Raw genomic sequence first — 127,616 nt, 5'->3', positions numbered from 1 at the left:
TATACATATTATACTGCACGGTGCCATCTGTGTGCCTGTAGTATTTTATCCATACCTCTAGTGAAACTCTTATTACAGCATCAAAATGGGTGTGCCTTTGTAGTTAATGGGAGCTGCAAACTTCTGGAGAGGAAAGACCACATGGAGCTCATTTGATCTATATTTATATTTGCAGGGCTTCTCATCATAATTAGAATGTGTATGTTTATTGACTTAGATTCCTTTAAAGGACAATGAGATGGTGATCAAAGATAGTACCACTCTTTTCCTGATTAATTATCTCGACAGATTTATCAGGAACCTACTGACATGTTAGACATTGGCATGCGATGAAGAAGCAGTTATGAATAAGACACATGGAGCTTTTGTACTCTTGTAGTCTTCTCTGTTTTCATGCCTTGTTGCCCTGGTAGTGGCGAGCTCAGCCCCACTGTTCCTTCTCAGTCAACCAGGATGTGGCAAGATGCTGCTGATGCTGGTGGTAGGAGCAGCAGACAGCAGGCAGAACTGGACCCTCCCCTTCTGACTGTGTTCATGATATTTGCAGCATGTCCAACTGTCATCTGCTCTTTCTAGCTCACCATGGGAACTCTAGATGAGCTCAGTAGCAGTGGGGAATGAACAGATTGGGTCCTAGGAGCATAGGCTTGACATCCTAGAGCAAATACTCAGGATGAATGGAGCCAGAGAGTAAGGAGGGGATCAAATCCAAGAAGCCAAGTCCATTTCAAATCCAAAGGGCTAGCATGGGATAGAAAACAGGGAACAAAGTTCAAAGTTTGAAAGGGATGAAGCTGAAAGTTGAAGAAATGGAGCTGGAGGCTAAGAGTTAGGTAGTTGAAGGATCCAAGAGTTTTGTGGTAAAGAGAGCTGGGATGGCTATGGTTTTCTGGTCTTGAATTGCTCAGCTTGCTGAGATATACGGCTACTCTGTTTGGGGAGTAATGTCATCTTTATGGCTGAATAAGATCCCTCTCATTTGTGTCTCTCTCCCAACAACAATTTAGCCTCCCACCAGAGTGCCTTTGTAGGAGTTCTGGGACCCAGTACCATATGCCACAGATTCTGGGAACAGTCTTACCCATCCATGCACAGGTAATAGGCATATGGACATTTGTCCCAGCTGTGGACTTGTCAGTGGCTTGTGAACTGGCTCTAGCCCCTTTTCGCTGCAGTCCAGGAGTCCCTGAAAAACACGGTCTTTGATGATCATCCACAAACAAAAGGACCAAGTATCCAGTGGAGAAGTTCCAGCATGCCATTGAAACAAACAAAATATGAGTTTGTAAGCACTGGAAGGGGTAGGAAGAACAGTTTGACTTTACCTCTATCACCCCTACCCCAAGGTAACCCAGCTTGGGGCCAAGAGATGTTTTTGGCCTGTGATCTTTCCTCTAGAGGAGGAGAAATGTGTGAGGGAGCATCTGGTTTCCCCAGCTGTGTGGGACCCTGCCAGAGAGGCTCCTTTCTCTCTCACCCCATCCAGAGTACTAAGTCTTGAGCTCCATGACTTGGGCAGTGGGAGCAGGAAAAAGCTGGGAGAGCAGCAAATTGAACTCTTGGAGGGTGTTAAAGGAGCATGAATCCTAGTGGATCCTTTCAGTTGGCCCATAGGCACTCCTAGTGCTCTGCATGCCTCACTACCCCTCTCTGTGAGTGCATTTCTTAGCATAAACCTTACAGGCCTGGAGTGAGCAACATGATAGATTCAAAATGCTGAAAGGAGAAACCTGTCAATCAAAAATATAGTATCTGACAAAGTTATCCTTCAGCAAAGAAGAAGCGATGGAGACTTTAACAGACAAAAGCTGAAGGAGCTCATTACCACTAGACCTGCCTTATAAGAAATGCTGAAAGGAGTTCTTCCAGCTGAAGCCAAAGGATGTTAATTAGTAATATGAAAATAGACAACACAGTGGTAATCTAAGTATATAGTCAAATTCAGACTACTAATAATGTAGAATGGTGGTGTATTAACCACTTTAAGGTCCAAGGACAAGAGAACTAAAGATAACTATGGCCACTATAATTTGTTAATGAATACACAATATAGAAAGGTAAATTATAACATCAAAAACAAGAGGAAAGAGGTAAACTTTTGTATGCAATTGAAGTTGCTATCAGCTTAAAATGGACGGTTTAATTACAAGATATTTTATGTAAGCCTCATGGTAACCACAAAGCAAAAACCTGTAGTAGATTCACAAAAGATAAAGAGGGGGGAATCAGCAGAGTACCACGGAAAATCGATTCACAAAGGTAGGCAGAAATAAAGAAGAAAGGAACATCGGAACTATAAAACAGCTAGAAAGCAACAAACAAGGTGGCCCTAGTAAGTTCTTCCCTACCAATAATTACTCTAAATGTAAATAGATTGAATTCACTAATCAAAAGATAGAGAGTGGCTGAGTGGGTAAAAAGACAAGACCCAACAGTATTCTACCTACAAGAGACTCACTTCAGCTTTAAGGACGCACATGGGCTTAAAGTGAAGAGATTGAAGAAGATACTTAATGCCAGTGGAAACCAAAAGAGAATAGGAGTAGCTATACTTCTATCAGACAAATAGACTGTAGGCTGTAAATGATAACAAGAGACAAAAAAGGTCATTATGTAATTATAAAGGGGTCAGTTCATCAACATGATATTACAATTACATGAACCCTCATCATTGGAGCCCCTAAATAAATTAAGCCAATACTGCTGAAAGGAGAAATAGACAATAATACAATGATAATAGGGGACTTCCATACTGCATCTTCAACAGTGGATACAGACAGAAAATCAGTAAGGAAATTGAACTTGAACTATATAGTCTTTAGAACAGATAGACCTAACAGACATATACAGAATGTTTCACCCAACAGAAGCGCAATACACATTATTGTCAAGTGCACAGGAAACATTCTCCAGGATAGATCGTAGGAAAACTCACAAAACAAATCTTAGCAAATTTAAGAATATTGAAATCTTAGTATGTTTTCTGACCACAATGGTATGAAACTAGAAATCAGTAACAACGGGAGAAAAGATGGAAAATGAACAATATGTAGAAATTAACATGCTTGTGAATAACCAAGGGATCCAAGAAAGCGAAAGCAAAATAAAAAATCTTCAAATAAGCAAAAATGGCAACAATATACCAAACCTTTGGGATGTGGTAAAAAGCAGTTCTAAGAGGGAAGTTTATTGCAATAAGGACCTACATTAAGAAAAAGAAATATCTTTGTCTAATTTTACACCTCAAGCAACTACAAAAAGAAGAACAAACCACGCCCAAAGTTAGGAGAAGGCAGGGAATAACAACAGCGCAGAAATAAATGAAGTAGAGACAGGAAAAACAATAGAAAAAGTCAATGAAATTGAAGGGTTTTTTGAAAAGATAAAAGTGATGGAGATATTAACCAATGGTACTGTAGTATAATCATGTCACAGTACGTAAGTGTATCCAATGAATATGTTGTATACCTTAAACATGTTATATGTTATAAAACACGTGTGTTAATTCAATGGTTGAATGTTATATGTTAATGTTATTGTTATATGACATATTATGTTATATGTTAATTCACAATGTTATATGCGAATTCAATGGTGCCCAGTTTTTTGGGTGCAAGATTAGAATTGTGAAGTGTAGTTCTTGTCTCTTCAGGAAACCACACCTTAAAAAAAAAAAATGACTGGAGTAAGATGAAGTTGCATTTAAGTAAGGATCTGAAGGCTAGTGTAGAGGCCCAAGAGGAAAGAGGTTATGCCGATGTGAGCTGAGAATATGGATGGCTTCATGGGCCTTGAAGCACAGGCGCGTTCACATTCTGGCCACACAGTTCTCTCTTGTGTTGGGAAGCTCGGTGAGGTCTGTGCTCAGCCACAATTTACATGAGCAAAGAGAAGGACAACAGCAGAATGCTCCGCATACAGCCGTAGTCAATCCGACTTTCTTTTGCTGAATACCTTATAAAGAAATCTCACTGATCAGGGAAATATTCTTAGCTCTCATACTGCAGCTGTGGGAAAGCCAAAACCTCCCCAAACCTAATTGTTTGGCTAAAAAGTGGTGTACAGAAGTGGCAACTGCTTGAGTTTGGCATATCACCACAAGTGGAGGACACAGGTCAGTCGGCCTTTGGACTGGGAAGTTTCCCAGCTCCACCTGCAGCTTGACTCACCTCGTCGATCTGTTGCCTGCTGTTACTCTTTTTGTGGCACGTTTTCTGTTCTGCTAGATCGCCTTCTACTGATTGAAAAGCTGGCTGCTCACCACTGAGGCCTGTGCAGGCACGTACTCTTAGTTCTAAGCGAGAGCCCCCCACCCCCCAAGTCCTGGTGCCTGTCTCCAAGTTCTGCACATTTAACACTTGCCTTTGTGATAGGAAACATGGAATTTTGAGTTGATGCATGAAATAAAATGTTCTCATTAGTAACTGGCTTTCCTGTCCTTGCTTTGCTGTCAGGAGAGAACTGGATGATAAAACCTGTGATTTCTTTGGACTGGCTCCATTAAGAACTGACAGAGTGATGATTTGATTCCAATAATGCTTTATTCTTACTCTGCATTTTGACTATTCCATCTAGCTGTGCCCCTGCTGAAAGTGACTCAATCGCTAATTCTGAACTCACCCTAATCGCTTCTCGGCCTTTTGGCTAAGATCAAGTGAACTCACCCTAAGAGTATAAAACAGTACATGTCACCTAAAATCGGCGTGGAATTACCTTTGTTAACAAGTTTCATAAGGCTTTCAAAGTCTTTCTCAAACTATTACCAGATGATTGCAAAGTCCAAACAACGTACAGTTTCACTTTTTGACTGACTTACCCTTACAGGTGTTTCAAAGGGACCTTTGCGATCAACTGTACCGTGATAAATGTGTTCATTGATTCATTCAACACATGTTTATTGGGACTTTACATGTCATGCCCTGTTCTAGGTGTTGGGACTAGAGCAGTGAATAAAACGGAAACCTGTCTTCATTTAGTGGAGGAAAATAGACAAGAAACAAAGGAAATAATGTGACTGGTTATTTGAGCTTGAGAAATGCTCATGAAAAGGAGAAAAATGAATTGGGGCAGAAGAACTTAGGCTGCTAGTTTGCAAGCGATGAGTAGGGAAAGCAGCTCAGTTTATTTTAGTTTTTTTCCGTTTCTTTTAAATAGTGTTTGGAAACTCACTGAGAAAGTGCTGTTAAGAGCAAAGGCTTGAAGGAGGGTTAGGAGTGAGCCCCATGTATGATGGTGGGAAGAGTGTGCCGGGCAGAGGAAGCAGTGGGTACAGGGGCCCTTTGATGGGAAGTATCGGCTGTGTTTCAAACCAGGCTCATGACATTAGCACACACAGTCCCAGACACTGTTCTAAAGGTTTTGTATCTATTATCTCATTTCATCCTCCATGCTTCCCCAGTCCACATTTCCAAATGAAGAAACTGAGGCACAGACAGAAAATGTGCCCAAGATCCCCCAGCAGGAAAGTGGCGGAACCCAGGCAGTCTGCCTCTAGAGTCTGCGTGTGTAATATTTAGCCCTTTGCAGACGTGAGGGCCCTGCTCTTCACATTTGCACAGTGCCACTTTAGTGCTTTCAGGAGAAGAATATTTTCCTGATCTTAATGTTGGCATTAGTTGTGCTGGCCTTGAGCTGTGGGTCATTTTCAGTCTAATGGACATGGTGATCTGTGACAATTCCTGGTCGTGATTTTATACTGGCCATTGAATATTTAAAGGTCCACTCATTTGTCTTGCTCCATGATATATTTTGTCTATCATTATGAACTACCTTATATTCTTTCAGATATAGGGAATGGTGAATGAATAGAAATACATCTTAAAAGAAGGCTCAAGGTATTTAGCACTTTGGTACTGGGAAGCAAGCAGCCCTGGGTCTGGGAACGGTCAACTTCCAGCTGAGCCTTGCACCACCAGGGCTCCCATTTCTCTGTTCTTCCAGCCACGGCCTTTCTCCCATTGCTTATACTCAGGGTTCCCTCTGGAGGTGATGGAAAGAAAAAGAAGCAGGCTTCTCTCTGAAACCCCAGCCCTGATTAATGCTGTCCATGTGGCAGTTAGAAGCAGAGAGAGTTCATACCTTGACCACCACCTATCTGATGTCTGGGTCCTCGGCATCTTCATCTGTAAAATGAAGATCAAAATGAGAGTCGTGAGGCTGAAATAGGATAACATTCACACACAAAAGTGCATAATACAGAACCGATGCATATAAGCACTAGGGAACTCTTAAACCTGTTATCACTATTAGTCTTTCTTAAAAACAAACAAACCAAAAAACAGGCTCAGTCAGCTAAGTATCTGATTCATTTTTTTTAAAGTATTTTATTTATTTATTTGACAGACAGAGATCACTAGCAGGCAGAGAGAGAGGAGGAAGCAGGCTCCTGCTGAGCAGAGAGCCCGGTGTGGGGCCCGATCCCAGGACACTGGAATCATGACCTGAGCTGAAGGCAGAGGCTTTAGCCCACTGAGCCACCCAGATGCCCTAAGTATCTGATTCTTGATTTCAGTTCAGGTTATGATCTTAGATCAGGATCTCAGGGACACGAGATGGAGCCCCCAATTGGGCTCTGTGCTCCAGAATGGGGGTGGGGGGACCTGCCTAAGATTCCCTCTCCTTCTCCCTCGGCTTCTGCCACCCAACCCCATGCTTCCTTGTTCTTTCTCTTTAAAAAAAAGAAAGAAAGAAAGAAGAAAGAATGAAACACTGGGCTTGGTTAATACCTGTCTCTGGTTACTGATTCCTCACACCTTGGATCCCAAAATGAATATGGCCTATTGGAAACAAAATAAAACAGACATGAATAGCAAATAAAACCAACAAGCATGGCCAGGTTCCAGCTTACTGAAAGCCTCAGCCATGCTAAAGATAGGGCTCTGAAGAGCTGCCACAGGAGAAAGGAGAGAGGACAAGGAGCTGTGAGGTAATTACCTCTACTTTGTAAGCTGGCCCTCCCCCAAACCCTTCTCGATTGCTCAAGAAAAGTCTAGGTTTCTCACAAAATTGGCTTTGACTTTTTTAGGATTGCTTCAAGTTCTGCAAGAAGAAAGTAATCCCATTAAAGAGGCTTAAAAAATCCAATTAAATATTTCATTAATTGTGTTAGAATTAAAGAAAGGCTTTTTCAAATCTCTTCGCATGCTTAATTTTTTTTTTTTTTTTTTTGGTCCCATAAAATTGTTGAACCCTGACCTTTGTGGAGTGTTGTGGTGCTGTGGGAAGAACATACACACTGAGCCTGACTCTCGGCTGGGCAGTTGCAGGTTGTAAGATCTTCTGTCGAGGCCACAGGGCCCTCATCTGTAAAATGGAGACAATACTTACCACGCGAGGCTGTTGATAGGATGAAGTGGCGTGGCTGTGGGAAAGCTCCTGGCAGGACACAGATTTCCAGTGATGTTAACCTGATTTTTCTGAAGGCTTTCCTTCATTATTATACTTTCTGCCACATCATTAGGACTGCGTAATTATTCAAGATTTTTACATCTAGTTTATGGATTATCAAAGCCCTTTGTAATCGGTCTGTTTCCTGCTGACTTTTACAAAATTACAATGTAACTGTCTGTTGGCTTGTCAATGATGAGAAATAGTGGTTGATTCAACATCGATATTGCTGAATGCCTTGATAAAATGGTGATGAAAAACTGACACTGTAGTTAATGGAACTTTATTTTTTTGAAACTTATTTCATCTATGGACAGATTTTGCAAGTTGATAGTTTTCTGTTTTTAAAGTTTATTTTTTCTGATGATGCAGTTATCACAAAAATGTAAAATTAGAATAAAATTACTCATAATTCTTTTGCTCAGAAAAAAAACACCATTAACTTTTTATATGCAGAGTTCATTATATGACTCTTTCCACCTAAAAGTGTATCATAAGTACTCTCCTACATTGCTAACATTTAAATTACTTTTGTAACAGATAAACGATGATCAACATAATTATTTTCCTAGTTTAGATATTAAAGTTTTCTGAAACTACTCTGTAAGAAATGTTTTAGAATGTAAGCCTTTGTCTGCATTCCTGGGTAATGCCTGAAGATAAATTTCTAGAAGTGAAATTACTGAGTCAGTCTTAAGATATTCATTGCTATGTAACATGTTCTCAAAACTTAAAACCCAGTCACTTAAATAGTAACAGTCCTTCATTTGCATACAGTTTTGCTACTTGGGAAGAATGTGTCTCACTCCACGTGATGTTACCTGGCTGGGGAAGCTTGAGTCAGGCTGGAAGATGCAGTGCCTGGGTAACTCGCCCATGAGGGATAAGTTAGGCTGGCTGTTGCCTGGGGCCTTTGTTCTGCTCCAGGTGGGCTTCTCCACCGGATTCCTGAGGGAGGAAGTGGAAGCTGCCAGTCCATTTAAAGGCTGACCTGAAGCTGGCAGAGTCTCTTGCAGCATGCTCTCTTGGTCAGAGCAGTCACAGGCCAGTTTCCCAAGGGTGGTAAAATAGACCACATCTCTTTCTGAGGAAGTGACAAAGAATTTTTGGTCATATTTTTAATCAGTGTAAGCTTTACCTATCTAATATGTCCACAGGAACCTAGGAAATAATATGATTTATTTTGGAGGGACTAAACCAAAAAGATTTTAGATAACTTTATTACAACAGAAATGGATGAATAAAATTGTGTATTCATCCCTTAATTTTCTCATTATCTCTTAGCTATCTGGTAGGCAAGGCCCTTACCCTCTCTGAGCCTCAGTTTTCCTAACTGCAAAATGGGGATAACAGTAGCTATGCTGTGAGGCTTCAAAATGGGGGTAACAGTAGATATGTCATGAGGCTTCGAGAAGACGTTTAGGAGGGGGCTAGCACAGGCAGGGCCTGGAATGTGGTGAGCACCATCATTAACCTATGATGTTCTTCCTCATGAACCAAGAAAGACCTTACTGTCAGAATATCAGAGTCTGTCCTCTGAATGGCTTTCCAGGCCAGGGTTTGGATTGCATGAATGCTACTCCTATTCATCTCACCACAGCGGACACTCACAGTGTCCTCACGGCGACACTCCGTGACTCACAGGTAGGTGTTTCCACATTGTGTATTGCCCTGTGGTGTATATCAGGTGTCTGTTCCATATGGCACACCACTATTGTCAGGCCACAGCTGGAACAAACGTCGGCAGGATACTATGATATACTCCTATGAGAATAACCCTTTGGGAGCTTCTCAGAGCAATCTGGTGTCCACTCTTAACACTCTCAGAGTTCCATGTTTGTATTATGATGAATAATCGTTCTTACTTGTATGGCCCTTGAGAGTTTCCACAGAAATTTCATGTGTTTTTTTTCCTCACAGCTATTCATAGCTATTCTTCAAGGTCTATAGGTCAGGTCATATTATTTCCCTTTTATGCATGAAGAAGTCAGAGTTTGGAGGGGTTACAACTTGTCCAGAGTTACAGAGCTAATAAGAATCAGGCCTAGTACTGGATGGCTCTTATAGACCCCATCCAGAATTTTCCCATTGGATGGTATGCTGCCTAATTCTCCACCAAGGACCTTTCAGCAGGTGGCTCTAGGACGAGAAGTACAAAATGGATAGTTTTTCCCCTGTCTTCCATTAAATGGGCTGGAGAGTGTAATAGTCAATGTGGACTCTAGAATCATTGTGTACATTTGGATCCTGGCTCCATCTCTTGCTAGTTATGTTGTGGGAAGTTATTTAACCACTCTGTGCCTCAGTTTCTCCATAGATAAAGTGAGAATAATACTGGCACCTAACTCAAAGCTATATTCAAGATTTTTTTTTAATTTTTTTTTAAAATTTATTTATTTGTCAGAGAGAGAGGGAGAGAGAGCGAGCACAGGCAGACAGAATGGCAGGCAGAGGCAGAGGGAGAAGCAGGCTCCCTGCCAAGCAAGGAGCCTGATGTGGGACTCGATCCCAGGACACTGGGATCATGACCTGAGCCGAAGGCAGCTGCCTAACCAACTGAGCCACCCAGGCGTCCCTATTCAAGATTTTTTTTAGGAGATTTTATTTGTTTGGGAGACAGACCATGAGTTGGGTGGGGGAGGGGCTGAGAGAAACGGAGGGGCTGACTCCCCACTGAGCAGAAAACCTGATCCCAGGACCTGGAAATCATGACCTGAGCTGAAGGCAGACACTTAACTGACTGAGGCACCCAGGCACAGGCACCTCAGGAGTACTGGCGATTTAAATGAGACTGTCTATGAAAAACATTAGCTCAAAGCCTGGCACCCAAGTAAACATTAGCTAAAGTCCCTGTTCGTTCTTGGTGTGCTCAGAGAAAGTGAGAGCTTACCTTCTATCAAAATGTTTGCACTGCTGGCCTTTCACTGTGCCTTCGACTTCAGGCATTGGATTCAGGACTCTGTTGTAAAAAAAAAAAACAAAAACAAAACTGTCTCTCAGAGGCATCCACACTGCATTGCACTGAGCATCCTTGACCCCATTATCACAGTTTATCAGGCTGGTCCTGAGGGGATGGAGCACAAGACTTGTAAGTATTGGTTATTTCCAAAACAGTAAAAATAGAAGTAAAAAATCAGCCATGAGCTCCTGTTAACGTTTTGGTGTGTTCCTTGACAATCTTTTTTTTTTTTTTTCTTTTTCTAAAACTCCTTGACAATCTTGTATAATCCTTAAGAAACTGGGATTGAAGGAGAGCAGAATATGCTGCCCCCAAAATACCCCTTTGGCATATCGATTATTTTGACTTAAAGTTACTTCAAAGACAGCTGGTACTAGAAGGACGCTCAGATCCTCCTTTGTTCCCCTGAAAACAGGAAATAAATCTCCCACGTGAAAGGTGCTCTCCCTGTACCAAAAGGCTGTAGAAGTCACTCTTATCACTAAAGATAAGGAATTTAAGTCCAAGAAGACTATATCAACAAAATGTGTTATTTTTTTTTCATTAATTTAATACCCCAAGCCCAAACCCCTCACAAAGTTATATTTTCCTTGTCTAGAAGGTATAAAAGCTGCCTAAACTAAATTTGGTTTTCTCTCCTGGTTACCTGTCTTATGTCAATTTACTTATTAGGCCAGCCAAAGAACCTAGAAGGGAAGAAGGAAAAGTTCTTCAACGCTGCAGTTTTGGTGCCCAATGTGGAGCTCTCCACTGGCCACAGCACCTCAGAGATCCTGGGACCTCTGACAGGACCCCGAAGAGGTAAGAATTCCTACCATGTCTGTCTCCTCATTCTCTGCCTGCAGGGTCTGGTGGAAGCAGTGGTGAGAGTTCTTTCCTTTTTAAATTTTCTAAATTTAGATTACCAGGAGAAAATATTTGTGTGTACTAGTCCCTCAGGTAGAGCAACTCTGGTAAAGATTTGTTAGGAGCACTCTTGTTTTCTATTGATCCTTCTCCTCCCAGAGATGGTCATGGTTTTCTTTTGTCTCTGTCTTTTGTGTCATTTGTCATAACAGAGAAAACCACAGAGTGCAGCCCGGCATGGGTCCTTTGAGTCTGTTGTTTGAGCCAACCTCATAGACCAGTGAGCTCACGGTTCTCAACAGACTAGCATCTGTTTAGAGAAACTTTGCTGTGCGTCTCCTGTGTGGAAACTGGATTTGTTCAATGTCTTGAGAGCTTTGTTTTGTAACTAGCGAGAATATTCTCTTGGGCTTCTGGCAGCCAGAAGGTGTACACACAAGCTTGCATCTGGTGGCCAGTTGAAAAGATGAGGTTTCTAGGAAACGCAGTTAGGAGCAGCACTTTCTTTGTCTGTGCCAGTTCTTAGGGGAGTTTGTCGCAAGAGATTCCAGCCCATAAAGGACTTTTATTGTCTCAACCTTTATTGTCTTGTTGGTGCTGGAAAAGTCCCATTCGGGAGCACCCGCCTAGGTCTGTAGCTGGAGACATCTCGTGTTCTCATGGGAAACTGGAGACACTAATTTCATTACACCATTCTCACTGCCTGTCATCACGAGTCTTTTTGTGTAACCGGGAGGGAACTTTCTGAACTTCCTGGAGCTGTATTTTTTGTACTCTCTTTTGGAACACCTCTTACGTCTTGTGTGTCATAAAAGGGTTATTGGCTTGAGTCAGTTACTGAGATTAATATAAGATCCTACTGATCAGTGATGGGTCCTTGGAATTAAAAAAAACTTCTGTATTTGAAAAATATTTGAGAGAGCACTCATTCTGAATAGTTGTCCTTTTGGTACCTATGGAAAGATCAAATTAAAAAGAGGATGCAAAGGAATTTAATGGCTAGCCTTAGGGACTTCCTTAACAAGATGAAGGAACAGAAATTAGATTTCAAAAAAAATTAAAATCCACATTCAACATAAATTCCTCTTCTGAAAATCTAGCCCCATTTCCTTAGCAAATTCCCTTACTTCCCAAACTCTTCCTCCTTCTCCAGATAATCCCTTATACACCTAGCTGCCTGTTTTAACTTCCCTTTCCCTACAAGGTTTTCAGGCTGCACTCCAATCTCTAGGGCCAAGCTGGACAGGTTTCTCATGTAAATGCTGAAAGCCAGGAAGTCAGTTTAGCAGAAGACATGTTTCGCTGTCCCTTCAAACTGCTTCTACTTTCCAGGTCTCTATAATCAGGCTCTGCCAGTCTTAGGCCTTTCTGTGCAATATCCTTTGCAGATGTAATCCGGAACCCTCCAGCCCCACCTGAAGAATTCACGTCCTCTGGACAGCAATAGTTCTTTCAAACTATAAAGCCCTTTGACCTCCACTTTCAGAAGATACTAACAAATTTAGAGAGGAATTAGGTTAGTGGCCAGGGCACCTGGGTGGCTCAAACTCCTGGTTTTTGGTTCAGGTCATGCATGATCTCAGGCTTGTGGGATCTAGGCCCCCATCTGCTCTGGCTGAGTGGGGAGTCTGCTTTCTCTCTCCCTCTGCCCCTCCCCAACATCTCAGGCATGTGCTCACTCTCATGCTCCCTCTCTCTGATATAAATAGGTAAATGTTAAAAGAAAAACAAAAATTAGTGGCCATTTATAACCCCACTCCCAAGGACCTTGATTAGCTGCAAGGCCTTGTAGCCTACCCTTGATTCCACTGTAGTTAACAGATCAAATGGCCCCCTGGAGAACCCCCCCACCCCCAAAGAGGAAACACATGACCAGAATTTCTCTCAGGCCCTCCTACAAATGATCAGGAAATGAAAACAGCTGGAGGCTGATGTTCAGGGACTGATAGAAGCTGTTAGAGAACTTTCTCCCCACAAGGTGAACTGGTCTGTTGGAGTTGTACATTCACAAAGATGGAGAGCATCCAAAGGCCTTTGTTGAGTGTTTCATACAGATTTTTCAAAGGCATACTGTGTTGAATTCTGAAGCTCCAGAACATAGAAATCTTTTAGTTTCTGCCTTGGTAGGAACATTTCTCCCTGATATAAAAAGGCAAATTCTGAAATACTGTGACTAGGTAGGCTAGTCAATCTCTAAACATTATAATGGGAGAAGCTACCCAATTCTTTAAAGAAAGCTATCAGGAATGCAGGAGAAAATAAAGGGGTTGAAATTGACAATTCTTAATTTGCAACTTGAATCTTTAAAGAAACAAAAGCATGACTCTGAGAACAACTTCAAGTCCACTGAGAGCCTTTCCTATTTTCCTCCAGACATTTTCAAATGTTGTAAAAAATCAGGACCTTGGAAACACAATTATTCTGCACTTCAAAAAAAGAGAAAAATTTAAATAGTAATTATCTTCGACTTCAGATAATAGACAGGGATACCTTTGAAAAAAACTTGCATTCTTTCTCTGTCCCTTGAGATGTAAGTCTTACTGTGTCTTTGATATATAAACACCACAGGAGATAACTAAAATTCTGTCCACAATCATGTGAAACTGAAGGGAAAAAAAGTATATGGAGGAGGCTTTTAAAAATCCAATCTGCTATGAAATCTCTCTTGCTCAAACTCTAGTCTACAGCTTTCATAAGATTATTTGTCAAAGGCAAATACAAATCTTAAAAGTCTTCTCCACAAATAGTAAGAAATTTAGCTGTATGAGTGGGTAAACTTATTCCAACTGCCAGAAACACAATTTGGGTCCAACAGTTACTTGTAAGCCAGTGAGTTTTAGAGTATTGTACCTGATTCATGGTTAACATATTAGATGGAAAGCTCCAAGGTCTCTGTATCTACCTGTGTGTTTATCTATGTATGTTATAAATGTGTGATTTATTTTTTCTACCTCCAAATGGTATTATCAAAATTAATTTGTAGTGAAGCCTTATTTAATTGGCTTAAACAAAGATGAGCACTTACCAACTTAAGTATTTCAAAACTCTCAGAAATATAATAAAAGTTAACCCAAATGCTTTCAAATTCTTGTCATCTAGGATAACCTGTGTTAAATAAAGGCTAGTTTAAGTTTGTTGGTTTAATGGTATTTTAAAAGTTAATGACATTCTGTCTAGGTTTACTAAATGTCAAGTAAGTTCATGTTATCTCTGTTACAAAATTTCCTGTCAGCAGGAAAAATATCTTAAGATGATGGCTAGCTGCTTTACTATCTCATGAAATTTTGAGTATTCTAGTATGATTATTAAGAACAAATGAGTTAGAGGCACTTGGGTGGCTCTGTCGATTGTTGGACTCTTGATTTTAGCCCAGGTCATGATCTTTGGGTCATGAGATGAACCCCCAGGTGGGGCTTCATGCTCAGTGCAGAGTTGGCTTGGTAGTCTCTCTCTCTCTGCCCCTTTCCCTGCTCATGTGTGCTCTCTCTCAAATAAACAAATAAAATCTTTTTTAAAAAAATAGGTGAATTAAATAAATGCAAGCAAGATAAACTTTTATAATTCTTTTTTAAAAATTATTTTTATTAACATATAATATATTATTTGCCCCAGGGGTACACAGGTTTGTGAATCATCAGGCTTACACATTTCATAGCACTCACCATGGCCCATACCCTCCCCAATGTCCATAACCCAGCCACCCTATCCCTACCCCCCCACCTCCCAGAGACCCTCAGTTTGTTTTGTGACATTAAGAGTCTCTCATAGTTTGTCTCCCTCCCAATCCCATCTTGTTTCATTTTTTTCCTTCCCTACCCCCCATAACCCCCAACTCTGTCTCTCAAACTTCTCATATCAGAGAGATCATATGATAATTGTCTTTCTGTGATTGACTTATTTTGCTCAGCATAATACCCTCTAGTTCCATTCATGTTGCAAATGGCAAGATTTCATTTCTTTTGATGTCTGCATAGTATTCCATTGTATATATATATATACCGCTTCTTTTTTATCCATTCATCTCTTGATGGACATCTAGGTTCTTCCCATAGTTTGGCTATTGTGGACATTGCTGCTATAAACATTTGGGTGCACATGCCCCTCGGGATCACTACATTTGTGTCTTTAGGGTAAATACCCAGTAGTGTAATTACTGGGTTGTAGGCTAGCTCTATTTTCAACTTTTTGAGGAACCTCCATACTGTTTTCCAGAGTGGCTTTACCAGCTTGTGTTCCTACCAATAGTGTAGTAAAACATCTGTCCTTTCCAGACTTGTTAATTTCAGCCATTCTGACTGGTGTGAGGTGGTATCTCATTGTGGTTTTGATTTGTACTTCCCCGATGCCGAGTGATGTGGAGCATGTTTCATCTGTCTGTTGGCCATCTGGATGTCTTCTTTGCAGAAATGTCTGTTCATGTCCTCTGCCCATTTCTTGATTGGGTTATTTCTTCCTTGGGTATTGAGTTTGATAAGTTCTTTATAGATTTTGGATTCTAGCCCTTTATCTGATATGTCATTTGCAAATATCTTCTCCCATTCTGTCAGTTGTCTTTTGGTTTTGTTGACTGCTTCCTTTGCTGCACAAAAGTTTTTGATCTTGATGAAGTCCCAATAGTTCATTTTTGCTCTTGCTTCCCTTGCCTTTGGCAATGTTTCTAGGAAGAAGTTGCTGCGGAAGAGGTTGCTGCCTGTGTTCTCCTCAAGGATTTTGATGGGTTCCTTTCTCACACTGAGGTCTTTCATCCATTTTGAGTCTATTTTTGTGTGTGGTGTAAGGAAATGGTTCAGTTTCATTTTTCTGCATGTGGCTTTCCAATTTTTCCAACACCATTTGTTGAAGAGACTGTCTTTTTTCCACTGGACATTCTTTCCTGCTTTGTCGAAGATTAGTTGACCATAGAGTTGAGGGTCTATTTCTAGGTTCTCTATTCTGTTCCACTGATCTATGTGTCTGTTTTTGTGCTACTACCATACTGTCTTGACGATTACAGCTTTATAATGGAACTTGAAGTCTGGAATTGTGATGCCACCAGCTTTGTTTGTTTGTTTGTTTTCAATATTCCTCTGGCTATTGGGGTCTTTTCTGGTTCCATATAAATTTTAGGATTATTTCTTCCATTTCCTTGAAAAAAATTGATAGTATTTTGATAGGGATTGCATTAAATGTGTAGATTGCTTTAGGCGGCATAGACATTTTCACAATATTTGTTCTTCCAATCTGTGAGCATGGAATGTTTTTCCATTTCTTTGTGTCTTCCTCAATTTCTTTCATGAGTACTTTATAGTTTTCTGAGTATAGATTCTTTGCCTCGGTTAGGTTTATTCCTAGGTATCTTATAGTTTTGGGTGCAATTGTAAATGGGATTGACTCCTTAATTTCTCTTTCTTCTGTCTTGCTGTTGGTGTATAGAAATGCAACTGATTTCTGTGCCTTGATTTTAAATCCTGATGCTTTACTGAATTCCTGTATGAGTTCTAGCAGTTTTGGAGTGGAGTCTTTTGGGTTTTCTACATAAAGTATCATATCATCGGCAAAGAGTAGGAGTTTGACTTCTTCTTTGCTGATTTGGATGCCTTTTATTTCTTTATGTTGTCTGATTGCTGAGGCTAGGTCTTATAGTACTATATTGAATAGCAGTGGTGAGAGTGGACATCCCTTTCGTGTTCCTGACCTTAGGAGAGAAACTCTCAGTTTTTCCCTGTTGAGAATGATGCTCGCTGTGGGTTTTTCATTTTTTGATGATATTGAGGTGTGTGCCCTCTATCCCTACACTTTGAAAAGTTTTGATCAAGAAAGGATGCTGTGCTTTGTCAAATGCTTTTTCAGCATTTACTGAGAGTATCATATGGTTCTTGTTCTTTCTTTTATTAATGTTTTATATCACATTGATTGATTTGCAGATATCGAACCAAATTTGCAGCCCAGGAATAAATCCTGCTTGGTCGTGGTAAATATTCCTTTTGATATACTGTTGGATCCTATTGGCTAGTATTTTGGTGAGAATTTTCACATTTGTGTTCATCAAGGATATTGGTCTGTTATTCTCTCCTCTCTCTCTTTTTTTTTTTGTAAGATTTTTATTTATTTATTTGACAGATCACAAGTAGTCAGAGAGGCAGGCAGAGAGAGAGAGGAGGAAGCAGGCTCCCCAATGAAGCAGAGAGCCTGATGCAGGGCTCGATCCCAGGACCCTGAGACCATGACCCGAGCCAAAAGCAGAGCCTTTAACCCACTGAGCCACCGAGGCGCCCCTGTTATTCTCCTTTTTGATGGGGTCTTTGTCTGGTTTCAAGGTGATGCTGGCCTCATAAAATGAGTTTGGAAGTTTTCCTTCCATTTCTATTTTTTGAATAGTTTCAGGGGAATAGGTATTAATTCTTCTTTAAATGTTTGGTAGAATACACCCTGGGAAGCCATCTGGCCCTGGGCTCTTGTTTGTTGGGAGATTTTTGTGACTGCTTCAATCTCCTTGCTGGTTATGGGTCTGTTCAGGTTTTCTATTTCTCCCTGCTTCAGGTTTGGTAGTTTATGTGTCTCTAGAAATGCATTAATTTCTTCCAGTTTGTCAAATTTGCTGACTTATAGTTGCTCATAATATGTTCTTATATTGTTTGTATTTCTTTGGTGTTGGTTGTGATCTCTCCTCTTTCATTCATGATTTTATTAATTTGGGTCCTTTCTCTTTTCTTTTTGATAAGTCTGGCCAGGGTTTATCGATCTTATTAATTCATTCAAAAAACCAGCCCCTAGTTTCATGGATTTGTTCTACTGTTCTTTTGGTTTCTATTTCATCGATTTCTTCTCTTCTTCTGCTGGGTTTAGGCTTTCTTTGCTGTTCTTTCTTCAGCTCCTTTAGGTGTAGGGTTCGGTTGTTTACTTGAGACATTTCTTGTTTCTTGAGAAAGGCTTGTATTGCTGTATACTTTCAGGACCGCCTTTGCTCTGTTCCAAAGATTTTGAACAGTTGTGTTTTCATTTTCATTTGTTTCCATGATTTTTTTCAATTCTTCTTTAATTTCCTGGTTGACCCATTCATTCTTTAGTAGGCTGCTCTTTAGTCTCCATGTATTTGAGTTCTTTCCAACTTTCCTCTTGTGATTGAATTCTAGTTTCAAAGCATAGTGGTCTGAAAATATGCAAGGAATGATCCCAATCTTTTGGTACTGGTTGAGACCTGATTTGTGATCCAGGATGTGATCTATTCTGGAGAATGTTCCATGTGTACTAGAGAAGAATGTGTATTGTTACCTTGGGATGGAATGTTCTGAATGTATCTGTGATGTGCATCTGGTCCAGAGTGTCATTTAAAGCCTTTATTTTCTTATTGATCTTTTGCTTAGATGATCTGTCCATTTCAGTGAGGGGGTGGTTAAAGTCCCCTACTATTATTGTATTATTGTCAATGATTTGATTTTGTTGTTAATTGATTTATGTATTTGTCTGCTCCCATGAGACGGGCATAGATATTTAAAATTGTTAGATCTTGTTGGACAGCCCCTTTGAGTATGATATAGTGTCCTTCCTCATCTCTTATTATGGTCTTTGGCTTAAAATCTAATTTATTTGATGTAATAAATAGCTTTCTTTTGATGTCCATTAGCATGGTAAGTGGTTTTCTACCCCCTCAGTTTAAATCTGGAGGTATCTTTGGGTCTAAAATTAGTTTCTGGTAGACAGCATATCAATGGGTCTTTTTTTTTTTTTTTATCCATTCTGATACCCTGTATCTTTTGATTGGGGCATTTAGCCATTTACATTCAGAGTAACCATTGAAATATATGAATTTAGTGCCATTGTATTGCCTGTAAGGTGACTGCTTCTGTATATTGTCTCTGTTCTTTTCTGGTATTTTACTTTTAGGCTCTCTTCTGCTTAGAGGACCCCTTTCAATATTTCCTTAGGGCTGATTTAGTGTTTGCAAATTCTTTTATTTTTTGTTTGTTCTGGAAGATTTTTATTTCTCCTTCTATTTTCAATGACAGTCTAGCTGGATATAGTATTCTTGGCTGCATATTTTTCTTGTGTAGTGCTCTGAATATGTCATGCCAGTCCTTTCTGGCCTGCCAGATCTCTGTGGATAGGTCTGCTGCCAATCTAATATTTCTGCTGTTGTATGTTACAGACCTCTTGTCCTGAGCTGCTTTCAGGATTTTCTCTTTGTCACTAACTTGCAAGTTTTACTATTAGATGATGGAGTGTGGACCTATTTTTATTGATTTTGAAGGGTGTTCTCTGTGCCTTTTGGATTTTGATGCTTGTTCCCTTTGCTGTATTAGGGAAATTCCCTGCTCTAATTTGCTCTAATATACCTTCTGCCCCCCTCTCTCTTTCCCCTTCTTCTGGAATCCCAATTATTCTAATATTGTTTCATCTTATGGTATTACTTATCTCTTGAATTGCTGGTTCCCTCATGGTCCAGTAGTTGTTTGTCTCTCTTTTGCTCAGCTTTTTTATTCTCTGTCATTTGGTCTTCTATATCACTAGTTCTCTCTTCTGCCTCATTTATCCTAGCAGTAAGAGCCTCCATTTTTTATTGCACCTCATTAATAGCTTTTTTGATTTCAACTTGATTAGATTTATTTTATTAATTATTTAGTTTATTTAGTTTAGTTTATTTCTCCAGAAAGGGATTTTATTTGTCCAGAAAGGGATTCTCTAATATCTTCCATGCCTTCTTTGAGCCCATCTCCCAAGCACCTTGAGATTCTTCCTTCTGAACTCTAGATCTGACATATTACCAATATCCAGTATTGATTAGTCCCTAGCCTTTGGTACTGCCTTTGTTCTTTTTTTGTGGTGAGTTTTTCTGCCTTGTCATTTTATCCAGATAAGAAGAGATGAATGAGAGAATAAAATACTAAAAGGGTGGCAAAGACCCCAGATAAATATACACTAGCCAAATCAGAAGAGACATGAAACCTGGGGGAGAAGAAGAGGGAAAAGAAATTTAAAAATAGAAAATAAAAAAATATATATATTAGACTGGTGAATAGAACAGGGCCACCCACTTGATTTGGGGTGTATTCTGGTCTCTCAGAAGAAACTACCTCCCAAAATTTTAAAGAAAGAAAAATTTATATATATACAAAAAATAAGGGTAAACATGATGAAGGGAATATGACTGTAAAGATAAAAATTTAAAAATATTCTAAAAAAGGAATTTATTAGATAAGTTGGATGGAAAAAGAAAAAAGAGTTAAAAAAAAGAGGAGAGAATGTGATCTGACTGGAGACCAGAACAAAGCCATGCACTAGATTTAGGGTATATTTTGATCTATTAGAAGAAATTGTATCCCACAATTTTAAAGAAAATATCCTATATGTATACAAAAAATAAGTTTAAATACAATGAAGGGATAAAATATGACTATAACAGTGAAAATGTCAAGATTTTTTTTAAAAAGGTATTGATAAGATAAAGTAGTTAAAAAACATTAAAAGAGGAAAGAGGAAAAGTTTTAAAAAATAGAATAAGAAAAAAATAAAATTAAATAAATTTAGCTTGCAAGACTAAAGGATTATAGGGGGAAAAGCCATGAATTCTATATGTTGCTTTCCCCTATCTCTGGAGTTCCACAGTTCTTATTGATTGGTGAACTTGGTCTTGGCTGGATGTTCTTGCTGATCTTCTGGGAGAGGGGCCTGTTACAGTGATTCTCAAATGTCTTTGCCCGAGGCAGAATTGCCAGGGGCCAGGCTAAGTAATCTGTTCAGGTTTGCTCTTGGGAACTTTTGTTCCTTGAAGTCTTTCTGTAGAGCTTTGGAGGATGGGAATGAAAATGATGGCCTCTCAATCTCCAGTCCATGGGAGCTGAAAGCTTGGGGCCCCCACTTCTCAGTGCGCCCTCAGAGATAAGTAGTCAATCCCTCCTGTCTCACTGGTCTCAGGCTGCATTCTGTGCTCACCCAGCCTGGGACCGAGTGTTTCTATCTCTGGAACACAGTCCCCTTTGGAGTCTCCAAACCCAGCAGATTGCTTCCGTGCACTCCCATGCCACTCCTCCCTGAGGAGGAAGGTGAGTCTTCCTGGATCTGCTACTTGTGGGGTCCCTGCTCAAAAAGCAATGGCCTGATTGTGCCTTGGGTCACAGTTTAAGGTAACCCCAAGCTGAGGGCTCACTCCTTGCCTCCCTCTCTGGAGCTGGCTTCCCTGACTCTGATACCTGGCAGCTCTGCCACACTCAGATACCCCTGGTCTTTCTGTGACCCTGCAGGTCCTGAGACCACACTGTTCCTGTGAGGGCTCCACTGCTTAGCCTTTGGAGCAACATCCCTCAGTGGAGCTTACTTCTAAAAGTTCTGATTTTGTGCTCCATTACTCCATCACTTGCTGGGAGCTGGCCACTGCCCCCACGGTCTATCTTCCCAAAGCTTCAGATTCACTTCTCGTCACATCCTACCTTCTAGAAAACGGTTGATTTTCTGTTCCTAGAATTGCTGCTCTTCTTCTTTTCTGTCTCCTGTTGAGTTTGTAGGTGTTTGCAATTGGTTTGGTAACTATCTAGTTCATCTCCTGCAACCTGATGATATTTCAGTCTCCTACTCCTCCACCATCTTGCTTCCTCCGAGATGAACATTTTTAAGTGAATTTTTCAACAAGAATTATTTTTAATGATATGTCTACTTAAAGTTTCCCAAATCTCTGTAGTAACTTATACTCTCAGAGTTTTGTAAAGTTAAGTGACGGAAAGTCCCTGAATATCTAGGTCATTTCCAAATAAGATAAAATGCAGAAACATTAATTATTGAACATAGATTTAACAACTTTTGGCTTCTTATTGCAGAGAAACTGAACATATTTGGATCTGTCAGTAAACATGTCTCATGCCACATTAAAAAAAAAAAATTGTACTGTAAAGAAACATACATTTTCAGAGGTTCTGAAGTACATTAATGGGTTTGCCAGTCTGTGGAATACTGGTATAACAGTTGACGATTGCATACTAGAAATTATGGTTTCTACCAGCTAAAAATTCTAATTAATATATGAAATAGTAAAAGAAACAACAATATGCAAGCAAAATAAGATGTGTTTGGGCTTAGAAAAAGTATGACATATGGAGATGTATTTTTGTTAAGGGAAAAAGTAATATAATGCTGATTATTTGAGAGAGAGAGAAATAGAGAAAAGAATTTTTCTTGTGTGAGCATGCTAGCTAAAATAGAATAAATTTATTATAAAAATTTTAAATAAAATAGAATAAATTTATTTTTTAAAATAAGGTAGTTATGTAAACAAAAACTTAGTTTTCTTTCATTTGCTAAAAAAACGGTTTTCTTGGACTACTAGTCTTCTCTTGATAAGATTGTGGAAGGTTTCTAGTCCTTTGAATTGTCTTTGAGGTTTTTGTTGTCTCCCTATAAACTGGACTGGATCCTGAATATGTCTCGTTTCCTCCAATAAGTAGTTACAACTCTCCAAACTAACATTTCCAATTTTCTCCCACCCTTTTGCCTTGCCATCGTTGAGAACTAAAACTGCCCTTTTCCCAAAGCCGTGAATGCTAAAATTGGCCTACTTGATATAAACTTCAGAGAAACCCCCATAATAGCTCATGTATGGATAATCTTTATGACTCTTGCAGTGTGCTCTTCCCAAAGGATCACCAAGGATAGTCAAACTACAAACCAGGAAAATCTGTCAGAGTGCTACTTCCTGTCCTTACTCTGACCGAAGATGTTTTGAGTCTGACGTCTAAAAATCTTTTTGGCTAGCTGCCTTCAGAACTCAGAAACTGGGATTATTGTCTCCAATCATCAACCATTGTTTTTATCTTATTTCGAAAGAAATGTCTCCTCTTAAATACCTCATGCAGATACTCACACCGTATAGGCCTAACTTTGGGAGCCTACCTGCCACCCTACCTCCTGAAATGAGGTACAATTGTTTAACTGAACTGAACTGACCTATTTTCAAAGACTAAGAGACTAGTTCAGTGAGTTAATGGAACAATCTGCTGATCAGCTTCTGAATTGTGAAACTTCTTGGAAGTCTCAGAGGTGGGGCAGGAGAGCAGGAGCAGCCACCCCAAAATATGCCACTTTGGCATATTGATTATTTTGAATTAAAGTTACCTAAGAAACAGCGAGCAAAAGAAGAACACTTTGACCCTCCTCTGTCCCGCTGAAAGCAGTAAATAAATCTCCTGTGAGAAATGTTCTCTTCCTACACCAGAAGGGTAGAAGGCATCCTTATCACTGGAGGTAGGGAACTTAGGGTGAAGAAGGCTATATAAACCAAACATGTTACCTCTTCACTAATTTACTGTCCCAAGCCCAAACCCCTTTATCTTGTTGATTCTTCACAAATGTATTATCTCCTTGTCTGAAAGGTATAAAAGCTGCTTGCTTTGTTTCCTTCTTGGAATCTCATATTTGTATAGGGCTCCTGTGTGTGTGAAATTAAATTTATTTTCTCCTGTTAATCTGTCTTATGTCAATTTAATTATTAGGACAAACAGAGACTCTAGAAGGGTAAAAGGGAAAAGATTTCTACTCCTACAGATTCATATAGTATAAAGACTTTTTGTGATTTGCTTTCTTTTCTTTTTTTTAAAAGTTCATAGCAGCTTTATTTGTAAGAGCCAAAAACTAGAAAGAAACCTCGTGTTCATCAATGGTGAATGGTTAAATAAACTTGATATATTCATGCCATGGAGTACTACTTAGCCTCAAAAATGAACAAAGATATCATGTTGAGTGAAAAAACCTTATCTAAAAAGGTCACAGATCACATGGTTCTATTGAAATAACATTCTTGTGGCGATGGAACTGTTCCAAAGATATATATTACTATTATTTTTTAAGATTTTATTTATTTATTTATTTGTCAGAGAGAGAGTGAGAGAGCACAAGCAGGGGGAGTGGTAGGCAGAGGGAGAAGCAGGCTCCCCGCTGAGCAAGGATTCAATCCCAGGACGTTGGGGTCATGACCTGAGCAGAAAGTAGACACTTAACTGACTGAGACACCCAGGCATCCCAAGATAGATTTTTTTTAATTGAATTATAGTTGACACACAATATTACATCAGTTTTAGGTGTTGTGATTTGCTTTTTTCACTTCGTGTTTACATTGTCTTCTCATATCTTTAGTAATGTTGAAGAATATGCTTTCATGGTTTCATGGGATTGCATATGTGATTGCATATTATTGCATTTTTGTGATTGCATATTATTTTTTACCAGTTTAGTATATGGGACGATTAATTTTACTTTCCCATTATAAGTAGCACTAGGGTAAACATCCTTTTACACAAATTTTTGAGATCTCCTCTGATTATATCAATTAAATTCTTACATAAATAAATTACTTAAAAAAAGTTCCTAGAGGGGCACCTGGATGGCTCAGTTGTTTAGCATCTGCCTTTAGCTCAGGTCATGATCCCAATTCCTGGCTTCAAGCCCCACATTGGGCTCCCTGCTCAGCAGTGAGTCTGTTTCTCCCTCTCCCTTCACCCCTCTGCCTGCTTGTGTTCTCTCTCTCTCTCTCAAACAAACAAATAAATAAATAAGCAAATAAATAAAATCTTTTAAAAAAAAGTTTCTCAAAATGGAATAGATTTTTATTTTTATTTATTTATTAAGATTTTTGTTTATTTATTTGACAGACAGAGATCACAAATAGGCAGAGAGAGAGGAAGAAGCAGGCTCCCTGCCAAGCAAAGAGCCCGATGCGGGGCTCGATCCCAGGACCCTGAGATCATGACCCGAGCCGAAGGCAGAGGCCTTAACCCACCGAGCCACCCAACATGGATGAGACTGGAAGAGATTATGCTGAGTGAAATAAGTCAAGCAGAGAGAGTCAATTATCATATGGTTTCACTTATTTGTGGAGCATAACAAATAGCATGGAGGACATGGGGAGTTAGAGAGGAGAAGGGAGTTGGGGGAAATTGGAAGGGGAGGTGAACCATGAGAGACTATGGACTCTGAAAAACAATCTGAGGGGTTTGAAGTGGCGGGGGGGTGGGGTGGGAGGTTGTGGTACCAGGTGGTGGGTATTATAGAGGGCACGGATTGCATGGAGCACTGGGTGTGGTGAAAAAATAATGAATAATGTTATGCTGAAAATAAATAAATTAAATTAAAAAAAGTAAATTCCTAGAAGTGACATTGCTAAGTGAAAAGGAATATGCATTTTGAGAAATATTGCTGACCTGCCCCCTGGCAAGTTGTATCCATTTACTACCCCTACCAACAGTGTTTGTATCAGTGAGCAAGTCACTCAAGGCCTTCCACGTTTTCTCCTAACAGACTTACCTTTCTACCCTTTCTTCCCAGTACCTTCCTATATGAAGCGTCTACTTCAGTTCTGCCTCTATTCCAGTTACATTGTTTTGTTCAGTGTCTCTCAAACATCCCCTATGAGTTCCATCTCTGGGCCGTTGTCATACCTTTTTAAGAATGTCTTCTTCCTCTTTTGCATTTCTGAGTCGTACTTCCATAATTTAAGTCCCAACCCCTCTGCAGAGCCTTGCCTGATTGTCCAATTTAGTCAACCAACCTCCTTCCTCTGAAGTTCCTCTACCTTTATTGTCTCTGCCACTCATTTGTCACTTGTCACATATTGTGACTTGCCTTTTTATATATGTCTACATTGTTTCTTGAACAACTCAGAGTACAAAATTACACTTAAAAATTTCTTTTATTACCCATTGCCTACACAAATGTAGCTTTGTGTAACTATACTGTGTAACTAGCTTTGTGCTACTATTTTGTGTAACTATATTGTCTATACATGTAATGTATATATGTATAAGCTTTGTGTAACTATATTGTGATACATAGAATGTACATAATAACATATAGTATAAAACTTCAGTGAGGGATCATAATGAACCCTCACCCTCATTCTAGTCACCACCACCAACAAGAAAATCAGGTATCCCTGTCAGGGTTGTCACACACTCCCAAGAAGCTCAAACCTCAGCTTCCTTGAATTTTATCTTCCCTTGTTCTATGTTTATCTAAACTACCAAAAAACGATAGGGGCTCGTTTCCACATAGCACTTAAGGAATAGCTAAATTCAATTTTAAATCATAAAATTATGATAAGGATAATCTGGTCAATGTCTAGAACCAGAAATCAAAATCAATTTGACAAAGGATATATCTATCTATATCTATATATGTATATAGATATATATGTCTATATATAAAAACACTGCAACAGCAAACCTAAATATCAGTTTTTAAAAATACTTAACCTGAATGGTATAGAAAGTCTAGATACTGCTAGTGATTAAAAAATGATAACTCCTTCACGAAATATTGAGATCAAAAACATGTCAAAGTCATATTACCTAAATAATGAACTACATAGTGCAAATATAATATAAGAAGCTGAAAATTCGATCATTTTGTGTTTCATTTAGATACAACAGGTGCTGCTCCATCATAGCTAAATCATTACAGCTAGATCATCAGAGTATCTCGTTAACCTTCCTGACAATCTTAAGAAATAAAGTATACAAGAATATAGTTAAAATGGACATTTGTCATCTTTTACAGTTCATAGGGGCCATTGTCCTGCTGGAGAAGCATGAGCACACTTTCCAGTAGATATTGAGTGTACAAATGAAGACTTAGAGACCTGGGGAGTTTAAGGCTTAGTTAGAGCCACACAACCAGTAAGTAGGGTCCTTGACTCTCACACCCAGTTCTGTCTGCTTCTTGGTATAGTTCTCTCTCTCAGCTATAACTTGAATTTCTACTGCATATTAGGAGCAGGATTCAGGTTTAGAGGCCTCACCCTGGCCTCAGGATCTTTGTACTTTCCATTCTCTCTGTCTGGACTCTCACAAACACCCACTTGGCTTGTTTCCTCACCTCCTTCAGTTTTCCGCCCTGATGCCACTCTCTTTGTGAGTTCTTCCCTTGTTATTTAAAATCCCAGTTACCCTCACCCCCACACACATACCCAAGAATTTCTCTGCCTTTTTCTTGCTGTATTTTTCTCTAAACACTTACCAGCCTCTGATATGTTATATATGTAGTTGCTGACATTGCGTGTAAGCTCCATAAGAACAGGAATAAAAATTCCTCAGAAAAATTGTTCTGTTCCCTATGGTATCCTAGACCTACAGCAATGGATGGCATCTAGAGACAACAAATATTTGTAGGATGTATGCAAATTAAACATAAATCCATATAATTTCCAGTTTGAATTTATAACAGTACGGTTGGCTTCTGTGGCAGTAGTCTGAACAGCCTGATTGCTAACTCTGAGGTTTTCATTCACTCCCTCATTCACAGTTTTGTTTTTCTTCACAGAATTTATCACTGCCTGAAACTTTATTACGTATTTATCCATGTACTTATTTATTGTCTGTCTCTTTAATTTACTATAGGATAAGCTCTAAGAAGGCAAGAGCTTTGCCTGTTTATAAAGGGCTATATCCTCTCACAGAAAACAGTACCTGGCAATAATAGAAGTTCAAGATAATAGAAGTTCAAGAAATAACTCTGATAAGATAATAAACTAGTAAGTGTATTCATTTGAGAAACATTTATAGAGCACCTGGCATGACCTATCCTTAGTTTTGTAAGAGAGAAAAATAAGTCAGTAGGGAATTGCATCACTGCAATTTATTTATTGTGGAAGGGGGAAATGTGGAAACACTCCTCACCTGACTGTGAGTGGTCACAGAGAACTTGCATCTGAATTGTCCTGAACCAAGCTTGAGGGGCGACAACTATGTAAGTCAAGTAAGAACATGACAAGTTTTGGAAGTGCAAATACTTTGGTATTAGATTGGGCCTCAGGGTTGGAGGAGAAGGGGTCTGGGGAAGCTGGAGAGCCAAGGAGCTTATGGGACATGCCAGAATGCAGGACTTGATTCCGAGGTTCGTAGAAGTCTTTAAGGAGGGATTTGGCATGAGTAAATTCTCTTTATCATCTCACTGTGGCATTTGAAAGGAAGGACAAGGCAACAAAAATCTCTGCTCATACCAGGTCCGCAAAGTCAGCAAACTGTAGGCATGAGCTGGAACTGCACCACCCGATTAGCCTCCCACCCTGGCAGGTCCAGAAAGAGTCACAGGCCCAGCCTTCTGGAAGTGGGTGGGCTAGACTGTCCCATGGCTCCATGGGGACATTCAAATCCCACTACAGTGCTTGATGACAGCTAATGAGTGTCTGAAATGCCCACCAGGATCTTTCTCACTACTGTAAAACCTGGAAATAAGCAAAGCCGTAATATTCTGAATATTTTGATAAGCTAGTAATTCACATTCTGAATAACTCTAGAGAATAATAGAAAGATTAAAAACTCCTTTCCCCACTTCCATCATGCACACAATTTTAAATAATACATGCAAATATTATGTATAATACATGGAGATTTTTCTAAATAATTAGCTGGGTAGGCAGAAGAGAAAAGTGATACTATGAATCAACTTTGACCGACTCTCTAGTTTCTTGAGGCCCTATAACAATTTGTGTCCACAAACCCAAATTGCACCTGCATGTAATAGGGAAAGAAATAGTAGGGAGCCTGTAAATGTTGGGGCAGGGGGATCTGTGCCTCCGGGGAATGTCCATAATAGCCAAACTATGGAAAGAGCCCAGATGTCCATCAGCAGATGAATGGATAAAGATGTCTCACACACACACACACACACACACACACACACACACACACACTGGAATCACTCAACCATCAAAAAGAATGAAGTCTTGCCATTTACAACAATGTGGGTGGAACTAGAGGGTATTATGCTAAGTGAGAAATGGCAGTCAGAGAAAGAAAAATATCAGATGATTTAATTCATATGTGGAATTTAAGAAATTTAAAAACAGATAAACAGGGGCGCCTGGGTCGCTCAGTGGTTAAAGCCTCTGTCTTCGGCTCGGGTCATGATCCCGGGGTCCTGGGATGGAGCCTCACATTGGGCTCTCTACTCAGCAGGGAACCTGCCTCCTTCTCCTCTCTCTCTCTGCCTGCCTCTCTGCCTACTTGTGATCTGTCTGTCAAATAAATAAAAATCTTCAAAAAAAAACCAAAAAACCCAAAACAGATAAACATAGGGGAAGAGAAGGAAAAATAAAGTAAGACAAAAATAAAGTAAGACAAAGTAAGACAAAACCAGAGAGGGACAAAACCATAAGAGACTCTCAACTCTAGAAAATAAACAGAGGGTTGCCGGAGGGTAGGGGGTGGGGACGGAGAAACTGGGTGATAGACATTAAGGAGGGCACATGATGTGATGCACACTGAGTGTTATATGCAACTGATGAATCACTAAATTCTACCCCTGAAACAATAATACACTATATGTTAATTAAAATGAATTTAAATAAAATTAAAAAACAAAACAAAACAACAATCAAAAAACTTCCAAAAGAAAACGCAGGAGAATATCTTTCAGACCTAGTACTAAGTGAAGGGTACTGAGACATTATACCGAAAGTACAACCCACAAAATGGAAAGTTGATAAATTGGACTGCATCAAAATGAAAACTTTTGTGCTGCAAAAGACCTTGTTAAGGAGAGAAAAGACAAGCTACAGCTGAGAGAAAATATTTTAAACCACATATTTGACAAAGGTCATGTATCTAGAATAAACAACAACAAAATCCTCACACTGAACAGTAAAAAAACCATCCAATTTGGAAATGGTCAAAAACCTGGAAGAGATATTTCACTAAAAAGGAGATATGGATGGCGAACCAGAGCATAAAATATCACAAAATATCAGCGTCATTATCCATTAGGAAGATGCATATTATAATCACAGCAAGATATCACTACTCACTTATCAGATGAGCTAAAATAAAAAATAGTGGTCATACCAAATGCTAGAGAAAATGCAGAGGAACTGAATTTCTCATACCTGGCCAGTGGGCATGGCATAGCCACTTAGGAAAGAGTCTGGCAGTTTCTTATAAACTAAACATGCACTTACCATAATGACCTGGCAATTACACTCTTAGGTATTTACACCAGAGAAATGAAAACTCATGTTCACACAAACATCTGTAGCAGCTTTGTTTGTGAGCACTCCAAACTGAAAACAACCAAATTCTGGCATTTCATACTGTAGTATACTACTCAGCAATCAGAAGTAATAAACTATTTTTTAAATTAACATATAATGTATTATTTGTTTTAGGGATACAGGTCTATGATTCAAAAGTAATGAACTATTGATATATGCAACAACCTTGGAGTTTCTCAAGGGCATTTATGCTCAATGAAAAAAGTCAATCTCAAAAGGTTGCTACTTTATAACCTTATTTATAATAACATTATCAAAATGACAAAACCACAGGGAGGAAAAACAGCTTGCAAGTTGCAGTGGGGCAGGAGGGGGTATTAGGAGGAGATGTAAATATATATGGAATATACAAGAGGGTTCCTTTGTGTTGAAGGAAGTCCGGGGTCTGGATTGCGGTGGTGGCTACCTAAATACGTATGCTTGGGATTACGTATGCTTATATTGCATAGAAACACAAACACACACAAATGAGTGCATGTAAAAAATTGGTGAAAATGAAACACAATCTGTAGTCTAGATAACAGCACTGTACAAATGTGGATTTCCTGTTTTGATATTGCATATAAGATGTCACCATTGGGGAAAGGTAGATGAAGGGTACTACAGGTATTTCAAAATACAAAACTAAGGAGTGAGTAAAAATAGTTGTAAAAAAAACCTTAGAAATATCTGTATTTTGAAGATATAAATGGAAGTGTGATTTTCGGCCTTGCTAAATATTCCCAGAGAGTTAGAGGGAGTCGTACCATCTCAGTGCTTTGGTAGTGGGGAACATAGTTCAGGGAATGGCACCCTGTCTCCTAGGAGGCGAGCAGGTAAACAACCACTTGTCATCTCTGAATCCAAAACGTTGATTAATTCCAAGCAAAGTGTGGCAGAAATTGAGAGGAAGAAGGTTGGGGTGGTGATTTCTGATATGAAACTTGAAGGATGGGTCTAATTCTGAAGGTACAGAAGAGAGCAAGGAAGTTTTTCATGTAGATCTTAGATTTTTTTTGTTGTTGTTGTTAGTACTTTTAAAATCAACCTTATACTTTTTCTCCAAACTCATTCTTTCATGCTTTTAGCCTAGGAAGCTAGATGAGTTTATATATAGTAAAAATGCACCACAGGGACTGGCTTGAAATGTGCTTATTTTGAGGCTCACAGAGTGTTTAACGTCACTTCATAGTTCTTCAAAGAGAGGTACTTTGAGAGAGAACTTGAAGTCCTGGGTCCTGTAGCCATATGCCTAGAGGTACCAAGCTGTGGTCATGTAGCTGGGAACCTTGCCAAAGTAAAAGAGTATTTCTTCTATCCTCATGGTTTTTTTTTTTGTTTTGTTTTGTTTTGTTTTTTATCAAGAAGAACTTGAAAAATGAATCAAAATTGAAAACCCAGTGCTACTGACAATAAAGAATATTGCCCCAGTAGGGACAGAGCAAACCATTTGCAGTTAACAGAGTCTTGATTCTGTATTTTCTTGCATTTACTTAAATCTGGGCTCCAGCCCAGAGGAGCCCAATTCCAAAGGAAAGCTAAGTGCCAGATAGAAGTAGACCCAGCCAGAGCCCAGGCAATTTATTGTATCATTCGTTGTAATGAGGAACTTACATTTTACTTGGCCCTGCCTTACTTTAATGGCAAGTGTTAACTCTATTATTTACCTCATGAGGCTTTTCTCTATTTCTGCAAGCATGAATTTGTGCTTTGGAAAGAGGATTGCGAGTCCTTTCAACTCTCTGTAGAGAAAGGATGCCCTTGTAGAGCCAACCGTTAGGGTGTATGTGCAATTACAGACAGAACCTGGGTGTTGGGCAATTACAGACAGAACCTGGGGCCCCAGAGAATACCTTATGAAACAACTTCATTTTGCAGGTGAAGAAACCAAGACCAGAAGAAAATGCTCCTTTGTCGCAGAATAAGTGGCATTCAAACGGTTTGTTCGTGTGTCTGTTCCTTCAGTACATTCTGAGCACCTAGGAGCCAGATGCTGGATACTGGGGACATAGGGACCTACTCCCAGGGAGCTGACGGAGGTGCTTGTGAAGGAGGGACTAGAGAATTAAAAAGTCAACAAGTGTTCCAATTCATCACAGTGTAAAGAAAAGAAGTCCTGGGAGAGCTACTCTCTGATGGGGGCAGGAGGGGCTCAGAGAGGGCCTCTTCCAAGAGGTGACATGTAAGCCGAGGCCTGAATGATGCTAAGGAGACTTCTGTTGTGTTAAGACACTGGAGGAGATTGGTACAGGTAGAGGAAGAGCTGAAGCCCTAAGGTAGGAAGGTGCCTGGCAGTTTCAAAGAGCAGAAAATGGGTGAATTCATAAGGAGGGAGATGTGCTGGTTGGTGGCAGGCTTGAGGGTTGGGACCCTACAGGCCTTATAGGCCTAGGGGGCGTCTTGAGATGTTGCAGGTTTAAGTGAGAGAGTTCTAGATCTTGTTTACATTTTTAAAAATAGTTCATTGAGTATCATGTGGAATGAATGGTAGAGAAACCAGAGCAGAAGCAAGGGGTCTACTGCTAGAGTCAGACTAGGCGAGAAGTTTATGGCTTAGGATAGGGTGGTGGCAGGGGTGAGCAAGGGAACTGATTGTATTTAGGATCTATTTTGGAGACAGAACTGTTAGGACTATGGTTGGATTGGGTATGGGTGCGAGCCAAATGAGAGTCATCAGAAGGACTGAGGTTTTTGGCTTGAGTAATTGGGTAGAAGAACCGTTTCCTGAGATGGGGAAGCCTGGAGAGGAGCAGGTTGGGGAGAGTGTGGGTGGGGTGAGGAATCATTTATCTAAATAAATAAATAAATAGGGCATGGAGAATGGGAAAAACAAGAGTAGATCCATTTTGGAAGAACAGTAAATGAAGGCCTCACTCAGAAGTTGACATTTAAGGTCAAATCTGAAAAGCGCAAAGAGCCAGCTAGGAGAATGTTCCAGATGGAACCGCAGGTGCAAAGGTGCAAGGGAAGAAATGGCTTAGCAAGTCAGAGGTAAGTGAAAGGAGTTATTGTGACTGCAGGGCAGGGAGTGAGATAATCAAAAGAGTGGTTTCTATTTTTCGTACTGCTTGGGAACAAGTTTAACACCGTAACTTAGATGTGCAAAAAGAAATACTGCTTTTTTTCTGACCTGATTTTCCTCACAGCTGCTACCCTGAGTAGGAGTGGATACTGAAAGAAGGGACCGGAAATTTAAACCTGCCAATTTGTGGTACACTCACTGCTTTCTGATAACTCCATTGCCTTTGCAAGGTGTGTGTGTGTGTGTGTGTGTGTGTGTGTGTGTGTGTGTGTGTGTGTTGGGGGGAGACTTTGGGTCTGCACACCAGTTGTCTGCTGCCTTCTAGCTTCCCGTGCCTCCATCTTGGCTCCTGTCGTGTACTTGTCCATCCAGTCAGGTGACATGTCTTAGGAAAACTCTTTGTCTGTTCTCTGGACTCAGTAGACCTGGAGGTCTTTCCCACAGATTCACCCCTACTTCTGTTTTCTCTGATGCCATAGTTCCTTCTCCCTGAGGTTGGGGACACCTTTGACTCCCAACCTGAGGTACTTCTGAGTCACCTCATCATTGTTCTGTGGCACCTTCAGCAGCATCAGCATCATCTCACATCCTTCATAAAGCTGCCAGGAACCTCTGGGGCTCTTCTGTGCCACAGGGCAGCCAAGGAAGTCTCTGGGTAATTAAGTGTTCTCACGACCTGACTGGGCTCTGCTGCCATTTTTACCTTACTGTGGTCCTACATTGCTGCTGCTCTATGTGGTGATATCCCCTCAGAGTTGTTAATGGGCAGTGGCAGCAGCTCTTCCACTCTTGACTTTCTTCTTGACCCTTGACCTTTCTGATACCTACCCCACTGATGTTATGGTCTGGAGAGATGTGGTGGTGATCCATTACACATATGCATCTGACAATTGTCTTTCTCTACCTCTCTTTGTTTTCTAGCAAATTCTCTGACTAGAAGGAGCAGGTGTCCCTCTGCCTCCTTTGGTAGTTTTAAAACATAACTGTAAATTCTCTGGTAGAGAGAGGTAGCATTCTTTCCAACAAGAGGTAGCATCTATGTCACTTCCCTTAAAACTGGGTGGACATTTGTGTCTTCCTTGATGAAAAGAAAATGGCAGAAGTGATGCAGTGTGAAATTAGAAAAGACTGTGCTTCTTCTGCTAGATTCTGGAGACTCACTGCGGGAGCTGTGAGAAGCCCAGCTACCCGGAGGCCACCGTTTGGGGAGATTATGTGGGGAGATAAGAGAGAGGGGGAAAAGGGAGGGAGAGATCTGAGGAGCTTTAGCTGTTAGCTGTTCAAGTATGCCAGGCCAGTTGCCAACATGCTAGCTAGTTAAGAAGGTTTCAAGATGATATCAGTTTCAACCACTGTCTGATTGCAACCTCAAGGGACAATCTGAGCAGCAAGCACCTGGAAGAGCTCAATCAATGCTCAGATTTATGAGCAAAATAAATGATTACTCCTATTATTTTGGGGTGGTTTGATAATAGATGATTGGTGTACTCACTCCTCCTGGAGCTCACGTTCTTAATAGTATTTTTCTTCTACCTTAAGTAATCTGTACACTGTGGCTCATAATTAAGCCGTAGATGCAGGCCTTTAAGTAGAATGACCAATTACCCTGATTTACTGCATTTGAGTGGATTCCTAAGATGTTGGACTTTCGGTGCTAAAACCCAGAAATATCCTGGGCAAACTGAGATGAGTTGGTCACCCTATTCCAAGTTTTACTTTAAAGCTGAAGAAATTTAGAGATTTTGAGAATTATTGCTATGAATTTTAATAAGCAGCAGCGTTGGGCTTGGATGCTGACCCATTGTTCTAGAGGATATCTGTCCTCCCAAAGGGAGTCAATGAGTAGGCTAATGCAGGCAAAGATAAATATAGGATCTGAAAATATTTCAAAAATATCTCCTACAGATGGGGAAACTGGATCCAGCAAGGCCACTGACTTTTCCAAGGACAAATAGTGACAAGGCCATAATTTGGGATACAGATAGTTGGACTTCAGTCAAGGACTCTTACCTCCATATTATGTCATTTCCCAATTCTCATTGATATGTACCCTGTGAGTGTGGCTGAACCCTGGATACTATTTAGGCCAAAGGAGAGATGTCCTTGCCAATAATATAGTTCACCATCCTCAGATCTAGGCAATGCAGAGATTAGACTAATAATAGAGCCATACCTGGACAAACAAGAGAACCAGAAAATCCATCTTGCTTGAAACAAAACCCTAAACCAACGTCAGGTCTGTTCTGAAATGGAGTTTTAACAGTCACATCAGAAATGTTAGTGAGAAATGTAGGCCCTGGTACTGCTTGTCCCAGAAGAAGCCCAGTTAACTTTGGGTTCCGATTTTAGGGCTGTTCTTAAAAGTAAAGGATGGGGTAGCTCTCAGGCCGCAACAGGGCAGGTGTAACTAGATATGGGCCAATGAGTGTTTCTGGGTGTGTCTTTTGGCAATGAAACCCAGACTGCTTTAGCAAACAAATAGGAGGCTGGTAATTATCTGCTCTGCCGAGAGCTGAAGATGGACGACTAGGTGGGAGGAAGGGTGGAGAAGGAGAACATGACTTGAGGTCTGAGTTGGCAGGAAACGGCCATTATGGTACTCGCCCCACCTCTGTTTAAAAAGTGTATGTGGTATGCTCGGGTGTGAGCTGTGTGTATGTCTAACCACTAGAGCAGAGGTTTTATCAAAGAAAGCAAATTGCTCACTGATATGACTCCAATGACATGGCCACCCAAAAGCCAGCCCCATCCCGTCCAAGGGATCCAGGAGGAAGCTCTGTTTTGACCGGCAAGGCAACAAGGAGGGGAGGCTGTGAATCATACGCACTTAGATTTGGTTGGCATGTGAGCAGGCGTGAGTTACCTTTCATTCAATGATAATAAGATAAAGCCCTATAATTTTGCACAACCCTAGCACTCATTCAGTAGCAACTGAAATCAGTTTGAAAAGACAGCTAAAACCCTTGGGATGGGGTACTGTTTTGAGGTTTTTAAACCTTTGCTCCTCTTCTGTATTTCCTCTTTTTCCCTCCTTCCCTGGAAGCAGGCAGTTAAGTTTGGTCTTTGCTTCCATAGGGGGTTATGGTTGAGAGAAGAGCAAACCTCATCTGCTTATCTTCCTGGCTTTGGGAGCAGAGGTGGGGAGGGGGTGGGTCAAAACAGCACAGAAACAACATATGGGCCAGTAAACCAAAAGAAAAAAGCTTTCTCCAAGACCAGCGAGAGATTTCCCAGGACTGGAAAGAGAGAATAGGAGGGGAACAGAGAGCTCGAAAGTCCTGAGAGAAAAAAACATGCCCTGAATCTTTCAACATCCATTCACCCAATTCCTGTATACACCATGCACTGTCCTAAGAGCACTGAATAAGTACATAAAGACCCTTGTCCTTGTGGAGCTTACATTTTAGTGGCAATCAAAACATGGCATTCTGATATGCCAGATGCTATTGTAAGTGCATGGCATGTATTAACTTCTCGGGACCCGTTGAATTAGATGCTATATTCCCAGCTCACAAGTGAAGCAATTGCGACATAGAAAGGTTACATAATTTGCTGATCTCATAGCTAGTAAGTATCAGAGGCTGAATATTGAACCCAGGCAAGCTGGCTTCTTTTCTCTTAACTGCTTGCTTAATTTCTAGGCAGGGCTTTGGGAGGGTGGCAAGACACCCAGCAGTTGAGAAATCTGCTTGGAGCAATTTCACAGAGACTCCCATGCCCCAGGTAGGCTAGGGCAGCAGTGAAAAGACCCTGAAATGCTAGGGGCTGCCGCCTGTGATGATGGGTATCTCTTAGTCAGCCCTTTTGACTGTGTTCCACTGCCCCAAATTCTGTGAGGCCAGCTCAACCACAAGGGAGGAGCCCTGCTCCTCTGCTGTCTGTGCCTCCTTGTCCAGCAGGATGGAAGCCCAAAAACAGAAATGAAGCTGAGTTAAAAGAATACAAATGATAAAATAGATGACCAAAAAATTAGAAGATAAAGAGAATTAATGTTTCTGTAATCACGAGTCTGCAGGCTAAGATCCAGCTGTGTATTCTGGAAAGTGTGAAAATTAGAGAACGCTATGTGCTGCCCGTGGAGGGAGTTAAAAATCCCAATCCCTTCACTATTCCATACCCCTCCTCCGGCCGTCTGGAACTGGGGTGTTGTGCAAGGGGGACTAGGATTTCAAGATTGTTAAGATTGGAAGCCCAATCAGTGCAGAATTTTCACTAATTTATTTAAGAGAAAAGAGTTGTTCGAATTCTACATGGATGTGGTATATTCTGTGTGCCTACCCACATGCCATTAAAAAATGCACAATATGTAATATTGTACAATATTACTCTCTAATCAGTACAAATATGTCAATCAGAATATTTGGTTCTGTTGGGAAACACAAGCCGGGATCTGCGGTAGATGGAAATCCTGCAGTATGCAGTTGAGAATTGAACTGTGTGGAGCTGGACCTTGTGTCTCCCGCCTTGTCTGTTCCTAAATGAGCCTAAGGCATAAGGTAGACAGAGAGAGGACAATGATGTTTGTCTTAGTCTCCTAATTTGTAACAAATTACCTCAAACTTAGTACTTTAAAACACCACCACTTTGTCCTTTGCAGTACTGGAGGTCAGAAGTCCCAAATCCAATTCACTGGGCTAGTCAAGGTGCCAGCAGGCCGGATTCCTTCTGACAGATTTGCAGGGAGAATCCACTTATTTGCCTCTTGCAGTTTCTACAGCTGCCTGAACCCTTGGCTTATGGCCCCTTCCTTCCCTTTAAAGCTCTTCACTATCGGGGGGAGGCCTGGCTGCCTCAGTCAGGAGAACATATGACTCTTGATCTCAGGGTTGTGAGTTCAATTCCCACATTGGGTGTACAGCTTATATTTTAAAAATAAATAAATAAAATAAAGTTCATCACTCCAATCTTTGTTTCTAACATTGCATTGCCTTCTTTCTAACTCTGACTCCTGCCTCCCTCTTGTACAGACCATTTGATTCTTTCTATTGGGCTAATCTGGATAATCCAGGTTAATTGCTGAGTTTCCATGGATCAAATTTCCTCTTGGACTGATTGCTCCAAATGTCAATCAGTGATGGACAGTCTTAACATTGCAGCTGTGTGAACTGCTTTTAAAAACATGCATGGCCCCTGTTTTATATTTTACATAGCCCAGAATATGTTTTTATTTTTATGGGTAAATATCCAACCATTTTGAATTTAAAAAGATTTGAACTTGAAATACCTTCAATACAATGTCATTCATCAAAGAGGAGACAAAATTTTACACAAATTGATTGTGTTTACTTATTACGAGCTATACTGGTTTTCTCATCTGAAATCCCAAGAATTCTTTGTGTTGTGTGTGTGGTCCTCCAGCTTGGGTGTCTAGTGATGGGCACCCTGTCTGTGAGTTCAGTCCTAGATGCCGTTTCTTCAGAAGAGAGAACTACTCCTGACTCCAGCAAGTGCTCCTTTAACATCCTGCCCATATTGCAACTGCTAAACTCAAGCCATTCTTGGAACACGGGGGTGGCTCAGTTGGTTAAGTGTCTGCCTTTGGCTCTGGTCATGATCCCAGGGTCCTGAGATGGAGCTCCATACCGGGTGTTCTGCTCAGTGGGGAGCCTGCTTCTCCCTCTCTTTCTGTCTCTCACCCCAGCTTGTGTGCATGCACTCTCTCTCTCAAATAAAAAAATCTTAAAAAAAAAAAAGCAAATTCAAGTTACCTATTATCATTATGTGTCTGTCTATGCCATTGATTGCTGGACTTTTCAGATCATGTTTATATATTTTCAACCTTTGTATCCAACCCAGTGACCATGGAATCTAAGGTATTGTGAGTCCTTCACAAATATTTGTTAAATGGATTAATTTATTGAAGAAAGAATCATACTTCATTTGATTCCATGATGTGAGCTTTACATCATTTCTGGTTTTCTTTTCCCTTACAGACCAGAAAACTTCAGGCCAGATTGTTCTGTAACAGTAACTTCCTCATCCAAATTCTAAAAGATATTTTACCTCTGTTCTTATTTTTCTTTAAATTAACCTGACTACATATTTTTATTATAAGTAATGCCAAACACTTTTTAGAATTACAAAGAACATAACTTATAAATAACATGTTTGGCGAATTCAATCCATCCGGGATTTCTGTTTAAGGAAAATCAATGCCTTTCACCATAGTGAACCTAATCACTATGATGGTAACAACTGGAAAAACCAAGGAGCAATAACTATCAGATAAACAAGGGAAGGTAGTGTGCATTGTGTTTTTTAAAAGGAAAGGCAAATAACAAATAGGGATCATTCAAAGAATTGACTGCTGATGTGAAACTTCAAACAGGTGCTTTTCTGTGGAGGAGGGTGGCTGAGGTGGTCTGGTACAGATGGCTATTATGTTACTAGAAGAATTGTGTTGAAAACATTTATTTTACTTTTAGTTATTTAATAGTTTTTTTTTTTTTATATCTAGGAGAAAGAGAAAAGTACATAGAAAATCTAAAGGATTTCTCAGAGCAATACGAGTATTATAAACCTAGGGATAAAGCTGCCCAGTGGTCCAATTATGAGAAAGGCAGATGGAAGATCCAAGTACCAAGGTCAGACGGAGTCGGGAAGATGCACCTCAATCACTACGAGAGAAAAGCAGTATTTGAGATTGGGGAATGGTTGCCTTGGTTAATAACAAGCAAGAATATCGTTTTGTGAAGTGAGGAGGATATTCTCTGTCAAATTACTCTTGGTTTTGTTATAGGCTTACCAGAAGGCCTAGGGCCAGAGTGAAATGGGAAAACAGGAAAGAACAGGAGGAAAGAAAAATCAAAATGCTTGATGACAAGGCAGAGCTTTATTTATTAAAGTTTTTACTTTGGAAAATTGGAGAACGTAAAAAAGCTCAGCATCTTCTTTTGAACTGAAAATAGACCATTGATTTTACTTATAAAGGAGAGAACACTTCCTAAATGAATACTAATAAATGGAAGAATCCACAAAGAAGCAGTCATCTCATCATTATGGGAGTCACTCTGTAAGGTGACCAGAAATACGTGGCTTTGTTTTTTTAATCCTGATGAGATAAAATTTTCTAAATTTTTACTAAACGCTAAACAAAATTTTCTTAATTTTTACTAAACGTTAAACAAAGGTAGTTTAACCTTTAGTAAACAATTGGTTTTTCCAACTCAGGCCAACAGTAGACCAGATTTGCTCTTATAAATGAACTCCAGGGGCAGCGTGTGGCTCAGTCAGCTGAGTGGCAACTCTTGAGGTTTCAGCTCAGGTCATGATCTCTCTCAAATAAATACATCTTAAAAAAAAAAAATGAACACCAGTTTTAAAATGAAAAGTGTCCTCATTTAAAACGTTTTTGTTGTTCAAAGTAGGTTGGACTATCCGGTATTGCTAAGTGGGAAAGGAATGTGCCTATGGAAAGTGCAGGGATCTGTAAGTGGAAGACGAAGCTCCAAGAAGGTTGGCTGTAGGGAGAGCTTGCATCCTGGAGCTGCTCTCAGAAGGCACAAAACATTTAGCCCATCTGAAATGTCCCATCATCATAATTAGCATTTAATCATGAAATTTCACATAAAAAGCCACATTTCTGACCCGATAGTATGCCTCTGTAGCAACTGTCACTGAGTAGGACCAAAAAGCTGCTGCTCATTTGGGACAGGGCTGACTCCCTGCTGTCCGTCTCCTTTCCACCCCTATGTTTCCTTCAGACGTGGAGGTGGAGTGTCAGTTGCCATCCACCCATGAGATTGCGCAGTTGTTTGTCTTATGGTAGAAGTAGTAAGATATTAGAACTTGTCTTATAACCTTGTCTATATCAGAAGTGTGATACAGACCAAGATGCCACGTAATTTAAGAACAATGGAAGAAAGCAAACTTCCTTGTGGAAGTGACGGGTATCCTAGGGGTCATATGCATAGAAAATAAACCTGTATAGAAAACACCTGCCTATTGTACTCATTTGATCCCTTGCAGACTTTGGGTTTAAAATGCCTGGGTTAGCTTTTGTAGCTCTGGTCTCGTCTTTGGGCACAGATCACCCCTGAGGCTAAACTAATATGTTTCTTTTTCCAAGAGACAGTTCCCTTTTCTATCTTTTCACTGAAAGTCTGACTTTTTATGGCAGTTAAGTGCCCCCAGCTGGGTCTATGCCAAAGATGTTAACCACGTTTAACCCTTACCTCCCAGCTTCCCGTGTTGCTAACCGTGTAACCCAGACCTGACCAGTGAGATGTAGGCAGAACATGCTGATGAGTTGAGGAATTTATTTCCCTGTAAAGGGAGCAGGTGCCGTTGGTTGGGCTCTTTACTATTACCCCTTTCTTCCTGCTTTGAAACAGACAAGTTCTCTGGAGAGGCAAAACCCATCTTGCACCCCCAGGAAGACAGCCACGGGGGCAAAAGCCAATTTGTGAAGGATGCTGAGTAGAAATAAAGCAGGAGTCTAGACCCTTGGGTGCAGGTGAGTAGCGAAACCAATTTCCAGTAACTACCTAGGTTAGATTTTATGAGACAGACAAACACTTCATTGTTTACATCATGGTGGTTTGGCTTTTCTGTTAATGCAGACATAGGCATTCCTAATTGGTTCATTCTTCTCCCCTCCCCTCCGTTCATATAAGCACAATGCTTCTCACTCTATCTGTACCTCCCACGTCTGCCAAATTATGTCAACACCCCAATTCAGTTCCTACGGGATAATGTTTGCAATGCCTAATGCTAGCATTTGGAATGCAGGGTCCTATAAAAATGAGCAAGACAAATTCTTTGTGTTAAAGTATCTTGTTATCTAGAAGGGAGAATTAGATACATGCACACAATAATTGCAACACAAAGTAGAGCAAAGACAATGCCAGGTTGTTATGGAAAGTTCAAAGCGGGGGTGATGTAAATACCATTGCACCTGGTTCCTTGCTGGAGTTGTCAGGAGAGATTTGGAGAAGGTGGAATTTGAGATGAGTCTTGAATGTTGGAGAACTCGAATGTTTAGAACACTGCCTTCTAGAAAGAGGGACTGGTAGGAGGAAAGGCATGGAGGCAGATAATGTAGAATATGTTGGACAGTGAAGGTTGTACAGACCCTGCTCTCACATTCCAGACCCACTGGCCTCTCTAATTCTTCCAGGGAGAGAGCCAGTCCCAGCTCTGCACCCTCACATGTGCTCCTTCTACCAATGGCTCTCCTTTCTTCTCCTGTCTGCTGGCCATCTGAGACTCTTGTTTCCTTAGAGAGGACGTCCCTGGGTAGCCAAAGTCAAGCAGGTCCCACCACCTGCCATTCTTTCTCTTGTACTAGATTCTTTGTCTTTACAACATTTAGACGCTCATTTGTTTGCAGTTGTTAGTATTTATTAAAGACCTGTTGTATTCTGGGCATTGGCCTCACCTAGTAGGTATATTTTTTTTAAAGATTTTTTTTTAAAATTATTTGACAGACAGAGATCACAAGTAGGCAGAGAGGTAGGCAGAGAGAGAGAGAGGAGGAAGCAGGCTCCCTACTGAGCAGAGAGCCCAATGTGGGGCTCCATCCTAGCACCCTGGGATCATGACCTGAGCTGAAGGCAGAGGCTTGAACCCACTGAGCCACCCACGTGACCCTCACACAGTAGCTATATTAGTGAATAAAAAGTCAAGGGGTGCCTGGTGGCTCAGTTGGTTAAGCGTCCAACTCTTTTTTTTTTTTTTTTTAAAGATTTTATTTATTTATTTGACAGAGAGAAATCACAAGTAGATGGAGAGGCAGGCAGAGAGAGAGAGAGAGAGGGAAGCAGGCTCCCTGCCGAGCAGAGAGCCCGATGCGGGACTCGATCCCAGGACCCTGAGATCATGACCTGAGCCGAAGGCAGTGGCTTAACCCACTGAGCCACCCAGGCGCCCCGCGTCCAACTCTTAATCTCAACTCAGGTCTTGATCTCAGGTTTGTGAGGGGGAAAAAGAAAAAAAAAAAGTCAAGCTTCATGCCTGTACATGTGAGTAATGAGATAGAGGGGTAGCAAACGTAAAATTGTTACCTATTGTATTAAATGCTAGGAAGGAAACAAGGGTAATCTGAGAGACACCTGAGGGCTGGCAGGAGATAAATTCTGTTAATGACAGCACCTACTTCAGAGGATTTTGATGATAATAGAGATGACACGAGTGAAGAGCTAAACAGAGTGACTGCCACATAGTCCGCAATAAAATTAGTAATTATAAGTTTGTGTGAGTGAGTAAACTTTTTATTGCTACATGTACAAGAAAGCACAAATCAAAACTCTGTACCTTGGTGATTTTGTTTTTAAGATTTATTTATGTATTTATTTATTTATTTCAGCGAGACAGAAAACAAGTTGGGGGAGTGAGGATGCTTGAGCAGACTCCCTGCCACCACGGAGCCTAATGCAGGACCCCTAGATCATGACCTGAGCTGAAATTGAGAGCTTGCCCCTCAATTGACTGAGCCACCAAGGTGCATCTATAGCTTGGTGAATTTTTATAAATAAAACACACAGATGTTACCCCCCCAGGTCAAGAAACAAAATATGTCTCGAACCCTCAGAAAGCCATCATGTTTCCTTCTAATTAGTCACGCCTCAAGGGTAATTATTATGTTACCTCTAACAGTAGAGAATTATTTTGTCTGCTTTTTGAACTTTATATAAATGAAATCATAAGGTGTGTACCCTTTTGTGCTTTTTTTCCCTGAAAAATGCTGTATTTTACAGTATGGGAATTTTTTTTTAAGTGTATATTCTGTTAAAAATACTGATATGCAAAGAATTGCTTTGGGTTTATTTTTTAAATTTAGATTTGACCAATTAATTAAAATCAGAAGTGTGGATTTTATTATTATAAGAAATACAATTCTTATAAGTCTTAGATGAGACTTAATTTCTACCTATATGTTTGCTATACAATGTATCAAATATAAACAGTAGTATAGCAAGAAAATAAGGCATTATAAGTAATTACTTACACAGTAAAAGGAAAAATCAACAAGGTGAAAAGACAACCTATAGAACAGGGTAAAATATTGCAAGCCATACATCTGATAAAGGGTTCATATCCCAAATATATCAAGAACTCATACAACTCAATAGCAAAAACCCAAATAATCAAAGTAAAAAATGGGTAAAAGATCTGCATAGATATCCTACCCAAAGAAAATATAAAAATGGCCAGTAGGTATATGCAAAGATGCCCAACACCACTCATTATCGGGGAAATGTAAATCAAAACCACAGTGAGATATCACCTCATGCCTGTCATCAAAAAGACAAGAGATAGCAAATGTTGGTTAGGATGTGGAAAAAGGGGAGCCCTTATGAACTATTGGTAGGAATGCAAACTGTACAGCTACTGTGGAGAGCAGCCTGGGGTTTCCTGTAAAAAATTAAAAATAGAACTACCATATGATGCTGTAGTGTGTTGATTTTTATTGCTGTGTAGCATTCCATGGTATGACCATCCTACAATTTATTTATCCCTATCACTGTTGATGGATTTTATTTATTTACTTCACAGAGGTCACAAGTAGGCAGAGAGAGAGAGAGGAGGAAGCAGGCTCCCTGCAGAGCAGAGAGCCCGATGTGGGGCTCGATCCCAGGACCCTGGGATCATGACCTAAGCTGAAGGCAGAGACTTTAACCCACTGAGCCACCCAGGTGCCCCTGATGGATTATTTTTAAATGTTTGTCATTTCACCAGGTTCAAAAGATTTTTGTTGGATGAATGGATATTGAGTAGGTGATAAGACATAATACTGGAAAAGCTAACTAGGGCCATACTGTGGAAAAATGTAGAAGTCTGGTAAAAAGTTTGCAGTAATTTCTTAGGTGAGAAGGTTTAGGGGTAAGAGGTTAAAAGCATGAAGTATGGTGGGGGCGCCTTGCAAGGCTAAGTCGGTAAAGCATGCCACCCTTGATCTTGGGGTGGTGAGTTCAAGCCCCATATTGGGAGTGGAGTTCACTTTAAAAAAAATAAATAAATAGAAGCATGACCTGTGGAGCCAGACTATTTGGGTTTAATGGCCAGTTCTACCTACTAGCACTCAGTAGCTCTGTAACCTGAAGAACTTACCTCATATCTCTGCCTTAATTTCCTTATCTAAAACAATCGGTATTATAGGAGATTATAAATATTAAATGAATTAGAAATCATTTGGACCAGGATCCCGCACATGGTAAATTCTACAGCAGTGACTGGTATGTAGGATGAGGGTCTCCACTGTTGGTTTTGGAACAGGGAAATGGTATTGTTGAATTAAAGTGAGAGGCTGTCAACAAGGCAGGACCAGAGGTCCAGCTGCAGCGACTGTTCTTGTCAGGAGGCTGATGGTCACTGACCCAAGGGGTGTTACCTGTATCAGAAACACTAGCGAGCTACTCAGATACAGAGAAACAGCTTGACAATGGGGGGTGACAAAACTGTAGTTCAAAGATTCCATCCTCTGCCTCAGCAAACAAGCTGTGGACTGGCGGTTTGGAATTATGACCTGTAATTAGAAAACTTTCATCTTTTATAACCGTCAGTTAATGAACAAACTGTAGGTATAGAGGTGGAATTTCAGACCAGCAGAAGAGGAATTTTTTTTTTTTCCATGCCACTGAAATGACACAATGTAAGAGTCTCCCTATGGTCCCTGGTCTCGAGATTTGCAGGAATTTCCACCGGAAGTTTCCTGCCATGAAGTTGTCTGTGTTGTGCTAGGTCATCCTGCTGGAGCCCAACTACAGAACGGTGAATATGTAGGAGTCTGGGAAGAAACAGATGCTACATACACTCCAACGGCATAATTTGAAAAGAGTTTTAAGGAAAGGACCATTTTACAGAGTTGGGAGATAGAACAAATGTAATGCAGAACCCTGACTTGCAAACTTGGGAAGATCTGAGCCCCCCAGACCTGGGGTCGGGAGTAGGGGGGAGCTCACCAGAACCCACAGAGGGCTGAGGACAGAAGCTGTGGGCTTTGGTACAGGGGACGCCCAACCACTGGGAGAACCAATGGTTTTCCCCTGTGAGAACACATCCTGGACTTTCCTCTTGCCGCACGCTCCCACCTCTAACAGTGTGCCCATTGGCGGAAACTTTCTGGAAGCCAGAAAGCCCAGGAGTACACTGATGCAGTCCATAAAGCTCAGCCTTCCTAAGGCACAGAGCAGGTGGGGTCCAGGGAGGCCTGGACCTGAAGGGACAAATCATGGATGTCCTGCTGAAACAAAATCATGGCATCCCCCAGGCAGCCCATTGCGCTCCTTTCAGAGTCAATGTAATCTTATAAAACAGCATGATTATTATGAATAGTAATAATCGTCATAGTAGAGTCCTGCCTTTTATCTGTTGGGCACCCCCTGTGCCAGACACTGTACTCAGCTCTTTGCACGCTTTAGTTCACTCAGTCTTCATAATATTCCCATAGTTAGTGTCACTGCTGCTTTACTGATTAGGAAAACTGAGGGGTTAGAGAATTAATTGACCAGCCTCAGGTACCACAGTGCAAAGGAAACACCTGACTCAAAATGTAGTCCCATGCTTTCCGAAGCCAAAGTCCACGCCCTTGTTAGCCCTTGAGTGAACAACTGATCTCTTTTATTTACACATTCACTTCAAGTGCTTTCTACTCAGTTAGATGAATCTATTTACATATACTTGGCAATAAGACAGAAGTTAAAGAGTCAAAGTTCAATTTACTCCTTCCCATTTCTGTCCCTTAAAATATTTCCCTTCTCAGAAGTTCTAAGAAGTCTGTTAATGATATGGTATTTCTCCTTTTAAATTCTTTTTTTCTACGCATTTACAAATTTACATGTACGTGTGCAGTTATTCTATTTTTACATAAATAAGATCATAATTTTTTTGAACTTTAAAAAAAATAACTGATTTTTTTATTGATGTATAATTGACGCACAATGCTCCATTAGTTTCAGGTATACAACAGAGTGGTTTAATATCTCTATACATTATGCTCGGGGTGCCTGGGTGGCTCAGTTGGTTAAGTGTCTGACTCTTGGTTTTGGCTCAGGTCATATCTCAGGGTTGTGAGATCAAGCCCCATGCCGGGCTCCACACTGGGTATGGAGCCTGCTTAAGATTCTTCCTCTGCCCCTCCCCTCTGCTAAAAAAAGAAAAAAAAAATGCTAAGCTCACCAGAGGTGTAGCTGCCCTCTGTCACCATACAACACTATTACAAATACAATTGACTATATTCCCTCTGCTGTACATTTCATCCTCGTGATTTATTCATTCCATAACTGGAAGCCTGTACCTCCTATTCACCTTCACCCGTTTTGCCAACTTTTTTTTTTTTACCCTGACTTTTTTCTCCTACTTTGACCCCTCCATACCATAGTGACTCAAATATTTTATGTGATAGCTTAAATACATATAGATATATAATTACGTAGAAAACCCCCTTGTGCTTCTAGGTCATATACAACTGTAAAACCCAAACAAATTAAGGACCAACAAAGTAAAGCATTATCAGCATTAATGTAACACAGTTTAATGTAATGGAAATGAAATTATAGATAGTTGTGTTTAACAATAGGATGATATTTTATTTTTCAGTTGTTGACTTGATCCTTTTGATTTTGAGCATGATGGCCCATTTTTTATGTCATCAACATCATCATTATTTTTATTTTTCCTTTTGAACAATAAACACTACATTCTCTTTTGATCCTATGGCCAATCTATGTAATAGAGCATGCCAAAACATACTGAAAATTTTACAAAGGACCATTGAGCAAAAATATTTTCCATGTATCTCTACAATTACGTGTTTTGACAGTAAACTTTTGCAAACCAGTTGGTACAGAAGGAGATACATACAAAAAATGAGCTTGCTTCCTGAATGGTACTAGCAATCATACCCTTACATCTGAACTATTGTGTCTGATGTGACTGGATTCTCCATCCGTTGTTTAGCTTTTGCATAGAACCCGATGAAGTCATTTGCCCTCCAGTTGAACTTGGTGCCTCATTTCCATTCAAGGTCTGTCTCAATTCTTTCCTCATTAGCTTGGTGCTTTAGAGGATATTACTGCTCGTTCTCATGATGTCATGTCAAAATGCCAATTTATTAAGTAACTTAAGAAACTAAAGCCTTAGTCCATGAAAATGTCTTTCAATTTTGAGTCTGATTGCAAATATCAAGATTTCTTTATAATTGGCTAAAATAAATCATTTAAATATAATAGCAGCCATGTTGTCATTTGGGTATGAAGATAGGGCAACTCAGATCCATCCAGTTATGCCTATTAACACATAAAAGTTAAATGCTGTCCTTTCAGATGATCAGGTGATAGATAATAAGCTGACTATGAACAGCAGTGCAAACATGCAAACACTGGAATTAGTGGCAGTTTGTGGGGATTTAGTGGTCATTCAGATTGACCCAGAATATGCCTGTTATTTTTTCAAGAGTATCAACCATATGAAAATAAAGAATTGAAATAATCCCGAGTTATTTGTGGGTATACTTTTCTCTTTCTGGTTATGTGTAAGTGAAATCCACAGTTTAAGAACCACTGTGCACCATGTTTTATGTTCCTTTGTGGGGGTATAAAGGCAATCAGGGTTGGGGGCAAGGAAGAAAGAGTTGCTAGAGCCAAGAATTTATAGAGTTTCTGTCTGCTGCTGGCAAGGGAGCTGGTGTTAAGAAAGTTGGTGTTAAGATTCTGTGATCTGTGTGAGTTTCTGCCTCCCCAATCCCCAACCCAGAAAGATATTTCTCCCTTCTTCAGATAGGCTTAGATTGAATTCTTTCTGTGATGTCTAGACCCTGAAAGATTAATGTCAACTTTCCAAGTTATCACTGCACCAGTTTTTACTGGGGCTTGAGACCCTGTTTCCTATTCCAAGGTATAATCATTTGCTGTAAAAAGTAGGAGGAAAATCCATAACTGTGGTTGTATGGTAATGGCCTCATGAATGTATTACCCTGCTCTATAACTCACCCAGGTGGTATAAGTGCCAAAAACATGTTTTGTTTCTAGATCTTTTCTTGTGATTCAATATGGGTATATCCCATTGAATGAAATGTGTCCCCTTAAAATACTACTTTTTCAGACTAACCAATAGTTAGGAAAAATACAAAGGGTTTATCTTTCCTTTTTCTCTCCTCTCCCCTTCCCTCTTTTATTTCTTTCCCCCTCTCCTCTCCTAGTCCTTCTCTTCTTCCTCCTTCTTTATTTTTCTGAAAGATACCCTTGAGATTATCTCCTTTGATTCGGAAGTATAAAATAGATATTCCCAAGCTGATAGATCTCACTGGGGCAGCGTTACTGCTAGACAAGAATCTCCAAGACCCCCAGAACTATGCTAACCATACTAAGCATCTGCTAAGGAGCATAAATCAATAATATATAAACACACACTGAGCCTTAGAGAATACTTTATACAATTAATAAATACAGAAGGAATGAGGGAAATCTAAAACTGCCATTGGGCAAATCCCTCATAATCACAGTTGCAGGCAAGATCCTCTAATGGATAAATTCCGTGGGTGAAAGCTAGAGTAGAAACAGGTTATTAGCAAAATCTCAAAGTATCTGTTTAAAGGAAAAATAGTAACTTGCAGTGGAGAAACCCAGCAGATGCCACAGTAACCAAGTGGCCAAGGTCAATGTCACTGGCACTGAGACGTATCAATATTACATACCTCTTCATATGATGCACTGAGGACACATCACTTTTAGCGTAATCTTGTCAAAAAAAGCATAAAGCCCCTGTTTAATCATGAGAAAACACCAGATAGATCCAAATTGAGGAACATTTTATAAAACATCTGTTTAGTTCTCATCAAAAAGTCAAGGTCATGAAAGACAAGGATAGACTGAGGATCTGCCACAGGTTGGAAGAAACTAAGGAGCCAACCAAATGGGGTCCTGAATCAATTCCAGCACAACAAAAGGTCATTAAAGGGAAAAAGTAAATACATTCAAGTAAGATCTATAGTTCAGTCAATAGCATTGTACCATGATTCATTTCCTGGTTTTGATCACTGTGTTATGGTTGTACAACATATTAACATTAGAAGAAGCTGGGTCAAGGGTATATGGAAATTCTCTGTACTATTTTTGTGACTTTCTGGAAAATCTAAAATTCTATTATGTATTTATTTTTTAAAGATTTATTATCTATTTTAGAGAGAGACAGAGAGAAAGAGAGAGTGAGAGGAAGAGAGAATGGAGCAAGGGGCAGAGAAAGAGGGAGAGAGAATCTTAAGCAGACTTCACACTGAGAGCTGAGACCAATGTGGCGCTCTTCCTCACAACCCTGAGGTAATGACCCAAGTCAAAACCAAGAGTCAGCCATTTAGCCCACTGCATCATCCAGGTACTTCTAAAATTATTTGGAAATAAAAAGTTAAAAACAAAAAGAAAAAGTACTCAGAACAGAGACTCTCTTTTGAGAAGGATAGAAAAAATTTCAGTCTTTAGGACCATCTTTAGAGTGCCAAGCAAGTTGATGGGATAAAGATCTTTGCCAACATTTGTATCTTGTAGTTTGTGTGATGATGTGTGAGGAATTTACTGATTTTGTTTTGTCCTTCCTTTTCCATGTTCTGCCAAAACATCCTGCTTTTCCTTGGTAAGTGTGATTTGAAAATTGTGTTGTATTTGTTATCATTATAAAATTCTGAACACATATTTTTTCCTGCTGGGAACTCATTTCAAACTTTTATAGGGATTTAAAATGAGTTTTGCTTCCCCCCAGTTATCGGTGGTAGTCTGCTTTTAGGGACTACATCTCATTTTTTTAATGAGTCATAGTTGTATCCAAATCTGATAAAATTAATCAGCACATGTCTACCTACCACTTGCTGAAAACTCAGGACAGAGCTATCGTCCTTAGTGAGCTCACATTCTTTTCGGAAAAACAAGTTAACATAGAGAAAGCAGGGCAAACCCCGAAATGAAGCCCTGAATGAGGTTGTGGTGCAGAATTTAAGTGCTGTGGAAGGAGAGGGGGTTAGGGGGTTGGAATGTTCACAATCACTTTCCTGCATGAGAAATCATGTCAATATAAAAAAATTATTTCAATATCAAAACATCAAGTTGTACACATTAAACATATACATTATTTTTATGTACAAGGTTCTCTCAGGAGAGCTGTTAATAAAAAGAAATTATTTGATCTCAGTCTTGAATTGCAGGCAGAATCCCATAGATGGGGGAATTGGAAAGGATTTCAGATAGGGAGAGAATAAGCCAGCAAGCCAGCACTCAAATGACCAGGAGAAGCACAGCCTGCCTGGGGGAGCCAGTAGATGTTGACCTGATGTTTGATCAGTAGCCAGTCAGTAGCAGGGAAGGAGGGAGACTGAATTATGGAGATTCTTGAAAACCAGGTCAAGAATATTAGATTACAAGCCTGTAGCAGATAATAGAGTCTTCACATGTTTGGAAACAGGGAGTCTCTTGTAACGATCTAGATGGGACCTGAGGCCTTGCTAGGTTTGCATGTTGATTGTGGGGATGGAGAATGGACATGACACAGAATATATAGGAAACATTCAAGTTTTGATCAATATGAGGGAAATGGAGAGGAGTCGTAGAGAATGTGAGAATTTTAGGCTCAGGAAAGCAGATGCCAGTACTCCTGACAGCAGGAAATTCAGGAGGCAAACGAATTCAGGGTTTTTGAAAAAGACATCATTTTGGTATAAAGTTTGAGATATTATAAGAGATCTGAATGAAAATGTTTTAGTAATAGTTTTGTAAACTCATTCATTCATTCATTCATTCATTCATTGAAGAAGCCATCATGTGTTTTGTGCCAGGAATTACGCTAAGTGCCGCATATAGTATCCCAGGGAAGTCTGGTAGAGATAGACATGTATGTTATGATTGTAGAGAGCATGAAAAGGTTCTAGGAGCATCAAGGAAGGGCGAGTTGCTCAAGGTGCTGGGACTATGGGACTACAGGTCAGACAAAATATGGGAGATCCTAAAATGTTGAAGTCATCTGCAAGAAATAATAAGTAGAAGCCAAGACCGGCTAAGTCCAATTTTAATGGAAACAAAAAGGCCGAAGGTCAAGGTGTGAGTCCTGCTGAGACACAGAGAGAATAGGACAAAATCAAGGGTCAGCGACAGGGAGAACGTACTGGAAAAGTTGTATGAGAATATGCGGTGGTGTCGCAGACACTGAAAAGAGTCTCAAGGAGTTTGCCAGCTGTTTGGATTGGGAAGCAGCTTTGAGGGGATGGTTTCAGTGGAGCCAAAGTAGCAGAGGTGGGAGAGGAGCTACAGAGGAAGTGGAAGTGGTAAGCACCTGTGTGAAAAGTAAGACAAAGGAAACCTGAAAAATAGGAAAGTAACCAGTCAGGGCACCAAGGGAGAGTGAAGTAAAACCTTCTCCATTCATTTACTCCATTAAAAAAAAAAAAAAAAAAAAGTGCTGATTCAGTTGCCAGGTGCCATGATGGCTACTTCATGTATATTTTCCCTTTTGATCCTTACAACTTCTTGAGTGAGAAGCATCTGTTCAGCACACATTTATTGAGGGCTACTTGGGGCCCCATCTTGTTTCAGGTGATAGGGATCCAGTAGTGGACAAAAATAGACAGCCCTTGCCCCCATGGCACTTACTGTCTAAGGGGAGAATTGACATGAAATAAATCATGTCACACATTATGAAAAATTGAAAAGGAACAAGGCATACTGTTATGGCTTGTAATCATTCAAACAAGGCCGTACTCCAGGTCACCTTTGTCCTGTGAACACACATTTTACTAAACAAATTAATAAAGGGAAGGCCATGACATCTTTATGAAAAATGTTCTAATTTGCAGAGAAGTGTGCAAATGAGTACACTGGGTTTGCTGTAACTCTTAGGTCCACTCTGACTGTGGACTGACGTTAGGTGACTTCAAGTGGAAATTTGTTCTGCTGCCCTCCTGAATCTTTTGATCCATGTAAGGCACCGTATCAAAGCCAAGAATTAGACCAAGAGTGTGCTCTGAAAGTAGTGGAGCTGGTGTTTAGCATCGAACCTGGGGAGCTGGCTCACCTTCACCGAATGCTTCCTCCACCCCAGCTCCCAGGGGCAGCCTGGAATTTAGAACCCCAGACAGACATGTCTTACCAGGAGTGGGAATGATGGAGTTTCTGGGCACTATTTCCACTCCAGGCTCTGGAGTTTCCCACTTGGTCTTTTTTTTTTTTTTTTTTAAATAGAGATTTTATTTATTTATTTGACACACACAGCGACAGAGAGGGAAAGAGCGCAAGCAAGCACAAACGGGGAGTGGCCGGCAGAGGGAGAAGCAGGCTCCCCACTGAACAAGAAGCCCGATTTGGGACGCGATCCCAGGACCCTGGGATCATGACCTGAACTGAAGGCAGACACTTAACCAACCAACTGAGCCCAGGCACCCTCGCACTTGGTCTTGACACCCTATTTCTGTTCTCCTGGTTCCTGCCAATCCAAACAATTGGCGAGGTTATTTATTTATTTATTTTTTGCCCAGATCTTAATCTTCGTTTTTAACTTCTGCCCAATATACTGATATCACCTCTGGTTTTTATTTAGAGATTTATTTATTTATTTGAGAGAGAGAGTAGGAGGAGGCGGAGGAAGAGGGGCAGAGAGAGAGGAAATCCCAGGCAGACTCAATGCTGAGCAGAGAGTCCAATGTGGGGTTTGATCCCAGGATCCTAAGGTGATGACCTGAGCCAAAACTAAAGGTCAGACACTTAACCAACTGTGCCACCCCAGCTTCCCACCTCTGAATGACTTTATTGTTTTTTTAAGATTTTATTTATTTATTTGAAAGAGAGTTGGGGGGGGGGCACAAGTGTGAAGGGGGAGGGGGTTTATAGAGGGAGAGGAAGAAGCAAGCCCAGTGCAGTACTCAAGACAAAGGAAGACACTTTTTTTTTTTTTTTTAAAGAAACAGTGAGAGAGGGAACACAGCTGGGGGATTGGGATGGGGAGAAGCAGGTCTCCGGATGAGCAGGGAGCAAGATGCAGGGCTCAATCCCAAGCAGACACTTAACCAACTGAGCCACGCAGGAGCCCTGGCTTTATTGTTTTTTTCTAAGTTGGTTTCTGTCTCTGGAAAAGTCAGGATCCCACCATCTTGATAGATTTCACCATTTTTTCTCCTGCCTCTCATCTGGGAGGCAGGTAATTTTAAGTTTCCAAGATACATGACCGTCTTCAAATCAGATCAACTTTTAAGTCTAGTTTGAGTGTTTCGTTATGGTAATTAATCCAGAGTCAACCCAGGCTTTGAAGAAGTGAGAAGCAACCATGGTCTCCTTGTCATTTCTTCTCTGAGTTTCTCAATGCTTTCAGGTCTTACAAGTAAATTTGTCTTACAAGGCTTGTATCTGCGTGTCCATCAGGTAAAGTCGCTGTCATGGTCAGGTTGAAAGTTATTCATTATTATAATTAATTTGGAAAAATATGGCTGTTAAATGAAAGAGGCATGATTACCGAACCAGAAACTAATAAAAAAACAGGGCTCCAATGAAGTCCCTTTATATTTTCTTTGATCAGTGGGCTGTCGTCCTGGCCCAACCATCCTTAAAGTAGGGCTCAGCGTGTCTAAGTGGAACCAGTCTTTATCTGAAACTCACCCAAATCTAGCATCTTCTCCCTTATGTCCTCATGGAGTTACCAGCTCATTACCTTTGATTTATTGGAGAGTCTGAAACTCTTGCCTGTAAGAGGGAACAATTTCCCTCACTTTCTGGTGTCCTGAAATGCTTTCTCCTTTCCTAATCAAGAATTTTATTAAATCTTTCCCTCCCTTTCTAACAATCCAAGAACATCACCTGGAAATGACATTTTAAGCCTTCCATAGGTAAAGCAAGTTACCGCAGTTAGGTCAGGACTGCACTTTATTCTTGCACATATATTAATGGGTTTTTTTGAGTTTTGGGGAGGGATGGTCAGCTCTGTTTATGAAATAATGTATTTAAAGGGCGGGGGGTGGATGACTCAGTTGGTTAAGCATCTGACTTTGGTTCAGGTCATGATCCCAGGGTCCTGGGATGGAGCCCTGTGTCCAGGTCCCTGCTCAATGGGGACAGAGCAGTGTCTCATTTTCTCTCTCCCTCTGCCCTCCCTTCCCTCTGCTCATGCTCTCTCTCACTCCCTCTCAATAAATAAATAAAGTCTTAAAGAAAAAAAAGAATGTATTTTGGGGTCCAAGCAATATTACCCACTGGAACGGGAGAATGTTTATATTGGAGGATAAACTGATTTTAAGGTGGCCAATTCCTATTGATTCTTTTATATGTAACTCAGGCATCATCTCAGGTAGAAAGCCTTTGAATTTTCCCACCCCCACCCAAGACACTGGCTGGGCATACCAGGATGGTATGGTCACCCTCTATAAAATTCTGTCTAAAAAGTATAGTCTTGGGGGATGATTGATACGGATGCTCAGAGGAGGTGCCATTCATCCCATGGTGAAGCACATTTCCTCTGATACAGACCACCTCCATTCAAATTCCAGCCCTCTCAGGGATCGTGTAACCTGGAGTGGGTCCCTCACACAATCTGTGCCTCAGCTTTCCTGCTCTATAGAATGGGGGTAATAAAAGTATCTCCCTGAATGGATTGCTGTGAGGATGAAGTGAATTACCTACACAAAGTGCTTTGAGTAGTGCCTGACACATAGAACGCTGCGCGTGTGTTACCCTTTATCATCATGGCCTATGGCTGGCCTAGCCGAAGAGACAGAGTTTGAACTGGAGCTGACAGGTAAGTGTGACTGGGGAAACACAGCTGGATGCCAATATGTATATATGGCTATAAAGATTAGCACTAAGGTGGCGGAAATTGTTCTTTTTATTTCATTTCTACTGGTCCCCATCCATTGTATTGGGTTGGGACAGTAATTCTCAGGGGTTCGGCCAAGTGGAAATTAAGCATCACTTTCCTGCTGACCTCCTGATAGACATTGATGAGTTGATCATGGATTTCTGTCCAGGGAGCTGATTCAGCCTCAGAATGTTTCTCAACACACCTTCCAGGAAGGCCCTGCCAGTGACCAAAGAACCAAAAAAAGCAAAAACATATGTGTCATTCCCAGGTGAGTGCCTCATCTCATAGCAGAGAAACCTGGAGCCCTAGAGAAGCGAAGTGACCCACACTCGAGGACAGGCAGCTACCAGAGCAAGAACGAAAACCTGGGTTTTTCTGGTCTCTGGTTAGCATTTATCTTTTCATCAACCACCACTAGTACTCATTTTTCTAGTACATGTTATCACTTGGTTAATTTAATTTCTAATTAGAGTGACTTCTGTCACCAACTATGTTGGTATAGCTTTGGATGATTTAAAAATATGTGTGTGCCTGTATTGTCGAAAGTTCATGAATAACAGAAGTGAAACAGGGATCATCTAAGCAGTAATTAGTAAAAGTTTATTGCGCATACATTGAAAAGACGATGCTCAAACTGAGAGCACTTGAACCAAAACATGGAATGAGGCTCAGGGTGCACTTTTTTTTTTTTTTTAAGATTTTATTTATTTATTTGACAGAAAGAGAGAGACAGTGAGAGAGGGAACACAAGCAGGGGGAGTGGCAGAGGGAGAAGCAGGCTTCCCGATGAGCAGGAAGCCCGATGCGGATCTTGATTCCAGGACTCTGGGATCATAACCTGAGCCCAAGGTGGACGCTTAACTGACTGAGCCACCCAGCCATCCCTAAAGGGTGTATTGTTATAAAACAATTTATATAGTAGAAAGGCAGTGACTCTGTATTCTTCGCAGTGATTGGTTTATAATATAATTTTCTTAAATGATGGGGAACTGGTTAGTGATTAACTCATACCAACTTTGGGAAACTGTTCTGCTTATGATTTCCAGAAGCATAAGCAAGAAATGACCTAGTCCAGTTAATCCTGCAACATAAGCTAAATAAAGCTTTGCTTCTATGACTAAACTGGTTTTGTCCGCTCAGGGAATTTTTAAGGCTGGTCTCCGTTTGTTTTAGATTTCTAACAATCTCTTGTACTATGTATCTATCATGTTAAGGACAGGTAGTCGCAAGTAATTAAAACAAAAGGAAGCGAGGTGCAATCCCACATCCGCGGGACGTCTGGGTGCCTTCCAACCTTAGGGTGAAACGGAGAAGCCTTATGTGCACTGCCGCAGGGCTGATGACACTATCTATCTGGCTTAACCGAATTACGGTGACATGATTTTGGACTCAGGTTGCAAATGAAAAAGCTCCAACGAGCTCATCAGCGGCAGATTGAGTGTACTTAGAGCTTTAAGCCTAGAAGCATAAATTGTGATATTTTACTACTCTTAAATGATGCATGCTGAAATGATTGAAGACATCATTAGGTGGAGAGGAATCTGGCAGGGAGTGTGATGTTCTTAACTCTTTAGCACTTTAAGCTCTTAAGGGAGTGTTTAAGTACTTTGACAGAAAACCTGTAGGGAAGTGATATTTGTTACGATTAAGACTTGTCTAGAGAAGCATGGAAGCTTGATCCTGTCATAGACATGTTTGGGGAAACTAGCAAGTGGGCGAGAGTTCAGTGGAGTGTCCAGCTTTAACCTGGATTTTAGTGACTTAATTAGCACTTAGTGAAGCCCAAGTACAGTGGTTCTTAGTCTAGACTGAATATTAGAATCACCTGGGGAGCTTTTGAAACTACCAGGCTGGGATCTCCTTCAGGGATTTTGGTTTAATATTTTGGGTGGGCCCAGGCCCTGTGGTTTTTAAAGCCCCCACGTGATTCTAATGTATAACCGCAGATGAGAACCAACGTTGTGGTCTTGAGGAGCAAATTCATCGATTAGCCTTTAAAATTCCCCCTTCTTTCTGCAGTGAGCATGCCGGGATTGCGGTGAAGGAAAAATGTAGGGGCGGAAGAGGAGTTACAGGTAGGAGAATCTAAGGGAGGGTCAGTAATTTCTCAAAACCTTCACCTACTCGTTCGGAGTTTATAAGCTCTCCTTAGAGGTGAATCACTCAATACAAACTCTAGGAACAGGTGATGTGTGGAAATAGGACTCTATGCTTCCCGACCCGGAATTTTCAAAAGGACTTAATTTATTCATCAATCAGCTCATTGAATGATCTTCTACAAAATTGCATGGAGCCAAAAACACAAAAAACAAAACACATACATATACAAAACACACGGACTGTGCTCTCTGGAAGCAACTGGCGCAGGACTCCGGGGGAACCGTCGTAGAGAGACACAGAACATGCCTATCTGGGTAATAGACTTTTCCTTTTTTCCTCTGCTTTGGAGCCAGTTACTCCTTCTGGCTCAGGGAAATACAATTCCGGGCTGGGAGGATGGTAATGCCTTTGCATAACAAGGTGTAAAAGATAAGCTACTAGAGGTTCTATGGATACTAGTTAGTTAGAGGAGGAAAAGAACCCAACCGTTTCTCTCTTTGTAGATTCTACTTAGAGCCTGTCCTCCTATCCCCAGTCCTTTGTGTTCATCCAGCGGTGAAAACCGAGGTTGCTGAGAATGACAGTGAACCCTTCCTCTGGCTGCAAGGAAGGGTAGGCTGGGGTTGAGCCCGGAAGAGGCACGGGGGTGGGGTGGGGGAGGGGCTGCAGAGTAGGCGTGGCTACTGAAGCAACCTACACGCTGAATCCCCCAGGGAGGCCTCTCCTGTAAACCCACCGCCCCTTCAACCGGCTAGCTTTTCTCAACTGAATCGGAGGTCAAGCACTGACTGATGGCTCTTTGGGATTTTGTGTGTTAGTTTGCTTGTTTGTTTTTATTTATAGACTGTCCTACCTTTCTCCCATAACAATGATGGTTAGTGCGAGGGTTACAGAGGTCATGGAATTTCAGAGAAAGGTCAGGTTCCTATCAGTAACCCGGGAAAGCTTCAGGAAGCTGAGAGGCTGAAAGTCACTAGAATTTCAGAGACTGTAGACTTTTTAATTTGAAGACTCTCTGGGGAGACTCAAGTCCATTCCCTAATTTTCTAAGGAGGTTATCGAACTTTGAAAAATAGTGACATAGTGGGGTTGGGATGGGGTGAGACGGAGTGAAACTTAGAAGCCAGACCAAAGGGGAAGGAAGACTAGACCCACTGGAGAACGGAGAGAGGATCAGTTGCCTGAATTATTCATAAGATTTTTTTTTTTTTAAACTATGGGCAAAAGTGCACTATTTTAACAAAAGAAACTGAAATATTAATATGAACAAGATGTATAACACTTGGATATGGCTCATGTTAGGAAAAAATATATGAGATTAGGGAAATTCTTTGAGGGATGAAGGTGGAAGAGAGGCATTACACTTTACTTGGAGATGGACTTTCCCACTGTGAACTCAGAAAACAAGGGATAAGCCTCCTTCCATTTTCCTTCTTCCCTCCTCCGATCTCTGACTCTTCTTCCTCCTTGTCCCTTTCTCCAGTCTCCTTGCTGAGTGGGAGTCCAAGCTGGGTGACGTGGGGCTCTCCTTTATTGCTGCCTGCCATCCAGGGAATTTACCCACTAATGTGTGTGTGTGTGGGGGGGGGGGGGGGGGGGGGGGGGTGGGGGGTGGCTGTGCGTGCGCGCACGCGCGTGTGCGCCAGGCAGAGGCTGGGACCTGGGGCACTCTTTCCTCCATTTTGCAGTCTCCCCTCCCCCACAATCAGACATCTGGGTTAAGTGCTCCCTCTGTTAGGAACAAAAAATACAATAATAAAAAGCAGCAATTTGAGTTTTGAATTCCATCTGGAAATGATTAGAAGTGTGAATTTTGTTAATAGAATACGTCATCATTGTTCACAAAAAAGCTACAGAAATAGGCTTTGCCATTATAGTAAAGGCAACTGTAATTTTATTTTGGAACTCCTTCTGCCTCCTGTTTCCTCATAATTTCCAAAAAAAAAAATAACTGAAATTAAAAATTGGTCAGCCGTGCTCTGATAACACTACTATTAAATCTTCTCAATACTATTACTTTCACTGTTGTCAGCAGAATAATTCAGTAATGAATCAAAGAGAACTCGAGCCCTGAAGTTTGCTTTCAGAGTGTTTTCAAGCTCTAGAATTGGTCTTGGGATAATTTAATCCCTAGGAACAACCATGCTACTGATATTTGGTTAGTCCCGTTTTGATAATGCAAAGTACCTAGAGAATAACATTCTGTTTCATGGTGGAAAATGGAGTCCTTTTTCCAGTCAGAAGTATAAGGACTCTTGATGAGATACAGTGGGAAAAATAGAAAAAATATATGAAGCTGGCTTCCTTCAACCTCTCCTAGGATAATCAGCTCCGGAAATAACTTTACCAAAACGCCAAAACTTTTGGAGTTTAAAAGAAAAAGGTTTTGAGTATTTAATGGAATTACTCCTTTGCTCTGATCTATAAGTAAGATGTGTTGACTTTCTAGATCCACAATATATGTCAAATCAGATCATCTGAGTCTCTGCTTCTCTTGCTGCCCCCTTAGTTCAGCCCTCTCCTGCATGGGGTCTCCCCACTCTGACCCCTGCCTCTCCCTCCCACCCTCACACAACAGCCAGTGTCCCTCTCTTATAGGGTGAGATAACCTCCTTCCCACCTCATCTTCCTGCCTGCCATCCTACAGTGAGAGAAGTTTGGATTTATGTCTCACTGGGTCCCCAAAGTGCGCTACCTTCCCTGATTTTCTGTTGCTTCCTCTCCAGCACGTTGCTGTTCCTTTCATAAGACCTTACCACAACTCATAAATATTTTGTTTGCTTATTTTTTTCTTGTGTCCTTTTGTATACCAGATTGTATGACTCATGAATTTGGGAATGTTCTTGTTTCTGTCTCATTTATCTTTGTTTCCCAGTGGCAGCTCAATAGCTCAATGACTAGAACATAGTAGACTTTTCCTCCAGCTTTTTTTTTTTTTTTTTTTTTTTTTAATAAACACTTTCAAACAGGGGTGCTGGGTGACTCAGTTGGTTAAGCATTTGTCTTCGGCTCAGGTTGTGATCTCCAGTTCCTGGGATCGAGTCCTGCATTGGACTCCCTGCTCAGTGGAGAGCCTGCTTCTCCTTTTCCCTCTGTTCCTCTCCCATGCTCAGCTCTCTTTCTCTCTCTCTCTGGCTCTCTCTCTCTCTCTCTCTCTGGCTCTCTCTCTCTCTCTCTCTGGCTCCCTCTCTCTCTATTTTAAATAAACAAACAAAACAAAAAACAAACAACTTTCAAACATGCAGTAAAGTTAAGAGAATTTTACCACAGACTTGGGACTACCTGCCACGTAGTTTCTACTAGGATTTTTTCATCAGATATCTGTCCTCTCCATTCCTTTATCAATACATGGTTGGCTTTTAATATGTTTGCTGAATGAATGAATGAGTGCTACTCTTTTGGGTGGTAGACGGAAGCTGTTCATTCTGAGATTGGCCCAATACAAATACTGAGCTTCCTTATTTCTGTGTGGATACAGGGTATGGGCAATTATGTGATGTGCTCTAGAATGTGTACCTGCTAAGCTCTGTATTATGCACTGGGCTAGATACTGGGGACTGAGAAATAAGAACAAATTTCCTGCCTTCCAGGGGCACATGCTCTGCTAGAGAGAGAATCTAAATATGGTAATAATGGAAGAGGAAAGAAATAGAAGATGAGAACTAGTGATTTCTTTCTTTCTTTCTTTTTGTACACGCAACTTATTAGCAAAGACTGACCAGTGTTATCTTGGTGTTAAAACTGCCTGATTTCTCAGTATTTTGTATTCTTTTGTTGCACAAATAGGTAAAAGCAGTTGTTGACTTGACCAATATCAGGGCAGGAATATTTTAGGATTCCAAATTTGGTGAGTGACAAAGGCAAACCCATTTTATTTTATTAAAGATTTTATTTATTTGATGGAGAGAGAGAGAGAGAGAACTTGCAGGGAGAGTGGTGGGCAAAGGGAGAGGGAGAAGCAGGCTTCTAGCTGAGCAGGGAGCCTGATGTGGGGCTCAATCCTAGGACCCTGGGATCATGACCTGAGTGGAAGGCCCATGCTTAACTGACTGAGCCACCCAGGTGCCCTGCAAGCCCATTTTAACCATGAAACTTTTGACTTTTTTTTTTTTTAATTTCCATGATCACCATTGAAATATACAAATGACAGAAGAAAAGAAAAAGCATATAAAAAGTGTTTGTTATCTAGGCTAACGATGGTCACCATAAAGAGCATCTCTGCCTAATAGCAAATTGACAGAGCAGGCATAACAGGTGGGCATTTCTTCCCTTCTGCGTGCAAATAGGTTTTTTCCTCCCATACTATGTTTGATTACATTTGTTGAACCCTCAGAGAAAATGCTTACCTTCAAAGTGACATCCTAGGACAGTGCTGTGCAATATCCTTTATGAAGGTTTACTGTGTCTCTTCACATTTATTTTAACTCTTATTTTTAGAAGGAGGATTTTAAGAAGGTCAAGGCAGTATCTTTGTAATTGGATTCCAAGAGTACTTAGCAGGGGTCCATGTATATAAGGGTGTTGAATCATTGTGAACTGGGAATGTGTCCAAGTTCATGCTTAACTGCAAATCTTCTGTTAAATATTTAAAAGTGAAAGCAATCTTTCAAAATAGGCATATAGGCCTGGACAGCATAGAAATGGGTGAACACAGTACCTGGATAAGCAGCAAATGTGGAAACTGGGACCTGGGCTTCTGTGCCTCTGACCTCAGCTGTCTCCTCGAGCCCTTGCCTCTTTTAATCGATGTGGTTCTGCTTTCTAACTGGCTGTGACCCCATCCCATCATCTTTGATTTGCTCACGTTGTCCTCCCACGAGCTTGCATGTGGCACATATTTCTGGGACCTGAGTGGCCCCGCCCTGGATTTGCTTCCTTGCTTTGCCTCTAGGAGCTAAAAGACCTTGAACAAGAAATGCCTCTTTCTAAGTTCCACATACCTGTAACTGGGAGACCTTAATATTTACTTCAACATGGAAAATGGGTTCATTATGGAGAAGACCCTTGATAAAAGTTTGTTTTATCCTGCTGTTTTAAGATCAGTTGTCCCAATGGACTAGTAAGAAAAGATAAATTTGGGGACAAATGTGGATGGAAGCACCTAGATAGTGCAATATGAGGAAAAAGCAAATCTGGAGGTGAATATTTTATTTACAAAATTAAACCTAATTTTATTTTGCAAAAATCAACAAGTCCAGGTTCAGATCTGGTTTATCTTTAAAACATGTGTTTTTGGTTTTGCTTCATTTTGTTTTTAACAAACATGCACATTAATCAGGCATGCCAAAAATCTTTCTCTCTAGCCTTCCTTGGAAATGTTTTTTCCATAACACAAACATGGGTGTAAATATTGTCCAAAAACTATTTACATTTTTACCCTCAGAATTACGAACTTTAATATTTATTGAAAGGAAAGACAAACTGTAAGGTCTGGTCTTTGGCATTCACATTTGATTCAGCAGTACAATTAAAAACTTGTATTTGTTTTTAAGATAAACACTTTGAAGGAAATTTAATAAATCTTGTTTTTGCTGTGCAAAGGAGCCACTATATCAAAGCATTTAACTGGAGCTGTCGAGTTCCTGCTGGTAGAATATTACTTCCAGCCTATTTATTAGCTTTTCTTCCTGTAGCCCAATACGTACTCCCCCCACCACCTCCACTGAGTGAAATCACAGAAAGAAAGCAGTTTCTTTTCTCTTCCCCCCTCCCTTCCCAGCATCATGCAAGGCAAGGTTCAGCCTCACAAGTCACAATATCTGAATTTACTTTGATTATATTTTGTTCCTTACACTTAATATTTTTTGTATTATAATACTTACTGGGTTATCTAAAATCAACATTGTTGATTTTAAACTCTTATAAAGCCAGACTTTTAGAGGCATTTGAAATCATTCATGAACCATGTCTGAAAAGAGATAATTGCCTCCAGCCTATTCTTTTGCACTTTTAGTAAAAGAATTTTAGGTATCAGAAACTTATTAGAAAATAAGACTTTACGGGGCCCATATAATTTATTCATGTCTTTTTATATGTTGTAAACAAGGATAGGATACTTTTGACAGGAGCTTATGAACAAATTTTTTTAAAAAATATACCCTTTAGTGCAGAATAAGTATCAAGGGAGCATTTTAGATGATTCTGGTAGGTTTCTTATGAGCCTACTTTTCAGAAAAATTTTCTATGAAATTTCCTGATTAAAAAAAAATCTAAAGTTGTAGATTTCAGTTGAGAGAATATGATTGGCATGTGAAGTAAGATGTTTGTGTTATATGGTTGATGCACAATGTAGAGTGTATGAAAGAACCTAAAAGACATCTATCCCACATTTCAGGCAAGATATAAGAGTGCATAGAGAAGAGAGCTTTTCAGAGCAGATAGTGAAAGAAGACAGTATTCACATAAATCGGTAAGTTGTAAGCAAAATGTACATAGGCGATGCCAAGTCACAGAACGCAAACAAGATCAATTAGAAATTGTACTGTGATAGCCACACATTTTGGAAAAAAATTCCCAAGCCAGACGAATGTGGATTGGGATGAAAACATAGGCGGTGTACACCACCATAGCAACAATGGTTAGTAAGATGGTATTGAACATGGATTGCTCCCAGGGCTCCAGGACAGCACAGCAGCTAATGATTTGGTATTGATAGTAGAGCCAGGAGAAGTAGTCTTTCACATGCTTGAAATCCATGGTTGGCTCCTTCAAGCTGCGGAAAGTCTGTCCTGTTAACAGATCAGAAGAAAAATAAAATGAGGAACCAAACACAAACTCTCCTTAGAGTTTCATGATCTCAGCAGGTTAAAACCTTTCAAAGAATGTCAATGACCACTGGATGGATTGTCTATATGAATATTATATAGAAATAATTCACAGTATATTAATCATAGGAGCTCATAATATTGCCGCTATGAATAATAATTACTATAGGATTAATGGGAGCAATATTATTAATAATAGTAATATTTATCTAAAAATGATAATTTGTTGGTGGATAGTCTAGTGAAAATACCTAAAAATCAAGGCTAACCACATATTCTTTAGCTAAGTATATAAAGAGTGAGAAGTGTGAATATTCTGTTTCCTACAACATGTATTCTGGAAGAAGATTTAAAGAATGGTGTGCAGAAAAGAGTTAATAACAGCAAGCCTGAGGATGCTATCTTTATAAGGGTCTGCTTGCAAGTTTTTGGCCCTCGGCTGGCATCCGGGAACTTGGCTTTTGGAATGTTCTCTCTACTCCCTAATGGATAAGGATGATTCACTATGCCTAAACTGTGCAAACACCATAATTTTGGGGAATACATGATTTATTTTGGAAGACTGAAATTTTGGTGATCGTTAGGCAGAGGGTATCCACAGAACCAGCCTGAGTAAGAATCTTGAGGCTGAGTCTCTAATAAGCTTCTCTGGGTTGAAATATTGCATATGTATCACTGTACTTTTTGCTAGTGGAGAAAGCAGCACACTTGGTCTGTCCACTCATGGGAGGCAGAGAGCATCGGAAGCCTGCAAATGGATTTTTTCCAATTCTATCTGTATCTTTCTTCTTTGCCGATCCTGTTGTACAGCCTTTCACTGTAACAGTCCTTATTAGTACCGCTGTAATTGTAAATATATATTGAGCTCTGTGAGTCTTTCTAGTGAGTCACTGGGTATGTGGGAGGTCTTGGGGACCTCTGAAACAAATGGGAAGCGCAAAGTTGGGTGATCATTTGGGTTTTGGGTAGAGAATTTATGAAAACTTATAAAAATGTTTGTTGGTCCCCAGTTAGAATTACACTTACAATCACATGCATGTAAAACTTCCTAGAAAGAAGGGCATCTGTTATTTCTTAAAAAGGTTCTTGGGAAGATTCCGTAAACTTTCACAGACACTATGGGAATATAAGCTGATCTTTGTGCCCCTTCTACTTACTCCTAAGAATATCGTGGTACCTAAAGTCTACTTTGACTATGTTTACTATTCAAATCACAGTTAAAGTTTTTGAAGATCATTTCTATCTTCTGACCTAAAAATATCTCTCTTTTCTTTGATTCTCTTTGAGTAAAGATAAGATGTTTTGCTCCATTAGACTATGTACTCCTCAGGATATGGGGAAAACTTTCATCATCCTAAACCCTGGCCACAAAGATGGTCATAAGTAAATATGTACTGAATGAATGAGTAAATGAATGATAAGTAACCAACTTAAAAAAAAATATATAGCTCACTGACAGTTCCAACCTAAGTAGGATATGGTTAGCTATTGTTGACTTTCGACAGCTTGGTTTTGATAAGTAACTCTTTCTGATAAGGGTAATTTCCACAAAAACTTAAAATGAAAAGTCTTTGTGTTACCAGGTTATGATTATCTATAATAATGGCCAGGATAATCCAAATAAGTAGACAATACAAACTGAAGTCGTTGTGAAAAGTCAGTCTCCCAACTGTCCTAGAAGCCAGAGTGGGAACAACATAATTGGATTGAAATGCCTTGTCCTGGTAAGTGGACCTTGATTAAGAAGTCACTTCAACATTCTTTTTAAGTCCTAGATCTGGTTGCAGAGAAAGAGCAAGGCCAATAGAGTTAGGTCTCAGAGGGAATGAATGACAGAAGTGGTCATTTCAGTGAGCAATATTATCTAAGCAACCAACATTTTCCACTGATAGACCGAAATGGAGACAATTAGGAGGTATCACTATTTGAGATTTTAGACTGTCCTACTAGACAACTATATATTTCAAACTAACCTTAATCATTAAATATCTCACTCATGGCTACCCATATTTGCTTCTTCTTCATTATCTAGATAGGGTTCAGGGTGGCACTGGGTAACCATTCCAGAGTGTGAGAAAACATTCATCAGGTATCATGTCCAGGCTGTAGGAAAAGGTGGGAGACTGATGGCTCAGACAGGCCCAGACCCTCCCCTTGGGAAGCTGGGCCCAGTTGAGGAGACAGGTAGCAATCAAGTGGTATACACAAATATGTAATTATCAACTACATTATGCCTTTAAGGAAAAGAGCATTGTATGAGAGGCTGTGGGAAACCTGATCCAGTCTCAGCAAGTCTTGGAGGAAGAGATGCTTGAGATAAGATCTGAGGGATGACTGTAAGTCATACAGATAAAATGGGTAGTGTGGGGGTGGGGAGAATGGCCAAGAGAGGGATCAACCGATGTTTGTGCAAAAGTTAGAGGTGGGAAGAGGTTTGACAGATGTTTGTGGGGCTCAGGGAATGGAGCCATAGATATATGGGGATGGAGAGTGGGAGTAGGAGAAAACTTAAGAGACGGGAATGGCCAGAGTTAGGCCAAGCACTGCTGGGCCTATTTGGATGAGCTAAGTACTTTAGCTTTATCCTATGAGTGAAGTGGGCTGTGGTGGATTTAGGAGAATAAGGCATTAAGTTCATGTGGACACGTGGCTGTCTCTACATTCTCAAGCCAAGTTGAAATGATTTTGAAGACCAGACATTTCAAAAAATCTATACTTCTGCTGTCCCAAGGGCGTTACTCATTCAGAATCAACTTTCTACCAAAAATATGCTTAAAATATTCTGAATACTGTTTTCACTTTTATAAATGAGATAAAGTACTTATTTAGAAATATCATTGACTTTTTCTCTCTACATTTTAGCTTTTAAAAATATACATAATTAATTGCCTGGTCATAGCTTTCTCTTCTCTTTTTAATTTTTTTTTCAAGTAGTCTCTACACCCAATGTTGGGTGTAGCTTTCTCTTCTAAAATTAAATTTCTTGCTTGAGCAGCCCTGATGGCCACCTTGACTGCAATCCTATGAGAGACCTTGAGCCAGAGGCACACAGCTAAGTTGTGCCCAGATTCCTAAGCCACAGAAACCCTGAGAGTCAATGTTCATTGTTTTCAACTATAAAAACCCATCAATCAAACAGGCAAACATTAGATCTGAAACACACCAACACGCATTACACCAGAGGTGGATACCTGTTAAGACTTCGGTTGTACACTACTAATAATTTAAAGAATTGAGATTTTAAAAGCTTTTCTTTCCTTGCCAGTTTTCTGAGGCCCCTGTGTCACTTCCCACTCTCTCAGGAGCCAGTTCAGACATGCAAAAGTGCTTGTACCATTGGATATTTCTTCTTGATATGTTAAAGGTTAGTTGACCATAGAGTTGAAGATCCATATCTGGGCTCTCTAGTCTGTTCCATTGATCTATGTGTCTGTTTTTGTGCCAGTGGAAAAGAGACAGTCTCTTTAATAAATGGTTGCTGGGGAAATTGGACAGCTATATTCAGAAGAATGAAACCTGACCATTCTCTTACACCACACACAAAGATAAACTATAAATAGATTAAAGACCTCAATGTGAGGCAGGAATCCATCAAAATTCTAGAGGAGAACATAGGCAATAACCTCTTCAACATCAGCCATAGCAACTTCTTTCAAGACACATCTCCAAAGGCAAGGGAAACAAAAGCAAAAATGGACTTTTAGGACTTCATCAAGATAAAAAGCTTCTGTCCAGCAAAGGGAATAGTCAACAAAACAAAGAGACAACCCATGGAATGGGAAAACATATTTGCAAATGACACTACAGATAAAGGGCTGATATCCAAGATCTATAAAGAAATTCTCAAACTCAACATCCCAAAAAACAATCAAATAAAAAAAAGGGCAGAAGACATGTACAGATACTTCTCCAAAGTCTTAAGACATACAAATGGCTAACAGACACATGAAAAAATGTTTATCATTATTAGCCATCAGGGAAATTCAAATCAAAACCACATTGAGATATCACCTTATACCAGTGAGAATGGCAAAAATTGACAAGGTAAGAAACAACAAATGTTGAAGAGGTTCTAAAGAAGGGGGAACCCTCTTACACTGTTGGTGGGAATGCAAATTGGTGCAGCCACTTTGGAGAACACTATGGAAGTTCCTCAAAAAATTAGAAATAGAGCTACCCTATGACCCAGCAATTGCACTACTGAGTATTTACCCCAAAGATACAGATGTAGTGAGAAGGGCCACATGCACCCCAATGTTCGTAGCAACAATGTCCATGATAGCCAAACTGTGGAAAGAGATGAGATGCCCTTCAACAGACGAATGGATAAAGATGTGGTCCATATACACAATGGAATATTACTCAGCTGTCAGAAAGGATGAATACCCAACTTTTGCATCCGCATGGACAGGACTGGAGGAGACTATGCTAAGTGAAATAAATCAAGCAGAGAAAGTCAATTATCATATGGTTTCACTTATTTGTGGAACATAATAAGGAATAGCATGGAGGACATTAGGAGAAGGAAGGGAAAAATGAAGTGGGGGGAATCGGAGGCAGAAAAGCATGAGAGACTATGGACTCTGGGAATCAAACTGAGGGTTTTAGAGGGGAAGGGGGTGGGAGGATGGGTGAGCCCAGTGATGGGTATTAAGGAGGGCACAGATTACATGGAGCGTTGGGTGTTATATGCAAACAGTGAATCATGGAACGTTACGTCAAAAACTAATGATGTACTGTATGGTGATTAACATAACATAATAATAATAACAACAACAATAATAAAATGTTTGTACCACTACATCTCACTTCAGCCTCCTGAAGCCTAAAACTCAATAAAAGCCATTGATTTCTCCCCTCACTTTGGTTCTTTTTTCCCTTATTGATGAAAAGCAATTTTAAAGATGGTTTATTTGTTTCCTGGGTGGAAAGGTAAATACATAAATTAGTCATGGGGAGGAAAATACAGCATAAGAAATACAGTCAATGATTAACTGTAGTAACTTTGTATGGTGACTACACTTATAGTGCTGAGCACTGGTGATTGTGTTGTATCACTGTGTTGTACACCTGAAACTAATATAACATTGTATGTCAGCCACACTTTAGCAGAAAAATATTACTAATGCAGTCAGAAAAAAAAAGTAAATAGAATTATAGTAGGTTCTAGAATCTGTGTGCATTTTTACAGAATAAAATGGGATAATATTTCATAAAACATTAAAGAAAGGAAAAGGTGAGATGAGAGAGTTGGTTATTATTGTAAACCATCTGTTACAATCTATTGTTAGAATAACACTATATTTAGGTTCTAGATTTGATTAGGTAATATATTTCTACTTCCTTTTGAGCCCATTTAAAAATTTCCTATGGGACTATATCCAAGATTTAGAAAAGAGAAAGTCTTCAAGATGAGTAATGTGGGTAGAAGAATTCACTCATTAACAAATACATTTTGAATACTACTGTGTGTTTTTTTTCTGAACAGCAGTGGCTTCAGAAGGAATCCATCCCCAAAATAGCACTGCAGCCAGGAGATGTTTTTCTCGGCAGCACAGTACACCATGTAACAAACACATAGATTTGGGGTGTTTGATGATGCGGGGTGGATGAGGGGTCAGGAATGAGGGGAAAGGACATGGAAAGATGCTAGGAAGGAAACTAGGAGACTAGGTTGAATTTGGGGAAAGAAGATGGCAGAAATGCCATGAAATCAATTACCCATAGGTAACTTAGAACTGGATGAGAGCAAACATCTTAACGTCTTAATTTCTCACAATGAAATTTGGAATTCATTTGCTCACTTCCTTGAAGACCTAATGCCCTATCCCGGCAAAGCTAAATAAAGGACTTAAAATGGTAACTTTACTCAAGCACATAACAGATCTCCTTGTTTTCCATTGTGTGCTTTGAAAGATGATTTCTATACATGGAAATGAGGGCAACTGTAGTTTGTTGCCTCTTCAAAAAAAAAAAAAAAACAAAAAACTTCTCTCTAAACTTGACGATTTTTAAGACCTTCCTAGACCTTTAAGGAGGCTGTGCTTTTAGGGGCAGCATTGCTTAAGCAGATAGTGATGTGTCTTCGGGAGCCTGCATAGGTACAACTGACAGCTGAGGCTGAGTGATGGGTACGGCTTGAGTGAACTGGGAGGGCTGGGAGGCCCCATGGAACACAAAGCAAGTGAAATTCCAAGAAAGAAGCAGGGGGTGAAGCAAAGGGCAGCAGTGTTACGTGGAGGAATGGATGGTGAAGTCTAAGGAAAGGCTTTCCCTGGGCCATTGCTTTAAAAACCTGAGGACCATATGATAACTGACTCCCTCTGCTTGACTTATGTCACTCCGCATAATCTCTTCCAGTCAATTATCATATGGTTTCACTTACTTGTGGAGTATAAGGAATAACATGGAGAACACTGGGAGACGGAGAGAAGGGAGTTGGGGGAAATCAGAGGGGGAGATAAACCATAAGAGACTGTGGACTCTGAGAAACAAAGGGAGGGTTTTGAGGGGGTTTTGAGGGAATGGGTGAGCCTGGTGGTGGGTATTAAGGAGGGCAGGTATTGCATGGAGCACTGAGTGTGGTGCATAGACAATGAATTTTAGAACACTGAAAACAAAAACAAAAACAAAAACAAAACCTGAGGACCAGTGTGGGAAAACATTCTAAGGTGCCTAATGGATCTGATTTATCAGAGTTTCTCTAATAACAACAACAACAAAACAACTTATATATTCAAAGGATCCTTTATAGTTTGGAAAGTGCTTTTGTTGCATTTGCATAATGCAGCGTATGGGTTTGGGAATAAAGATAGACGTTGGTTCAAGTCCTGACTCTTCCACACACTGCCTGTGTGACTCGGGCCCAGTTACTTAATTGTGCTGGGTCTCAATTTCCTCACCTGTAAAATGGAGACAATAATCCCTACTGTTTAGAATTGTTGGAAGGATTAACAGAAATGCAAGCAAAGCATCAATTCAATGGGCTTGCGTATGGAGGAATCACATAGATCGGAAGATCGAGTCTAAGTGGAGAAAGCCTTCCCTTATTCCCTCCCTCTGTCCCTTTTGTTTGCTGAAAATAATTATTGACATGCTGGCAATTGCACTAGGAACTGGAGATTCCATGGTAACCATCGTCATTGCCCTTGAGGATTATAATTCAGCTGAGTATATTCCACCGGCATACATTAGAGATAATATTTACCACAAATATTGAGTAGCTAAAGTAAAATTTAGAATGTTAATTCCTGACTGGATGGACTGTAGAGATCCCCTAAACCAAATCACTCATTTTAAAGAAAAGGACCAAGTCTATGGGGCTGACATCAAATTGATATTAAATTGGTTAACACTGAAGTTGGTTTGTCAAACTGAATTGAAGTGACTGGACCCGGTGGGGGACACTCTGTGTCTTGGCAATTGACACTGGATGAATGAAAGGAAAATTCCAGTGCAGGTTTTCTGTGGTCTTAAAGGACTCCAAGCTGAGCAAGGACAATGCAATCAGCTGTGTAGGATATCTGGAAGATCTCAGCCCTACCCTCTGTTTCTCCAGACTCGACTCTTCCCTTACTCAAGGCTCTTCCCTGAATTCCCACAGATCAGATGCTCCTCCGACTAAATGAGGATACGGATGCCTGTTTATTGCAAATGGTACTGGGAACTGGCAAAAATTAAAGTTCTTGTTTGCGATACACATCTTAGCATGACTTTTACCCATACCACAATGCGCAAAATAATAAATTGGTTTGTTGTGATTATTGGAGAAGCTCTGATAATTGGCTTTATCAATAGTTTTAGCCAACTTGGCAAAGCGGAGTGTTACTAAGTGGAGGGGAGGAAGAGGGAGAAGGATTATTAGAGTCCAGGGGACACAGGAAGGGACTAAATCCTGAAGGGAATCTAGTGATGGAGAGGGACACTGGGGCCCTGGAAAATAATAAGGGCTTGGAAGTCCCCTAAGAAGTTATCTTACAATTGATAGGAGAGTTAGTGACTATTTTTTACTTCAGAATGTCATTGCCCTTTTATCAACAGATGATGACTTTTCCTCCCCTCACTAGATTTCTGTACAGTGAGGAAGGAGATAAAATTTCACCTCTTCTCTCAAAATGAACGGAGAGGACCTGGGACTTATGACCCACATTACTCAGGGGCAGGGCTTTGTTCCGGCCTGTATGGACAAGAAAGAATACATAGAGCAACAAGAAAACCCCACGTGCTCCCATGAACCCATGTATATGAGTCATGGAACGAGCGTTGTAAAAGAAATGTGGAGGGAAGGAAAGAAAGGAAGCCGGGCTTGCTCAGGAAGTTCTGTGTTGTTTTCTGTCCATGATGCCAGGAGGTTAGCAGCTGCACTGAGGGGGAAGCAACAGGTGGTGGGGCAGGCTGGAACTGACCTTGCGGAAATTGCAGGGGCCTGATCTTGCAACCCTCCTCCACCTAAAGAAGGTACTCCAAATTACCGGATTTTCTCAGTGTGAGATTTCCCTTTCTAAACATTAGCTAAAAATCAATCTTCCCTCTTGGGGGCAAAGAAAAAAAAAAAAACAAAAAACAAAACAAAACAAAACAAAACAAAACAAAAAAACAAACCCCAAAAAACAAAAAACAAACCCCTAACACATTTTTGGGTTAAATTTACTTCTAAAATGCCAGAATCGGGCTGAGGAAAAAAGTCAGAAGGCTCTGTAATTGATTTAGTTAATTCCTTTCTGACTTATTTTGGAACTTTGCATCAATCACTTAGCGTGCGTGCGTGCGTGTGTGTGCGCGCGCGCTTGCTTCATATTTGGAAACTGAAAATCTGAGATGTGAAATAAGTGTCCCGGCTGCTGCAGAGGGAGATGCTATATCTAAAAAGAGACTGTGTCTGTACTCAGAAGTAGATTTCTTTGGAAAGAACTCAATATGATTTATTCAGGTTCAAGCCTTCCTTTAATTAAGTAATTCATTTTTATTTTTATTTTTCTTAAAGATTTTATTTATTTATTTGTCAGAGAGAGAGAGAGCGCGCACACAAGCGGGGAAGCAGGAAGCAGAGGGGGAAGCAGGAAGCACAGGGAGAAGCAGGCTCCTTGCTGAGCAGGGAGCCCAATGCGGGACTCAATCCCAGGACCCTGGGATCATGACCTGAGCCTAAGGCAGCCGCTTAGCTAACTGAGCCACCCAGGGGTCCCTAGGTAATTCATTTTTAAAAGGAGCAGAGTGATTTCCTCCCTAAGGGTACTGTTTGACAAGGAGGGGGGTGGATAAAAAAGTAAATTTAGAGCAGAGAAGACTGGTTAGCACTACCCCAGCCAGTGGATCAAGGCAAAGATCGATAGTGATAAATGTTGTTGATGGTATGTATCCATGATATCATGGCATGAAAATGGCACTTTACCTCTGTAGTCTTCCCCCAAATAACCCACAACCTCAGTGTAATCATGAGAAAAAAACGTCAGACAAAATTCCAATAGTGCCTGCAAAACACCTGATCAGTACTCCTTAAAAATCTCAAGGTCATCAGAAGCAAGCAAAGTGCGAGAAACTGTCACAGCTCAAAGGAGCCTATGGAAATGTGACAACTAGATGTAATGTGTTATCCTGGATGGAATCCTGGAATAGAAAAAAAGGATATTAAGTAAAAGCTAAGGAAATATGAATAAAGTATTGGCTTTACTTAATAGCGTATCAACATTGACTCATTAATTGTAACACATGTCATACTAATGTAAGATCTTTTTTTTTAAAAAAAGATATTATTTATTTATTTGACAGGCAGAGATCACAAATAGGCAGAGAGGCAGGCAGAGAGAGAGTGGCAAGCAGGCTCCCTGCTGAGCAGAGAGCAGGACTCGATCCCAGGACCCTGGGACCACGACCTGAGCCGAAGGCAGAGGCTTTAACCCACTGAGCCACCCAGGTGCCCCTAATGTAAGATCTTAATAGGAGAAACTGGGTGCAGGGCATGTGAAAACTCTGTACTATCTTCTCAATATTTCTCTAAGTCTAAAGCTGTTCTAAACAATATGGTCTATTAATATTTTGAAGGCAAAATAATAATTAGGAAAGTCTTGAAAGGTCCAGAGTTCTCCCTATTCAAACTTCAATGAACTAAACTCTGTTCTTCTGGGAACATCTTGTCAATAACTTTGAACATAGTTAAATAATACCCTTTCATAAAGGAGTGACTCTCAAACATTTTTGAACAGAATATAGAGGGAAAGTATATTTTGCATCATGATCCTGAGTACCCACATGCACACAGCTCTATGACAGAAACAAATCTCTCAAAGGATTACTCTACAGTGCATGCTACTTTCTTTTCTATTCTGCTCTATTTGATTTGATTTAATTCTACTGCATTCTATGTTATTCTCTTCAGTCATTACAAAATATCCCAATTGCGAGCTACACCAGATATAACCTACAGTTGGAAACACCCAGCTTTAAGGCTTAACTCAAGTGCCAGCTACTTCAAGATGCCTCAGTACTGACCAATATGGCAGCCACTAGTCACATGGGGCAATTTAAATATTTAGTGCTCAGTAGCCACATGTAGCTCATGGCTACCACATTGGACAGCATGGATAGAGAACATTTCCATCACGGCAGCAAATTTTATTAGGCAGCACTATGGATTCTCTCCATATCTTGCTTGGACTAATGAAATAGCCTACGAACCTATCTTCTTTTCACCTTACAATCTTCCATCCTGATTTTGGAATTAACTTTCTAAAATCACAGATTAATTTCTTTGCTTGAAACCCTTCAGTGGCTCTCCATTTACTATGATATGAAATATTTCTTGAAAGTCCTTCACGATTTCATTTTTCTACCTCTCCAGCAGCAAATCTGAACTCTCCTGCTATATTCCATTCACTGTTAAGATTCCATGCTTTTGTTCATCTTTTTTTTTTTTTTTTTTTCTAGAAATGATCTTGTGCCCTTTCTCTTCTAGATAAAGTCCTGTTACTTTCAGGACCTAGCTCCTGTAGTCTCTCTTCTATGGAATATTCTCAGGAAATTACCCTTCCTGAGGAAAATATATTGCTTTTGTTTATGTGTTTTAATTGGAGCAATGTCTCAGCACTTACACCATATTATAACTAGCCATGTACAGTCTGTTTCTTTACTAGACTATGAGGACTACATGCCCCGGTCATCTCTTTATCTCCAGTGCCTGGAATGGGGGATCCTTGCATGCTGGCTGGTGAGCTGGTTGGCTGGCTGACTGAATTGTAAGTGGGGTGAGGGCAGGGAATGCGCTTGTACTTATTTAATATTTCCATAGCACAGTGTGGGCTACATAAAAGGTACTTATGAATTCTCATTGTCTGTCTTCAGGCAAAGAGTTTTAGGCAGATTGTTTTTTTGCAAATTCAGTACAATCTGTCTTTTTGTAGGAAGGAAAGAAGCTGGTACTAAATTTTTTTTCAATGTAACAAATGCTTTTTTTTCCTTCTCATACTGTTAAAAGTTCATGGACTTTGTGGAGAATAAAAAAAGTACTTGTGAAGTGGTTTTAAAGCTCATTAAAATGGCTTTTACAAGTGCTTACTCTAGGTGAGTAGTAATTTAAGATTGGTAGGTAGAAAATTGTTCTAATAGAGAAAAATCCCAGGATGGGAGCATCTGGAGGTCTGAATTGTGTTGTAGCTTTATTCTTTTCTAGTCATTCATTCATTCATTCATTCATTCATTTTGCTTCATGTTCCTGAACAAGTTCCAAAATCTTCTGGGCCCCAGTCTCTCTGTAAAATTAAGATAATCATAATTGCCTTTATGTGTCTCAGTGATGCGGCAGGGAATGTAGGGGTAAGTTGTGAGTTCTTTAGAAGTCATAGTCACGGTCCTAGAAGTGTTTGTTGTTGTTTCTTGTGAATTGGTACACCTTTAAACTACTTGCAAGATTTTTCCTAAGTTATGGAGTCAAGGAGTCTTTGTGAAATAACGGTTACCTATAATGGAGTGGTGTGTATATTTTATAAGGAAAAAACCTCAAACCTTATTACGTTCGCTAATTGAATTGTCTAGTAATGTTTTTGAAAAAATAAAACAACACATGTCTAAAGCGATTACCACAAACCACTACTTGAGAGGCATTCCAATCTCTAAGCATGTTTTCAAATGCATCTTGGGCAGGGCGACCGCATACAACTGTGTGAGCTGTGCCTGCACAATCTTATGTAATAGTTCTTATCTTGGGGATCTAATTGCAAACCGCTGCTTTATGTGAACACAGTTTGATTCACAAAGATACAAAGTTCCTACAGTTAACGGCAAAACCTCATATTGTATCTATGTAAGAATAAGGCATAATAGCAGTTTATTGGTTTCCCACTTTCCACATATCTTGCTCTGTTTTCTGCGGATGACTCCAATGTTTTCTGCGCCTAGCAGAAAGTTCCATTCTTGCTTAAGATTTTCCTGTGAATTTCTTTTCCATCTTAGAATACTCTCCAGCCATCCTTTGCCAACCAATGCCTCATGCTGATACCAGGGTTAATATTAGAAGTCAGACCAGAAGTGATGGATTTGAATAATTCTGGGCTCCTCGGAGAGGAGGAAAGAAACAGTTGTAAGCCAAAGCCTGTTACCGTTTTGGGCAATTAAGCTACTCTAAATTGTCTAATCATTTACTTAGAAGTGAGTTACTGAAATAATGTACTAAAAGGAAAAAGTCTCACCAACAATTTTAGCTACGTTGTTGTTGGTGCAGTGTTGGTTTGAATTATATGCAAGAGCAGAGTTTTTTTTTGAGGCTATCTGAACCGAACTTATTGCCTCCAATTGTCATTGACACTAACAAAAGCAGAACAAGAGAAAACATGTATTTCTAGCCCAATTATCAGCTGAGACCGCTGGGCAACGTGGCATGTGTTAAATAACTGTAATTTCAAAGTAATCCTTGTTGTTTGGCATCTTCCGATAGGTTCCAGAGGGATTTAGGGATTAAAGACTTCTGCTTGGGAAAGAAAATTTGGAATTTGACTTCAACAGAAAATTTTATAATAGTTTAAGAAATATGAAGTTCACATTAGATCAGTCTCTATGTTGTGTAGCTCTCAAAAAGAAGATAAATATTTTGAAACTAAACAAGAGCAGTAAGTACATTAGTGTTGAGTAGATGTCATAAATTGGAAGAGAAATTTGTAACCAGCAGGTTGATATATCTTGTGTTGTTCCTCGTGTCCTTTCATTTGCTCATACAGAAAAAGAACAAGGACCCCTGTTTATTTCTGCCAAAACTGGAGTGGAGAGTAGGGCTTCTGAGCCAAGCTCTTAACTAGAATGTCATTTCTTAAGGTAAACCTCGTTATTACTCTTTTATTAAAGAAGGAGAAACCCTGTTATCCTGTAGTGAAGGAAAGAGGAAAGAGTATTGCTTCTGGGTGGTTTTTTCCTTCTGAAGATACTATTCCCAAGATCTGCCAGTTGTTTTTAGAGGTAAAATGTAAACAGAGTTGCAGCACTAACAGTGGCCTTAAAGTCTTTATAAATAATTTTTTAAAAATTATTAAATGTACACACATGTTAAAGCAGCATTATTCACAATAGCCATAAGGTGGAAGCAACTAAAATCTCCACTGGTAGATGAATAAATGGCTGAATAGTAATGTAGTAGATACATATAATGGAATATTATTCATCCCTGAAAAGGAAAGAAGTTCTGACACAGGCTACAGCATGGATGACTCCAGGATATTATGCCAAGTGAAATAAGCCAGTCACAGAAAGACAAATGCTGTATGACTTCACTTACAGGAGTAGTCAAGCTCATAGAAACAAAGTAGAATGGAGGTCTTTCCAGGAGCTAGTGGAAGAAGGAAGGTGGGAGTTGTTCAATGGGTATGAAATTTCAGTTTTGCAAGATGAAAACATTCCCCAAACTGGTTGCACAGCAATGTGAGTATACTTAACACTACTTAACACAAACATGGTTAATATTTAGCATATTTAAAAATGGTTAAGATGGCAAATTTTTATGTTACATGCAGTACGTCTTACTGCAATTAAAAATTTTAAATGTCAATGAACAACTCTAAACATTATGGAGGACTGAAATTTAAAAATACAGTTTAACAGTATGAACAGGGGCGCCTGGGTGGCTTAATGGGTTAAGCCTCTGCCTTCGGCTCAGGTCATGATTCCAGGGTCCCGGGATTGAGTCCTGCATCGGGCTCTCTGCTCAGCATGGAATCTGCTTTTCCCTCTCCCTCGCCCCTCCCCCATTCATGCTTGTTCTCTTGTTCTCTCTCTCTCAAATAATAAAATCTTAAAAAAAATAAAAGTCTGAACTATTATATATATATATATATATATATATATATATATATTCATTTTCACACACACACACATATAATATATATATGTATATTTTACATTGAGATTCTCAATTTGTAGTGGGGCATGACTAGCTGACCAAAATCACATAGATGTACCATCCAAAGCTGAGTAAACAAATAACCCCAAATGTCTTCAAATAATAATTCTGAAGTCTCAGTGGGTTTCCCTTCTTCTTGATTTTCTTAGGATACAAGAGGAAAACTGGGAATTGCCAAACTACAAAGAATCTTCTGAGAAGAGGGATGACATGTTTATCTGTGTTGTTCCCAGCGGTGAAATTCAGTATATAGAATATAGTACTTGTGGGAATTGTAAATTCTATGATATGCTTATTCGTTTTTGACAGTGATGTGAAATATGGGGTTTATAAGACACCAGTGCCTAGAGCATTTGAAAAGGAGTAAGAGTGGAAAAGTGGTTAAACTGTTTGGCTGAAACTTTTCTACTGTCATTACAAAGCCCTTTCTAGGTAATTGTATTCTGTGCATGACGTAACAGTTTGCCTTTGTCTTTTCTTCCCCAGCTTTTGGCCATCAAACGCACAATTTGATAAAGGAATTACGTGTTTACTATTTGTTTCTAAGGACTTTGTTTTCTTAGGAGCTAGAGGTCTGACCATGAAAATTTAAGCCTTTATCTCATCCTATCGTCATTATATTTAATGTGTCTTCAGAAACAGAAAACTTATTTTTAAGAAAGAATTCGAGGCTGAAGAAGGTGAGTTACTGTAATAATACTGATTTGTCACCATCATACCTGCTGAGTACTTGCTCCCAGAGTTCTGTCAATGGAAATCTGTTTGATAGGCAGCTGGTCAACAAAGACACTTCCAGTAGTATGTTCTAATAGTAGTTTTCTTTGCAATTTTAATTTTTTGATAGCATTGAATATTTGCTCATAAAACTTTTTTGGTTTTGTTTATTTTCCATCCTTCCTCCTCTTTCTCATTCTTCTGGTTTATTGTTCCCTTCTTATTACACTGTTTGGAGTGCTTCTGGTGATGAGTTCACTGTTTTTCTTATTTTGGTGACCAGTAACACTGAATTCCCATAGGCATGATTTTTGTGACATTGGTCATATTGTCTGTTGCTTTTTCACTGTCCTCAACTGAGCTGCTTCTGTGTCTCAGTTATTACTGCTTTTAGGCAAATGAGTGGACATCTAGGCTGACTCCAAGGGTCATGGAAATAGACTTAACTTTGTTTAGGTGTTTTCTCTGCCAAGGCCCAGAGCAGGGGGCACCTCCCTAGTGGGTTAGTTGGCATTCTAGGTCGGCTAGTTTCTGGTGTAAGGAATAAAGGGGGAAGAGGAGGAGGGAAGAAAGGAAAGACAGGTGTTTATAGAGTCATGTCAAAACATGTTGTTGCTTTTAGGCAATTAAATTCTCTAAATCTTATGATCTTGTACTTAAAATTGAGTTACTTAAATGATATACTAAAAGAAAAAGTCTCACTGGCCTAGTTTAGCCAAATGGATTTCTCATTCTCCTAGCAAGAACAGTGTAGACATATTATTGTTGACTATTTTCTTTCACCTGTTCCCAAGTACATGGCTACCTTGCCTCATTCTAGTGAAAAGTGGACAAGTGCTGAGCTCCAGGCTTGTTCTTTTAAATGGGTAACAACTGTTTGTTTCCTAACACTTTGTTGATTTTCAAGTAAATGTGGGAAGGCTAATGGCAATTGGGTATATTAAAAAAAATTTTTTTAGCTGGCAGATTTTATAACCAATTTAACTATAGGCCTAAATTAGGTGAGATAAAATGTCCTTTTCCCTCTCTGAGTAAATGTGAGCTGGCTGGTGAAGAATACCAGAGGGAATCTCCCAAGACATAAGTGTATTTGAATTAAGAAAAGTGTGGGCATTCCTTAAGAAATCAAAAATAGAGCTACCCTATGATCCTGCAACTGCACTACTGGGTATTTACCCCAAAGATACAGATGTAGTGAAAAGAAGGACCATCTGTACCCCAACATTCATAGGCAGCAATGACCACAGTTGCCAAACTGTGGAAAGACTAAGATGCCCTTCAACAGATGAATGGATAAAGAGGATATGATCCATATAAATATAATGGAGTATTATGCCTCCATCAGAAAGGATGAATACCCAACTTATCAACATGGACAGGACCGGAAGAGATTATGCTGAGTGAAATAAGTCAAGCAGAGTCAATTATCATATGGTTTCACTTACTTGTGGAGAATAAGGAATAACACGGAGGACATTGGGAGATGGAGAGGAGAAGTGAGTTGGGGGAAATTGGAAGGGGAGACAAACCATGAGAGACTGTGGACTCTGAGAAACCAACTGAGGGTTTTGGAGGAGAGAGGGGTGGGGGGTTGGGTGAGCCTGGTGGTGGCTATTAAGGAGGCCACATGTTGCATGGAGCACTGGGTGTGGTGCATAAACAATGAATTTTGGAACACTAAAAAAATAAATAAATAAAACTTTAAAAATATACATATACCATATTAGGTTGAATGGGGAATCCCAAAGAGATATGCCCACATCTTGGAACTTGTGAATATGACCTTATTTAAGGGAAAAGGATCCTTGTAGCTATAATTAAGTTATGAATCCCAGCATGGGAGGTGCAGAGGAAGAACTTCCGTAAACCCTTTGGAAGGAGTGTGGCCCAGCTAACACGGTGATTTCAGACTTCCAGCCTCCAGAGCTACCTAGAGAATATATTTCTCTTGTTTTAAGTCACCAATGTTGTAGTACTGTGCTACATCAGGTCTAGGTAACAAATTCAGATTTCTTTAAAAACACTGGAATTCTATAATATGAAATGCTTTCCAGGGAACAGAAATAACATTTATTAAGTACACTGTGACATGCACTGGGTAGATGCTTAACTTAAGGGACTTCTATTTTAAGGATGAAGAAACTGAGGGCAAAAGTCTCACAGTGAACACATGTGGAGCTGGGTGAGAATCTCGCCGAGAGACAGTGTGTGTGGTGAGTAGTGATGAGCTCTGGCCCTGAATCATATCTGGGTTTGACCCTGGCTAAGTTACTCAACCACTCTGACTCAGTTTCCTCAAGTAAGAATTAGAAATCATAACAGAACTCCATTCCTAAGATTTCTGGGAAGATTAAAAAATACAAGGTATTTACAATAAGGAGTAGGAAGGGCTAAGTGAATATTAACTGTTGTGATTACTACATGCTGTTCTATACACTACATTACTACACACTGCACACTCTATTAATATTACTAATCATTTCCTTAGTTATGGATACCAGGTATAGATGAAAGGAAAATAAACTCATCTTGAAGACGAGGCATCTGAATTTTATCAGTTATTCAATTCGAGGCCACTTTTAGAGATATTCTTTTTTTTTTTTTTTAAGATTTTATTTATTTATTTGACAGCCAGAGATTACAAGTAGGCAAAGAGAGAGAGGAAGAGAAGCAGGCTTCCCACTGAGCGGAGACCCTGATGCGGGGCTCGATCCCAGGACCCTGGCATCATGACCTGAGCCAAAGGCAGGGGCTTTAACTCACTGAGCCACGCAGGCACCCCCTAGAAATATTCTTCTTCAGTATGTTTATTCAGTTCTGGTGTGGCTGTCATTAAGGAGGCAAAAAAATATATCACTTCATTTTAAAGATGAGAAACTGAAGTTCATTAACTTTTGCACCTTGTTTATTGCCAAAGCCAAAGCAGAATCAACAATGAGTTTCAGTCCCAGGACCTTCTCACTCCAAGCAACCTTCCTATCATGTCATGCTTGAGAGTGCTGCACAAATGCTAAGTGTCCAATAAGTGTTTCTGACTTAGTAAAACAGACCTCATTATCAATAACTTTAAAGTTATATTGGAGCTTCCCAATCTATTTAAAAATGACATTTTGCCAGCCATTTCAGAACTACAAATCTTTTAACACATTGTGGCAAAGGGAAGGTTTAAGAAACAATCAGTTCAGAAAATAAATCTATTTCTTTTTGTCCCCACCCCTACTCTGTTTCCCATTTCCCCATAGATCTCATCAAAGTGGTCAGGCAATTAGTGGTAATCTAAGTTGTTTTCATTTTATTTCCTTTTCTTACCTTCTTTTCTTTTTTAATTTTTATTCTATTTTATTTTTTTAAAAAGATTTTATTTATTTATTTGACAAACAAAGATCACAAGTAGGCAGAGAGGCAGGCAGAGAGAGAGAGAGGAGGAAGCAGGCTCCCCGCTGAGCAGAGAGCCCGATGCGGGGCTCGATCCCAGGACCCTGGGATCATGACCTGAGCCGAAGGCAGAGGCTTTAACCCACTGAGCCACCCAGGTGCCCCTTTTCTTACTTTCTTAAGAATAAAAGAAACAGAAAGAAAATGAATGTCCTATTACAAGCACAAGTCATCCTTACTTTCACTACTTATATTTTTGAAAGAAAAATGTTTTCATTTTCTTGTATTTCTCAATTTGTCCTGTTTAATTAAGTACGTATTAAAACTTACTACTCTCTTATATCAAAGGTCTTCCAGGATAAGATGCCACTTCATTTAAATAAAAGATGAAGGACTCTGAAACAGAAGCAGCCTTTAACCAGAAGTCCCATAAATAAGAAAGGAGCTGGCATTATGCAGTCTTGGCCCTGGCACTTGTTCTGGGCTTGGCCAGAGGTTCTTAACCTAGAGGCCAAGCACTTGGTGGTGGGGTGCATCTAGAAACCCCTTGAGATGTTTGCAAATTTTGCATAAACATTTTTCTTCACACACTTCAAAGGAACTTGTGATTTCTGAAGCTAAGAGCCGCTGTTTCAAGACCTCATTACTAAAGCTAATTGCCACATTTTATTCCTTTGTATCATCCTAAATGCCATTCTGATACCAAGGGTATAATATTTGTTGGTTGCTTAAGTGAGAACCAGAAGCTCCATGTTGTTAAAAATGTCGTCTTGTCATCAAAAGGGTCAGATTTCTAAAAGTGAGACTCCATGATATAATCAGAAGAATTTACCAGCCTAGGAGGGTTCAGATCCTGGTTCTTGCCTTTGTGCCTCTGTAGAATAATCCTGTGTGGGTTACTTCTCTTCTCTGGGTTGCTGTTTCTTCATCTGTGAAATAAAGATTTGGATTAATCCAAAGTTGCCTTCAAACTTTAAAATAGTTCTGTTCTGTGTAAAGGTTATGAAACCTCTTGAATGGTTATCTCCCACAAAAATCTAAAATGTATTATAAAAGCAAAGTATGACAAGCTAGCCATATTTTAAGAGCTGCTTTCAGAGCAGGTTACAGTTTGAAAACATGCCACTGGTTAGTGACTTTGGAATGTGCTTGGGAGACTACGAGACGCCACGTTACCATCTACAGGGGGTTGAGGGGATGCCCCAAGTGGGACAGACACAGAGACTAAGAATCTTGTACCTCATTTCTATCAGAACAGCCAGCTTTTAATCTGCTTTATATGGTGGGTTTTAAGTGAGATTTTTTTTTTTTTTTGGAAAGTGCTTTTAATTTTTATTAGTCTCTTTTGATATCTATGGTGGGGAGAAAAAGGAAAAAGAGATTAGGTTAATCCACTGTATTTAAAAATCTGGTTTTGAAAATGCTCTGGAAATGGTTAGAAGCCTTAAGGTTTTTTCCTATTTTGTCATTTATTAGCTGTGTTCCATTAGGCAAGTCAAACATCTTTCTGAATTTTTGTCCTCACATACAATGATAATAGTTTCTGGTTTACAGGGTAAGTTGTAAAAATCAAGTGAGATGTTTGTGAAAGTGCTCCGTAACTGGTAATGCATCATAAAGTCAGGGAGTGGGTCTCTAGTGGTGAGGCCCACAGGTCTGCATTTTGTCCTGACCTTGGTAGGATTTTTGTCCATCTGAATTAAATCATAGAAATTATGCATGATCAGATTTGCAGAAAAGCTCAAATTATGAGGTGAAGTTATAAAAGACTTAGCAGATTACAGAGTTCCAAGTATGGTAAAACTTTTGTGGGAAGTATAAAACCTCATTCTTCAATTCAAAAAGCTAACGGTCCAAGGATCTGATGGGGGGGGAAATGTGGTTGATGATCAGTTCAAGTAAAAAAGACTAAACAATTTAATTTGACTTCAAGTTCATTATGAGCCATTAGTGTTGTAAAATGTTGGGCAATAAATAAGTGATCTAATTGTTTCAGTCCATTTGGGCTATTATAAAAGAATACCACAAACTCAGTAACTTGTAAGCAATAGTAATTTATTTCTTGCAGTTCTGGAGACTAAGAAGTCATTCCGGTGAAGACCCTCTTCCTGGTTCATAGCTGGCACCTTCTACTGTGTCCTTGCGTGGTGGAAGGAGCAAGAGATCTCTCTGTAGCCCTTTTATAGGAATACTAATCCCATTCATGAGGGTCTCTATCCTCATCATCTAAGCACCTCCTGATGACCTCCCACTTCCTTCTATGATCACTTCGGAGGTTCAGGTTCAACATGGATTTGGGGAGAATAGATTCAAACCACAGTGCCAGTATCCTTATATATTTATAGGAGTACAGTGCCACAGATGACAAAAAGGGGCTACAGCCCTTGGCTTTGATTAGGATCCTTCTTCCAGCTGCAAAAAGCAGTTACTCCAGCCAGTTGAGCACACCTGAAGGAAGCTAAATAGAGAAAAGTCTGGAAGGTTTTTAAGGGCAATGTTGAGAGAAGATTTGAGGAGAAAAACGTGTCTTGGAGGTCTTAAAAGATCTGAAAGGTTTTAAATGGTGTTACAGGCAGTCCTGGAGGTGAAGTTTTGGAATTTATTGTTTTCAGAGGTGAATCTCAGGGAAAACTTATTATAAGAGCTATCTAAAGGGAAAGTGATTGCCTAGTTGAAGTAGTGATATTTCCATTAGGGAAACTGTTGAAGCAGAGACTGGACCACATCTTCTGAGGATTATTATCAACCATCAGGAAGATTTTAAGAAGAAATTACTAAGATTTCATCAAATGCGAGATCCTATTTGTATAATAGAATTCAATATCCCACTGGAGAATGATTCACTTCATTAAATATTTTTGGTCTGTGATAAAAGTGTGGATTTTGAAAATGGCAAGCCGGAGTTTGCTACTGTGTGATATCCAGGATATCATTTAACCTCTGGGAACATCGGTTAGGTTGTCAGTAACACAGAGATGATTATTTTCTGTGTTGCTGTGAAGATGATATAGCATAACATTGGTAAAGGATGCTTAATGGTGCCTGGTCTTAGTAAGGGCTCAGAGAGAGTAACTTTTATTACAGTTAATAATTGTTCCTCTTGTTTTCTACATGCATTTTATTTCCTCTGTGAGATTCCTTCCAGGTGACTCCATTGAACCTTTCAGAGACATATGATGTAAGTGGGTAAAATGGTGACTTCTGTGAGTCTAGGAGGAAGAATTCACTCTGAAGGTCATAGGGGTCCCATATCATCTCTCCTGTGTTTGCGGCCAATGTTTGTTTTCTCCTAAATGGAGGAAACCTGTGGAACAACTCCTTTGTCCTAAATTATAACCTGATTTTCCTGCCCATCAAAACCAGAACTAGGCCAACCTGATTGATTTTTTTTTTCTTTGTTGAAAAATTGAGGCAATAAAACACCTTATTAAAAATTTAAGGACCAAGATCTCCCTTGTGGAGTAGAGAACATATCTTCAGCCTTGAGGAATGAAAAGAGTTGGTAACTGAAGAATTGGGGTCACTTATGTCTTCTTTTAGGCCTAGTTTTTCCATCAGTAGAGTGATTCTAAGCTACTTTTATTTAAAACTGACTTTCCAGTTGATGAGTTAGTAAGAGAGCAGCAGTTTACTATTCTTAGGAGAAGACAAAAGCCATGAGACTCCACCATGGTTGGGAGAGAGACCATGTGCATTCTGTTTGCCAGAACAGAGGGAAGCAGTGAGGATGCTGGGATTCCATATGTTGGTCACAGGCTGGCGTTTGGTCTCATTCAGAAGGTAATAAGGAGTTGCCTGTGAAGAGGCACTATGATAATTCTGACCAAAGGTCTCACACAAAAAGAGGAGTATTCAATTTTCAAAAAAAATGAAGAGGATGCTCTAACACTTTCAGGGTTAGATAAGACTCCACTTCAAATAACTTTTTTTTCACTTTTCTTTCTTCTGCATCAGTGAACATCTATTGATGCGTAAGGGGCCTGACATTTTATGAGGTATGAGTGTGTTCCAGAATGGGGTTGGGCTGGTACTTGGGCTGTCTAAACGGGAGGTCTGGGTGTGAGAGCTGTAGAGGTTATTATCACTCCAAAAAATTTGCTTTGGACATACCATCTTGAGCTTGTTTTCCTCCTTTCTTTTTCTAGTCTGTTTAATTTTCTTGTTCAATATCCTACTTATATTAATTCCCAAATTCTCTTTTTAATCTTTTCAGAGAGCTTGAATTCAAAATGGTAGCTTTGGCTTGGAATTCCTAATTGACATCCTTTGATCTTACAATGCAGCTGAAAGGGCAGGAATGCAATATTTGAATAGCAAACTGTCCCCCAGGAAACTGCCATTCTATATGGGTAATAATAGCAGAGAGTATTTATTGAACAACTTATGTCCCAGAACTTTGCTAACTGCTTTATATTATAGCTTACCTTATGTAGTTCACTTAATAACACTATGGTGGAGGCACTATTTCTGTAACCATTTCACAAATGAGGAAACTGAGACATTGGGAATTTATTTTATTTTATTTATTTTTTTTAAAGATTATTTGAGAGAGTGAGAGAGAGAACTCAAGCGGGGGTGGGGGAGGACAGAAAGAGAGGAAGAGAAGCAGACTCCCTGCTGAGTGTGGAGCCCAAGGCGGGGCTTGATCCCAGGACCCTGAGATTATGACCTGAGGCAAAATCACTGGACACTCAACTGACTGAGCCACCCAGGTGCCCCTGACATTGGGAAATTTCAAAGCTGACCCAAAGTCTCACAACTAGTGTAGAGTACACAACTCTTAACAACTCTGGGGGACTGCCTATCTATGCAAAGAGCTTTGGTCTTAACTTGGCAAATCATTAATGTACTCACCCATCCATCCAATCAAATATTCATCACACAGGTGGGGGGGGGGTCTGCTTGAGATTCTCTCCCTCCCTTTCCCTATGATCCCACCCCAGGCTCTTTGCTCTTGCTCTCTCTGAAATAAATAAATAAGTCCTTAATTAAAAAAAGAAAATGTTCTAGAGATGTAAATGATGACTAAGACTGACAGGTCAATCTCTTCTAGCACTTTCCAGAGAGGAGAAAGGACAGTTAGGCTAGCATCCCCACATAGTGTGGTAAGTACTATGACAGGAAAGCATTGGAAGGAGGTGCTAACCCAGTCTGGAAGGAGGTGTCAGGACAGGCAGGTCAAAAAGTTCTTATCCTCATCACTCTGTGCTTCAGCTATTTTGTTGCAAAAGGCATATAATGTAACTTCTACAAAGAAAGGTCTTTGGATTTTTTTTTTTTTTAAGATTTTTATTTTTTTGTCAGAGAGAGAGAGCACAAGTAGGCAGAGTGGCAGGCAGAAGCAGAGAGAGAAGCAGGTTCCCTGCTGAGCAAGGAGCCGGATGTGGGACTTGCTCCCAGGAGCCTGGGATCATGACCTGAGCTGAAAGCAGACACTTAACTGACTGAGCCACTCAGGCATCCCAAAGAAAGATCTTTGAAACAAGGTCTTCCTCTCTGTTATTCCACCAGCACCCAGGGGACTGCTCAATTAACATCTGTAGAATAAATAAATTAAGAATTCTAATATACCAAAATAACCCCCATTATAACAGGGAGTCTTTTGACTTATTTCTAACTGGACTCTGACCATGCTTAAATGCTTCTCCTCTAAGCCTGAAATAAATGCTCTTTTTTTGACTTTAAAACATCAAGTACCTGCTCCCTTTTAAGCCATTTTCTAAAAGCTCTATTCCAGGCGAGCTGCCACACCCATTGTCTTTTCCTAGAACGTTGTGTCCTCAGGTGTCTTTTAAAACGAGAGCCTTGAGTAGAGATTCTGGGACAGTCCAGGAAAGTGGAGACTCTGGTTGCTTCCCCCCTCCCCACGTTTTTCAAATGATCTGTGGGAGTCCATGCTCTGTGCTCTAGTTCTGAAAGCTCTGTTCTCCCTTCACCTTTCCAAAATGACCTGGAAATTTTTCTTCCCCTCATCCTCCCCGCAACCCCAACCCTTCAAAAAGATGTTAACTTCGGGAAAGCAGTTCTTAATTATTTACCACACTGTCCTCTGGCAGACGACAAGAATCCAGGGCAAAGAAAGAGAGAAAGGAAAAGAAAACCGAAACCCCAGGCTAATGATTTCCCTCAACAAGAATTTTTGTTATCATAAGGTGGTGTTTTATTTGGATTATAGTTCTCTGGAGCAGGTATTAAGCTATGCCTTCCTTGTGCCTGTGTTAAGACTAGTATTTTCCTTAATGAAGGAGCAGCAAAGCCAAGGTAGCAAAATAATGCTAATGGGAAGGGGAAACCAAGACTCCCAAGGGGAAGAGTTCACCTGGAGCTGGTAATCTTCATGGTCCAACTCAGAGACATGTAGCCAGGTTTCTACGTCTTCTTTACATTATCTAATTATGCAATTTTACTCCCTTGCATGATGCCACAGTTTAAAACTACCTCATTCCTTTCTCTGCTTAATTCTTTCTCCAGAGCCCTTATCTCTTCTCATACACTGTAAATCACTTATTATTATAATGACTTTTTAATCATTTTTTTAAATGGCTGATGTCCCCTCTAGAATTGAAGCTCCTGGAAGGAGCTTATTTTATTACTCATTCGGGGCCTAGAGTTGTTCTGGCACAAGATAGGTGCATAAGAAATATCTGTTGGATAAATGAATTATTAATCCTGATCAAAGCCATATTAATAAGTAATAACTGTGATCAAGTTTTTTTTTACATGTATTTAATCTATAGACAACTGGTTGGATCTTTGACATTTTTTTGTGTAAATCTTCTAATTGGATGAAATGTGACAATAGGACCTATACAAAAGCTCTGATGGTCAAAAGCCACATGGAACCCATTTTCATCAGCATGGCATACTCTTCTAAACATATACATGGAATGATAAGGCTGTGTTGATGAGAATAGAAAATCTTGAGTTTTCCTGATGCAGGCAGACTTACTTGAATCCCTAAGGCTAAGGGTATGGTTTGGCTCAGTGTACTCGTTAACTATTTCTAGCAACAAGTTTAGCTGCTGCTTACCAGCCCCATGGAACTCAGAGACTCACTAACTTTATATCCTTATTTTTGGACAAAGCACTATCATCCAGTTCCCTGGTTCTTGGTACAAGATCAGGCAGTTTATGAGAACTCAGAACATAAAGATGACTAGAAGAATATATGAATTATTTGAGAGCTTCTCTTGTATTTGAGATGTCACATCACAGGAAATGCTTTCCAGCAGTGACATGGCAGTTTATTCTGAAACCAGAGTGACTGCTCCAGCTCTTCCTGTCCCCCCAAGACTCCTACTTTGGGGGCCAATCTGGGGGAATGAAACTGGGCTAATCTGAGTGGCAAAGTTTGCTCTTGGTTGGGATTTAAGTAACCTCCTTCTCTCCCTCAGTGTGACGTCTTTCAACAACTGGCCTGAAGAACTGATAAAGGACTAGAGTTATCTAGTAATGGGAGGAACAACCGGCCTCATTGGGCTTAAATTAATATAGCAAGTTGGTTAGTCCAAAAAGGTTGGGCATTTACAAGCCAATTCTCTATAAGACTACACTAGTGACATTTGACTACTTTCCTATATATATATATTTTTTTTTTTTTCTTTTTTTGAGAGAGAGAAAGAGAGTTCATGCCGGGGACAGGAGGGGTGGTATTGAGGGGGACAGAGGAAGAGAGAGAATGTTAAGCAGACTCCATGCCCAGCACAAGCCCAACTCAGGGCTTGATCTCACGACCCTGAGATCATGACCTTGAAATCATGACCTGAGCCGAAATCAAGAGTTGGGATCTTTCACTGACTGAGCCACATAGGTGCCCCTACATTTGACTTATTTCTAAACAGAGGAAAACTTGGGTGAGTGTGTAAACATGTGCAAATCACAGAGCTGTGTAATACCTGAGCCACTCTTGATTATTTCATATATTTCCGTGTGGTCCTTGGGAAAAAGCTTCATGTAGGGACACCTGGATGGTTCAGTCAGTTAGGCATATGCCTTTGGGTCAGATCAAGGTCCCACGGTTCTGGGATTAAGTCCCGTGTCAGGCTCCTTGCTCGGCAGAGAGCATGCTTCTCCCTCTGCCTGCCGTTTGTCCTGCTTGTGCTCTCTCTCTCTCTCTCTCTCTTTCTCTCTGACAAATCAATAAATAAAATCTTAGAAAGCAAAAAAAAAAAAAAAAAAAAAAAGCCCCATGTAAGCCATTGGTTTAGTGGTATATGGGAATTCATGAACTCCCAAGTTCTAAATCCATCTGTGTTTTGAGTATCTTGGTCAATTTATTTTGAAAAACCAGCTTTATTGAGATATAATTTAGCCATTTAAAGTACACAGTTCAATGGTCTTTAGTATACACACAGTGATATAAACATCACCAGTCAATTTTAGACCATTTTCATCACCCCAATAAGACCCGTGTATCCTTTAGCAATCATTCCCCATTCCTCCCCAACTCCGCTCTTTCTGTCTCTAGAAGTTTGCCTGTTATAGATCTGTTGTATACATGGAATCACATAGTATATGGTCCTCTCCCATTTAGCATAATCTGTTCAAGGTTCATCCATGCTGTAGCAAGTATCAGTACTTCATTCCTTTTTGTTGCTAAATACTATTCCATTTTTCTATTCTGTATCACATTTTATCAGTAAGTGACCATTTATCAGTAAGTGACCATTTGGATTGTTTTCACTTTTTGGCTATTATGAGTAATGCTGCTCTGAACCTTGATGTACCATTCATACATTCGTGTACTTGGAAGTACATTCTCATTCTCTTGGATATATAGCTAGAAGTGGGTTATGTGCTAACTCTGTGTTAAACTTTTGTTTTTCAAAGATGTATCTATTTATTTGAGAGAGAGAGAGGGAGAAAGAGAGAGTTTGTGTGAGCAGACGAAGGGGCAGAGGTAGAAGGAGAGAGTCTCAAGCAGACTCCTTGCTGAGCTTGGAGACTGATGGGCTCCTGAGATCATGATCTGAGCTGAAATCGAGTTGGATGCTTAACTGACTGAGCCATCCAGGTGCCCCTGCCCCAGTAACTCACCATTTTATATTCCTACCACCAATGTGTGATGGTCCCAATTACCTCCTTTCCAGCAAGTGTTAATTATCTGTCTTTTTTTTTATTATGGCCATTTTGGTTGGTGTGAAATGGTACCTTATGCTTTTGATCTTCATTTCTTTAATGACTACTAATAGTAAGTACCTTTTCTTTTTTTTTTTTTTTTAAAGATTTTATTTATTTATTTGGCAGAGAGAGATCACAAGTAGATGGAGAGAGAGGCAGGCAGAGAGAGAGAAAGAGAGAGGGAAGCAGGCTCCCTGCTGAGCAGAGAGCCCGATATGGGACTGGATCCCAGGACCCTGAGATCGTGACCTGAGCCGAAGGCAGAGGCTTAACCCACTGAGCCACCCAGGCGCCCAGTAAGTACTTTTTCATGTGTTGATTGGCCATTTGTACATCTTCTTTGGAGCAATGTCTCTTTGATTCCCTTGCCCATTTTTGTATGGCTTATTTGTCTTTTAGATGTTGAATTTTTCTTCATATGCCTTAAGAATGGGGGTATTAGAAGAGCCTGAGACCTCTTGCCTGCTCATGCCTAGAAGAAAGCTTCTACAACACAAAGTGGGTGATAAGATGCCAGTAGCCTGCTTTTCCCAGGGATCTACCATAGCCCTAGACTGGGATCTAAGTTCAGAGGGAGCCCTGTGCTCTTGAGGGCAGCCACCTGGGATGGAGCACCATCTGCTAGCTGGAGGGCGACGGGGAAGTGGGTTGTGGTTGGAATGCCTCACACTCTTATTGTTCTTACTGAATTGCAGTAGTTTGTCTTGAATAAGGTTTTCTTCATTTGTTGTATTTCCTCAGAACAATTTCCAGAGACTAACTAGTTTATCTATAATTTTTGCCAGTGGTTGTTTTGCTACGAAAGTGGGTTCATGGAGCTCCTTACACAATCATTCTGGAAGTTGAGTTCCATTTGGATAATTTGTAATGCAAATGTTGCATCTTATATACTTGGTATATAAACTTATATACTTGGTAAAGTAGCTTACGCTGACATAGTAAATAGAGACTTACGAAGGACAGTTTTTACAAAAGTAAATTTTGTAAATTTACTAACAGTGGATTAGGAAAACTGATTGTAGTTGAGGCCTGGTTAACTTTTCACTTTATATCCAGTCAAATTCTAGAATGCTCATGCATTTAGTTTGACAAACTATTCTTAATTTGTTATTAAGTGGCTGAATAGAAATATTTGAATATTGAGGGTGACAGTGCATTTCATATGAGAGCTTATTATTGCTCTAGTAATCTATGTACAAAGCCATCAAAGCCATTGAAAGTTATCAAAATGATGCCTGTTTTTGAAAGCATAGGAATAATTAAAATATGCATACTAAGTTACTAAAACCTCATTAGTTTTAATGTATTGATCTAAAAAGTTCACAGGCAAAAATGACCATATATTTCTTAATTAATTCAAAAGAACGATCACACTACTATGTCTTTTAGAAAAACAACTTTCCCAATTTCCCTGATGAATTTATTTTGTAGTTTTAGGGTTAAGATTTACATTTAACAATTCTTCAAATTCTTTATTGAATCAGGGGCGAAACTCATCTATGTTAATTGCCAACCAGTTGAATGTCACTTTAGTTGACACAGACATAGAACTTCTGCTCCTATCTAAAACCCTCTGCTTTCCATTCCTCACATCTCCACTCCCATGGCAAAGTTAACTATTCCTTTCTCCTGGGGTTTAGAGGTCTGGTTACTTCTGAATGATCACGTAAGCATCTTTGAGAAAATACACACTGCTTAATAATCGCGAGAAAATGTTAAAATGGGAAGTTCTTCACTTTTTGGGTAGTTGTCTTGTGTGTATTATCGCCTAAAGTAGCTTTAGGAGCAAAAAGTATTTTATAAGAACACAACACTAGAATATTTAAGAATGAAACCGAGCACCTCCCAAAGATATTTCCCTGAATAGTTACTGAACTACACAAAGATAAATACGAAAGTAATTCACAAAGTAATTTTCTCTTCTTTGGCTGGGAAAGTTTCGGTAATAAAGTTTGGCTTCTGTTGAGTGAAACCTCTTAGTTTCTAACTACGTTAGAAAGGCAACTCTGTTACTAAGACAAATGGAAAAACCCATTCAATTCTTAAAATTTTAATGCAGTTAAATAATAAACGGATAAATTGCATTAAAGCTAGAATTAATTTCTTCCCGGTAGAGACAGGAATTCTATCCTACTAAAGCTACTTCAGCGTTCAAGCATATATTTTGGAAGATGCTTACCTCCCGGTTGGGTTGGGTGTATCTCCCTGCGGCTTAGGTGAGCGCCCAAGCTTTGGCTCCTCCCCAGCTGCTGCGAGCTTCCCACTGCGCCGGGCGCCTCAGAGCCTCCTGGAGTTAGGTGTTCGGCCCCGCCCTCTGCACTATTGCTAAAACTCCAATTCTGCCAGACCGATTCCGGTGATTAATTATTGACAAAAGGAAAACACTCCCACGCAAACTTGTGTCCAACCGCACTGCTCCCAGCGATTTCTTCCAGAAGAGAATGCCGGCTGCACCACTCCCCTCCCCCCCTTGCTCTACGGTCCCAACTTCCCACACGCTGCCACACTCTGTCCTGGGCGATCGGGCTCGTCCTCGGAGGAATGCAGCCCAGCGACTTCTACATTTTTAAATTTGGTTTTCTGCAGCTCGTTAGCACTTCTCCACGGACCAGCCTCTCAAGAGGGGGTGCTTTCCGGATGCAGGGGAAGCCAGGGCTCTGAAAGCAACGGAGGAGGCTAAGGCGTCGCTGTCACCTCCGGCTGCTGCAGTAAAACCCCGAGCCGCGTCGGGGATGGGGAGGAGGGGAGAGGGAAGTGTCCTCCCCCTCTCTTGGGCTGGGAGCCCCGACACTACCAGAGGGGCACGTCCTTTGGTAGTGGTGGTGGGGGCGAGCAGATAAACGGGAGGCGCGAGGTGGGCGCTTCGGGGCTTTAGCCGGAGCCAGCGTTAACCCGACCAGGAGAAGCCTGCGCCCCGCATCCATCCATCTGCAGACTCGGGCAAGGGGGCGAAGCTCGGCGGATGCTGAGCAGGACTGCGGTGCGAAACTCGGCAGCAGGCTGCGAAGTGAGCCCAGGGCTCCGGGCCGGGGCGGCAGTCGGCCGAGCAGGCATCCCCCTGCATTTGTTTGTCAAAAATCGAAGAAAGTAAACCCATTGAGCGCCGGCAGCTAATTCTGCTGCCTTTGAACGCGCAGGAACGCCTCTCCCCGCCCCGCTCCCTCCATCCTGCCACCTTCCCTCCGCCCCTTGGCTGGGAGGTTAATCGTTGAAAAACTGGGCTCCCCCCGGGGAAGCAGATGGCAGGATCGTGCCCGGGGAACTTGTGTGTGCTCACTCACAAGTGAAGAGAGTTAATTCGGGCCCGGACTGCGGCAGGAACGCAAACTGGGGAACGCGAGCTGGGAGGCGGCTCGGCGGCGCAGACGCGCGCGGCGCGGGCTCCAGCGGATCCGGGGCCGGCGTGCCCAGCGCTCGCGCTCCGCTCCCAGCGATCTTCCCGAGGAGGCGCGGGACCGCGAAGAGCATCTTCCCTGGAAGCCCGCATCCAGAACCCCAGCGATTCCCTTCCCTCCCGAGGGCAAGGTGCTTAGGTTTAACGCGGCGGCTGCGGGCTGCGAGCGCAGAGGCCCGGCATCTCCGCCACCGAGCCTCGGCCCCAGCCCCGGGGGCGTCGGGGGCCCAGAGCCTCTTCCGATTAACGAGCGTTTGGGCCACAACTGCCAGTCAACCCCCACCGCCGAGGGAGGAGGCACTGCACATGCTCGGCCAGGGCTGGTCGTGCGGAAGCGCGAATTTGAGCTACGGGCAGGTTTCGGCTCATTTGCCCAACACTCTTCCAGCAGGTTCCAAGCCGCGGGTGCCACGAAGAGGAAGACTTCCGTCATTGCGAGGGATGTTCTGCACGCAGGAGGGACTGCGTCCCCAAAGGAAGCTGGCGGTGGTTGGGGGTCAGGGAAGGGACCCGCCAGGAACTGAAGCTGGTACTGGCCAGATTTTACATCCTTATGTTTTCCTTCCCTGGGACTGTATCTAAATACTGGCAACCACTGCTAGTATTTTTTATTTCATTATCACTTTGTGTTGTTTCACATCCTTATCTCGCTGCTTCTCCTGACAAACCTTGTAATTTCGGCAGAGCAAGTAGGACCACACCATTGAGGTGTGGAAATAGATGAGGAAATAGAAAACCTGAAAAGCGACTCGCCCAGGGTCGCCAAGCCCGTTGTGCGGCAGGGCCAGTACCATTGCACTCGTGTTTTAGGTCTCACTCCTCATGATCTAGTTTCCTTACTAGATCTTGACAATGGCCAGGTGATTGTACATTTGTGGAAGTACAGAAACAGGCCTCACTTCTCCCTGCCCAAGTTTTGTGAAACGGGTAGAAGACCTCGCACTTACTTCAGCTGGAGGTGGGGAGAAACTGGTACATTTGGCAGATGCATCCAGGCTATTAAAAAAGATCTTGAATGATTTATGTGTAATATAACCACGCACAGATAAAAGATATGTGGGTTTTTTCATTCCCAGTGGAAAATAGTTGTTTTTTTCTATCTAAACAAAGAAGAAACTTAACTAGATCATAAAAATAAAGATCACATTTTTTTTTAAAGATTTTATTTATTTGTTTGACAGAGAGAGATCACAAGTAGGCAGAGAAGCAGGCAGAGAGAGAGAGAGGAGGAAGCAGGCTCCCTGCTGAGCAGAGAGCCCGATGTGGGACTCGATCCCAGGACCCTGAGATCATGACCTGAGCCGAAGGCAGCGGCTTAACCCACTGAGCCACCCAGGCACCCCAAAGATCACATTTTTAAAAGATAGTGATCAGATGGGCCACATCATCTATTGAAGCACAATGAGGATAAAATTAATCAAAACAATTAAAAAGAAAATTGCAAAAGAATTATATTAACTAGTAAAGACTAAAGCAGAAATTAATGAAATAGAAAAGTAAAAATCCAGGAGAATTGATCTATAAAACCAACCAAACAAACAAACTTTTTCACTGAAAAAAAAATCAAGGAACAAAGACACAAGTAACATTGGGAAGGAAAGATGGTATATAACCACAGAAAAGAGGGATTTTTTTTTTCAAGTCGCAAATGATGTTCTTTCTCCATGAAGAGGATTCTCCCTTTCTGCTAACTACAAATGGTGAGATAAGAAATAGTTAAGACACATCACAGCTTATAGAAAGGGGAATAAGTTTTAAAGAGCCAGGCATAATTGTTTAGAATACAATAGTATGAGAATTCGAAGTAATGATAATGATATCAACTGAACATTTTGAACAGGGCCTTTTGTTGTCATTATCATAAAGCAGCTGTTGAATGCCTAAAGAACACATGCTTGCCAGAGTAGAAATCTTTTAGAAGTAGTAAAAGTTAAAAGTAATAAAAGAGTATATTTCCTTAGGTAACCTGGAAGGTTTGGGGACAAATACTGGAAGGGAATGGGATCACTTTGTCAAGTACGAGGTTGTGTGGAATGTATCTGGAGTTCAGCATACCAGAAAGGAGAGAAGTTGTGAGAATCCACTTGGAATAGCCAGCTGTCAGTTACCAGATCTGGTATGCGTCTGCTGAGAATCGTCTTACTCCTACGGGAGCAAAAGGAACAGTGTGAAATGTGAGTTTTCTCAAGCTTCCAAACTTAACCAGAATGGCACGATAGTAAAAGTTATGGACTTTGGGACAAAATACACCTGGGTTTAAATCCCAGCTTTTCTACCAACAAACTATAGACTAAGACAAATTCTCTTGTATCTCTATACCTTAATTTTCTCATCTGTGAAGTGGGAATAATACTGACATCATTGGGTTCTTCTGAAGGCTCAAATGAACCACCGTTTACAAAGCACTCATATAGTTCATCTCCCTCCCCCTCTTTTCCCTTCCTTCCTCCGTTCTGCCTTCTCTAAATACCCATCATTCAGGAACTTCTCTTCTGCATTTTGACATTTCTTCTATTTTGTTAGTGGAGCTCTGTGTTCCTCCCCTTTCTTTCAGTGACTCAGCCACCTTCTTCATGACTCTTTAGCATTCAGAAATCCAAGCATCATGACTGAGCACCTTTGGAATACTTTAGAAAGACCCTCCTGAATTGAAAATTAACTCAGCCCCTCTCTTATAAAGTGCATGGCAAAAGCAGGATTGCCCACCTGCCCTTCTGTCTTTCCTTCCCCTCCTCCCTTCTTTCCTTCATTTTTAATACATTTCTGAAGTTCTTATGGGGCTATGCTCTAGTAGCATGAGTGATGTTGCTCCAAGTCACTGATTCCAGTTTCACAGATATGCAGATGCTTAGGCTGAAGTCTCTCATGGGAGGACCTAACCCTTAAACAGTTCTGTCTGAATATTAGGATAAAGATCATACTAATAACCAGAGTCAGTAGTTCTAGAAATTGGAAAAGCAGTAATATTTCATTAAGGATCTAATGTTAACTAATTGTTAACAAACATGAGATGTATTGTAATATGCACAATTCTTGCCTTTGAAAGGATACTTCTTAGCAATAAAGAGCCCCCCCAAAGAAGAATACAGAAATCCCCAGAGCCGCTATAAGACTAGTTTAACAAAAGACTCTCAGGAGCATCTATTATTCTAAAACAGCCTCAAACACTGTCTTTACACACACTATCCAGTGTGTATCTACAGCTATTTGGACAAGACAAAGAAGACAATGGAAAGCCAATGAAACCAAGAGAAAAAAATAAAGTCCCAACTAACTCTATTAGCAATCTCTCTCTTTATCAACACTTATTCTCTTATGTATATTTTATTTTCAGGAGGAGAGAATGTAAGAAACCCAGTAAGAGGAGTATTTAATAGCAAAACCAGAAATTTGAGATAAATTTTATTGACTTCTTTCTGGTTTACTTTCATAATGTGCAGATTAACTCTTATTTTTAAAATTAAAAAAAATTTTTTTTCAAAGATTTACTTATTTATTTGAGGCAGAGAGAATAAGCCAGCTTGAGGGGGGTGGTTTGTGGGGGTAGGCGTTGGTGGGGAGCAGAGGGAGAGGGAAAAGGGGAGGAGGGACAGAGAGAGAGGGATAAACAGATGCCCTGCTGAGTGTGGAGCTTGACTGGGGACTGGAGCCTGAGGCAGGGCTCCAGGCGGGGCTTAATCCTAGGACCCTGAGATCATGACAGGAGCCAAAGTCGGATGTTTAACTGACTGAGCCATTTAGGCACCCCCTTAAACTTTGTTTTTATTTATTTTTAAAATTTTATTTATTTAATTTTTTAGCCTTAAAATTTTTTTGTTCTTTAAACAACTGCCAAGGCTGGAATCAAAGATAAATAGAAGACACAACAGTTTTGCTGTGGTTTGTGTTATTTGGGTTTTGGGGTTTCTCTTTTGTTTTGGGGGTATTTTTTTCTTACGAATACAAATTAAACACGAAACAAAACTATTTCAAAAGACATCTAAATTAGTTGCATCCTAGACATTTAAAACCTATCCCACAATTTAAATGGTAAAAACAGTAGACTTATAATTGTTCTGTGATCACATATCAAAAGAAAAAAAATTCTAATACCTTTTACTCAGTTTTTAACCATACCAGCAAGAATCAAAACTGCCAATTTTTCCAATGACAATTTCTACACACCAGAAGGTAGTCATGACTCTCAAAGAAGAAACGATTTGGATTTTTCCTGCCTTCAAAATGTTTATCAAATCTCGTGTTTCTCACAGGCTTTTGAAACACATAGAAAATAAGAACTATTCCAATGAATGAAACTTACCAAATGTCAGAAATAAGCAAGACACATTCCTTTGGGGAAATGGCTTAAAAAAAAAAAAAAGAATTCAGTCTGTATATGCAAAAGTAAAGCAAGGAATTTCAGTCTTTTTCTCTTCTTTAAAAATTTAAATCTTTTCCGAAAATATCATTCCCCAAAACTGGAAGTGAAGGGCTAAAAGATCAGGAGAGGGAAGGGCGGGAGAGGGAGCACACATCATTAACACAAAAAGTAAAATTGTATAAACTTAAGCAATTTTTCACAGCCGGGGGTCAAACTCCAGGATAGCACATGCTGGTGTAAGAAATTCACCATTCTGCAGGAGCTAGATTTATAGTGCTGCTTGAAGATCAGTGAAGAGCAATTCACTGCCTTGCAGCAATTCTCCTTCCCACTCCAGATCCTGGCTTCTGCACCAGGGAGGGCTGCTCATTCCACCACCCAGCCCACCTCGAGGGCCACCGGCGGTTATCTCCACCACCCCCTTCCCGGGCAGCTTGGGTCTTCTCTTCCACATTCAGACGGACCTCACCTCTGAACATGAAGGGCCTGTTGCCAAGGACCTTCTGAACAGGCTCAGAATCATCAAACACATCAAAACCCAAACTGGGTAATTTCCCGCCACAGTTAATGGGTAGGTCCACCATGTTCCCATAACGTTGAAAAAAATCTTTAAGCTCCAATTTGTCTATTTCATCTGGCAGATTGCCAGTGAAAAGTTGGTGACCATCAGGGTGTCTCATAATTCTTTGGGGTTCAACATCACCTTGCTCACCAGCCTCATGGATTGGTATAGATCTCCTCTAGGGAGGAATTTTTATTCATCATTCTCCCACTTTTTGATCCCTCTGATGCCTCTGTGGTGGAATCTGGGATTCAGGCTTAGACTCTGGACGAGGCTGTGAAGCTGGTAGTTTAACAACATGAGATGATACCCCAGTAATTGGAACAGCTCCACTGGGTGAAATGTTCTTCCTGGTTACAGATCCCCAAGAAAATGTCCTCAAGTTTTCCTGTACTATCTGAGGTATTTCTGTAGGTGTTGGGAAGAACTCTTCTGAGCATCCTTGGGAACAATTTTTTCTAGTGCTGGCTCAGATTTTTCCTCTTGGATTTCAGACACAGGTTCTTGCTCTGGTTCTTGTTCTGGTTCAGGTTCAGGATATGGCTCTTGTTCAGCCACAGGTTTCTCTAACTGTTCTTCTAAGTCATTGTTGGCAGTCTGATCATAGAAAGTTCCAGAATCATCAGGTACCACCTCAGATGTCTGCTTTCTTCAGATTCCTCTACCTCTTCCTCAGATTCCTCCTGAGGCTCATTTACAAAACCATCAATGACCTCATTTTGGTATCTGAAGATATCATTGTGAACATAGAACTTATTTACGACAGAGCCCTCAGGAGCAAGGACAAACATCTGCATTAAGTCTGGTTGTTCTTAGAGAGCAACCGCATCACCTGGACCACTACACCATCAGTTAGTTGGCATGAGCTTCAACATGGCGAATCTTAGTGCAGCAACTGGTAAAGTTTGTGACATCACTTTCCTATGGATCGCTTTCTGTCCATAGACTGCATCTACTGGCTTTCCACTTGGATCCGATCCCCCATGGACATAAGAAGAGTTCGTCCCATAAAATCTGTATGGCATGACTAGGGCCTGGTTCAGCAGCATGTAATACTGTCTCACAAATTCCTGCCTGACCAGCGGGGACTAGGCTTCTCCAAACCATGGCTCTGGTCAATTCAACCTGCATGGGAGAGAAACAAGCTTTGCTCCACAGCACAGCAGAAGGCAAAATCTCCTCACGAACTGAGTTCACACCTTAACCCTTATTTTTAAAAAACATTATTAGATTAGCACTACTTATTTTTATGATGACATAAAATACTCTTGGTCCCCAGAGTAGAACTCTTTGTAACACTGAGAATTCTAAAGGTCTATTAAGCTGATGTGTGCTAGTCTTTACTGAGTCACCCACTAGCTTTGCAGCAACTCTGCACCTTTGGCTAAGCCAGCTAACATCTCCAGAACCATATCATGGTATAGGTATTTGCATAAATTACTGGAATATATTAATTTACTAAAAGAACCCATCTCAGTGTCCTTCTGGCTAGGATAAGGAACCTCATTAGTAATTTTTTATTTATCATTGTTTTCTACAAATAAGTGGTAATTCTGTTTTTCTGTTAAATAGAAAACATCCCCCTCCACCAGTTACATTGTTATAAAGAGGCACCTGATACTCTCCATTACTATCAGTTGTTATGTTTCAGTTTACCTCTATCAACATAGAATTTTATTTTCTTTATGAACTAGAACTGTAAGGTTGAAAACAAGGTCTAGCTCGGAAAGTTGTATGGCTTGGGTCTTTGAGCACTATGTCAAACTTCAAAAGAATAATAATAATAACATGGATAAAGATAATAATAATGTTGATATAACTATAATTTATTCAACTATTACTACCAAGGTTTCCATACATTATCTCTTTGTCTTGTCACTAGTAGGCAGGGTGGGAGCTATTATCTCATTTTTATAGATAGGAAACCAAGAATCAGAGAGGTTGTAACTCTTCTAAAGTGACACAACTTTAAGAGCTGGATTTCAAAACCTGTCATTTGCCCAAGACTCTGTTGGCTCACTGTAAACAATCTTCCCATGACTTTTCATATATCACTTTTCTCAAAGAAGGTGGCTGTGTTGTCCTGGTTAAGAGAACGGATATAGGAGCCAGACTTCCCATAACTAAATCCATGACCACTTAAGTAAGTTTAACTTACTTAAACTTCTCCAAAATCTCAATTTCCTCATCTGCCACAAAGGATTAAATTAGGTTACTTAATTAATATACAAAAAAGCACTCAGAAGTGTGCCGGGCACTGAGGAAATGTCTCATAGTGTTCTTTACTATTCTTTTGACAGTTCAATGAGATTATAGTGCATATAAAGCAGTTAGCCAAGTATCTGACCCTTAGAAAATGCCTAATACATCTCTTTTGCTTATTAAAATCTTTTATATCATATATAGCTTTAAGCTAGTCTTTTAGGAAAATAATTGGTGACAACTTCCTCTTCCTTCCCCCCAGCCCCCCTTTTACCCCCCTATCTTCTCCCCTTCCTCCCATTTTGTAACAACTGTGACTTACTCAACAGTGTTTTCTATGAACCACCTTTTCAGGGAAACCCATTGTTTAGCCTACTATTTCAGACCAACATTAAACATTTATACTTTAATTCTATATCACACATTCAGATACAGAACTCTTCACTTCCTCATCTGTTTAAAAGACTTTTACTGAAACAACAGTTGAGAAAAAAATAAGATAAAATAACTCCGGTTTTAAAAGTTGAAATTAGCTTAAACATAACGGCTTCCAATTTTATGAGAAATTGATTGATTCATCAGTTAAGGATAATAATTCATCAGTTAAGGATAACAATGACAGAACTCTCAGGGTGCCTGGGTGGCTCAGTTGGTTAAACATCTCCTTTTGGTTCAGGTCATGATCCCAGGGTCCTGGGATCAAGCCCCACATTGGGTTCCTTGCTCAGTGAGGACCTGCTTCTCCCTCTCCCTCTGCTACTGCCCACGCCCCCGACTTGTGTTCTCTCACTCTCACTCTCTCTCAAATAAATAAATAAAATCTTAAAAAAAAAAATGACAGAACTCTCAATGTCTGAAATACAGATTTGTCTAAAGAGGCTGTATTAGGGTTCTCCAGAGAAATAGATCCAATTATGGAGAGAGAGTGAGAGCAAAAGAGAAAGGGGAGGTGCAGCAGGAGGGAGGGGGACAATTTGTAAAGAATTAGCTCACTTTAGTAAGGAGGTTGACAAGTCTCAAGATCTGTAGTTGTCAAGCTGGAGACCTAGGAGAGCCAATGATGGAAATTCCAGTCCAAAAGATGGCAGACCCCACGCTCAAAAAGAGTTGATTTTGGGGGCACCTGGCTGGCTCAGTTGGTAGAGTTTGGGATTCTTGACCTCAGGATCATGAGTTCAAGCCCCCCTGTTGGGTGTGGAGCCTATTTATTTTAAAATAAAATAAATAAATAAATAAAAAAGAATTCATTTTTCAATTCGAGTCCAAGGTTAGGGCAACGGTGGGAGTGAGAGAATAGAAAGTAACTGCTAATGAATATAGAATTTCTTTTTGGGGCCATAAAAATATTCTGGAATTAGATAATGATGATGGTTGCACAAGTCTATGAACATACTAAAAATCACTGAACTGTATTTTATAAACGAGCAAGTTGTATGGTATGTGAACTTTATCTCCGTAATGCTGCTTTTAAAAAATGATAGGTAAAAGCATGTGACAGCCATTTAAAAAATAAAATGTTGGAGATCAATATCAGTTTTGGTTGCTATTTGTGGTGAGACTGTTTTCATTTACACAGGCGTGTTGTGACCTGCCTGATTTTAAGAAGTCTAGTCTTGCTGGGAAGAATTTCTTAGGTGATTACTCTGTGGTTTGTGAGATGCTTCACCAATTTCCCCCGATGCCTCCCATTAAGCTATCATATAAATTTAAAATACAGGTCACTAGGTCATTAGATCAAATGTTAAAGACTGAGACAGACTGCCCAAAGAAGGACCCTGGCTACTTTCCATTTGCCATTGTGTTTCCATGAGATTCTTTGCCTGTTGTTTATTACTCTTGACATCTGGTTTTTCTTGTTGCTTTATTTTCTTATTTCTTATTTTTACTCTGGGTTTGTTTGTTCTTTTTATCCTGAACAGCCACCTGACCCAAAATTTATATTTGATTGTAATTAAAATAACACCTTTACAACGAATGTCAAATTCTCCACAGAAAAATGCCACAATGCTAGAGCAGCTATGAATTTTCATAGTACATAAAAGAGAGAGGAAGATGTTTTGTTGAAGATGGGTGACAATTCACTTAGTGGGGAATGGGCAATGGTGGGGCTGGAGTTCTCCTTTTCTCATTACACAGCTATTAATTATAGCTGAGGAGTCTTACTCCAACTAATTAAGGATAAGAAAATAAGTCAGAGAAGACTGTTGCTAAATCAAAAGCCCTAAAAAAAAAAAAAAAAAAAAGTCAGTGAATGCCTTAGAAAAGAAAGGCAAAGTAAGTTTGTTCTGGGCAAAGATTTGGTTACATGTCAAAATCCAAAGTAAAATGGTTGGATCATTCGAAAATTTTGGCCACTCTGATGATAAGTGTTATGTGTCAACTTGACGGGGCCAAAGGTTCCCCAGAAATGTGTCCCAACAGTATTCTGAATGTGTCCTTGAGAGTGTTTCTACTTGAAATTAATATTACAATCTGTCGACTGAGTAAAGCAGATTTTCCTCCCCATAGTGGCTGGGCCTCATCTAGTAAGTTAAAGACCCAAAGAGAACAAAAATGCTAAATAAGAGGTAACTCCTCCTGTCTGACTTACTACAAGAAAGTTAACTAATGGGTAATATATGGAGGTCAAGAAAGTTAATTGGCATGGCTGAAGATAGTCTGTGTCAAACATAAAATGAGGCCACAATTCAACATTTCCCACTAGTATTGTATTAATTCTGAAAGCTTTTAAACCCAGAAGCACATGGAGAAGATTGGGGGGAAAAGGAGGGTGGCACTACATGATTTTTATTGAATTACATTTAAAAATGCATATTGTCATATCATCTAGCTCCTTTAGAGCTAAAAGCAGGGTTTCACTCAGATGATATATTTCTTTTTTGAGCTTCTAAATTAGAAAAGTGAGAAAAGGCTTATAGTTATCTCCATGTCACATTTCAGTGACTCATTGATGTGAAAATACAAGACTCTTGACTTAATAGAAGTTAAAGTCTGACTACCAGAGATGGAGTTAAACATAGAGCAAACCTTCTAGACTCTCTTTTCTATTTGTGTTTCAGAGGTATACCGGTCTCTCTTTTACAAGTTGACCCCTCCTAGAAAGTTGTGTCTCCTCATGCTTTAGACCTGTGCACCCAATTAAGCATTCAGTTGAGCAGCTAAGAGGAGGGCATGATGAGATAAAACAGGTATTAAGTTAAGTTACTGCAACTAAATGGGTGATGGATATTAAGGAGGACACTTGTGATAAGCACTGAATGTTACATGGAAGTATTGAATCACTAAATTCTACTCTTGAAACTAACTTTAAACTATGTGTTAACTAACTGGGATTTCAACAAAAACTTGGAACAAAAAATTAAAATTAATAATAAAAAAATAAATTACTGCAGCTGAAAGGAGAGCAGGTTATCTAGCATTCACAGAGAACACGTACAAACCAGGAAGACATTTTCAAGGTGAGGCAACCAAATGAACCAAGAGGAGAGAGCTAGACCTGGTTAGATATTATTGATCACACAACTCTCATCAGAAAGTGGGGTGCTAAGCATCTGCCTTGGTGGAGGTCATGATCTCAGGATCCTGGGATGAAGCCCCATGGGGGGGCTCCCTGCTCAGTGGGGAGCCCACTTTTCCTCTCCCTCTGCCACTTTCCCCACTCATGTTCTCTCTGTTTTTCTGTCTCTGTCTCTCTCAAATAAATTTTAAAAAGAAAGAAAGAGAGGGGAAAGGAGGTCTACTGAGAGTTTTGATGGAAGAAACAGGAGATGCATTAAGAGAAATGCCTGTCAGGGGCACCTGAGTGGCTCAGTTTGTTAGATGTCCAACTCTTGATCTTGGCTCAAGTTTTGATCTCATGGTCATAGTTCGAGCCCAGCGTTGGGTTCTGTGCTGGGGGTAGAGCCTACATAAAATAAATATGTAAGTGAGTAAGTAAGTAAATAAATAAGAGCAATGACTGTCAACAAGGGTATGAGACAAGGTGGCCTAGGAGGAATCACCACGATTGACTGAGCTTGAGGAATGACGATGGCTCTGGACCCAAGATGAAGAAATTTTCAATTGTAAATGGTTAAAAAATAAATGAGGAAGTATTCCTCAAGGAAGCCAGGTTAAAATCTGTGATTTCTTCTTTGCAGGAAAATGTAGGTAGAGGGATAGGGGGCTTCCGAGATGGGAGTGAAACACAAAAGAACTTGCAGATGAAGATGCGAGAGGAACTGCTCTTGGCCACATTGTTATTATCTTATCAGTTGTTTGAGAATCTAACCAATGAAATAAAGGAAAGGGAAATATTTTAATGAATACCATGAACTAGACCCTGGGTCTATGTGGGTGTAACATTTTTTAATGCCACTATATTCAAATTATTTTAGAGGTCCATAAAATTCATGCTTTTGCTGAGACATAGGCTTGAACTCTGAATTTGAGGTTAGAATGAGAGAGCAAGTGCCTTAGAGAGGAAGTGACCTAGCTAGGGAGTAAGAGGTAATCTTTAAAAAGCTGTTTTGTTTTATTTTGTTTTCACTTTTAACTTGCCATCAGCTCTGGTAAAAACCCAGTAGGAGGTAACATGAATATTTACGGTAAAATACCTGCATTCCCTGAATTTTATTTCACATTACCCCAATATTTTATTACCTAAATAATGGAGGGGTTTTCTTGAGGAAATCAAGCAGTTCCACATTTCTATTTAGACATTTCTTAGATATAGCAAATCGTAGGAAGGCGAAGCTTTTGTCATAAAGCTGCACTTCCACACTAATATCCAAGTTTAATTGAGGAGAATATTAAAGAAAAACTGGAAGAGTTTATTTTTTCATCTTAGGTTCAAGGAGGCTTATGGTTTCTTAAAAAGAAACGAATCATATTAGTGTTGTTTCTCAGGAAAGCTGAGTAATAGATTTTTGAGTAATAGAATAATTGGTTTTGAGAAATCGAGTCCCTAGGAATTCTCCTCCAACTATTGTGTGAATAATAGACGATCAATTCCAGGTTATAAGGGTCAAGTTATTTCTACTGCAGTCGCTGTTTGGATGGGGCACAATTTTGTGGAGGGTTTACTCAGAATCTCTTTGACAGGTCTTTGGAAACTATGAACTCAAACTTAAGTCCTTCTAAGAACTAAGGATATTTCAAGTCCCAGGAGAAGAGAGCCCGACTCAGGCTCATTGGTCTTAGCAACCAAAGATCTGATTTTAAGGAAGTGTGAGTTTGGACCCAGGGTAGAACCCAGCAGTAGCTCGGAAGCTGCAAGGAATCTTGGAGCACAGATTTCTGGTACTTGATGTTCATAAGCTGGACAAGTTATTTTAGTCAGCAATATATCAACATTGGTGTCCTCCCTTTTGAGGCATTTGGCTCAGAGACTGTTTCTTAAGTTTAGAAGCTGCAGGGGCAAGAAGATACTGTCCTTTCTGCCAGAAGCCTTTTCTCCCCCCAGGCATTTGAGGAATAAATAAATGAATAAATGCTAAAGCCTTCCTTCTGATTTTGAAATCAATAATAGCAAAGAAAGAAGCAATTAAGAGGTAGATCAATACTTGAAACAAAATGAGCACTAGGAATTTCCCTGTACTTTTGAAAAATATCTTATATTAAGACAAACTGTTTTTCTCTTAAAAAAATTTTTTTTTTCTGTTTCAGGTTTTCATTCTTTACATCGAAACAATGTAATAGTTTGAGTCACTGTATCTCAGAGATGGTACATTTTATTTGCCCCAAGTCTTCTCTACTGGAATTTTTCTTTTATCAAGACTTTTATTTTTTGTTTTTAATTCAGTGATTGGCTTTGCAAGAGGTCAGGCATTCCTAGACGCATACCCTCCTGCGGTGTATACTCCTCCAGATCTGCAGAAATCATGCTTTTCCCAATTTCATCTTAAAATTATCTTTCACGGAGGCGTAGAACATGGTTTTCTGGATTTAGCAGATTTCAAGACAATTTTAGTAATTATAAACCTTGAAGTTTTAAATAAGAGTGGAGCTCATTAAAAAAAAAAAAAGCTGAGGCATTCTTAAGGGAGAACTATAAAAATTTCTAATCAAGGACTATGAAATTGAAGACTTCAATTCTATAGTATGGCCACTAGAAGGCGGGGAGAGGGAGAGAGGACAATGATGATGGGGTGTTGGAAAGGTGGGGGGGTTGCACACAGACAGTTCTCCCCTAGAATGAAAAGAGAATGAAGGGTGGCTCAGCTAGGGAGATTGACAGAGAATGAGAGACGGGAGGAAGGGTGTAGTGATAGATGCACTCTGGAGACAGGGCTTTTTTTTTTTTTTTTACCATCCTAATAAATAATACCCTTTTATTTGAGCCCTCCTTTACTTAGGGGAGGTTTTTGACCTTCTGTGCCTCTTGCAAAGGACAGGATCACTATCCTTCCTGTATCCCTCCTTGTATCCTTTTAAAGGTATCACTTGCAGCCCTTTTGGTTGACTTTTTGTTGTTGTTCAAGAGGAAATAATCAATGTCCTTTGAAATGCCTGTCCTCTCCATGATACCAAATAGCATTCCTGACCTGGCTGGGAAATAGCTTTCCTACTCTTAATTACTAAAGCTAATGTTTCTTTTCGCCAAGGCTAGTCATTTAACACATGGAAGGTGTTAGAAATTTACTTTTCAATTTAGCTGTTGGATCATTTGAATTTGACACAAAAGTTGCCTGACTGGCTTGAAGCTGGTTTCAGTGTGCATTTGGATATGCAGATTACTTGGGCTGAAAGTTAGCTGCCTATTGATGGGATGAGTAAGATGATGTTGTAAAAGGAGTTTCTCATTGCCTTGCACAGAGCAGATACTCAGTGGTTATTAGTTGTCTTACTTCCTTAATAGTGAAGTTTATGAAAGATTTTTTAAAAGATTTTATTTATTTATTTGAGAGAGAGAGCGAGAGCATGAGTAGGGGGAAGGGCAGAGGAAGAGGGAGAAGCAAAGTCCCCGCCAGCAGGGAGCCCAATGCAGAACTTGATGCCAGGACCACAGGATCATGACCTGAGCCAAAGACAGATACTTAATGGACTGAGCCACTCAGGCACCCCTGAAGGATTTATTTTATAAAAAGCAATCGTATCATGTGAATAGGTCAGGGATCCAGGTAAAGTTACTCTGCAAATTACTCTGGTAGGTCTGCCTTCACCTTTTTGAAGGCTGTCATATTTACATCTCCTAAAAATATTGTAGGAGAGTTTCTTGCACCATCGACTGATGGTGTAAGAGTGGGTTAGCGTTAAGTACAGCCATCTTAGCTTGGGCAGCTATTCAGCCCAAGGGCTGAACTTTCCCCTACTCCACTTTAGTTCCAGAGGACCCCCACCCTGCTTTAGTAACAGGAAAACCTAACCCTGGAAACACTTCCAAGAAAGTACCTAACCCTGTAACCAGCCTGGCAACAGCTAATCAGCCTACGGCAGAAAAGTCTGAAACTTCTTCTTCTCCTCCCCGTCGCACCAAGCCTCTTGTAATGACTCATAAAAACCCCTGCCTTAACTAGCCTCCAGGTCCGAGTATCTACTCTGCTTGTCGGGTATACTTGAGCCCAAGCTTAAGCTTGTCAAATAAACCTCACTGTGTGACTTGCATTATCGAGAGTGTTCTCTGTCTAATTAAGGGTGGTCGACTCCGTACCCTAACAATGGGAAGAGAAGCCAAAAGATTTCTAAGGCCCCTTTCATATCTAGGATGTGGTGAATTGTAACAAACTGAGGTGTGTGTGCATGAGGGGGGTTTCTTCAAAATGACCACAGAAACACACAGAAACTTTCTTAAAAAATGCTGCTTGACTATATAACTATAGTGAGATCTAATGAGCCTGCAGGTGTGGGTTATGTCTATTGCACTCTTGACCCTTGCTCATCTTTTATTATTTTGTGCAAAGAAAGTCCAGAGACGAATGGAAAAGCATTATGGAGCTTTATTGATCTCTGCTGCTGACTGTGAACTGGAGCTAGAGACTTGTTAAGCTAAATGAGCTCAACTGAGACTCAGGCCGCCCATGTTTATGGAGAACGGGCACATCAGCTGCTGGGTCTGCAGGGTGTTTTGTTTTGTTTTGTTTTTCTGACCAGGTGCAAACATTGTCCCAGACAGTTTGGAGCTGGGCTTTTTTTGCTGTTTCTGAACAAAATTAAAGTGTGCCTTCTTATTGCTGGTAAGTGAAATTGTAACTTCTTGCTTTGCGGGAGTGGGTAGTGTTTTTTTTTTTTTTTTAAGATTTTATTTATTTATTTGAGAGAGAGAGAGAGAGAGAGCATGAGAAGGGGGAGGGTCAGAGGGAGAAGCAGACTCCCTGCCAAGCAAGGAGATGGATGGGGGACTCTATCCCGAGACTCCAGGATCATGATCTGAGCCTAGGCAGCCACCCAACCAACTGAGCCACTAAGGTGCCCTGAGTGGGTAGTTAATTTCACCTCCTTGCCCCCTGTGGTTGCAGATATTTAAACAGAGGCTTCTTAGCAATAAATATTATAGGGCAGTTGTTCTCCATGTGTGGTCTTCAGGCCAGCAGCACTCACCTCACCTGGGGACTTGTTAGAACTCGCCCTTGCTCCAGGTGGTTGTGTGCCCGCTAACATCTGGGAGCCCTGTGAAAGGAGTAGGAGCCTGAGCTCAGTAATTCTCTAGGAGGAGGAAGAAGAAGGAGAGTATCAGAAACACCTGGGTTTCTTGTCTTGCTTCCTTTTCTAACACGCTTCCTTCTCCCTTATGGCACAGTGAGCCATTCCTTGAGAGTCTGAACACATCTTTTGGAGGTGTTGCGATGATCCATTAGGTAGGTAAATGAAATTCTACAAGATGGTCAGTTTTGATGAGCTTTTTAGGATACTTGTTAGTGAAGATTTGTTAAATTCTTTTGTTGTTGCGTCTGCTGCAGAAGTACTGATCGCCCCACCTAGTCTTATGAGTTGGACAGAAATAGGAGGAGATATGCAATTGTTTTGCAATCTCGGACTAACTTCTGGTTGCAGATTGTTCCTAGGAAACTTGAAAAGTTTTCTACTCTTTTCCAAAATGAGAGATTTAACCTACTCTGTTATGCCTCGCACTTTGGGTTTCTCGGAGGTGAGCCACCCCTTACCTGGCATTGACAAGAGATAATGCAAGGACTGGAATGCTCGTGTGGCTTCTGCCCTGCCAACCTGGGCACAAATCCTGGCTCTGCTGCTTGCTACATATGTGACCTTGGAAAAGTTCTTTTATTTCTCATGGCCAGTTTTTTCATTTGTAAAATCAAGGTACTAATAATATCTACCTCTTACTGAATTTTAAGCATTTAGTGAATTAATACATGGTGAATTCCTGACACATAATAAATGTACAGTAAATATTAGCTATCACTGTTATGATGTTCTGTAACGATATAAAATTACCTACAACTGTGAAGATAACTAATTAGAAGGTGAGACCGGATCTCTCCGTATCTACCAGGGTAGAGTGAAGAAGCAATGGAGTTAGACACGCTAAATTTGACTTCTTGTTTCGTATGGTAGGTCAAGTAACTTAGCCACTCCTGAGCCTCTGTTTTCTTAGCTGTGAAATGGAGATAATGCTGTTTGCTTTGCAGGGCTGTTGTGAGCAGAAACATTTTGAAAGAGGCTGGTATATTCAATACAAGTGGCTATTATTCTTTTATTGCTGCTTGCTATCTTGGCTACATCTTAAATGGCAACTTCCCTTTCTTATGGAAATCTAGGAGTCTGATTTAGAGGAAATGCGCAGACGCTGTGGAATGGCCCATATGCCACTTTGCTATTAGAATATGAATCATTATCTCTAAACTTAGTGTTCCTCTACTTGTCTGCTATTTGCTTTTCTCAGAACTCCCTATGTTCGGATCCAATCACAAACGTTGGCTATTAAAAGAAGGCAACTTCGGTTAAGTGGATTTTTGGTGGGAGCCACCCGAAGACACTTGTATGAGGTTGTCTGACCAAGAAGTGATGGAAGGAGGACCGTGGCCTTTTACATTTGTACACAGCTCTTCTATTTACAAAGGTTTTACATGTTATCGCCCTTTTTATTGAGGCACAGTTTACTTATGGTGAAATGCATAGGTCTTTTTTTTTTTTTTAAAGATTTTATTAATTTATTTGACAGACAGAGATCACAAGTAGGCAGAGAGGAAGGCAGAGAGAGAAAGAGGAGGAAGCAGGCTCCCCGCTGAGCAGAGAGCCTGATGCGGGGCTCGATGATCCCAGGACCCTGGGATCATGACCTGAGCTGAAGGCAGAAGCTTTAACCCACTGAGCCACCCAGGCGCCCCTGAAATGCATAGGTCTTAAATGTGTGTTCTATCGGTCTTAACAAATGCATGCACTTCTATCAAGGCACAGAACATTTCTATCACCTCAGGAAGTCTCCTCATTACCCTTCTCAGTCAATTCCTCCCACCCCAACCCCATGCAAGCACTCTCCTGATATCTATCATCAATGCTTAGCTTTTCTTGCTAGGAAACTTCATGTAAATTGGATCTTTGCAGTCTTTTGTGTCTCTTTTCCCTTCATGTAATGCCTTTGAGAGTCATTTGTGTTGTTGCCTGTATCAGTGATTTGTTCCCTTTTGTTAATGAGTAATACTCTATTGTGTGGGTACCCACAGTTTGTTTATCTGATTCCTTGGTGAGGGACACCTGGGCTATTTCCATTACTTGTTTTGATTCCTGGCGTAATGCTGTTGGATCAGCAGAAGTTTCTACTGTCTCCATTTTCTGGGTTAGGAAGCTGGGGCTCCGAGGAAGTGGGGCAATGTCTTTTCACTTTCACTGCCAGCAAGTGATGATTCCAGGCAGACAACCTGGTCTGGTCCCAGGGCCTCTACTTCCCTCCCATTTTCTAAAACCAGTCAGCCTTGATTTTCCCCTGACACATATTTGGTGGAGAAAGACTCACACATCCTAATTCAGGAATTCAGCCCAGTCTGGAGTAGTCGCTGGCAAAGCCCTAGTTTCTTAGGGGTGGTAAATGGATTTCTGAGGCTGGCCCAAGGGTTGAACCAGAGCAGGGGGTCTAGATGGGTTAGATTACAGATCTTTAGACGTCCTGGAGATGCTTGAGGAGCCTTGTCTTTCATGGTACAAAAGGGAAGTAGGACGGACACAGAATGGAACAGACCTCTGTTTTCTTCCAGCTCTGCCAGGCACTTGCTGCGAGAGCTCACCCAACTCTGTCTCCCTGAGTCTGTTTCCATCTGTAAGGAGTCAGTTTAAGGCTTTTCTCTTTGGTCCTGATGAAGAAGTTCCTGACAAAAGACCTGCCCTTTGTGTGCTCTGGGTGGGCTGAAGGGAGCATGACAATGTGCTGTTGACCTTCTGTGGGATTTGCACTGTGTGGAAGAGCTAATCCTCCCTTTTATCTTGGGAGACAGTAATTCATTATTTATAGACTCTGAACGGAGGCAAAAAAGTTTACTTGTCAGTGAGGGCCTCACAAAAATAAATCAGAGGAGGGGCACAAAGGGACTCACTTGCTTTAAGAGGGCTGGGAGAAGGCATGAAGCTAAATGTGTCCTTTGAAGATACTCTTGTCATCCCTTGTCAGGAAAAATGCAAACCTCTTCAAGAGGATGCCCCTTGTTCAGGATGCTGATGAGACCTCATGCTTAAAGAAGGCCCACAGGAAAAACAAAAAGAGAAAGCATTTTATATCAGGCTTCCATCACCCCATTCCTGCCATGTTACGGATTTAGTAATGTCTCCGGTTTCAGTTTTTCTACCTGTAAAAGAAGAATAGCACTCTTGGTCACACACTTTGGGATTTGATGTGAAATTTGAGTTCAGTTTTCTAATAATTTACAGGCATGCAAAGATTTTGGTTAAAAAAAAAAAAAGTTCTTACGTCGGTACTCTGTAACATAAGGTTCAGTGTGCTTCCAAAATCCCTTAAACAATCTATAAGATTACTATGTGGATGACTTCATAGTAGGATACATTAAAATTAGCAAAAAGGGGGATGAGTCTTAGAAAAACTACAGGTGGAGATTAGCTTGGTCAGTAAGAGCTTCTAAGGGAATTTTCAAAGAACTCATGACATGACTGAGCTTTTCTGAACCATGATTGAAAACAGCTGAGCTCCACAGGTACCTGAAACCCTGCAGAACAGCCCTGCTTCAAGGCAATTTCCTTTCCTGGGTCCCTCAGCCTTCCTAGGGGAAGGACAGACTTGTAAGGACTCTGCGCTTGTGGCCGGGGAGGCAAAACAATCCTACTGTCTGGAAATCAGAGTGCCTGCCAAGTATTTGGCAAAATGATAGGCTTCCTTTATGACTTTCCATAATTGGCATTTAGACACCATCCCTCTGCTGGCTCAGCTTTTTAAGGTAGCAGATCCTTCGTGTGTAGGAGGAAGAAAGAATGAGGATGCCTCTCGACGTGGAGTGCCTTTTTTAATGAAGGATACTTGAGAGGCAAGAGAGGACCAGAAGACAAAGATGAATAAGATAAAGGCAATAAGCATAGACTGGAGAAAAAGATGTCCTCTGCAGCGGATGTTTATGTAGCAATTGTTTGGTTTGGGCTTTTTGTTGGAGAACATTTTCTTTCAGAACTTACACTAATTTATGTATGACTCTCAAGTGTCTTGCATAATTTCCATATTTATTTATATTTCTGTCTCCCTTTGAGGCATAAAGAAAATGACACTTGGAATTTCAGGAGACAACAGGATACGATTTTAACCACTTATTGGGATGCCTGGGTGGCTCAGTTGGTTAAGCGTCTGACTTCAGCTCAGGTCATGATCCCAGGGTCCTGGAATTGAGTCCCCCATAAGGCATCTTGCTTGGCAGGGAGCCTGCTTCTCCCTCAGTCTGCTACTCCCCCTGTTGTGTGCGTGCTCTCTCTCTCTCTGATAAATGAATAAATAAAATCTTAAAAAAAATTAAAAGTAATTCAGTGGGTTCTATGTGCCAGGCACTGGAATAGTTTTATATATAGTACTTTATTTGATTCACATAATGATCGTATGAGAAAAATATAATTATTTTTATTATGTTTCAAATGAGGAAACACAAAGCAACAAGATGCCAAGTTTGGACAACTGTAAGTAGTAATGGCTATATACTATACTGAGTTTTTTGACAGTGGTGGTCCTGTCTCATCTCTCATGGATCTTCCGCACTTAACTCAGCATCTGTATCATACTGTTTGTTGAATGATTTACAGAACCCAAATATTTTAAAGTGATTTTTGCAAAACTATTGGTGTCCTTAGATCTTTTTCCCCTTCATGCACATAATCAAGAGGTGGGGCTTATTGAGGAAAAATGTGGAATCTCTTGGAAATGTTAGCTTTGAGATGCCAGTTGGATACCCAAATGTGGATGTTAATTAAATAATTGTATTTATGAACGAACAAAGGAAAAAAGAGAAAAAAAAACCTAGACTCTTTTTTAAAAAAACATGTATTATTTGTTTCAGGGGTACAGGTCTGTGAATCATCAGTCTTACACAATCACAGCTCTCACCATAGCATCTACCCTCCCCAATGTCCAGCACCCAGCCACCTCATCCCTCCCCTGCTCTTCCATTCCAGCAACCCTCAATTTGTTTCCTGAGATTAAGAGTTTCCCTCTCTGATTTTGTCTTGTTTCATTTTTCCCTCCCTTCCCCTATGATCCTCTGTCTTGTTTCTCAAATTCTTCATGTCAGTGAAATCATGTGATAATTATCTTTGATTGACTTATTTCATTTACCATAATACCCTCTGGTTCCATCCACGTCATCGCAAATGGCAAATTTCAGGTTTTTTGATGGCTGCATATTATTCCATCATGTGTTTTTTATACACACACACACACACACACACACACCCCACATCTTCATGAATTCATCTGTTGATGGACATCTAGGTTCTTTCCATAGCTTGGCTATTGTGGACATTGCTGCTATAAACATTCGTGCCCGTTTGGATCACTACATTTGTATCTTTGGGATAAATACCCAGTAGTGCAACTGCTGGGTCATAAGGTAGCTCTATTTTCAATTTTTTGAGGAACCTCCATACTGTTTTCCAGAGTAGCTGAACCAGCTTGCATACCCACCAACACTGTAGGATGGTTCCCTTTTCTCCACATCCTTGCTAACCTATAGCTTCCTGATTTAAAAAACCTAAACTCTTAAATACAGACAAGCGGTGGTTGCCTGAGGGGAGGTGGTGGTGGTGGGGGGGGGGGTGGAATGCATGAAACAGGTGAAGGGGATTAAGAGTACTGATTGTGAGGAGCACTAAGAAATGTATAGACTTGTTAAATCATTATATTATACACCTGAAACTAATATAACACTATGTCAATTATACTTGAATTTTAAAAAAATATATTTATGCGACCAGAGCTTAGAGGAGAAGGCAGGACTGGAGTTAAAAATAAGGTTGTCATGAGGGAATGGTAGCATTTGAATTCATGGGCCTAGAAGAGATCTACGGTGGGTGTGGGGACAGGTGGGAACAGAAGGACTGGAAGAAAAAAGGGCTGAAGACCTAGCCCTGGGCTTCCATGGTTGGCAACTGGGTTCAGAAGAAGGAAAAGAGAGTTGAAATAAGAAAACAAGAAGTGAGGAGCCTCAGATGCTTAGAGAAAACAGTGGGAAAGAAGAGAAAACATTGGGAAGATGTGTGTGGTTAGCCAGGTCAAAATGCACTGAGAGGTCAGGTTGGATGGAGACCATTAACTGGCTTTTGGGGGTTTGGTGTGGCTGAAGATCCTTGACAAGACTTGGTTCTCGGGCGTCGTGGGAATGAAAGATGATTAGAGGGGTGAGTGAGAGAGTAGAAAGGGAAGACTTTCGAGTTTTGGTGCAAAGAATGCTGAGGAATGAGGCAGGGGCTGAACGGAGTCATGGGGTCACGGAAGAGCTGGGTTTTTCAAGTAGAAAATAGTATTTGTATTTTATACTCAAGGGAATGAAGGTGTTGAAGAGGCCTGGGAGAATGGCTGAGTGGTGTCCTTGAGGAGGTCAAGAAAGGGAAGCCAAGCGCCAATAGAGGGGTGGGGCTTCCACAGAGCAGAGACACTTCTGCCACTTTCCTGCAGGGCAGGCAGGGTGTGGGGTGTTGATGATAAATATTTCTCCTTTACATTCATTCTTTAAACTCCCGGAGCTGACTGATTTTTCTTATGGCAACTGATGTCAGTTTACTCTTATGGACAAATGTATATGAAGGAAATATTCAGTCACAGGTTGGCATAAGAATAAAGTAAAATTTAAGAGTCAAAGGCGATTTCATTATTGGACCAACATTTAATATTGAACTTTAAACTGTTTACTATTTTCTGTAGCTGTTACCTCAGACTAAAAGGAGGAGTTAGCCGTCAAAATAAACACAACAAAACCTTTAATAAAATGGTGAAATGTGAAAGTTTGAAAATCAAGAATTAGGTCTTCTGTGGCAAAGAATTTAAATCTTTGCCAAAATAATTGGAATAACAGTGCCTAACCAATTGTTGTAAATTCTGTGTGCTAAGAGCCTATCACATTCAAACATTCTTGCTGATCTTCACAATAAAGCACACCAAGTGGTTTTATTACAGGTTGACAAGTGAGAAAACTGCCAGGGAAGGGCTACAAGGTTTAATGATTTGCTCAAGGTCGCCCAGCTGGTAAGGTGATATTTAAATTAAAGCACGTTCTGGATTCAGAGTTGCTTTCTCTCAGACACTGTCTTGATATAGTAAATGTTTTGAAATAGGTAATACCTCTATTTAACATGGGAAAAGCATCTGACCCAAAAGATTAAGTTCCTCAAATATCTGAACACATTGCATTTATTTGCAGGAACTTACTCCCGTTTTTCTTTTGGGATAGTGTATGGAGGGAGGAAAGGCAGGAAGGAAGGAGAGAAGAAGGGAAATCTATGTAAGACTGGAGAGCGTGGTATCAGGAGCCCTCATATCTCAAGGTCCAGCTACACTGGGGGTCAATTCCGGCCATTCTTAGTTCGTCTCCATCCCCCCACCCCCTCCTCTCCCTGCCACCAGAGGATTTCAGCAAATCCCACACATCGTATCATGTCATACATTCATATTTCAGTATATATTTCTAAAAGATAATTTTAAAAATGTAACCTTAATATCGCTACCACGTATTTAAAGAAATTAACAATAATTCCTTAGATCTGCCAAATATCCAATCAGTATTAAAATCACCCGAATGTCTCATGAGTGACTGTCCTAGTCAGCTCACTCCATTCCAAGCAAGGGCTGAACCCTATGGTTGGTTGAAGAGGTTCTCAAGCCTCTTTTAATCTATTGTTTGTACTGCCTTCCCCCTCCCCCGCCACCCCGGTAATTTATTTTTTATTTGTCCTGTAGAGTTTCCGTATTCTGAATTTTTGCTGCTTGCAAAAATTTCAAAGTCACTGGACTTTGGTGAACATGTGTCTCTGATTTGGTGTTTCTCAGAAATTGATTATTGACACTGGATCAGGTTTAGCAGAATGAGAGCAGGCCGTGTATCACGTATCTCAATATTTTAAAGTGAAAAAGTAAGCTACGTCCACAGTCAGCCTGCCATTCCCACCCACGGTCCCTCTTTTTCTGGAGCAGAAGGAGCTTTGCACTCCTAAAGATCAGCCTTGTCCGAATGGCTGCCAGGATCTGTCAGGGAACGCAGGGTGGAGTCAGGGAAGGGGCCTGAGCCTCCTGGCCGAGGCTGGAACTATGGGTGCCTCCTGCACCAGGGCTACCTAGATTGAGCTCCGCAGGGAGCCAAGGGCTGGGCTTGACCTGCTGTTTTCCTTGCATCTCTAACTTGTGATTTCCAGGCAGTTAAAACAGCTCCGAAAATTTGGCCTTCTAGCGGAGGGGTGGGAGGGAGCACAGTTGTCTGGGAAAATGAGTCGGCCTAGACCCCTACTTTTGCCAATGCTCTGCTCCCTTCTCTACCCTGCAAATATTTCTAAATGGGGCACTGAGGCTTACTCTGCTCTGGACCTCACTAGGAGGCCTTCCTAAGCTGTGTGGGGTTTTAGCTGTTGCCTGCTGAACACACCCCTCCTGCTGTACCAAAGCACCACCAGCAGCCCAAAGTCCCCACAATCAGTCGCAAGAGCTACTCAACTCTGGGAAAATCATATGTCCGCTTGATTTAAATGCCATGGAGGACAGGTTTAAAATAACTTTCTCTTTTGAATCCAACATCATTAGCATCAAAAGTCAGACAGGTTGAACCTGATTCTCTCGTTTCTGTTTAAGTGATACAAAGCCACTCTCATGTCTAGATTTATCTATGGTTACCATGGAGATGGCTGTCTTTGTGTCAAGATTTATACAGACAGCCTAGACGGGCAAAGAATTTGGGCTCCTGAGTTCTTTAAAGGCCTTGTGAGGTGGGGGAGACCAAAGCAGGCCGTGTGTGTACAAACCTTGAATTTGACATTTTGGTTGAGACGTGCAGTGAACGGTCACTGGTTTGTGCGGGAGCTGGTATGTTCTGCAGATAATGGTGTCCACCTTCACAATTGCTTTCACCTCAGACGTGCCAGTGTCGGCTCCAAAGGTCTTTCTCTTCACAGCTTGCTCTCTCATTTCAGTTACTGAGCTTTTAACTTACAGCCAGGAGGCTCAGAATTATAAAGAACATGTAAGTAATATATATACTTACTAATAAGTGATAGTATATTATAGTACATTAGTAAGTATAGTATATTAGTAATAGTATATTAGTAAGTATATACTAGTAATATATATTACTAATAATTTATATATATATATATATATATATATATATATATATATATATATAAATTTACTTTCCACTGAAAGTAAATCTAGGGAAAAAAGGAAAGATATTTTAGTAATGTACTGAGTTTTAGGTCTCACTGAATGGTCCTGGATTGCTTTTTTCATCCCACGGCATATGAGCCAGGGTTCCCAAACTTTACCCTGAAGTGCATCCAAAAGTTGATTTATTTACCTTCTTCTCCCTTCCCCTAGGTCTCCTTTACATGCCCCCAAGGGCCCAGAATTGAACTTCTTTTAAATCTCCTATTTAAAATGAAAAATCTGGGGATGGCTGGGTGGTTAAGCATCTGCCTTCAGCTCAGGTCATGATCCCAGGGTCCTGGATCCGGGCCCAGGTCTGCACCTTGCTCAGCAGGGAGCCTGATTCTCTCTCTCTGTCTTCTGCTTTCTCTCTCTCTCTCTCTCTCTGAAATAAATAAATAAATAAAACCTTTAAAAAATGTAAAAAAATGAAAAATCTGTACCGAACTTATATTGAACTGCATCATGTTTTGGTGTGTTCTGATATAAGCTACTTCAAATCCATAAAATTACCCCAAATTTTTTAGTAAAGTCAATGCTCCAAAGTAATGTTAGCTAGTTAGCTAGCAGCTAACTGCTAGCCTTGGCTCTGAGTACAGCCTAGGGTACTGCCCATATTCCTAGTGGAGCACAAAATTCCGTCAGGGAAATAACAGAGAAGAAGGCTTTTTGCTAAAATCTGTGAAGGACCATTGTCTCTGGTCCTCTGTGATGTTTGCAATTCCATTTGGATTGCTGTTCTTTAAGCTCTGTGTTCTCCTTGATAATGCAACTGGAAAGGGGAGCATAATAAATTATTCACACCTTTGCAGTGGCTCGGGGTACCTCCAAGGGAATGTGCATTTAAATGATGATCACTGTGATTTAATAATTGGTTATGGGGGAAATCTTGAGTGGAAAAATGCAGTGGCCATTCTCTATTTGAGAGATGAGGAAACATCTCTATTTGAGAGATGACTTACCTGTAAGTCAAAGAACTGGTCGGTGAATTCCTTGGGGTTCTGGACCTCATTTAATGATTTCTGACTTTATAATGCCTAGCACAAAAGTACTAAATCTAGGCTTGTTGTATGAACAACTGGAGAAAGTAGGTTCACATCTCTGGTCACAGTGATTTCTCATTCCAGAGGGTCTCAGCGCCTTAGGAAGAGATTTATATTAACTCAAAAAAGATTTTTGCTCCTGGTACCACTCCTTTCCCTGGAACCAGGAGTGGAAGTCTTGTCTTTACTGCATTTGACTGTTCTGTGCTAGGTTCCTGGGGCTTCTTCCTTTTCAAGGTCGTCCATATTTCTTGATGCCCTCTGCCCTTCCCTGGCTCAGGCACTGATGTTTTCCCTGCTGAAGAATTTTAGTAGGTTTCCAGCTGGCTTTTCTGCTTTTAGACACTTGCTCTCCAGATATCCTGGTAGGCTGTCCGCAGGGGAGTATTACAACTCACGCATCCTCTGTGTTTACCCCTGCCCCCAAACCTTTATCAAGGGCCTATAATGCATCAAATCCAGTGGAACTTCTTTCTTGGGCTTTGAAAACCTTTCTGCTCTCACCTAACCTAACTTTTGGGACTTATCTACAAAGCTACTGACATAAAACCTACATTCTTGACCACCTAATTATTTTACAAAGGTTTACAACATTTCCTCAGGCCTGAGAACATTCAGCTGAATTGTGAGGTGACCTCTGACCCTTGATGGTAATCAGTCTGAGGATGGGGTTATATACATCTTTGATTTCACCTTCTAACATAGCGGTCCAATGTGGCAGCGCCCCTAAGAGACCACAATTTCCGCTTCTCCATGGAGTCCTATGACAGGAGCCGTGCAGCGTGCGGGCCTGGCGTACGGAGGGCTGTCCCTGATGCGGGGGCACAGGTGAGGGCACATTAAAGAGTGAGTGAAGGACCAAAAGTGGTGGGTAAGATGGGAGAGCCGGTGCTGGAGGCGTGGTTTATCTTCTTAAACTTCCTGGAAGTGTTGGATCATTGTGGGCAATCCTGATGTTCACTGGTATGGGGAAGTGGTGGTCTTGGCGTGGGATGAGAAAGAAATACACAGAAAAGGACTCACATTAATGTCAGGGAGAGGGATCTGGTGGGTAGAAACCCCTGTGGAAACTAGCACATGGGTCTCTAGGTTGGGAACTGGGAGGTATGAAGCAGGCTGGTGACCAGCTTTCCCAGATTGGGGACAAGTATGTTTCTGTAGGGCAAGAATAGGCTTAGTGGGGATTGCAGACAGCTAAGCCTTGTCTATATGTCAAATCTGGTCTGAAAATTTTGATATGCATGAAGTTCAGATGCTCGAGTGTTTGCAATAAGTTGGCCAGGGTGTGTGTGTGTGTGTGTGTGTGTTGGCAAAGCAAGAAGACTGTGGATGACACGAGGTCTTCCTGGAGCTCTATACCAAAGAAGCTTGTGAAAGGTCTGTTAACTCCTTACAGAACCTGGGTCTGGGACAACTCTGATTTCACACGTTCTGTTAACTCTTCCTAAATAGCAGCATATTTATCATACTCTATGCCTTTACTTCTGGTGTCCAAACACAGCTCTTTTCTATCTCAATGCCACGGTCATGGAATCTCTTTGAATACAAATAAAACATTTTCCCATGCCTTCTCTTATTTTCCCTCTTCCACTTCACCTTCTTCCATTGCTTCTTACAGACATTTTTGCACTTTGCAAGAGGCTCAGTCTTCGGAATCCAGCCTGCACTGGAACTTTGTGGAGGAGTGTGGAACCCAGAGACAGTACTTTTGTCTCTAGCTATGGGCACAATTGAAGAACCTTTAGGTTGTAAGAATTGAAGTTTCTCTTGAGACATGGTCATGTATGGTAGCACAGAAGTCACTAAGGGTAGACTATTCTCTGGCTCCAAAATTTCTTTTCCAAACAAATATGTATATTTGATACCTACAAGTTTGGAATGTGCAACCATTGACTCCATAGATGGAGGAGCCCATGGTTGGACATGTTCTATTTTTTTCTCTCAAGGGTTGGGCCCATTATGACTGTGACTAGGGATTATGTTTTTCCTCCCCAACTGATGAATTTTCTACAACAGGATCGTTTTCCACCCAGACTATACAACATCTATGGAACATGCTAAATGGATTTTTAACCCCCAGGGTCTCCCGCTGAAAATTCATTTTATGGTTTAGGCTGAATACCTGGTCTTCCCTGCCACTTCTTTATTGACCCCTGCTTGTGACTGACATCAGGTCACTAGGGAATTGGATGGGCATGGCAGAGTTGTTCTATTCATTTGATTTTTAGTATTCTCATTTTGAGACTGGTGAAAAATCTACCTGCTTATAAACAAAGAACCTTGAGTGATAGAATTTCTAAATGTTCAGGATTAGTTCTGGAGATAAACACGTGCATAAAATCCTGAACTATAAATAGTTAAACTGTAAGGCAGTATATATATAGTTGTTCCTAAATGTGAACAAAGCAGAACTAGGTACACATAGTTGAATTATTAACTTTAATCGGTATCATCAGGGAGGGCAATGATTTAAAAATACCTAAAGTTTCTTTAAAGGAAAGATCAAAGAAGTCATGAGGCAACCTCTTGGCACATCATTTTCATAAAAGCCCGTACAATCATTTTTGCAGAAGTTAATTATGGCAGAGACATTTAATATTAAAAAAAAAGGCTAATATTTAAAAGGCTAATATTTAACTGATGTATCTACAGTCATGGACCCCAGGTATGGCACCAGACTACCAGTTTCTTGAGACCCACTGGAAACTTTCCCATCCCTGATGGAGTGTGCCCACCCAGGCCCCACTGGTTTTGAGTGACATCTCCATGTGGTGCCTAATTGTTGCTGGTGAAAGGCTGCAGTCGAGGAAGGGATTTTACCCGAGGCTTTGATTTCCTTCTACATCAGAGTTTTAGGGATTTGGGTGGCAAGAGGTTTTCTCCAGCTTTATGCTTCCGGGCATATGTTGTCTTTGGGATCCTGGCAGGTAACAAAGCCATGTATTTGAATTAACCGTGTTTTTAATCAAATCTTACCTGTGTAAGCATAGCGTTTCCCTGCAAATTAGCATCTGCCCTCTGCAGGAGGCAATGGAGGCGATTTTAGTCCTGCTTAACAAAGGTGAACTTGGAGATCCAGAGTGGGCAAGGAACTCACCCAAGGTCTAATGTCAGTTCTTAAACTCCTAAACTCTGATATTTAACTCTCATTGCCACTGAGAAGGTGTCACGGAGCTTTGAATTCCTGGCAGTAATTCTTAAAATCAGTTCCTAGAATATTATTTTTGGAGTAAGCTTGGGCTCTGGAAATGTTTGAGGTTAAAGAGAGGAATCAAGATTGTGTGTGTGTGCGGGCATGTGCGCATGTGAAATAGTGTGTCACCTATGTGATGGCCCCATGTTGCCCCCTAATGGAACTTTCAATATTTGCAAAATTCTTTACTGACTAGTCTTTTATTACACTGAGACAAATAAAACATTGGTAAGCATGAACTTTTCACAGGATAACATGTTATCTTATCATTTTCATATTTAAATCAATTGCTACTGAAACTTTGCCCAATTTAAGGAAAATGTGATTGGGATAAGTACAGAAGACTTTGTACAAATTTATAACCATATGTCGCAGCCCCCTTCACCTGTACCCTGAGGGATGATTGTTTCATACACATCTCTTTTTTAAAAATGCATCTAACAAAATGGGGTGGTGGTCTTACTATTTTACTAAATCTGGAGGATAAGAGAGTGGCTAACTTTTAAGTTTCATATTTGTGAAACATTTTTTTTTTTTTTTAAAAGAGGGTTTGAAATCTCGCCCTGTCCCTTTTGTTAGCTGCAGAAAATCAGGCTAAGACTTCATTTTCTCAAGCTTCACTGTCTTCCTCTTCCAAAGTGGGGAGAAGGGTGCAATTTGTGAAGATTTCAACACAATTCCTGCTGCAGAGTATGCGTGCAAAAGTCAAATAGTGGTGCCTGGGTTTTCTATTATTACATGAGGAGATTGTAGTAAAGGAGCTCTGTAGAATTTGAACATCTCTGAGCCTATCTAGACATGCAGGATAAAAGGGAAAGGAGGCAGTGTGAGGAGCAGTTTTCATTTCTGTCCACCTGCGACAGTCCCCCTACCACACACGTAGGAGGAGCAGGAGTTTCAGTTAATGTGCCAGGAGGAGCTCCTGGTGTGGGCCACGGTCTCAGAGGACTTTGTGGCGTTACAGGCTGTGGAGGCTACTTCAGCGACTAGCCCCCCTCCAGAGGTATACAGTCCATCTGGCCCAGGACCGCACTCCCCAGATGCTGTCACTGGTTGCGGAAAGACGGAACAGGTAAATGGGAGCTGGCGGTGGGCTTCAGGGGGCACAGTCAGTGTCTATGAAGTGGGCTGGAAGAAGGCCCCAGAAGAGGCTGACAGCGGGGGCATGCTGCCCATCGTCCTAGTCCCAGCTTCACCAGTTTCAAAGACAAACAAAGAGGGACAGAGTTAAAGCAGTGAAAACAGATTGTATTCAGTCACTACGGACTGTCGGGCAGAGAGCTGAGCGACATCCTGATTTGGGTGGGGGTGACCTGGCGTTTTAGCAGGGGGAAGTGTGGAAGAGAGTGGGGCTCAGGTGGAGAAGGACAAAGAGCTGGTCAGAATAGCTGCATTGAGGGCAGCTGCGTGTGCTTCCTGGTGGTGACTGAAGTGAGGGTTCTAGCCTCTCGCACCGGCAGGGAGGCAGAGGCTCTGTACTTCAGGTGGTTACATTTCCAAGGCCCTCAGGTCCTTGAGAAGGACACTCCAGAGCTGTAGGGGATACATATACTCCTCAAAGGGACAGAAGGAGGATTCACAGCTGACGTTCTTCTTAGCAGATGTTCTAAGAAAGGGAGGATGGGCTTGTCCTCAGGTGGTGGTTAGAAAAGCAGCCGACTTTTCTGGTAGGTGAGCTCTCTCAGGTAGGTGTTTTTATATGGGGTGGGGAGGGCTGCGGTCATCCTAGGGACGCAGCCTTACACTGCTAAAAGCCATGCTAGAGTTTGGTCTCTTCTTAGTGCCGAGTTCTGCAGTTCTCACCATGAAGGCTTCTCTGACCAATATAATTCGTCTGTCAACTTTGATGACATTTTTGGAAACTGAAATATTAGTGGTTCATTCACTCCCTCCACAAAGATTAGTTGGGAGTCTCCTGTGTGCTGGGTGGCAGGGAGTCTTAGAATTGTTTGTATTTGTAGTCTGTTTCTTTGTGTTAGTGCTACCTTAACTAAGTTGCTAGTTAACTCTGAGTTTAGAAACACTGTCTTGTTTTTTTTGCCATCCACACATTTTATAATTTAGTAGAGCCCAATAAATATTCTATTGAATGTATTCAATATAATAGAACAACACAGAATAAATAAAGAAGGTAAAGGAAAAGACTTTGAAGTAGAATTTGAGCGATTTGGGAGTTAAGTGGAGAAGAAAATGACCACATTGAAATGATGAGAGAGGTTATTTATTTTATTGGCTTTTTCACAGGAGGGAAAACTAAAATTCACCTGAAAGGCTGTGCTAACTTCTCCTATGTTTCTCCAACAGTCTAGAAAATATTTGCCATTTTCTTCCTTAAATGCAAAGAAGGAATGACTCTCTGAGATGCATTGTGTAGATGATATTAAAATTACACTTTTAATGTGTCTGAGATAGTGAACATTTCTACTAGTTTAACATTTATCTAAACCCTAAAAATAGGTCCAAAGGATTTTACTTCTTCTAAATGTTAGGAATATTCTCAGATCTTGCCAGCTCTGCAGCAAATGGAGGGGGTGGTTCTTGGATGGCAGAGCTCCCTGGAGGGAGGCCAGGCTGCAGCTGGCCAAGTTGTAATGTTTTCATCCGAGGTGTTGGCGTGATGTCTTCTACCACTGTTTCCTCCCCTGTCATTTCTAAAGGAAGGCCAAGGTTGGCTAAGGGTCAGCGCTGGCGAAGAACTGAA

General features: G+C 40.5%; 1 protein-coding gene and 1 pseudogene across 1 annotated transcript; both read right to left on the bottom strand.

Moving 5' to 3' along the window:
* Positions 1-61,961: 61,961 nt before the first annotated feature.
* On the bottom strand, positions 61,962-95,085 carry SPTSSB (serine palmitoyltransferase small subunit B). The gene is made up of 3 exons (XM_059391616.1): positions 94,583-95,085; positions 84,116-84,212; positions 61,962-64,781 (listed from the first exon to the last, which is right to left on the bottom strand). Exon 3 carries the CDS (start codon positions 64,747-64,749, stop codon positions 64,519-64,521), a length of 231 nt encoding a protein of 76 aa, XP_059247599.1. The 5' UTR covers positions 64,750-64,781; positions 84,116-84,212; positions 94,583-95,085; the 3' UTR covers positions 61,962-64,518.
* Positions 95,086-100,459: 5,374 nt separating this feature from the next.
* On the bottom strand, positions 100,460-124,710 carry LOC132010533 (ras GTPase-activating protein-binding protein 1-like; annotated as a pseudogene).
* Between the last annotated feature and the right edge of the window lie 2,906 nt (positions 124,711-127,616).

Source organism: Mustela nigripes, chromosome 2 (genome assembly GCF_022355385.1).
Source record: "Mustela nigripes isolate SB6536 chromosome 2, MUSNIG.SB6536, whole genome shotgun sequence".
Lineage (NCBI taxonomy): Eukaryota > Metazoa > Chordata > Mammalia > Carnivora > Mustelidae > Mustela > Mustela nigripes.
The sequence above is the reverse complement of the archived record's forward strand: the minus strand, read 5'-3'. Positions and strand labels throughout refer to the sequence as shown.

Excerpts from the sequence above, each read along its gene's own strand:
- SPTSSB (XM_059391616.1), bottom strand. The coding sequence starts at position 64,749 with ATGGATTTCAAGCATGTGAAAGACTACTTCTCCTGGCTCTACTATCAA.